The following is a 144,179-nucleotide window of genomic DNA, read 5'->3' as shown; positions in this document are numbered from 1 at the left end:
GGGCATGTACCAGGAAATATTTCAACTGTGGTATCAGCATGTCCATATCCACAGGTCCTACATGAAAGATCTCCCAGTGGCAGTAAATTGCATACTGTTGGAAGAAATGGATTGGCCCCTGGTTATGGCAGCTCTAACAGGTGATTCTTTCTCTGCATACATGAGAGAGTTCCTATGTGAAGTTAGGCAAGTTGCTTAAACTTTTCCTGAATAGTCCTTCTTTGTATGTTCCTCATGTTGTGCAGGGCTTGAGTTGAGATCCCTTGGTCTGATGCCCTGAAAACCATGCTTTGAACATTTAGATGCCCCATAATGCCAGATTCTCCCAGAATTGGGTCTTCAGAGTCTCAGAGTAGGTACCCAAAGTTAGTGGGTGCATTTGACCTTAATACAGGCAACCCCTGCTTAGCGCTGTTTCGCTTAGCACTATTTCACTATAACGCTCATATTAAATTGATACCTGATTCCACTTAGTACTCAGTGAGTTTCATTATAACACTCACAGTCACCATCTTGGGCCATTATAAACACTTGCACTCACCATCTTGGATTATCAAATACTTTCATATTTCAAATTTTATTGATACACAATGATAACAGATAAGAGTAATGCAGGCAAGACAAACAAAATAACTGCCTTCCCCCCTTCCCAATTCTATATCTATAAGTCCTAGGGCTGTCATGGAGGTAAGGTACATCTGGCCAATATATGAGCTTCACCTTATGGTTCTTTCTTGAATGTCAGATGTCAACAGCCTGGAGGTTGAGGGCCAAGTCCTAACCCCCCCCACCACCACCACCCCTGCCCCTCTGTGGGGTGGGCTGGTGGTGTGTCCTCTGTCCATGGAGGCCTCGGGTTCCCCCCTGGGGATCCTTTGCTGCTCTGAAATCCCTCCTTTTGTATTATTTTTCTCCTCTCTAGACTCTTCATTCCTAGGCATCATTCATTGGTCTCCCTGTGGTCATCATACTGTCCATGTTCTGTTCTGTCAGCATATTCCTTTGGGCTCAGTACTCCCTTTTTGGCAATGCCCTCTTCCCCCTCTCCCCCAGCTGTGTTCCCTGGAGATTTTAACTTTCTCTGGGCCAGATGCTCATTGCTCTCAGGTGCCCTCCTCCACCTTTCTCTCCCCCAAGCAGGCAGGTTATCACTCTTAACCATGCTCCCACTGCTGAGCTACATGCCTTGTTACACCCCCTAATATGTCATTTGTGCCCAAGTAGCTCTTGACCATATTAGTATTAGTTGGCTAGTTTCTTTCAGGCATTACAATAAAATGGCTTGGGTAAAAAGTTGCAGTGCTTGCTAGTTTAATTCATGGGAAGTATCCCTAAGAAGACTACACCTTCAGCACTATGAAAGGGCCTGAGTGTTATATTACTTTACTGTTATACCAATGTAATCTTGGAAATGACCTTGGCATAAAACTGGCATAACACACTGGTACATCAGGCTCAGCTTGTTGAGAACGACAAAAATTACTTACATTTTTGAAAATGTAATGTAACATTTTGGAAGTAAAAATTGTTTTTATATAAATTAATCAAACTGCCACTTTTTTTATTACTTGAAAAAGATTTTTCAAAGTCCTCATGAGGAATGTAAATGTCACTACTGTATGTCAACATTCAAAAACTTGGCTTTGGAAAGGAATCTGCGGTAATATCATATTCATATCCAATAAGTATTAGCCAAGTACCCGAGCCATTAGTTTTTGGATTGTTTCCAATGCTGTGCATTCATATTTTACTGAGGAAAAGCCCTTTCTTATTGGCAATATATATTTGCTGTATGTAACAGCATGGTGAGAGTTATGTGATTTGGAAAGAAAGAAACATGGGAAGATCAGATCTTGCTTTTGTATTACTTTTATGGAATCTGTGGACAGCAAGAGAATTTCTGATAAGGACACACTCCAGGCTGCCATCTTGCCCAGCAGGATTCACCATTTAGAAATACAGAGTTGTCTTACTGAAGTGGCAACCCCATGTATGAATCACACATAGAATCCATTTTTTTGCCAATAAAAGTTTGGTATCATAGCCTAATGTAACATATTTTATAAGCCTTGTGTCCTATAAAGCTAGATTAGAAGCATGTTTTAAATTTTATTTGGAGTGTTTTGTTCATCTTTATTGATGGAAATCTATAGCCCAGGTTTCAAATTCAGAATTAGTCCAGAATCTAGATCCTCCCAGATTTGAGAGGCCCATTCAGTTTGGAGACAAAAAGGGTCCAAATCTAAAATCCCAACATTTGGGGAAAAATTCATATTTTCCAAAGGATCCAAAGGTTATGTCTCAGGTTCAGGTCTAACAATATGATATGCATGGATATATGTATGGGAGCTCACTGAGAAAGACTGCTCCACTACATGGGATATGGTGGCAGATCAATTACAGGACCGTGCTTATGTCTTAGAGGAATCTATTCAAATTCTGCTATGGGCTTGTATCAAAGGCTGCCCCCAACTGACCCAACTGTAAATCGGTACTTATTCATATGGGCTTGGGACGCAAAGGCACCTGGATGAGATACAAACCACATCAGTCTTTTGTATGCTGTTGGCGTCTGAAATGGGTATAGCTTCACTATGCTAGCCCTATTGGCTGCTGCAAAGATCTTTGGGCCTTTTGGACATGAGGGCACATCCAGAATAATTAAAATGAAGCTGAATGAACAACAAATTAATAAAAGGTCCAGAACCTAATTCATATACTCTCCACAGTGCTGAAGAAAATCATGGTGATCTCCTTTTAAAAAAAAATCTTCCCTGCCTTTAAACTGCTGAAATTTATATAACATTTAATAATCCTTTCTTTATTTTCAGGCTTATTTGTTAGGTCTAAGGATTATTATTTCTTCTTGGCAACAGCAAATCAATCATTCTCTAGTTTCTCCACCTTGGAAATTGAATTTTTATTTTATAGTTGGCATCATCCTCAAAAGAAAACAAACAAGCTGCTAGTCAGTGAAAGAAAGGAAAAGAAACATTACAGAAAGGAAAAGAAAAAAAAATCTTCAAATCATGTTTAGCCCCATCTGGCCTAAGGAAAACATGGAAGTGGGTGATCAAGTACATTTTCCAGAATGGGCTGTCTTTCAAGGGAAACAAAATCTGGATATTTCTATGTCTAGACCACAGAGGAAAAAATGCTTTTAGTGCTAATTAACCCATCAAAAGCAGACAAGGCCTGAGTGGTTATAAGCAACATACTCAGGGAGGTTAGCAGATTTAGTCAGCCAAAGGGCGTGGGCTGAATGGCCAAGGCAACAGACTGGAGACCCAGGTCTTACTGCTGACTCTGCCACCGGTACTTGCTGTATGACTGTAGGCTAGTGAGTCAATCGGGTCCTCTCTCCCTCATCTTTCTTCTCTGTAAAATGAACCTGGTGACAGTACCCCTCCTGGTTAAACACTTTGAGGTCTATAGATGAAAATTGCAGTGCAAGTGCCAAGTATTATTCGAGCAGAAGGTGTTTAATTTATGAAATGTCAAGTAATTGCTGAAATAGAAACCATATTCTGTAAGTGCATATGCATGCATATGTCCGTTTTGAATTGCTTAGTAGCTGTGCATCAATGTCCTTGAGAAAAAGGCTGAATTGTTCTAAGGGTGTATTTACTTGAACATACATATGCTAGGTATTTTCTGACTGACCAGTCACCAAAGGTCACTAAGAAGAACAATATATTTAAGGGAGGTCTTTAAAAGAGGCATAATTACATCAATTCATAGTAAGGAGTCCAATGTGTTGTAATGCTGATGAAAGTGAAAGAACAACAATCCTAGTTTCCCCCAGTTATGTGCCTCACCATACTCTTCTAGTGCTCCTCAGTCAACACCGGCAACCACCATTCCTGAGCAGAGGATGAAGGCCTTCCCCATATGACAGTTTTTCTAGTTAAAATAATCATAGAATCATAAAAAAGCAAGGCTGGACAGGACTTCAGAAGATCTAGTCCAGCCCCCTGCTCAAGGCAGAATCATCCCTATCTTAACCATCCCATACAAGTCCTTATCTCATCTATTCCTAAACATAAACAATCAACTCTGTTGCACAAGTACAAGGCATACAGTCCAGAGGCACCAAGAGCGCTCTATCCTGCCCTAGATAAAGCAACAGGTCGAGGGCTGTCAGTGTCATGCTGCTGCAAGGAATATTAAAATGCACTCAAGATCCAAGGAAGATGGCCACACCATCTGCTACAGAAGAAAGCAAAAATCCCATGGTCTCTACCAGTCTGATTTTGGGGTAAAGCTCCTTCCTGATTCCAGATGTGGAAATTGGTCTGATCCTGAGTGGATGGGCAAGAACCTCTAACCAGAAACTTCCGGGTTTTAGCCCTACCAGGAGCATTGGCCTTGGCTCAAAATCCCAGGCCTTGACTGCAGCCTTGGCTGCAACACCCAGTGCTTCTGAGGAAGCTGAGATAAACCCTGATAACTTTAGCAAAGGGAGAGGAATAAATCTTTCCCAGTCCCGTGTAGCAACCAGCAAAACCAAGAAGCATGGGAAAAGAACAAACACTCTCCCTTCTGCAAGCTTCCACACATCACAGTCTCTAACCACAAAGCCAGAACTCCTTTTTCTATAGCCCTTCATGAACTTATCCCAGCTGCTTTAATCTTCTTTCATAACTAAGGCCATCATGGAGTTCTGTTTCATTCACCTGCTGCTGAGCATTGTCTTCTCCAATATTCATCTGCTCTAGGCTGCCAAGCAATTCTTGTAATCTCCTAGTGATCTAAGAGAGAGACCAAATAGAGATACAAGGGTGCCTGGCATTCCAACTGTTGCTTTTTACAAAGAATTCAGGTATAACTACTCCAGTATCATCCCTGACCTATGCTTATCCAATCTCTTCTTGAAAAGCTCCGAAGATTCCACAGCTTCCCTTGGCAGTCTATTCCACTGCTTCACTGTTATAACAATGAATATGTTTTTACTGACATCCAGTCTACGCCTACTTTGCTGCAACTTGAAGCCATCAACATGCATCCTGCTCTCTGCAGGAATGGGAAAAAAGTATTCTTCCTCTTTCAATGGAGCCCTTCATCTATCTGAAGGCTGATGCCATGTCCCCTCTTAACTGCCTCTTCTCCAAGCTGAGCATGCCTATTTCTTTCAATCTCTCCTCGTATGGTTACCTTCCAAGCCCTTTATCATTTTTGTCACCAACTTCTGGATCCTCTAACTTCTCCACATCATTTTAAAAGATGGAGACCAAAGCTCCCTGTAGTACTCTAGATTAGGCTCAACCAGTGCAAAGTAGAAGCACTTTCACCTCCCGTGTGTTGCACCTAATGCTCCTCTTGGAGCAACCCAAAACTACATTTACCTTTTTTGTATCTGCATCACACTACAGACTTATTGAGTCATGATCCACCAAAACTCCTAGATCCTTCTCTGTTGTTATGCCATTCATCCAGTTCTCATCCAGACCATTCCTTGTGCTGTTTTATGTGCTCCCATTTTGTATTTGCATTTTTATTATTCTTCCCAAGGTGCAGCACCTTGCATCTGTCAATATTGAACTTCACTCTGTTTGCTCCAATCCAGCTTTCCAATTTATCAAGATCCTTCTGAATTTTATTCCTGTCCTTCAGTGTGTTCTCAATCCTTCCCAATTTCCCAGTGAATATTCATTGGGAGGCTAGCTAGAATGAGATCAAAGGATGTTCTTCTAACTAATACCCAAAAAGAAGTGGATCCAAGCCCAGGCTTGTTCAGAGTTTTGACAGTAAAGCGACTGTCCAGCTTTGTGAATTTATCTTCTGTTTCTGTGCCAACTTCCTCTCATTCCTTGCCAACATGCCAATGCTCCGACCAATGTGCCAGTGTTCTTGCCACCTCAGCTCTCTAGTAGGCTTGTCTGTGCTGCTGTGGGAGTCTGTACAATATGTTCTCCCCTCCTCCCCCATTTCTTGAAACATATAGGGTGCTCATCAGACCATTCCATTTGCTGTTTTATGTGCTCCCATTTTCCTGGTCATGGTTTGGCTTTAGCAATGTCAGGGATTTCAGAAAGTGCTGATGAGGAGCAAGTGATTTAGAGGTGGATTGTACTGAAATGGATGTAAAGAAGAAGGGTAGATGTGCAGCATAAAGCAGGTATAAGGCCAGGTACAGGCAATACCATGTTTCCTTCCAGTTTTGTACAAGTTCCCTAAGGCCTCGTGCAAATCTTGCTTTAGCTGGAACTTGATGTGTCTTCCAAATTTCCAGAAATGTGTGCTTCGCCCACTGTGTTTGTCAGACTCTGTGTGGTATTGAGTGTTTTAAATCACCAGTGGTCAGGTTGCATGAGAAATGACCCACCAACTTGATTAGACATTGAGTGTAAGCTATCATTTCAAGGTGCTGGGAGAGAAGCACAGTGACTTAAGGCAGAAATTATATTGGGGGATCAAAGCAAACATAGTCATCAAGCTATCAAAACCACTCCCTAAATGATCTTAATATTTTTTCATGAACTGCTTCCCTCTTCGTGCTTTTGTCTTTTGGCTCCTTGCATCCTTTAAATCTCCATGCTCAATGGGCTCGCCTTTTCTTCTTTACACATGCTTTGGGCTGCTTTTTCACTTTCTATGCACTCCTCTGCTGCCTATTCTTTTCTTAATTGTAGCCTTGGCTGTCACATCAAACAGGAGTTTGTGGAATGGATGCTACAAGGAAAAAATCACTAAAAACCCTAGACAGGTTATGGAGCAACACTGGTACTGGCAGAAAAGTAGTAAATACATTAAATACAGGAAATGGGCAGAACTCCTTGTTACAAAGTAGAACCTATATGTATTAAAGCTGTGCGAAACAGCACCATTCTGCCTCGACTTCCTTTTCGATGGAACAGTGTTTTGTTTCAAATTTTGTTTCATTTTGAAAACACTGTTCTGTTTTGCTTCATCAAAACTGTTTTACTGTTTTGATGCTGTTTTGATGTTTCCCCTGTAGGCTATTCTGCAGCCAGCACCAGGAAGATTGGTGCTGTTGCTGGCCCCAGGCAGCAGCACCAGCCTCCTGCAATCCAGCAGGCAGATGGGGGCCCACACCTCCAGAAGCAGTCTGGCACAACCCCCGCAGCCCTCCCAGGGGTGCAGGGGAGCCCCTGACCTGCCTGCCAGGTGACAGGAGGCTGGTGCTGCTGGCTGGGGCTAGTGGCACACCTATCTTTCCAGCACAGGTTGCATCCAGCCAGCAGTACTAGCCTTCTGTGATCCAGCAGGCAGATTGGAGGCTCCCCTGCATCCCTGAGAGGACTGTGGGGGCTGTGCTGGACTGCTCCCAGGAGTGCAGGCCCCCAAACTACCTGCTGGATTGCAGGAGGCTTGTGCTGCCAGCTGGAGCCAGCATCAGCACCTATTTTCCCAGCAATGGGTGTGGGCTCCCAGGCAGCAGCACCAACCCCCTGTGATCTGGGAGGCGGATCGGGGGCCCACACCCCTGGAAGGAGTCCAGCACAGCCCCAGCAACCCTCCTAGGGGTGCAGGCAAGACCCCAATCTACCTGTTGGATGACAGGAGGCTGGTGCTGCTGGCTGGGACTGGTGCTGAAGCCAAGTAAGCCTGTCTTCAAAATTCAAAACCTTTCAGAACTTTCAAAATGTTTCGAGTGTCCTTGTTTCATTTTGAAGCCATTTCAAAGGCTTGTGTTTCGTTTTGATTTTGCTGTTTCAAGCTTGAAATGCATCAACACAGCTTTGAAATGAGAGACCAGGCGAAATTTTGCACAGCCCTAATATGTATACTCTCTGAGACCACCATATTTGTGCCATCGGAATATATGATACTGAGTACCAGGACCCTGAAGAATGAGAAATGGGGTCAGGAACAAGTCTCCTCTGAAGGAAAGTTTAATTCTAAAAAAGTGGGAAATCACTTAGAGGAGAATCAATGCAGGAGCTATTAATTTCTTAAATTAAAAAAAGTGGACCTCCAATAAGAGGTATGGAATGAGGTACATTTTCCTAGAGAAGGTAAGAACAGCTAGCTTTGTGGGAGGAGACTGAAACTAAGTTTGAAGGAGAGATGGAAAACAAGTCTATCTGAGGATAGCAGGGGTCCAAGTGCTGGTGAGACAGGGTGGAGCGCACACTGGGGAAAGAAGAACTTAGATGCAAGGTTGCATTGCAGAATGCACGTTGCCAAGGGGAAGGAGCCAAATCACAAGGGCTAGTTTTGCCATCATTCATGGGCCACCTTTAGGTCACTTGGATTTTCTCCCCTGAATTTTTCACCAAGTTCCAGCCCTAAGATATAAACATTATTTGCCCTTGACAGACTCTTAATAGGTTCATAAGCCCTAAATCTTAAATTATATCCTGCTAAAACTAATGCCAAGAATGGAACAAAGCGGAGTCTAGAGGCGTCAATCAGAGAAGAAGTCAAGTACACTGACCTTGTAAATCTGGTAAGCACATTTTTAAAAACATACTAAGATTTGAGAACATTGAGAGAATGTGTTTGAATTTGGAGGTTGGTTATAATTTATTTTAACTCCTGGGTCAGATACAATGTGCCAAAATATCAGAATAAAGCTGAACTAAGATGGACTATAAAATTAAGGATGATTTATAACCTGTGATCCCATCAAATTAAAGTAAATAAAGCCCTTGAATCGTTTAGCTGTAAGTTTAGTCGTAGTCACTAAGGGAACTAATTTCTGTTATCGTTCTGAAAGCATTGTGTTTTTAAAATGGGAAATCTGCCCTTTTTCTGAGATTGGGATTCAAAGACATAAATTCACTGTCTCGTTGCTTGTAAATTAAAACATTCTTGTTGTTCTTCACACAGAGGCAGAATTTGTGACCTGCTTTATACACCATCTATGTGCATGTGCTATAGAGGAAACAGCGCCCAATTTATTGCCCTCATGGGTTTTGTCCTCACTGGTAACATAAACCTCAGCCTAAATTTTGTGTTCAAACTTAGCCTGTTCCTATACTACAACTTTTCACGGCCCTATCACAGTGCTGTGCAAGTGATTTTTCAATTCAGTACTCAACCCATTAAATTAGGAGAAAATGTTTGATCTCAATTGGAATATTGTCTTTCTATTTGGAGCATTTAGTGCAGGCAAAATAATGGAATTATATAGTTACACTTAAATGCCATTCACAGAACCAAGAAGGAAGAAGTGTCCTCCTCCTCTTTTTTCCAGTAGCCCAGTGGATTAGGCATTAACTCAGAATGAATCCCAAGTTAATTAACCCACATCTCTTACATCCCAAGAAAGTACCTAACTCACCCTGCTATCAGCTATTTTGATGTGAGCTGCTCTCAGTCTCTCCTCTGGATACTGTTCCATATTTTTCTAAAGTTTGTAAGTAATCCTTGGATTTAATCCTTGGATTACAGGCCAGGTGAGTGGCCCTAACACCAGTCTGGAAAGTCATGTGCTGGTTTCTCTGGGTCAGTGAAAATGAGTGTTCCATTCCAGCCCCCAAAGCATGGCCTGAAAGCACCTCACTCCATAATAGTTTAAGAGTTATGGCAGTCTCATAGGAGGTGGGAGATGCAGTGTTAATCCACTCTGACCAAGGAGGGATTTTAACCCAGGTATCCAACTGGGTGACTGGATAAGAAGGGGACATAAGTAACATTAGTACTTATTTTTCTGTTTATTACTAATTTGCCATGATGAAATTCTGGTTTAGGTTGAATGAGTAAAACTAGGTTTTCTTTTTTTTAAAATTTTGGTGAGAAAATACACATAAAAAATAATTCAGTTTAATCTAAACACCTAAATTAAAAAAACTAAAAATCTATTTTTTACTTTCTTGATTTGCCCATCAAATGAACAATCAATTATTTGCACAGCCATATACACAACCCCTTTTATATGCTAGATAATAGGGCTGTGTGAAGCTTCAGGTGCTAATTTGATTTGGAGGAGATTCAGCCAGATTTGGTGGCCGAATCTCCAAATCTGAACTGAATCAAGAGACCAATTAAAAGATCTGAACTGATTCAAAGCTCTCCGAATCGATTCAGAAAAGGTTTGGCGAGCTTTGGCAATTTGGACAGTCCCCACTCACTGCCTATGGGACCTGGACCTGGACTCCATGCTGGTAAGTAGGGGGCAGGGAGGTGGGGGCTGGAGGAGAGGAGAGGGGACCATGGGGTACACCTGCCAGGCCTCATCTGCTGCCTGCGCCCCCAGACCTGCCATGGCTGCCCCGCCTGGCCCCAACTCCTGGCTCTTTAAACCCCCCCCACCAGACTCATTGGCTGCTGCAGAAGCCATCAGGGCTTCTGGGGGCTCGTGGCAGAGCCCTCACACAGCAGGGGGCAGCGGGGATCACCCCCAAACCTGGCAGCAACCGGTGAGTCAGGGCTTCTTCTTTTTTTTTTAAAGGGCCGGGAGCTAAGGCAGGCAGGGCAGCCTTCACGGGGGGGCTGGGAGAGTGGGCAGGGGTTGGGGGGCTCATGGCAGAACCCTCCACACAGTGGGGGACAATGGGGATCATCCCCCCCACCTGGCAGCAGCCGTTGACTGCAGGCTTTTTTTTTTTTTTTTTAAACAACCAGGAGCTGGGAGAGGATTGAGAGCAGGCAGGGGGATGGGGCCAATTTGGAGATTCGGCCAATTCAGCTGCAACCCAATCACCAAATCAGATTTGGCCGAATTGATTCAGGACAGTGATTCGAATCACCAAATCAAATCACTGTCCCCCGAATTGGCCGAATCCGAAGCGAATACTAGCCACTTCACACTGGTCTAGAGCTAACAAGATCCATCTACCAGCAAGAGTAATTTATCTGCAACTAGAGACAGAGTACTAATATCTGAATTTAGGGTGACTTGGATAAGCTCAACATTCCTGTGTAACATCTGAAATCTTGCCAACTTTTTGTATTTTTTTCCAAAAAAAATAATTATAATATTCTGCCTAAGTAATTGAGTGGTCCAGTAATAAATCACAGTAATATAACAATAATGTTTTGTATCATGATTATGGAATATTGTATTATTTTTAAGGCTATATTTATTTTTCCTCTGAGGACTCTGATGCTAAAGAGAGACATTGCATTAGATCATGGAGAAACCATTTTGTCCCAGGACAAAGTGCAGTCATGACTCATGTCTATTGTCCTGGGACAAACCCTGAAAAGGTTGATGGGATAAAGAGTGAATCAGAAAATTGTCCTAGGATTGCATCATTGAATCAATGGCATGTGTTCAGCTAGTCACTAAACCCCAATTCATGTGTGTACAGGCCAATCCCAGGACTTTTCTATTTCAGGACAAACTGGGGCACAATTGGTCATGGGATAAATGCAATGTCTGTTGCTTGCTTAAGTAGTTAGACACCTAAGCGTGTTGGGTACAGCTAAGATAAACACTTCTGTGAATATGTAAACCCAGTTTTTCTTCAATGGTGAAAAATACCTTGTTGATTCAGGTGTTGCTCTGTTACACCATGAAGCAAAAACTTTGTAAGTGCTCTTTACTTAACAACTGTACTTATAAATGACCATATTAGAGAAGGAGGCAGCCTTGAGTCACAGAGATACGTCTGGCTGTGGGATACTGCTTGTATGTGCTTCAGGTTATTACAAAAGTAGGAGACTTCTGTCAAAGAACTTAGGGAAAGACAAAGGCAAGGTAGTGCCTCAGTAGTTTTGGTAAATCAGAAGTTAACATGGTATTATGACTTGGTAATGCAAATATAATGAAATAACATTAGAAGTAGAGATGGGCAAGTAATGCACCAAAAATTATACTGAACACTTGTTTCAACAAAATAGAAATTTAAATTTGGATTTCATTTTCTACCAGCATTCATATGAGCCAATTATTTCACAGGTACATTTGCTGATCAAGTGTCATGAACACTCTTGTGTGTGTATATATATATTTACTAATACTCATAGTAGCAGTATTAATTCTTGGTCTCTTTCAGAGAATCATCTGTTCAGGGAGCTGAAATTAAGTCATGTGATATACACAGCCAATCACAGTGTGAAAACATACTGAGCAGGCAAAGGGTATGTCACAGCAAATAGTTTGTGACTGATTTTTAGGCTGAAATTTGTTTACTTAAACTGTTCTGTGAATACTGGTGAAAGAGGAACAAATCTGTAAGGTTAAGAGTCTGTAATTTGTGAACAGCAAAAGTTCCAGACTTGTCTCATTCATGGGTGTTTATGAATAGTTAAGTCAATTGTATTGGGTAGAGTTGGGTACTGGGGAAAAAATGTATTGGGTAGAGTTACACCAATATATTAATCAATAACAGATCAGCACTAATAAAAGGAAAATTGACATTATTGGCAATCGGCTTTTTTGGCCGGTATAGCCTATAATGTCACTGATAAATGTCACGTGCATCTGACTTACCAGCCAGACACTGCTCTCCAAGCTTCTGGGCTATTTATTGGCTATCGGATCAGTATCAGCCGATATGGCTGGTTAGTAATCAGCCATCGGTATTGGCCAAAACAGTCTTTATTGGTACACCCCCAGTATTGGGTGTACATCTGTCCTGGTTGGTTATATCATGGTAGGCCCCACCTCACCACAACTGTTTAAGCACTGTTTTGAAATTTGAGTTTTTAGGTGGTGTCACTGGGATTGTACTCTGATGCCACCACTCATCTAACTAACTTGAGAGGTGTTGGAGTTACTTTGTAAAGAACTGGTAATTAGCCACTGTGGTAGCTTTCCTGTACTGACTAAAATCTGTCTTTCCTCAGTTTCTCTTACTTAATGCTACTATCTACTTTTCTATCTATCTTTGAACTCTATACTTCCACCATCATTGTATTATATAAGCATTTTCAGGTCATATCATAATCAATAGTATAGTCCCCAGTGGACTTCATCGAGTCGCTAGGGCTTTTTCCCTTTGTGGAATCAGATCTCTAGTTGGAATATGGATGTTTTTTTTCCATTTTTCATTTTATAAATATTTTATTAATTTCTTCTTTTGGAAGCTGATAGAGGGCTTAGGGGTCAAATAGGTGCTTGATCTGCTGATCTTGTTAAAACAACTTTAAGCCACTGGGGCTGGGTTGGAGGAGTGGGACAATCCCCCTTCATGCCCCCTGCCACTGTATGAGTGGGGCCCCAGCCAGGGGAGGGTCAGAGCCCAGGCGTCTTGTCCAAGTGCGAGGGGGGGCTCCTGCTACTGCACGCACCATGGTGGAGGCCTGGGGAAAATGTGCCCCCCTGATCTGTGTGTGGGATGAGGCAGCTACCGTTGCACACTGGATTTTGTGCCCCAAACCCTGCTGCAGCCATCTCACCCTGAGCTTTGTGCCCCAAACCCCCCAATCTGTGTGCAGGGTGAGGCGGCTGCCACTGCGCACTGTGCACAGCTGTAGTGGAGCTTGGGATGCAAAACCCAGTGTGCAGCGGCAGCTGCACTGCCCTATGCACAGATCAGGGGAGCATGGGCCCCCAGGCTTCTGCCAGTGTGTGTGCAGCGGCAGGACTGCCCCCACACACCTGGACAAGCCTCGCCAGGGTCCCACTTGCCCCTGCCCCACTCCTTCCCTCACCATGGGGGCCTCAATCTGCCTCCCTCCACCATTCCCCCTCACCCCCCCAACTGAACTGCTGGGTGAGGGAAGGGGTAGGCAGGTCAGGGAGGCTGTAGATCCTGAGTTGCCCTTTCCTTCAAAAAATTATCTTCACCTTAAAAAGGTTGGAGACCACTGACCTAGAAAAACCAACATTGACATCGTGGCCCTATTCAAATTAATAACAAACTTGCCACTGAATTCAGTAGAGGCAGGATTTCACCCTACATAAAAAGAGGGGTACACATTGCATCTGCTTTTGCATCTTTGGGGTATCAAGCAAGATGGTTTGTACCGTTTACATGTATGCAACCTTGAAAGCTCCATTCAATTAGCAAGCTACTGGGGTGAGCAGCTGGGCTTTCCCAAGCCCAGGGATGCACTGAGAACAAGTACAGGCATTCATGAAATCAGGTTGACCCTTTTGTATATAGAGTTAACCTGATCTCTAGCTAAGTGGACCTACTCAGGTGAACTAACTTGAATCAGGCATGCCAATTTTTGCCCTTTTTAACTGCTCTGAATGCCTGCACAGATGGGCATTCTAAAAGTACATACCCAAGGGTAGTTTTAAACAATTCTGTGTGGCATTACAAATGTCTAGGAATAACATACCAACCTTATCAATATTTTATAGATTTCATAGACATTAGTGGCTGAAAGGGACCTTGTGAGATCATCGAGTCCAGCCCCATACCATAGGGAGGAAGTCAGCTGGGATCAATTGATCCCAGCAAGAAAAATATCCAGATGTTTTTTGAAAGAGTTCAGAGTAGGTGTTTGCACCACCTCTGGGGGGAGTCTATTCCTGACCCTGGACACTCATACCATAAAGAACTTTTTTCTTATGGTGAGTCTAAATCAGCATTCCTGGAGTTTATGGCCATTAGACCTTGTTATCCCTTGGGGAGCTCTGGTGAACAACTGGTCTCCCAGGTCCTGATGTACCGCTCTTATAAAATTTTAGGCTGCTACCAAGTCACCCCTGAGCCTTCTCTTTTCCAGACTGAAGAGTCCCAAATCCCTCAGCCTCCCAATGTACGGCCCGCCCTCCAGGCCTTGGATCATACAAGTTGCTCTCCTCTGGACTCTCTTAAGCTTTTCCACATCCCTCTTGAAGTGGGGGGCCCAAAACTGGACACAGTACTCCAGCTGTGGCCTCGCCAAGGCTGAGTAAAGCAGGAGGATGATGTCCCTGGTTTTGCTTGAGATGCATCACTAGGTGCGCACCAGAGTTTGATTTGCTTTGCCACCCACCGCATCACATTGGTGACTCATATTCATCTTGTGGTCAGTCAGGACCTCCAAGTCTCTTTCAGTCATTGTGCTAGTAAGCGGAGCACTGCTGAGCATGTAAGTGTGTTGAGGGTTCTTCCTACTGAGGTGAAGCACCTTACACTTCTCAATATTGAAAGCCATCTGGTTTTGGTCAGTCCACCTTAAGAGCGTGTCCAAGTCAGCCTGTATCCCCAGTGTGTCCTGAAGTGTGACTGCCTTCCCCCATAATTTGGTGTTATCCACAAATTTTGCCAGTTCTCATCTGACTCCTGACTCCTGATCATTAATGAAGATGTTAAAGAGCACTGGCCCAAGTACCAAGTACTGAGGAACTCCATTGCTCACCCTGTGCCATGTTGATTTGCTACTATCAACTAATACTCTTTGGATCCAACCCTATAGCCAGTTACCTAACCATTGGACCATAAGATGGTCAAGGCCACAGCTCCCCAGTTTAGCCATGAGCACATTGTGGGGAACTAGGTCAAAGGCTTTCTTGAAATCCAGATATGTGACATCCATATCATCTCCCTTGTCGAGGGCTCATGTCACCTGGTCATAGAAAGAAATGAGGTTGGTCAGGCAAGACCTGCCAGTCACAAAGCCATTTTGGCTGGCTTTCAAAAGCTTGCCTTCTGTTAGTCTGGTCTTGATGGATCCCTTGACAATTTTCTCTAGCATTTTTCCAGGGATGGATGTCAGACTGATTGGTCTATAATTCCCTGGGTTATCCCTCCTCCCTTCCTTGAAGATAGGGACCATATTGACCCTTTTCCAGTCTTCTGGGACCTCACCCGAGTGCCACAAATTTTCAAATATCTTTGCCAAGGTAGGGTGCAAGGATGTCTGCCAGCTCCTTCAAGACTCTCAGATGCATGCCATCAGGGCCCGTGGACTTGTGAATGTCCAGATTTTCAAGGTGTTCCTTTACCTGATTCACATCAATTTTGGGTCTGCCACCCATTCCCAGGCTGGTTCATGTCCTTTCTGACAGTGTGATCCCCTTGGGAGAGTGAAAAAGCGACACAAAGAAGTCATTTAGGAGATTGGCCTTTTCTTGGGCGTCAGATGTCAGCTACCCCATTTGATCCTGCAGGGGCCTAATGCAATCTTTATTCCTTTTTTGACTTCCCACATGTCTGAAGAAGGACTTTTTGTTGTCCTTGATCCCCAAAGCTAGCCTGAGTTCAGTTTGTGCCCTGGCTTTTATCTACTGCCTTATCCTACTGCAGCACCATCCAAATTAGAATTGGGTCTTGGCTGCAGAATATGAGTCTGTTTCCAAGTTTCACAGAGTTTTGGGGAAAAAGTTTCCAATTTGGAAGTTTCTTGAGTCTGAGATTTTAACTGATCTCTTTGTTCTATCAATATTTGAACTCTTCCAGTGACTTTAAGAAGATAAGAATTGGTTCTAATAACCCTCCTTTGCTTTGGCCAAAGCAAGTCTGGATGTAGTGCTAAGTGATAGCCTGGAATGTTATGTTTAATGATCTGTTGCAACAGGATGTTATTAATTAAAGCCCATAGGAAAAGTAAGTCAATACTATAAATTCACACAATTGACCATATTCATTAACTATCCCTTTTTCCCATTAAAAACGTGGCTTCATTGTGATAAAATATTAATAGGATTCTCGCATATAGAATACCATATTTTCTTGCATGCAACATGCCTGCAAATGAAACATGCATCTTGTTTTTTAGAAAGGAGAATGTAGGAAAAAAAAATCCTAGCATCATGGCTGACTGTAGGTGCATCAACTCATGCATTAAGGCACATTTTCCTAATGCACATTAAATTTAGTACCACTACTGTGAGGTACTAAACACAAGCACATTAGGCTACCTTAATGTGCAGTAATGATTGTCCATGGTTTTGGGTGATGCTTAATGCACAGTAGTCGGTTTTACTGTACATTAGCTTAATAGAACTGTTTTTTATGTGACACTTTAACACACAGTAAAATAGGCTACTGTGCATTAAAACACACGTGCAGACGTGCCCTTTGTGACACAGAGTAAGTCCTCCTAGGAACACAGAATTCTCTCTGGAGGACTGGCTTCTGGGTTACCTCAGAAGTGTGCGTGCTCTGCTTTTTTCCCACGTGCTTTTTTTTTTATACCTGGATTTCCAGGTACATTTCCTGGAAACATTTTTTCATTTGCAGCATCCCTTTTGTGGCAACTCAAACAAGAGCCATGTGTGCTCTCATCTGGATGCACTCAGAAAAGGCAAAATAAGTCAAAATGTAACACTATGGATTCCTGTTTGAAATCTCTGAGTTTATTTCCCGCCCCCCCCCCGACTCCCCCCAAAAAACAAAACAATCCAGGTCTGGCATGGTACAAATTATAGGCAAAGATTAAGGCTGGTGTATTTTCTTAAACCATGTTTGGCACCCAGGAACAAATCTACAGGTCTAGAGAAATGGTGAAGGTAACATTATGTATGGTCTTGGAACCTGGTTTGCCCTCTAGAGCACTGATTGAAAGCCTTTGAAACAGCAGAGGAGGAGGGAAACTTGATGGGATGATGAGTTGGAGGAAGAATTCCTCTTAGATGTACTGTATCCTCTTCAAGTTCCCAACTGGATGCTGTATCAGGAATGTACATTTTCATTTGGCCTAGCGAATCCAATTTCTTTTTTGCAAGTGGTTATTGGCATGTAAATCTGAAACCAAAAGAAAGAAAATTGAAGAAGCCAAGTACTGCATGTTAGAATAAGAAAGAATAGTGTTACAGACATGTACGACACAATGCAATTACAATGCTTTTTCTGTTTTTATAACATGGTAGTAGTACCTGTGATCATCAGCTATTTTCTCTGACTCTATGGCTCTATATTTTCTGTGGAGTTCTGGTGGTAGACACAACACATTCATTAGCAGCCCAGTTCTGCAGTCATCAAAGCCAGAAAGTTTTTCCAGTAACATCAGTGGAGGCAGCACCAGAATCTTGGAGAATACATGGGGGTAAAGAGCTCAACCCTGAAAGATTATCATTAACTTGAAACAGCAGTGGTACAGGCTGGGGTGGAAGAGGTTACAACCTGGAAAAGAGAGAGGCTGTTGACACCCTAAGTGCAGATGCACTTGGGAAGGAATGTGTTTTTACTGACCTGTATCACTAGGTCATATTATGTCCTTTCTACTTCAGTGGAGTGGGTAGAAGTACAAAGCCCTATAGTGTCAAAGCAGCTGCCACATGAAGTCAATAGGAAAACCACAGTTTGTGATTCTAAGCTTGTTCTGTAAGAGGGATGATTGAAGAAGGAGTGGGATAGAAGAGGAGAGGGTTGCAGGCCTTTCTATATGCTACTGGCTGCCTGCACAAAGGGCATTAATAATGAAGCAAAGGTGTGAGAGGAGCTGAAGGTGCACAAGTCACAGCCAACAACTGCATTTCCATTTTTTCATTCTTGTGTTGAAAGGCAGATCCCAGCCTCAGTGGAATGCTAGACTGGTTGATATTTCTTTGTCTCCCCATCAAGGCCAGGTACAAACATGATACTTTACTCGTATAGGTGATTGGAAACTGGTCTATGACTCTAACAGAACAGAAGTTTGGCGCACACACAACTTTAAAAATGTCAGAAACTTGTCTGAGATTTGTGCCCCCACCAAAGGGCAAATGTGTGTTCTGTTCACTACTGATCTAAACTACGCCTCTTACAGACAACTGCATAACTTGGATTGATTCTTGCTTTTTGAACATTTGTACTGACCCCATAGGTCTCCACTAGGATTAGTCTAAAGCTACCAGATCCTATGGATACTCATTTTCTGCCTCTGTATTAGTAGGTTGCCTGCCAAATCATTTTCCTTCTTGCTGGTCCTGGGCCTTGGAGCAGCTCTGGGGAGCGGGCTGGCAGCTATCCCCAGTTCCCTGCCTGCCTGGCAGAGCTTCCAGCTCCATGGGGCTCAGAGCTGCTCTGGGGAGCAGGAAGGAAGCTGTCCTCAGCTCTGCCACCCTCCCCCCCAGCCCAGAACTTACCCCACTCCATGTCCTCTGCCATCCCAGACCTACCCAAGTGCCCCATGCTGGATGTAGGCTGGAGCTACCCCTGGCTGCTGCAGGAGGAGAAAGCAGGGAAGAACAGCCCTGGACTTGATTGCTCCCATCGAGAGCAAATTTGCTTCTGAGATGGGCTCACTTTCAGACATGTGCCCGGGCACAGTTCAATTCTCATGAATTTTCTGCACAGAAAATTCAGGTACATTAATTGCATGTGTAGACATCCCCACAGAGGTGCTCCCACAGCACCTGAGTCTGATATAAAGGTCTTTCCTCTGAAGGAGGAGAGAATGACAGAGGCAGGCTTGAGGAAAGCAGGGGCTTGAAGAAGGTAGCAACATGACTCAGTTGGCTGTGTGACTTGAGCTTCTGGATCGTAAAGTTTTAATCCCAGCTCTGTGTCTTTGCATCCATCATGTAACTGCCTCCTGCTTCTGTTTCCCCATCTGTAAAATGAGGAAAATAGAGCTGATATACCTCACAGAGATGTTGTGATGATTTAAAATCTAAAACTGTTTGGAGCCTATGTACAAACAGAGAAATGTACTGATCCTGAGGTATCCTTAATAGCAATAGCCTCTAATGTCTCACCAAGTGTGGTTAATTAAACACTTTTAAAATTATGTTTTAGGTAGAGATGAGTCTGAAACCTCTCTTTTTGGGAAAGTTCAGGTTTCAACTGCTGAGTTGTTCCATTGCTGTAAAATGGATCTATGCTGCCTTCCAGCTCCTCCAAGTACATAGAGAGTTGGGAATTTAACACCTCATGTCTTCTCTGCTTTCATTGGTGCTCAGTGAATATATCAGGATATGAAACATGAGCTTTCTGAATATACCTGTGTTCCTTCCATATGTTGATGCTTTGCATATTGTGAATGACCAGCATCAAGAATTCTATAGCAGACAAGCAAAGGAATTATTAAAAAGACATTGGTGTTGTGTTAATCTTCTCCTGACCATTTTGAAATGCAAGCACTTGTAATGACCACAGTAAAGAGGTCTGAAACAGAAGGTATTAGGGCCATGCAAAATGCCTGCGTTTCGTTTCAGTTTCGGATTCGGCATATGGGAGGGACAATGTTTCATTCAGCGTTTCGTAGGGCTGTCCAAAATGGCTGTTTCGTTTTGTTTCAGATTCAGCATTTTGGAGAGACAGCAATTCGTTTCAGTCTTTTCAATCACTGTCCCATTTCACTTCAACTGAAACTGTTTCAGAATTTTGACCGTTTTTCAGTGTTTTGGCCATAGGCAATAATGGGGAAATCACAAAACTGCCTATAAGTTTGTAATTTCTTGCCTGCTTCAGATTACACTTGCAGGCGTGGTAGCCCCCTCTGAGGCCATGAAGCCTGCCAAATCTCAAGGAGATAGGTGAAGGGGTTTCTGGGAAACTGCACTTCAAACTGTTCAAAGCAAAACTAAACTAGTATTAGTATCACTTGCCGGCAGTGGCAGCCTGCTGTCATCCCATACGTAGATCCGGGTGCCCACACCCCCCAGGAGGGCTATGAGGCTGTGCTGGACTCCTTCTGGGGGGTCCAGGCCCCTGGATCTGCACATGGGATGACATCAGGCTGTTGGCTGGGACTGGCACTGGGCGCAGCCCATGCCAAGTGCCAGGAAGCCTAGTGCTGCCGCTGGCCCCAGCCAGCAGCAACAGAATGCTGTCATCCTGCACACAGATCTGGGGCCCCCAATGCCTGGGAGGAGTCTGGCACAGCCCTGCAGCCTTCTCAGGGGCACGGGACCCCGGATCTGCATGAGGGATGACAGCAGGCTGCCACTGCCGGCTGGAACCAGTGCCAGCACCGAGTTCTCCCCAACCTCAGTGTGGGCTGCGCCAGGCAGACTTGAGTGCTGGTTTTGGCCCCAGACAGCAGCAGCAGCATGCTGTCATCCTGCACATAGATCCAGGGGCCTGCGCCCCCCCAAGAGGAGTCTGGCAGAGCCCCGCAGCCCTCCCACGGGTACAGGCATCAGGATCTACATGCAGGATGACAGTAGGCTGCCACTGTCGGCTGAGGCCAGCTCCAGCACTGGGTTCTTCCTGGTGCTCAGCACAGGCTGTGCCAGGCAAATTCAGGTGGTAGCACTGGCCCCAGCCCCAGTCAGCAGCGGCACCATACTGCTATCCACATACTCCACAGCTGGTCAGTGCAGAAGCTTAAAAAAAAAAAAAAGCCCTTCACTCACCAGCTGCAGAAGCAGTGATTGGGGCCTCTGGGCACTTGTGGCAAAGCCCTCCTGTGCAGTGGGGAACAGTGGGAGGCAACAGAGATTGCCCCCTACCCCACCTGGCACCTGCATAGAAGCTTTCACATCACATGGATGCTGCGCAGCTCGGCAGGATGCTGTGCACTGCGTGGGAGCTGAAGCCGCTGGGGCTGAGCAGTGCCAGGCTCTGGCTGACTGCTGGAGCTGTCCCAGCTCCTGCACAATGTGCAGCGCCGTGCAGAGCCACGCTGCACCCGTGCCATGGGGAAGCAGCCATGCCGGTGCCCCCTACTGCCCCACACTGTGCAGGGAGGCTCTGCCACAAGTGCCCAGAGTCCCCCGATCACCACTGCTGCAGCCGATGAGTGTGGGGCTTTTCTTTTTTTTAAACAAGCCCCACATTCATCAGCTGCAGCAATGGCAATTGAGGGCCTATGGGGCCTCATGGAAGAGCCCCCCCATGCAGCATGGGGCAGTAGGGGACAGCAGGGATCACCCTCCTGCCTGCCACCCATGCAGCCCCTGGCCCATGGAGTGGATGCAGTGTGGCTTGGCAGGGAGTTGCATGTTGTCTGGGAGCTGGAGCAGCTTCAGCAGTCAGCCAGAGCTCCTGGTTCAATCCCCAGCTCTCTGATCATTCCCCAAGCTCTTCCTGCGGGGTACAGCCCCACAATCTGCACACAAGGTTTCAGCAGGCAGCTGCTGCCAGCTGGGTTCTGGGTATTTCCTCAGCTGGCAGCAGCAGCCTGCTGTCATCCCACATCATCCAGGGGCCCACACCGGGGAATTTATCTGGGAACTGGGGGAATGTTCAGGAACCTGAACACTCCCCCAACTCCCAGCTCAATTCCCCAGCCCCTGGTTTGATTCCCCAGTACTGGGGTTGGAAGGGACCTTAGAAACAGATTGTTATCACTGGCCAGTGGCCAGCTACAGATGTCAATATCAGAGCAGTCCTTTTCCCCCTCCTTCTTTCCCTGCAAGTCTGCCTCCAAACAGCTCCAAAACATCCAAAACATTTTGGATAGCCCATTTCACATCAGAGCTGTTTCAGAGCCCTGCATTTCATTTTGGATTCGGTGTTTCAACTGTCAAAATGTCCGAATCCAAAACAAAGTGCAACAGCTGCCAAAATTTTGCACAGCCCTAGAAGGCATGCTATAAACTCCTAATAAAATATTATTTAATGCCATGGTGCTTAGCTGTTAACAGCAGAGATTCTCAATCTTCTTTTTCATACCCCTTTTCAGCATTCACATAGAGGGGGATTTATGGGAGATTTATGTAGCAGATACACTAAATTGACTAATATCACTGAATGACTTCATGCTTTCATGAATCTAATCTGATCATCAGTCTATTTGTACATCATCCCATTATAGTTTACCTGCCAAGAAGCTTGGCTAACATTTTTACATCAGTTTTAACAGGGTAAGCTGGTTCCCATATGGTAAAGGAACTTTCTTGCTTTTCCTTATGAATTAATAATTGTCACATTAAACGGATAAGGTGCATCTGACCTCCAGACTGAGAATTAATTATTGTATAATAATGACACCTAAGAAATAGGTTGAAAGAGATTCTGTTCTACAACTACCTACTTTGAGACTTTTCCAGCAAATAAACATTTAATTACGTCTGTAAACCTACACTCTTTGAATGGCAATGGCAGCTGCTATTGGTGTTGATATCCCCTGTAACTCTTTTACAACCTGATAATTGTACATGTTTTTACAGGGACTTACTAAGACATTTTTCAAATTATAGTGGCCATTTTATATTGTTTAATGTCTTTTCCAATTTGCCTCAGCTGAATCAGATGTTCATGCTGTATGCAAACCATAAAAAGTTTTAACACTGTATATGCAATTTGTTAATTGTCACTAGCTTGCACGCTTAATATTTTGTCAAAAAATGTCTTTGCACTCTTTTCCATGTATAAATCTACACATCAAGGAAATCCTTTTGCTGTGGAAACTGTTACCTGCACAGAGTTTACACACTCTTGCACAATTACAGTTATGATGAATATGAATTAAGGTGATGTGGTATATGAGAATATTCTTAAGAGTGTACCTATCCAGTTTGCTTATGGAAGATGACAAAGCTTTTATTATTTTGTCTGCTTTTTTTTTCCAATAAGGAGCTGAAACTCACTAAAAGCACAAACCACACATATGCAGTTACGTGACAGCAGAATATATCAGGAACAGGTCTAGAGGGGTCGGCTGTGATTTACACTAGGGGAAAAGAGAGCAGAAATAAACCTTTTTAGTAGGGGTGTGCAAAACAGGCCGTATTCAATTCGGATTCAGATCCAGATCCAGATCCAGCCCAAATCAGGGACAATGATTCAATTTGTTGATTTGGATCATTGTCCCTGATTCTATTCAGCCAAATCCAAATCTGAAGATTTGATGCTGATTTATAGAATCAGCGATTTGATGATAGACACAGCTTTGAATGTTTTTTCTACATACCTCAAGGTACCAGGCATGGTCGTGAACACTGCAATGCTAGAACGGATGGAGCATCTCACAGGAGTGCAGGGGGGACCCCCCACATACTTGGCGGCTAGCCCAGAAGTATTTCCAGTCCACTTCTGGGTCTGCCAGGGAGCATGCAGGGGACCCCCACATGTCCTCCGGCCTTGGAGATTAGCCACAGAGGGACCCTGGATGCCCCCCCACCCCCAGGCCCAGGAAGCACCAGTCACCAAGCCAGGGGAGCATGGGGCGGGGGGCCAGTGTGCTCCCCAGTGGACCAGAAGTGCTTCTGGTCTACTTCCAGGTCTGCTGCCAAGTGCACTAGGGAGCCCCCCGCACTTCTGTGGGATGCTCCATCTGCCCCAGTATCTCAGCATTCATGTGCCTCCTACTACCTAGTGGTATGTAGAAAAAAACATTTAAAGCTGTGTCTTATGTCCGAATCTCCGAAACTTTCCAAATCTCTCTAAATCAATTCAGAGGGATCCGATTTGATTCAGAGAGATTAAAGGCTTCTCTGATTTGACTTGGATTCAGAGATGTGGCCACCGAATCGGGCCAAATCTTTGCTGAATCAAATCAGGGACCGAAGCTTCACGCAGCCCTTCTTTTTAGGTCTAATACTTTAATTTGCGTTGCTTCAGCCCTGTAAGCCTCATTAATTGAATAGAGTTTCACCAGCAGAAACATGGAATAAAGCTGAAATGAATTTGTCAAGAATTCACCCTAAGGGCAGGGCTGATTTGGGGGTTCAGAGGGCACATCTACATATTAATTAATGAGCCTTAGATACTGTACATTTACTTTAGTACTTGCTTAATAAAGTACTAACTACTGCACAGTCGTGTTGGTGCACTGTTATTCACTGTTACTGTACATTAACCTAATGACACTACTCAGTAGGCTATTAGCACAGTTTTTGGTGTGACACACTACTGCTCAGTATTATTAGACTAATGTGCAGTAAGCACCTCTTGTACTGTGTGTACTATGCGTAAATGTTTTCCCCATGTTAGGTTTACTAACATAGTGTTTGGCCTCTATTTCTAGACCATGTTAAGCTATGCTCTGTCTTATCTTTTTGTGTTTGTATGAGCCATGGCATTCAATCTGAAATGTATTTTTGTATTTTTATAATATGACCAGTAATAGTCAGTAGAGCAAATGCTAATTGTCAAAAATGTCCCTAGACCATATGTAGCTAGAGTGAGGTGGATTAGTCTGAAGCAGAGGTAGGCAATTATTTGGGCTGGAGGGCCACTTAATGAGTTTTGGTGACCTGTCAAGGATGCCACCCCACTTCCCCACCCTGTAGCTGGAGTGTGTCCTGCCTCCACCCCTCCCTCCCCCCCCCCCCCGCAGGTCTGGACCCAGCAGCTGTCAGCCATGTCCACAGCGGCCCAAATGGCAGCTTCCGAGTCAGGGCTTCAGACATGGAGAGGGGGAGTGGGGCATGCTACAGCTGCAGGCTGCAACCAGCACAGAAGCCTGAACACACCCACAGCTGTAGCATGCCTTTCCCCCACCTTCCCCTCCCCACTGTACCCTGAGCCTCAGCCAAGAAGCTGCTGGCTGCATTTGGGCAGCTGTAGACAGCCAGCACCTGTCAGGTATGGGAAGGGGAAGGGGAAGGGTATGGTACAGCTGCGGGCAAGTTCAGGTTTCTACTTCCACTTCTGTGCTGGTGGCAGCCCCAGCCTAGAGAAAGAGAGAGAGAGAGAGAGAATTTCCAGCCTGTTGGAAGCAGCCCCAGCTGCCCGGCACCATGTGGCTGCCAGAACTGGAGCCACGGGCTGGATCCAATCAGTTGGTGGGCTATATCTGGCCCACAGGCCGTATTTTGCCCACCCTTGGTCTGCAGCCACATTCACATAGACATAGCTAGTCACGCTTCAAATGAACTATAGCTAGCAATTTCCTGGAAGCTTATACAGGAGTTACTAAGCCTGTAAGGTGGCAGAGTGATGGCAAGCTCATATGCAAACAATGGTGGTTTACATTTCAAAGTGAAAACTGTTAACAGGGGGAATCTGTCCTCAGGAGATGGACACATGGAAGGAATCTCATCAGAGGCTGATCTTTTTAACCCTTGAATAGAAAAAAAGAGAGGCTGTATCTCTCAGTCCTTGTGACCAGGCTTACCTTGAAAGTAAGAATGTTTATTTATTAGGCTACCACAAGTGATCAGTTTGTAGCATGCCTGGGAAGAGAGCAATGGGCACTCAACTCCTAAGATGAATGCCTTTGCTTGGCCTCTTATACTCTAGTTATTTATATCTTACAAAGCATTTTCCTTCTGACAAGCATTGCCTCAACATATATTTGGTCTAAGTTAGTAAATAAGAATTTGTCTGAGTTAATGGTTATTTTAGTAAACATTATGCAATTTTTCTCAGTGTGGCGTTTTCAAGACCTTTCCGTTCCGTTTATCTGATATCACCCTGCTGATAAGCACCAGTCCTTTGTTCATATCCCATTGTGTAATCTGCTTTACTCAACTCAAAAGCACCTCAAAAGTAAAACCCAGAATCATTCCCTATAGCTTTTAATTTGTATCTTGAGTGTTTCCACAAGCATGTTTTAAATGTTTTAGATTGTAATTCTGTGCCAGATAGACACACAGGGATGCATTGACATGGACTCATGCTCTAGTGAAAATGGTTGGCAATTGAAGTTTTTTTTCTTTTCTTTATTAATAGCTTCTTTTGTCTGCCCCTTGCTGAATGATTGGCTTAAAAGACCAGAATTTTCCTAAGCTGGAGTTCAGGCTCTTTGAGCTATCCCAAGGGATTGTGCAGAGGACTGCACACACACACTCTCTCTTTTGTATGTGGGAGTAGATCTGGACAAAGTTTTTCAAAGTTGTTTTTCCCCAAAAAATATAGATTTGAGCCATCAAAATACTTAATAAAATATTTGTTATATTCACAAAATTGCTTTAGTCAGGGGTGTAGGACTCTGAAAAAGCAAAGCATTTTAGGTCAGATTCAACATGCAAGTGGTTTTAGGCATCTGAGTATAAGTCTATTCCACTCTACTCACATACTTAAAAATCAGTTAATACAAAGGTCTTCCACCTCCTTGCCACCATTTTGTGAGTCACTCTTAAAGGTCAGATAGTGGTGTGTTACAAAGATAGGTGCATTAATGGATCTTCAGGGACTTGAAAAGGGTGGAATTGAATCACAGTGAGTTGAAGTCTGCTTAGATGCTCATAAGTGGAATTTGGACCTTTGTTACAATATTTGGAAAATGAAAAGTTCTCTTATATGTAATAAAAAATACTGTGAAACTTGCTGGTACTTCAGTTTATTAGAAGAAAGAACCTTGAAAACTAAAGATTTAAGTTTGGGCTCAACATTTTTTTTTTCAGTACTGCAGACAAACTATAAAATGAGTTATTAGCATAGTTCTGCTTAATACTGCAAATCTGGGAAGAATGAGGATACTCCCCAGAGCTTTGCCTGGAACAGTAAAATCTGACACTGATACACAAAAGAGGCAGTCAGAGGAATCTTTTTTTTGTTTTGTTTTAATATAGTCCTGACTGTTCTATAGTCATATAGTTCTGACTGCAACTACACATTAACTAGGGATGGCTACAGAAGTCAAATGCATCCTACTCAGAATACTTGTCAGGATCCAGGTACTGAGGGTGGGGTTCCAGTCTTCAAAAAGAAAAGTAAAAAGGAGAACATTTGCCACAGGGTGGAGGAAAAATAGATATTTCCCTACTCTTATAGGGCACCTTCCTGATCTTTAGTGCTCACGCTGGTCCTTATTCCCTTTTGGACTCACCCGCCACACCTTGATGGGAGAAAGTAAAGAACATACCAAAAAAGGGAAAGGGCAACTCATATAGAATGATGCATGTATGGTGTACTGGCCACCATTGCATACTCTGTCCATGCCCAACCAATCATGTTTCAGAGATCTGTCTTTCTGGTGGCTGTGAACTCTTCACCCAGCTTGCAGCTTCAGCAGGTTTTTTCAGCCAGCAGCTCTTTCTGTTGTCTTGATAAAGAAATAGTCTATTCCTACCTCTCCAAGTTACCCCCAGCAGGGTCCTCAGTAGTCCTTAGTTGGGCAAAAGGGCTTCTGCCACCCCTGGCCCCCAGTGTCTCTCCCTTCTCCTTTAGGTCTTCCAGGTAGCAGGGGCCACAGACACAAAGATGGCCTTCTCATGTTGCTGTCTATACCCTTTCCCACTGGTTACCCAGCCCCCAGTGCCTCATCTCCATTGTGCAGCTACCTTGTGGCCATGTTGTTGGCACTGCCATGTATCCATGATCGTTTAAGTCCATGTAGCTCTACACCTCCATGTAGACTTTTGCAACCCTCTTGGTTGCCCAGCTGTCCCGTCTCTGAGGGCTCACCTTCTCTGGTGTTACCTCTTTTATAGGTTCTTCTGGCCATCTGGACCAATCGGGGATGTCTCCTGCACTGCCAGTTTCAGAAGCTTTTAAAATAACCTGCTGCATGACGTGATTGGGCTGCATTGAGCATCTGTCTCTGGTAAGTAACTCACTGTGTTTCTTCTCTCAAACAGGAGCCGGTACTGGCCCTCTGTTACACCTACAAACAGAGACCTTGGAAGTCATTTTTTAAACATGCTGCTACAATAATTAGATCTAGGCCAGTGATTCTTAGCCAAGGTGCTACAGAACCCTGAGGTGCCACAAAATCCTTTGCAGGGTGCCACAAGATGTGAGCAGCTGAGCAGCTAAGTGCAGGCTCGAGCTTGTTCCACCCCCACTGCCTGGCCCCTGTGCAAGGAGGCAAGCACTTAATATATACATTATTCTTTTTAATTGGGTGCCACTTCATTCACAAAAGTTACGTAGAGGAGCATCAAGTCCACTGAGGGGTGCCCCAAGTCCAAGAAGGTTGAGAACCACTGCTCTAGGCAAACGTATACATTGATAAATTTTCCCTACTGCAAGAGCATCTGCGGTAATGAATTTACATGTTAATAAGGGTTTGCTTGGAACATATAGCTTCAGATGACCCTTTAGCACCATGATGCCTGTAACTGAAGAATTAAATATCCAACAGTGAGTATTTTCAGAGCACATTCCAGAGTCTTCATGAATTTTTTACTCTAAAGAAATGATAAGAGAGCTTAATTCATACATTGGAATGTCATTAATATGGTAGTTTGATTTACCACACAGTCTTGTTTAATCAAAGCTTATGGTTAAGGGATCATTGCCTGCATCTTCAGTGCACCGGGTCTCACATTTTGTTTGAAACCCTGTTTTCCCCAACATTTTTTTGATTGCCGCCGTTAAATAGATGTATTGATCTTTCACTGAAATTGGTTGTCGCTAATTGAGATGTTTTGATCTTCCGTTCCTGCACACTTTTTATATGCTAGTAAACTTCAGAGGAGATGAGTGTCCTCTGTTACAAACAGAGTTTACAAAACTTTGCTGTGTGAAGACAGAAGAGGAATTACCAACAGAAGCCAAGAGATAGTGAAGTGTACGAGAAGCCACAAGGCAAAAGAATGTAGGCCTCAAATCAACAAGCTATTTAGGTAGCTATCTAACTAACTTTAAGCATGTGAGTAGCCACATTGAAGTCAATGGGAAGTGGAAATGCCAAGCACCATCAAATTTGATGGTGCTTGATTCCATGATTCCACTTACCACCTTAAAGAAGCACAAAAATCAGTGGCCAGCTTTAGCTAACAGCACTTGCTCAGATGTCAAACCTATTAGCTAGGGCCCCATTTTTCAAAATATGATTGTTGGAGACTGTTAGTCTCTTGCACTCCATTTACTCTTTGATAATCCATTAATCATACCCATTAATTATATCAAACAAATTAGCCAGACTTTAGGTAAGGTCCAAGTTTAGAACAGAATTAGTAAAAATGGACATTAATATGTATTCCATCTTTACTCTAGAGCAGTGTTACTTTCCCAGAGTTATAAATAAGACACTGCATATGACCTTGTTTCAAAACAAGTACCATGCAGTGGGCTGAATAATAAATTCGAAACAAGTGTCATGCAGTGGGATGAATAATACATTCAAGACACTTTACTTCATGAGAATAAAAAGAATCTCATAACACAAGAATGTTACAAGTATGATAAGGTAAGGAAAAAGCCTGTCACATAAATGGAATTAACAAGCCTTCCTACTAGGTCTCATGCTTTCTGCTTTTTTGCCTCTTGTAACAAACTAAAATAAGAGGAAATTTGATTTAGATTTTCCAAGTTGCATTCCCAGATCCTTATGAGAAAAACAGACTCCAAGAAATCATTAAACAAAATGTATTCCATCAAATCTGTAGCATTTACACTCTCTTATCTGGGCCAACATTTGTTTAATAAATTAGGACCCAGTTTATAACCTTTCACTGTCATAGGTGGTCTAAGAGCTGCAGTGTTTAACACAGAAATCTGGGCAAATACCTGAGTACCAGCACAAATAAAAAATAAAACATTCCATTTGCTTAGGCTGCTGTTCACCTTCCTTTGGTGTTTGTTTCCACAGTGACTCTTGCCAATTAGTTTGATGGAAGAAAAGTTCATGGAAATAGCAAATTTTAAGCAAATGCTAAATAATATTGTGGAAGAAGAATTTTAAAATTGGTACCTACCTATCTGTCTAATCTCTCTGTTTATCCAGGTGCTTATAGTGGGAAATGTTAGCAGTAGAAATCTGGTTAGATACCTCATAGAAGCGGAAGGGAGAAACAGATATTACTCTCTGCCCATAGCTTAAAGAAAGGCAAGCCTATAGCTCTTGCTAAAGTCAGAGGGGAAATTCTTTCTTCCTCATCAGAGCAGCTGAAAGCATGACAGGGGAAAGGATTTGCCTAGGGCACAGAGAGCAAGAGTATTAAGGCTGGGAGTTCCTGACTCCCATAACTCTGCTCTCACCTTCAAACGCCCTGTCTAGACTCACCCTTTCTTCAGCTCAGGGACAAATTGTTACAGAATCATGCAAAGGATTAAGTTAAGGCTAAAAGGATGGCACATGCCAGTGAACTGTTATCAATCAATCATCAAATGATTAAATTATTGTGATGGGCTAGCTGGTGGTGATTTGGCCCAGGGGTTTTGAAAGGTAAAAGATGATTGGAGGGCCTGGGATTCCCTTTCCTCACCAATCAGGCCCCAGAGACTCACCCTTTGTGTCCCCCGATTGGCCCCTTGGGTCACCAGGAAGGGGATAAAAAGGGCAGCGCAGCTGACTCAGGAGAGACCAGTGAGGGACCACTAGGATGGAGCTTCAAAGAGCTGGGCCAGGGGCCTGAAGCAGTTGCCCCAGAAGCACCTGAAAGAGCAGGACCTGCAGGCAGTAGTTGGACCCTCAGCAGTGCAGTGTGCCACCAGCAGGAGGGGCTCCCCGCTGGGCTCCAGGATCCCCTGGGAGAGGCTGCAGCCAGCAGGAGAGGCTCCCCAGCTCCAGCCAGGATCTGAGCAGTGACCTGAGAGGTTCCCAGCTCCTCCAATTGGAGGCCAGAAAGCACAACATGAGGCTGGGGTTCCAGGAAGATCAAGACCCCTAGCAGCTTAAAGCAGGCTGAGCCCTGGTGGTTGTGTGGTAGAATTTCTGGCTGCCATATAGGAGATCCAAGTTCAAGCCCAGCTAGGATGACTTGGGGTAAGTGAAGTAACAGAGCGAAGTTCTTGTTGCAGTGGAAAGGGGTCATTGTGTTTTTTCCCTCTTTCACCCCCTCCAGGTACCTAGCCCCTATATTCCTTGTTGTTTGACGTTTTGTATTTTGTGCCTTTTTATATTTCGTCAACTAGTGTTGTTTGTTCTGCTGTTTGTGTTTTATATTTTGTTAACCCTGTCTTTTGTCAACTGGATGAATATGTCTGTGACTGTAAGTGTCTAAACTTTGTTGAATCCTGCCCCCTCGGGGCATTGTAGTGTACCGTATAGCCCCTGATTTATGCTGGTTATGTTCCCAGTATTGTTCTCTCATTAAAAGGAATATGGTTAAGTCCCCATTGGTGGTCTGACTCTGCTCTATAGGGGTGGAGAGTCCCTACACCTCCCACAGTGCTTGTGCACCTGCTCTGATCTCTTCAGTTGGAGAGGAGGTACCTCTTGGAGTACCACCCAGATTACATTATTAAATCATTTTGTAGTAGTGATAACTAGATGGGTCCCTTAACTGTTCATTTCCAAACATTTTAATTTTTTTTGGAGGAGAGGGGGAGAGGGAGGGGCAGAGAATGAAACGTGATGTTTTGGGGCATTAACTCAGCTTCACTGAAACACACTTTCAACATCAACTTTCTTAAAACTTATTTTTAAGGGGTTGATATTGCTAGGGGTGTCCTTCTTACTTGAATCCAACTGATGATAAAATTCTACAGAATTATCTGCATGGAACAAATGTATTCTACAAATGTAAATGAGTAAATACATTCTGGAAAAGTGTAAATTGATCATAAATGAGACATGGAAAACGAAACTTACATTCATTGCATTAATTGTCCCATCTGCTCTGTTGAAGAAGAGTAAGTTAGGGCTGATAGGGCAACATGAGTCCTAAGGATCATAGCTTTTGGTATCTCTAAGTCACAGATTCTCACGCTGTACTGTGGACCACACTTTGTTCACAGAATACAGGTTTCAATGGGGCTGCCTCTCTCTATATTAAGGGATGATAAATTGCTTTGAGAGACAGGTGAAAGTATAGATATATTCTGCTAATACTTGTGATTCTAATGCAGCTCCCACTACAGTAAATTGGAGCTTTACAGTTCACTTCAATGATAGGTTAGAGGAATGCAGAACACTTAAATCCCACCTGTAATGAATTGATATAATTTCCATGGGGATGGTCTGTGATGGGAAACATGAGAGGACCTGGTGCTATAAATTAAGACGTACTCCCACCTCTGTGCTGGTACAGGATCTGGAGCTCAGAGTTATCCTGTGGGCCAAATCACTCTATTCAGAATGTTTTCCTTACCATCAGAGGTTTGGATACTACAAGACTAGTTACTAGTTACTCCAGTTTTGGGCACCGCCCTTCAAAAGGCATGCAGAGAATCTTGAGAGGGTTCAGATAGATCCAAGGAGGTTCTACTTTCCCTCTATGCGGCATGGGTCAGACCACAGATAGAGTAATGCATCCAGTTTTGGGCACGATACTTTAAGAAGGATGTTGATAGACTTGAGAGGGTCCAAAGGAGGGCCACTCATATGGTCAGAGGCCTGCAGGCAGGGCCCTGCAAAGAGAGCCTGAGGGATCTAGATCTCTTCAGCCTTCACAAGAGAAGGCTGAGAAGTGATCTTGAAGCTGCCTATAAATTCATCAACGGAGGGCAGCAGAGAATAGGAGACGCTCTAATTTACTAGGGCACCCCCTGGAGTAAGTAGGAACAACGGCCACAAATTGACAGAGAGCATATTTAGGTTGGACGTTAGAAAAAACTTCTTCACGGTAAGCATTGCCAGAATCTGGAATGGGCTTCCAAGGGAGGTGGTGTTCTCCCTACCTTGGGGCCTTCAAGAGGAGACTGGACTTTCACCTGGCTGGGGCTGTTTGACCCCAGCACTCTTTCCTGCCCAGGGCAGAGGGTCAGACTCAATGACCTACTGAGGTCCCTTCTGACCCTACCATACATGAAATAGTCCTTCGCTCCTGTTTTGTCCTGGTCTTCTCTTGACATGTCCTTTATATTCATACCCATAATGCTTCCTTTCCTAAGCAGTGTTTGACAGGGATTTTTTTGGTTGGCGCTCCAAAATGTAACGCCTGCCATGACACCCACTAATTTTACTTTTTTAACATTTGTCCCAAGTATCTTCTTCAACCTTTTGGGGTGACTTTGGAAATACAAGATGGCTGAACTCTCTAACTGAATCTTAGCATTTCCTGGACATCCCATCCATTCAGTACCTAGTGATTTTTTTCTAAGGAATTTGCTTTTGAAGGCTAACAATTCCTGAAGTCTCTGAGGTCCCTTCCTAATGTGCACAGGGCCAGGTGACAGTTGCCGCTGCCACCAGCAGAGCTCTCCTGGCCCTTTGCCCACTGGGACTGGTCCTGTGCCCCTTGCCAATACCTAAACTACCACTGGGGGGAGCCTAGAGTTCCCCCTGGCTGCTGCAGGAAGTCAGAGTAGGGCAGAAGCAGCCCTGTACCAGGTTGTTTCCACTGGGATAACGTATGCTCCCAAGAGGGAGCATGTGTACATGTGCTCATCGGTAGGCTTATCGCACAGTATTTTACTGTGCAGTAAGCCTACTTCAAATTAATACCATGCGTAGATGTCACCTGTGTTTTGCTTTTCCTCTGATTTCAGTTTTGAAATGCACTTGCAAAGCTTCTCTCTGCACTGCTTGTCTCATTCCTTTCCTTGCTTCCTTCCCCCGTGCCCCTAAAACTTGTTTCCGAGGCCATGTGCACACATGCCCCTCATTTCATCTGCACAACACTTTAAAGTGGGTTAAATGCTTTTCCACTGCTTTAATGGTATTGGTGTTTGCATGTGTCGAGGGTGTCTTGCGCAGTAATTCCAGCCACTGTAGCAAATTCAGTGGCGTAATGCACCTTAAATAACTTGGGGCGCAGCAAACTAAACTCCTCTAGTATTCCTTCTCTTTTGAGTGCTTCAGTTTGTGACCTTAACATTCTCTGCACATGATGAGGAGAGTAGGGGGCTGTATGCGTGGAATATTGCAATAGTATCCAAAATGTATAAGGTTCTGCCCCAGAGAGCTTACTTTTTAGTAGTATATGTAACGTAACATGTGAGAACTACAGTGGTAAGTTGGGAAATAGGAGGATGGATGGCAATTTTAAAAAAAAGTCACATTGTTACTGAGCAGGCACATGTTCCATTATAAACATTTCCCCCTAACATGTTCCCCTAATATTAACACAATTAGGGGAGTGTACACATACTCTGTCTCTGCCTAAAACCCCTTTCCAGGGTAAAATAACCATCTCCTTAGCCACCATCCTCACTTTACTATTTGGTGTAACCCCACCTCACTTCAGTTATTGTCTCCAGCCAGCCAGTTGTCTTCCTTCTTTGATTCACCTGGTAGTGCAGATAAGTCACTCTGCAGAATTTTCTCAGCATGAATCTACATACCTCCTGATGACTTCTAGAACTGGAAACATCAATATATATATTTGGATAAAGGGAAAATGGAGAAAGGTTGTCAAGTTTCACCCTTGTAGTACGGAGCAAAATGCCTCGGAAATTTACAGTCATATAAGTACATAGATCTTGATACGATACATGAGGCACCTCTATTCAACACCTACTTCTTATTGCAGTATCTTAAAAAATATATCAGAGCTATGCAGTGTTCCAAATATGATTCTTACAACTTATTAACAATGGACAAAGTAATTGAACGTATCAAGTGTAGCTCTTCTATCTCAGCCACTCAAAGTACAAATTGTGTTTCTAGTTTAATGAGACCAGTTGGCTTTATCATGGTGTATCTGTGGTTTAATCTCTTGTGTGCTTTGTATGTTGTAGAAAGGTGTTAGATCTTCATTGGGTGGAATGATATAGATATTTGTTTTTAAAAAGTTGAGATGGTCTCAAATCAAAATTCCAGACCTGTGCATTCCTCAGTTTTAGGAAGATGGAAAGCAAGGAACTAAAAATGGACCCAGATCTGAATCTGTTTGCCAGATGGCATGTGGCTATATGAGATTAACATATATGCCAGAGGTGAGCATACCAAACTTTTTGGCCTGAAACAATCTCTGATCAAAGGATGTCACGTGTAATAATTCTTATGTCTTATAACAAGAATCGTAGCAAATATTAAGTGCCATTTCCTCAGGTTATAGCTTAAGAGTCTTTACAGAATACCAAAGTTTTGTTATTTCTACTGCGGGGCAGAGCCTACCATAATAGACCTTTGAATAAATTGTGTATTGAATTATGTAGTCAGTGACATATCATCAGTCTTTAGCAAGATCCAGTCTTTCTTCCCTTTTAAGATCTGAAAGATGTTTACATATGGCTAACTCAGGCCTGTACCCTTCACTAATCACCCTTCCTTCCAAATCAGTGGTTTTCAGCCTGTGGTTCACAGACTATGTCTGAGGTCTACAAAAGATTACTATAATCAATCAAAAGTATGTAAATGCTTACAATCCAAAGGGGTCCACACCTCCATTCAAAATTTTTTAGGGGTCTGCAAATGAAAAAAGGTTGAAAACCACTGGTCCAAAACAAAGTTTAAGGTAGTAGCCAGGAAAAAAATTAAGGTATAGCATATGGGGGGGAAAAAAATAAAAAACCATAACTTGTTACATAAGTTCAAATACCAGCTCAAATTACAAGAAAGTTGTTATTTCAAAGCTTTTAAAGGATATAACATAAAGTCCAGCTATTTGGCCCAGGATACTTAAAGGGCTAAATTTCAATGCATAGCTTTTCTTAAAAGGCCAGTAACAGTATTATTGTTGTATATGTCTGCTAACCACTTTCTGTATCCTTGGCTCACAGAGTTCCTCATGACTGCAAGGAAAAAAAATGCAATGCTTAAGAAACATTTCCCCTTCTTGTAGTCAGGCATATTTAATGGGTCCATGTTCCCACAAAGCATAGCTGAAAAATACTGAATGTTTAGACTTAAATTTCCTGTGAGAGAGAGATCTCAGGTTCTGGAACAGACTCAGGAACACACAAAATCTGAAGTCTGCACACACTAGACAAAATTGAATCAGTCTGATTAGGAAACAGGATTTGCATCCTTAACGACAACATCCTGTAAGCTAACCAACTCTAGCCCACAGTACCGGCAGGGTTGGTAGCATCGCTTGTTCTTAAAATTAACCAGCGTTTCCCCCTGTATTCACTTACTTATGTCTTTGCCAGACTTTAATGGTTTGGAGGGAAATTTCCAGTGCCAGGTGTCTGCTTCATGCTGTGTTTTATTATTTTAGCCAGAATGGTTCAGCCATTTCTAAGAATTAGACTAAGAATACTGGGAGAGAAGGGGCGGAGGGAGCGGGGGTGACTTTCTTCTTTTTTTCCCCCTCTCCCAATTTTAAAACAATTCTGGTGAGCTTTTCTTTAAGTAACTTGAGCATGAAGCAAGGGACATTTTCATGTGCCCAAAACAATGGCTCTTTTCTTTCTTTTTTTTCTTTTTTCTTTGCATGTGGGGCTTTGTTCCTTTTATTGCCATAATGACCATAGAGCCTGATATTAAATGTATTGTGCTGGACATCAGCAACACAGAACAAAAAGCAGCTTCTATGTGTTTAGTGGAGACTTAATGTTCAACAACTAAAAAGCAGAGGAGGTGAGACGGATCTGACAAGGTTAGTGTAATTGGGCAAGGAACCAGATGAAAGAAATTGGAATCCAGAGGATGCAGAGAACATGGGTGGCATGATCTGGAATCTAGGGTTGTAAAACAGAGGTCAGGTGAGGAGCTCTGAGGGAGAACAAATGGTTTTATTTGGAAAATGAGCCAAGGTAGGGCAAGAATATTGTGAGCGGCGCCATCCTGGGGGTGGGAATCAGGGCAACCACCCCAGGCCCCGTGCTTTGGGGGGCCCTGCAGAGCCGGGCAGAGCAGTGGTGGCGCAGAGATGGGTGGAGCAGTGGCTCCATGTCCAGCTGCTTGCTACCACCCCCTCATTGTGGATGATGGCGGCAGCAGCAGCTTCTTTGGGTCCGGGATCAGAGCAGGGGTGGGGCCCCACGTGGGTAGATTTGCCCTGGGCCCCACACTCTGCTCAGGTCACTTCTGATTGCAAGTGCATATACCAGTATACTAGGACTGAAAGCAGCAAGCACATTGGTACATAGGTGAGTATGTCTTTTTACACATCAGATAGTGCAGGTGCACCCTGTAAGCCTGCTTTAGAAACAGTTCCCTAAATGGCATGTGCTGTAGCTCTGTCTCTGTGGTAAGAGCTGTCAACAGAGCTGTCTGGAGTGTCCACAATCCACTCCAGACCACACGTTCCTCCCCTGCCTGCGTCTTACCTCAGGCAGATCCAGACTGGATTCAACACAGGGTTTGCAAGGCTGGGACAATTTATAGTTTTGAGCTGAATACTAACCAAGCTTAGGGCTTTGCTCTACTTATTCGAAAGGCATAAAAGAGAAGTAGTTATTTGTTTGAGGTTAGGTGTTGCTGGGGGTGGGGGTTGTTGTTTTTCTTTTTTGAAACTCGCTTAGTGTATTTCCTCCCTGAATCAAATGTGAAGTGGTATCCCTTGGTGAGTAGGTGGGCCTCTCCTGCAGGTCATCCCAGAAGGAGTAATTCTCAAAGCCTTGGTGGCCCATAAAGGAAACTCGCTGCGCGATACATCTGAATTCCATGCACTGCTTGTGGCATCAGCCAAGACATACTTGTTCAAGTGTTAACAGCAGCAGCTCTAAGTTCTGCAATTTGTTAGAAAGCATGCCAGCAAAATAGTAAGAAAAAGAACATCCTGAAATTAAAAGCCGTACAAGCAAATGTTCTCTGTATTCTTTCTGCTGTGACTCAGTTTGATTTGAAATCATTTAGGAACTGATGTAAATGAACATATGAAGACTGGAAGTTTCAAAGGCAAGGGCTAGGTGCCAAAATCCCATGGCTTGCAGGAATAACTGATCTCTTAACTCCCTTTGGCCCAATTGAAAATCCCAGCATCCGTTCTTAAATGATAATAAAAAGGAGGAAACTTATAGTTCTATAAAGTTCTAAAAAATGCATGTGTCTCAATTGATAGAGCATCTTGATACACTCAGGTCAGCTGAGTTTTGCTCAAACTTCACACATACACTGCCATTCAGAAGGATGCTGCTGTCTAAGTTCACATTTCCATATCCCTCTAGTTCAAGCCATTCCCTGTGAGGCTCTCCCACTGAATGCACATGATTTTACATCCCATTATTTTCCTGTCCATCAACATGTAACAGACAGACTAGAAAATTGTGTGCCCTGAATGTCAGATGAATGTTAGTCTTAATTTTTCAGCCAAACACAATATTTCTGTAGCTAAAAATGAATTAAAGAATCTGCAATACATGCTTCTTTTTTAATTTCCCAGAGAAATAAAGTTTAGGGAAAGTTCAAATGCATTGGATAAGTTGAATGTAGCCAAAATGGGGTACATTGTGAGAGAGGGAGGGAGGAAGTGGTGACATCCCAGGTAAATATGCAGTTCAGTCAGAATAGAGCCTATTTACCCTGGGTAGGAAGCTCTCCTGCTCTGTCCCACACATGGAGTGGTGGGAAATGAACCCACAGACAGAGACCCCATGCAAATAGCCTATGCAAGGAATTGCACAGGAAGTAAAGGTGGCTCCACATCTTGTAGCAACATGGTGAAAGGGAAGAAAAACCAGCAGAAGTATTCATGTATCATGTTTTTACACATTCCTTTAATTGTTTCGCTAGACTTAACCCCCGCCACATTTCTTCTTTATCTCCAGATTCCCCTTTTGGCAAGCAGGTCATTAAATTGATACCCCAGGGGTGGCCATGCATGCACTGAAGCTCAGTTTGTTGTTTTTTAATTGCAGTAGGAGCTATTGACGTGTTTAAAATGTTCTCCATTTTAACTTTGTAAACATCTGGAAAAGTCATGTCATCATTTGTACAATCCCATTTGTTTGTTTGACGTTTCAGCCCCTTCATTTGCCAGTGAATCTTTCATTTGTCTGAGATACAGTTTAAGGTTTCTGCTCTGAGAAAAGACTGCAAGAAAATGACATGGTTTCATACTTGTCTCTTGCTGGTTTCCAGAATGGGTACTGCTGCTCTTAGAACATTAAATGTGGATTTTCCGAGTTCATTATATTCAGGAGCTGTCTTCGAATATTTGCTTTTATTGCATGCACTATATCCCTTGCACTGCATGCTTCTGTTGCTGTTCAACTCTTTCCAAAAAGTATTCCAAACAAATCTGGTATCTGACATCTGTTTATCAGTGGGTTCTACCCTTTTTTTTTTTTGCTTGTGATGTGCATCTTCTACTAGCTTTGTAGATAAACTGTCCTTTGGAATGTCACTTTTTTTTGCTGTTAGTAAGTTTTTCCACAAACAATATGGCATCTAAAATGTCCATCCGTTAACTGTCCTAACTCTCATGGCTTTATGCAGGTCAACAATAATAGTTGACTGTCACACCTAGCAGTTAGACCTTTATAAAGAAAATGTTCTTTACCAAAGTGACTTCATTGTATGGAAAATATTAAGATTCCTTGACCTGAGTGGCCAGTCTTGCATGTTGTTTGCATGAGGAGGAGAATTAAATGATGGAGTTGAGCATTCCACTGAAATAATCATGTTTGTTTACAAAGAGTGTACACGAAGCCCTGTTCACCTGAATGCAGTAGGGTCACAAGACTTCCACCTGTCCACAGTGCCTTCCTTTCGCACAAGTCCAGTCCTTCCTTTCTAGCCAGTCCTCTGCCTTAAGAGCTTGCAGGCCCACTCTATGGCTAAGTACCGACAGTCAAAAAGCCCAAGGCTGAATCAATTGCAAGTTAATCTAAGCTGCATAGATTGAACCAATAAGCAAGTGAACAGACCTTCACTTTTGATACCATAAATGCAGCCACATGCCTGCAGTGGCCTAGACCAGAAACCGGAAGGGGCGGGGGCGGCGGCGGCATACCCCCCTGCTCAGCTACAGTAGACAGCTTGGGCCAAGGCTAGCCCACATGCCTGTCCTGTGAAGTGAGGTTTTCAGGGGAGTTGCAAAGTATCCTGGGATGCTGGGGTACTGTGTGTTAACTAGAATCTGGAGGGGATCTGGGACAGAAGTTTAAGACATTGATTTAACCTCAGTCAGCTAAGTCTGCCTTCATTAATGATTTTAATCACTCTCACTGTGTGTTAGAAAGCCTACCCTGTTTTGTCTGTTCCACATTTTCCCTCCCAGCAGAGATCAGAGGGCATACCTTTAACAAACAATCCAGAGCCACCATTGCCTTCTTCATAATGATTTTCGCTCTTTTCCTGCTAGAAATCCTTTACATTTCAATGATAGAAGAAAGGAGCCATGGAGTGACAGTGCATGGGCATGTGTGGATTTCCTGATTGTGCCTCCTGTAGCTGGCAGATTTTGCCTGCCTCCACACCCACTCTTTCAGGTCACTCACTAAGTTGTGATATTCCCATAAAAGCCAATCCCCAAAGAAGCTCCCTTAGACCAAGCACAAGTATCTTGTCTAGTCACTACAGCACTCCTCTGAGAATAACTCCCTTCCCCATGCAGATGGTGGAGTGGAAGTAAAGCCACTGCACATTTGTGACTCCTTGGCTCTTGAGTTCTGTGGCCCAGCTGCCCTGTTCAGGGGTATAGGTAGGGAACTATTTTCATAGAATTTTCACAGAAACCACAAAAAAGTATTTTTTATGATTTTGTGCAGAATTGCCAGGGAAAAAAAAACTTACTAAAAATAAAACAGGAGCTCCCCAGTGGGAACAGTGGCCACTGCAGCCCAGCCTTGCAATCCATGGAGGACAGGGGAGGGAGAGGGGAGGACTAGCATGAAGGGGAGCAGCAAAGATGGTGGCTACTCCATCCTCCCTCCACCACTAATTGGCTGAGAGGGTTGCTTTTCTTGTGGCCCCACCTCTCTCCACCAATCTGTGGTAAGGAGTGGGGACACATGAAGGGCAGCCCTCTCCACCAATTAGCAGCAAGGGGTGGGGCTCCACAAAAGGTAGCCCTCTTGGCCAATCAGTGGTGGAAGCCAGGGGGGCTCACTGTAATAAGCCCATGAAAATGGCAGCTGGTGCTGCAATCAGCCCAGGAAATTGCCCATTTGTCTCCTTGATTTCGGTAGGCCCCTAGTTACAGCCACAGAATCCAAGTAACAGTAATTCCTTCAGTCCTTCCCATAACCGTGTTTTGCCCTGTCTGCAATCTTAAAAGGCAGAAGCACACCAGGAACTCCACAGAGCTGGACTCTTTTTATATTTCTTCAAGAAATGTGCCTGCAGCCTAAGTTGTTTTTCTGAACTCAGCTTTTCAAAGGGTGTTTCCCATCCTCAGTTCTTGCCTCCAGTTCCCTCTACCCCAGATAAATCTTCAACAGCCTTTGTATTCCTGTGTCAGAACTAATAAGACTTGCCTCATCTGGTCATCAAAATGATCCACCAGAAGGTCATAGCTATGGTGAGCAGATAGTAACATTGATGCTTCTGAGTTTTTCCCAATGCCCTGCCTGGTCTTTTATGTGAGGTGTAGGAAATGGTCCTATGAAAGGGCTGTGCTTTGCTCTACCCTCTACAGAGCCCCCAGTTTGCTTGAGTTAATCATATAATTCTGCTTATGCATGCATTTTGAGGCATATTTCTAATAGAGCAAGTGCATACCTTAATTCCTATTAAGTTTGGTGAACCTCTTTAATAATAATCTCTTATGAACTGATAATTAGATGATAAATATGTAGTCAGAAATCAAGTCTCATTGTTACCTGATACACTCACAGTCTGAGCTGGCATTTGTTATATGTGAATTTTTGGTACTGACTTGACATTATAAACTCCATTCCTATAACTTATCCCAGGAAAGGACTGGGTACTCACATCAAAGGTAAGTTACTCATGATCACACAAACATGCATAACTAGTTGTTTCGTTAGTAGCATGAATATTAGTGAGAGTACAGCTATGACCCTAAATGGATTTCTGCTTGTGCTTTTAGGCCTGTTAAAGAACAATAAAATTAATCTTCAAAAAGAATTATTCTAATTTTCATGTTTTGTCTTTGCAGAGCTTGCTATTTGTACCAAGAAAAACTCATTGAAATTCTCTAAAGAAATTTGAAATAATAAACTTGTCTTAAGTCAAGAATAGATCCAATCAGCTGTTGGCTCCTAGAACTGTTTTGAAATGAGTGATTCTGTGCTAGCTCCAATCTACCCATCCTTTTAGTTTGTTTCCCATTAAGTTTTGTCTATAGGCTATCAATAAGCACCAAAGTTGGTCAAACATTCACATTACTGGAATTAATAGCTTGTGACAGAGCCCAGTAGAAAAACATTTATACACCGTACACCTTGCATGATTGATTAATATAAAATCTTGGCATACTAGGACCTGCTATTTTTGTTCACTACAGCAGAATCCACTGAGAAAAAGAGAAAAAACAAATCCCCACTTCAAACCTTCTTGTTTTTTTTTCCCAAGAACTGAAATGTTGTTTAAGAATTTGGGTAATGTATGCGCATGGCTCTCTGAGTTTATTGAGAATTTATGCAGGATGGAAATCAAAATACACGGCCTCTGTGTGAAGAATGTATGCTTGTCCTAGGGAGATCTGACATACAAGCAGCTTGATAGAAACCAGACCAACCAGTACCCTACAAGCTGACTACTATATGCACTTCCCCTGAGTGCATTTAGCTTCCATTCTATTGCTTTTGGAGTAAGTGTTCTTTGAAGTTAATGGCTTCCTCAATGGGATAAAGCTCCGTACATTAGTGAAGAAGTACATTAATAAAATGAGCTATTTAATTTATTGGTATTTGATGCTTTAGGGCTGCTGGGCAACTAAACAAAAATGAGCTAAAAATATAGAGGGAAATAAACCTAGAAGAAAAACAGGAGAAAAAAAAATGCAGAAATTGTTTTGCATACCCACCCAGAATGGCATGGAGAACGAGTGGATTCAGGGATTGGAGGGTTGGGGTGCTGTCCCACCCCCTTTTGATTCCTGTTCCACTGAAAGTCTAAAACAAGCTGTCTAGCAGGGACAGCCTCATTGCTATTCAGGAGAAGCTGAGGAAGTCAATTGACTTCATGAATCATTGTTATTAGGGGTGTGCAAAGTGGGCCCTCTTGGATTTGGATTTGGCCAGAATCAGGGACAGTGATTTGATTCCTTGATTTGGATCACTGTCCCTGATTCAATTTGGCTGAATCCAAATCTGACAATTTTGATGCTGATTCAGAGACTCAGTGATTTGGACACAGACACAGCTTTAATAGTTTTTTTCTACATACCTTCAGGTAGCAGACATGGCTCATAAATGCTGATATGTTGGGGAGTATGGAGTGTCCCAAAGGAGTGCAGAGAGGCCCTTCACATGCTCGGCAGCAAGCCAGGAAGTACTTCCAGTCCACCTCTGGGTCTGCCGGGGAGTGCGCAGGGCCCCCCCCTGTACTCGCCCGTGCTCGGCAATCAGCTGCAGAGGGACCCCAGGTGCCCCCCCAGCCTCAGGAGGCATCAGTCACTGAGCTAGGGGGACATTGGCGGTGGGCCTGCATGCTCTCCGACAGACCCAGAAGTGCTTCTGGTCCACTTCTGGGTCTGCTGCCAAGCACGCTGGGGAGCCCCCCACGCTCCTGTGGGACTCTCCATGTGCCCCAGCATCTCAGCACTCACAAGCCCCTGCTACCTACAGGTATGTGGAAAAAGCATTTAACACTGTCTCTATGCCCAAATCTCCAAATCTTTCTGAATCTCTCCAAATCAATTCAGAGGGTTCTGACTTGATTTGGAGAGATTAAAGGATGCTCTGATTCAATTTGGAATCAGAGATTCAGCCACAGAATCAGGCCAAATCTCTGCTGAATTGAATCAGGGAGCGAAGCTTTCCCCAGCCCTAATTGTTATTTGCATGATTTCTGCTAATCTCTCACTCCATAGATGTTAATTGCCCCTTGATCTTCTTCTGATCAAGCTAGCCTTTTCTTATACAATTGGCTTGGGGGTTGCACCCAGAGAGTGGTGGTGGATGGGTCAGTATTAACCTGGAAGAATGTGGGCAGTGGGGTCCTGCAGAGCTCAGTCCTTGGACCTGTATTCTTCCTTGTTTTCATCAGTGACTTGGATGTGGGTGTGAAGTGTACTCTGTCCACGTTAGCGGATAATACTAAATTGTGCGGTGAAGTGAACACACTGGAAGGTAGGAAACGATTGCAGGTAGACCTGGGTAGGTTGGAAAAGTGGGCAAAACACAATAGGAAGCAGTTCGACAAGGACAAGTACAGAGTGCTGCACCTAGAGGTAAAAATATCCAGCACACTTACTGGCCAGGAAGTGACCCTCTCAGCAGCACAGAAGCAGAAAGGGATCTCAGAGTCATAGTGGACTCCAAGATGAAGATGAGTCATCAGTGGGACTAAATCATCAGCAAAGTTAACCACACTTTATCATGCATTAGCAGATGCATGACAAATAGATCCAAGGAGGTGATACTTCCCCTCTATGCAGAATTGGTCAGACTGCATTTGGAGTACTGAGTCCTGTTTTGGGCACTGTACTTTAAGAAGGATGTGGATAACCTCGAAAGCATCCAGAGGAGGGCCACTCATATGCTTAAGGGTTTGTAGACCAAGACCTATGAGGAAAGACTGAGGGACCTGGACCTTTTCAGCCTCTGCAAGAGAAGGCTGAGAGGTGATCTTGTGGCTACCTACAAATTCACTGAGGGGGGGCAGCAAGGAATCAGAAATGCTCTGTTCACCAGGGCGCCTCTTGGGGTAACAAGGAACAATGGTCACAAACTGACAGAGAGTAGATTTAGGCTGGACATCAGGAAGTACTTCTTCACAGTGAGTGTGGCTAGAATTTGGAATGGACCCTTGGGGGTCTTTAAGAGAAGACTGGATAGGCATCTGGCTGGAGTTATCTGACGCCAGCACTCTTTCCTGCCCAGGGCAGGAGGTTGGACTCAATGATCTGTTGAAGTCCCTTCTGACCCTAGCATCTGTGAATCTATGAATTATCCCACCTATTACCTATTCCTGATAAAGTTCTTCTACTCATCCCCTGAAATATCCAAGAAAGATGTGCTGCTACCTAGGAACCTGTACTAGTTGGCTTTGTTCTTAGGGGTTTTGAACCCACAACAAATAAGAGACAGGAAGGGAGGGCTAGGGCTAAAGGCATTCAGACCCCTACAGACTTCATTTTATTTCATAGATGCTAGGGTCAGAAGGGACCTCAATGGATCATTGAGTCTGACCCCCTGCCAGTGGCGGGAAAAAGTGCTGGGGTCATGTGACCTCAGCCAGGTGCCTGTCCAGTCTTCTCTTGAGGACCCTCAAGATAAGGGGAGAACACCACCTCTCTTGGAAGCCCATTTAAAAATTCTGGCAACCCTAACTGTGAAGAAGTTCTTTCTGATGTTCAACCGAGGCTTGGGGGACCCGCACTTCCCCCATCTTTCGAGGTTGATACCGAGTTGCCCACCACCACTCTCTGGATATAACCCTTAAGCCATTTTGCCACCCACATGACCATGTAATTATCTATGGCACAGCCATTCAATTTGTTTATAAGAATAGAATGGGATACTATGTCAAAGGCCTTATTAAAGTCCAAGTAGATGACATCTACCTCAACTCCTGCATCTAAGCATTTAGTGACCTGGTCATAAAAACAAACAAGGTTAGTCAGGCAGGATCTACCCGCTATGAACCCATGCTGGTTGCCGTTTAGCATTGTATTACCCACTGGACTCCTACAAATGTGATTCTTGATAATTTTTTCAAGGGTTTTCCCAAGGATAGAGGTGAAACTAATTGGTTTATAGTTACCCAGATCATCCTTCCTCCCCTTCTTGAAAATAGGGGCCACATTGGCCCTTTTCCAGTCTTCTGGGATCTCACCTGAGGACCATGAGTGTTCAAACAGTTGTGCCAGTGGCTGTGCTATGACACTGACTAATTCAGCACCCTTGGATGGAGCCCCTCCAAGTGTATCTTTACTAGGTCGGTGCTGACAGTTGGTGGGCTGGTGTTTCTCCTGCTTCTCCTGCTTCTGTCAGTAGTGCATTTGGAGATTTGTCTAGATCCAAGCTCAAGATTACAGAGGCAAAAACTCATTGAAGAGCTCTGCTTTGTCCCTCCTATCTGTCACCAACTGCCCTTGTCTATCCTGTAGGGGTCCTATGCTGCCCTGTCCCTACTTTTTGCTCCCTATATATCTGAAGGACTTTTTGTTGTCCTTAATTTTTGACGCCAGCCTGAGTTCTAATGCTGCTTTGGCCTTCCTAACTGATTCCCTGCAGGTGTAAGCCAAGGAGGTATATTCCTTTTCGGTAGCTACCCTCAGCTTCCACAGTCTGTATGCCCCTTTTTGCTCTTAGGCTTTCCTGGATTTCCCTGTTTAGCCAGGAGGGCTTCTTGGCCCCTTTGCCCTCTTTTCTACGCAGTGGGATTGCCTCCTGCTGTGCCCGAAGGAACACTTCCTTGAGGAATGACCACCCTTTCTAGACTCACATTTTGTCAATGCTCTTGGGCTTTAATGCCCCACTAATTAATCTGCTAAGCACACTGAAGTCAGCCTTTCTGAAGTCTAGCACTTCTGCCCTGCTGGTTACTTTTCCCACCCTTCACCGGATAGTGAATTCAGTCAATTGATGGTCACTATTCTCTAGGTTGCCTTGTACCTGTAGATCCCCCATAGCCAGCACCAAGTCCAGCAAGGCGTTCCCCCTAGTGGAACCATATACCACCTGTGTTAGGTGGAGGTCCTTTATGCAGGTTAAGAACCTACATAAGCAATTAGTTCTGGCTGACTGATCCTCCCAGCAGATGTCGGGGTAGTTTAGGTCACCCATGACAACCGTATCTCTTGACCATACAGCCTCTGAGAGCTGCCTGGAGAATTCCAGGTCTAGCTCATCCTCCCGGTGTGGCGAGCTATAGTAGACCCCCACTACCAAGTCCCTTTCCCCTCAACCCCCTTGGATCTTAACCCACTGTAGCTCAGTTTGGCTCTCCTCTGATCCCATCTCAATTATAGAAGATGTATATTGCTCCTTAACATAGAGAGCAACACCCCCTCCTCACTTTTTTTCCCCGCTCTATCCCGTCTGTGCAATCTATAACCTTCAATGCCTACCACCCAATTGTGAGTAGGGTCCCACCAGGTTTCAGTTAGCCCAACCAGGTCAAAATTGTTGCTTGCAAGCAGGAGTGCAAGTTCCTTCTGTTTGTTCCCCATGCTCCTAACAGTAGTGTAGAGACATTTAAGCCCTGCAATGGGTGCCCTTGGTGCCCTGCTGTCTTGTTATCTATCAGGCCCTGTAGCACTGATCCAGCGCATGACTCATGATTCATAGTTTCTAGGGTTGCAAAGGACCTGAACAGATCATCAAGTTTGACTCCCTGGTCAGGAATGAGTGCTCAGATCATAATGTCCCAGCCAGATATCTAACTACCTCTTGAAGACCCCCAAGGTAGGGGAGAGCACCACCTTCCTTGGGAGCGCATTCCAGAGCCTGGCAGCCATAACTGTAAAGTAATGCCTCCTGATATCAAGCCTGAACCTGCTCTCAATGTGTGGCCTTTATTCCTTGTTATCCCAGGTGGTGCTCAGGGTAACAGAGCCTCACCTATTTTCCACTGGTCCCCCCTGGTGAGTTTATAGATGACCACCAAATCCCCTCAGTCTTCTTTTGTGGAGGCTGAATATATTCAGGCCCTTTATTTTGTCTTCATAGGGCTTGGCCTGCTGCCCCGACCATGTGAGTTGCTCTACTCTGGACCCTCTCAAGGTTAGCCACATCCCTCTTGAAGTGCGGTGCCCAGAACTAGACACAGTACTCCAACTGTGGCCTGACCAGTGCTGCATAGAGGGGAGGAATCACCTCCCTGGACCTGCTTGTGATGCATCTGTAGATACACGACATGGTGCAGTTAGCCTTACTGACCACTTCCTGGCATTGCCGGCTCATGTCCATCCTGGAGTCAACAATGACTCCAAGATCCCTTTCTGCCACTGTGTTGCTAAGCAGGGTGTTCCCCAGCCTATAGATGTGTTGCAGGTTCCTTCTCCCTAGATGCAGCACCTTGTACTTGTCTGCATTGAATTCCATTCTATTCTCATCTGCCCACCTCTGTAACCTGTCTAGATCTAGTTGGATTCTGTCCCTTCCCTCCAGTGTGCCCACTTCTCCCCATATCTTTGTGTCATCAGTGAATTTGGACAGTGTGCTTTCCAGTCCCACCTCCAAGTCACTGCTAAAGATGTTAAATAGCACAGGCCCGAGGACCAAATCCTGGGGAACTCCACTGCCCACATCCCTCCCCATCCACCACCACTCTCTGGCTGAGACCATCGAGCCAATTTGCCACCCATCTCACTGTGTAGGTATCAATGCTGAAGTCACCTAGCTTTTTTATGAGAATGGGGTTAAAATTCTCTGAACTTAGGTTCTCATTGTCCACTGCATCCCCATCACCCGACAGACCTAGTTCAGAGGAGATCAGCCAACCTGTAAGAGGAGAGACTCTTACCATTAAAAGAAAGATGAAGGCCGTCTCATCCCAGGATATCTCTGTCATGGAAGTGCAGATCGTGGTTGTAGAAGCCAAAACCCACATGATGACACCAACTCTGGAGCTGCAGGTTGACTTCTGTGATTCAGGTGTCTTGGTGTTGATGGCCACCACTGACCAGAGGGATTGATGAAAAGACCACTTGTGTCCCCAGTTTCCTAAGCCTGGCCCCCACAGCCTTGTAGTCACTCATGATGTGGTCCAGACTACTCCTGGCTGTATCATTCATGCCCACATGGACAAGGACCATGGGACGAGGACCATGGGATGAGGTTGGGAAGCCTCACAGTGATGTCTCGGATCCTGGCACCAGGCAGGCAGCAAACGTCCCGCGCTGTGGGATCTGGTCAACAAATAGGCCCCTCCATGCCTCTCAGGAGGGAGTCACCCAGCACGATGACCCAGCATCTCTTCTTCCAGCTTCCCAGTTGTTGCTCAGTCTGCATAGTTGTTGCAGTCTTGTCTTCCCCTGAGACTTCCTCTGCTGCATCATCCTTCAGTGCTGTCAGGGCTGTGTATCTGTTCCCCAGTTGTGTTGGGGAAGTAGTCACAGCCGCACACTTTCTGGCTCTGGAAGTGACCATCTTCCATTCCACTACCTTTGTGGTGTCTCTGTACTAGGTGTCTGGTCTTGCAGAGAATGAAAGTACCCATCAATTTCATCTGCTGCAGCCCTGATTCCCCACAGCTTGCTCACTTCAGCCTGGGGTTCCCTCACTTGCCTCTCCAGATCCTCAATCCGGGCACATGTGGGACAGGTGAGGAGACCCCCCACAGTGCCCCCAGGCCTCAGAGGTCCCACCAGGCAACTCCCACAGACCAGGGGGCAGGGCACTGCTGACTCAGCCAAGGAGCCTGTCTGGGTGCAGGCCTCACAGAAGCTCCAGGGCAGTGGCAACAGCAGGGCAGGATCCCTGGCTGCACCCCATGTTACCACCTCCATGGTAACACCCCTCCTCATTCACTCACCTGAAGTGTGTCTGAAGCTGCTGACTTATAGAGCTCAGGCCCCTCCTGTGCATCCTCCTGCATAAACTCCCATGAAAACTCCAGCGCACACCTGAAGAGTGCATCTGTTTACTGAGCCTGTTCGTGTGGCTCCTGCCCAACTCAGCTATATGGGGGCAGGAGGGTGAAAAAAAACCCTTCCCGATCCCCTACAGCTGGCCTAGTTCCTTGCCCCTCCCCCTCTCCCAGCTTAACTGATCATTGCTCCTCATCCGCCAATCAGGCCATTCTGATCCACTGTGCTCCACTGTGGTTGGGGGGAGCCAAGAGCACACGTGTGCTGGAGCACACGTGTGACTGCTTCGGCATCCAGGCCACTTGTTTTTGCTTGTCTCATAGCTTGAATAATACTGTATATCCCTAATCCTTAAGCATTTTAGTAAAGCTTCTAGTTTTCTTTTTAATTGAAAAAAATGCATTGTGTTATGGAATGATGCACCACACCACCTGCACCCCCTTTTTCAAAATCCTAAATGCATCCATTCATGGAGACATATCTAGAACTCCATATGCACAGATTACTGGAATCTGCAGGGAGGAAAGCATAACTGGTGCTAGTGACTACTCCCTCTTTTTGCAAGTGGACAGCCATCAACAATGGAGAGCAGTTGAAGCTTTGGCTTCAACAACTCACTGTCCAGAAAATGGGAAATTTTATGCCCTATACCAGTTACTTCCTGTCCAGAACAACAGGGAAGCAGGAACCCAGACTTGCAGCAGGAAATCAGACTTGCTGAAACTCATTCTGGTTGCTCTGCTACTGCAGGGGCAGAACAACCATATCTAATGATAGTCAAGAATAGTTGTGGTCTGGACATGCTAGCATGGGCTTCAGTTTTCACAGTGCATCTAGGATGTCCAATTAGATTAGCAGGTTACAAATATATATTTTTTCCAAATGAGACCTTAAGATTCAACCTGGGCTCTGAGAATCAAAGTATATCCTTTCTTTTCATAGAATCATAGAAAATTGGGGTTGGAAGGGACACCAAGGGGTTATCTAGTCCCCCCCCTGCTCAAAGCAGGACCATCCCCAACTAGATCATCTTAGCCAGGGCTTTATCTAGCTAGGTCTTAAAAACCTCCAAGGATGGAGTTTCCACAACCTCTCTGGGTAACCTGTTCCAGTGCTTTACTATCCTCCTCTTGAGAGTTTTTCCTTATGTCTAACCCAAACTTCTTCTGAATCAGACCCAGTGGCAGACTCTATATCCTTAGTTAGCCCTAGTTCCATTTGCCTTCATTAAGAATCCAATGGTATTGTCAAAGATTAAATCTGGCCCAAGGAATTATTACTAGCATGATCCAGGAGGAAAAAAAGGTAAGAACTACATTATAAATAATTGTCATCTTGCAGGTAGAAAGATAGTTACCACAGGTACTGGGTGTAAGGTTTCCTGCACTCTCTTTCTGAATATGCAAGCTGTTTTCTTGGCCTGTTACTAGGAGTACTGAAGATTTCCTTTGACTTCTCTAAATTTTGGATTAGATCCCAAATGAGGTCAGCCGCATTAATTTTTCTGTTGTGCCACATCTCTGCTAAATATAATTATACCCTTTACTCTATGGGCCGCAATTTAGTGTTTGTATTTTCTCTTGAGGTTCCTGAAAGACAGACATATATAAGTATGCAAATTTATATCAATATGTAGGTGAAATATTAAAGTTCTAGCAAATTGCCTGTCAAGAATGACAGGAACCGAGGCGTAAGGCTGGATGCAGGGCTCCATCCCCACTGCCCCCCACACCGCTCTTTGTCCAGCCCCACTCCACCCCCCTGCTGCTCCAGGTCCAGCCCTGGTTTATCCCTACCCCTTTCCTACCATTTCAGGTCCAACCCTGCTCCCCCCGAGTCCCCACTACTTTGGATACAATCTTACACCCTTCTGCTTCTTGTCCAACCCTGCCTCCCCCTTTCCCCCCACTTCGGGTCTGACCCAGCTCTCCACCACCCCCTGCTACTCTGGGTCTGATCCCGATCCCCTCCACATCCTTACTTTGGGTCTGACCCTGTTCCCTTCCCACCCTCTCACCACTTCGGGTCCAGCCCTGCTCTCCCCCCCCTCAATTTGGGTCCAACCCTGATCCCCCACACTGCTTCAGTTACAGCCCTGCTCCCCTCTCCCCCTGCCACCTTGGGTCTGGCCCCACTCCCCACCACAGCTTCCTTTTGGGACAAAAAAAGCCCGGCAGTCACCGGCTGCTGCCAGGCAGGGGGGCGATCCCTGCTGCCCCCCATTGCCCCATGCTGCATGGGGGGCTCAGTCACAAGCCCCATACCCTGCCCGCTCTCCTGGCCCCAGCTCCTGGCTCTTTAAAAACTAAAAAAAAATTTAAAAGCCCCGATTCACCAGCTGCTGCCAGGCAGGGGGGCAATCCCCACTGCTCCCTGCTTCCCTGCACTGCAGGGAGGGGCTCTGCCACAAGGCCCGAGAAGCGTAGCTGCTGCAGTAGCTGGTGAGTGTGGGCTTTTTTCTTTTTTGTTTTATTTTTTAAGACCTGGGAGCTGAGGCTGGGTGGGGTAGCCATGGGGTGTGGGCTGGGAGAACAGGCAGGGGTTGTGGGGCTCATGACAAAGCCCCCCCCCCCCCCACATGGCATGGGGCAGCAGGGATCATCCCCCACCCCCCTCACCTGGCGGCAGCCAGTGAGTGGTGGCTTTTTTTTTGTTTTTAAAGAGCCAGGAGCTGGGACTGGGCAGGGCAGCCATAGGGGGCTGGGAGAGTAGACAAGGGTCAGGGGGCACTCAGGGAGGCTGGTGGAGCAGACAGGGGATGGGATCTGGTGGGGGTCCCCCTGTGATTCCCCCCTGCCCCCTACTTACCAGCACAGAGTCCGGGGTCCAGCTCCCTGCAGCAGTGAGTGGGGACTGCCCAAATCTCCTAAGCTCTCAGAATCTTTTCCGAATCAATTCAGAGAGCTTCAAATCAATTCAGACCTTTTAATTGGTCTCCTGAATCAATTCAGATTCAGAGATTTGGCTGCCGAATCAGGCTGAATCTCCTCTGAAACAAATCAGCAGCCAAAACTTTGCACAGCCCTAGTTTTTAGTTCCTTTTTGAATTTGTGCACATGTTGTACCCATAGCTGCAGAGTTATCAGAAGTGACAGGTAAGGTGGGATGTAGCTGGGGGTGAAACCCATTGGCAAAGAAAGTCATTTGCCCAGTCAAGGCAGCTGTGGAGTTGTTACAGGCAAACTTAGTGAGTGTTAACAGGGGTACCCAGTTGTCTTGCTGGAAACTGAGGTAGCATGAGACGAACTGCTCTAGGACCTGTCCTGCTTTCACTGCTTGACAGTTTACTTATGGGTGATATGTGGATGAAAGCTGGGCATGGACACCCAGCAAATGCAGGGGCTTTTTGCCAGAATCAGGAAATGAACTGGGGTCTGCAGTCAGAGGTTATGTGGTCTGGGAGACCATGGAGGCAAACCACTTGGCCAACCATAATTGGGCAATATCTTTATCTGAGGGTGGCCATCATAGAGGACAGTCTGGTTGTCTTCTTTCCTCTCTTGAAGAGAAAAATACATGACATAAATGTGTCTGGTTTCGTATCAATAAAGGATAAAGGAGCCGAAAACCAGAATATCTTCTATGATGGCCACCCTAGTGAGGACCTGTGTCTTGTGTCATGCTCCTTCAGAGTAGTGCCACCATTTCCTGACAGCCACAAGGATGGCCAGTATTTCACAATCCAGAATCTTGTAATTTTGTTCTGATGGGGTAAGTTTTCAGGGAAAGAAAGTGCAAGGGTATAGGGTCTGTTTTAGGTCCTGCCATTAGGAGAAGCCTGCACCTATGGCAGCATTAGATGCATCTGCCTACCACAAGTGGCAGGGCAGAGTCTGGATGGGGGAGCCCAGGGGCAGAAGTGAAGACCTGTTTCAGGTGTTTGAATGCTTGCTGGACTTCCTTGGACCAATAGAAATGGACATTCTTCTGCAGAAGCATCGTGAGGGAGCTTACCACCTGGGCAAAGTTTGCCCAGTGAATCTGCAGTAAAAATTCACAAATCCTAAGAATCTCTGAAGCTCTTTGACATTCCCTGGAGCTTTCCATTCATGGATGGCTTGAATCTTCCTGGAATCCATTGTCAGGCCTTTAGAAGATGGAACAAATCCAAGGAACTTGATTATTGTTTGGTCAAAGGCGTATTTCTCTAACTTGGCAAACAGCCGTGTTGGTACAGTCTTTCCAGTACTGTTCAAATGTGCATAGCATGTTGGCTGAGAAAATCAGAATGTCATCCAGGTAGGTGGTTAAACACTGGCCCAGTAGGTTTTGTAGTACATTGTTTAAAAAGTGTTGGGAAGTAGCCAGGGCATTAGTGAGTCTGAAGGGCATGACTAGGTATTTGAAATGCCCATACCATGTCCTAAAAGTGGTTTCCTATTTGTCTTCAGCATGGACTTTCACCAGGTTATAGGCTCCCTGAAGATCAAGTTTGGTGAAGTTATGAGCCATTTTGAGCCATTGAAGCAGCTCCAGGATGAGGAGTAGAGGGTACTGATTATGGATAGTAATCTGGTTCACTGCCCAATAATCAGTGCGTAGATGGAGACTCCTGTCCTGTTTTTTAACAAACAGGACAGAGACTCCTGAGGAGGAGATAGGCTGCATTTGAAGCCCCAGGCCAGGTTCTCTTCCGAGTGCTCACAGAGGGCAGAGAGTTTGGGTTTTGAAATAGCATAAATATGTTCCAATGGAATTTTCACTCCCAGCTGTAGATCAATGGGATAATCATATTCTCAATACAGAGGAAAAATGTCTTCATTTTTCTTTTCAAAGATGTCCATGAACTCTTAGTGTTTCCTGGGCAAATGGGTTTTGTGTTCTGGAGGATGTACCTTTGTGGGGCTGCAGCAGGCAAGCCTCTGGCTTCAATTGCAGGGCAATCTGTCCCCCTGGCCTTCCAACAGTGTTTTTGACAGTAGTGTAAGTTCAACTGGACCTCCCAGGATTTCCTTTTGATTAATGAGTTGATGTGTGCAAGCCAGGGAAACCCCAGAATCAAGGGGTAGTGCAGGGACCAAATGGCCCCAAAGTGTCTGGTTTCTCTGTATCCAAAGAGATTCATCTTAAAGGTGGTGGTCTCCCATTCCATAGGACCTCCCATTCCATAGACCCTGAAGCCAGAGGTCAGTCATGCATGGTCTCTATGGTTTTCAGTCTGCATCACCACTTTAGCAGGATTTGCAGTCTCATGTATGAAATTATGTGTGGCTCCAGAGGTCAGTAGGGTGGTCAGGGAATGAGTTGTTCTGCCCTGGGAACAAGGGAGTTGTTTTGCCCTGGAAATCGAAGGTGGACAGATAATGGTAACTGGGGATTCTGTGGGCTGGGTTTGCCACAGACTTCATGGGCTGCAGTTGCTTTTGGGACTTTGAATGACCCCAAACTGGTCCCCTTTTACCAGCCCTGTGATCACTCCTTTACCTTGAGCCCCTCACTGGGGACATGTGATGCGCTCGTGTTGTGAGGCCCCCCAATTTTGGCAGCACTCATACTGCTGGTGGTGTTCCCTTTCTTCTGGTATGGGGCACTAGGGCTCCCCACCCACTGGCATGGGATTGAGAGCAACCATGGGAGGGTGAGGCCCTGGAGGTGGCAAGCCATCTTTCTTTTCTTCTCTTTATTCCTGGAGGTGGAGGTCAATCTGGATGGCCAGGTCCATGAACGTGTCAGATTCTGAGATTGTTTCCACCTGAGCTAGCTCATCCTTGATCTCCTCCTGCAGAAATAATGGAGCTGAGCTGCCTCATTCCACTGTATATCTACTGTGTAGCAGTGGAAGAAGGAAGCATAAGCTGTAATAGAATCTTTCCCCTGACACAGACCACAGCACAATCTTGGATTCATAGATTCATATATTGTTAGGGGCTGGAAGGGACCTTGCAGATCATCAGGTTCAGCCCCCCCCCCCCCCCCCGCTCTAGGCAGGAAGACAACTGGGATCAGGTGACCCCAACGAGGTGACTGTCAAGTCTCCTCTTGAAAACCTCCAGGGTAAGTGACTACACCACCTCTGGCAGGAGTTTATTCCACACCATAACTATAAAGGAGTTTATTCCACACCATAACTATGAAGGAGTTTTTCCTGGTATTAAGCATAAAGCGGCCTTCCAGGAGTTTGTATCCATTGGTCCTGGTCTTCCTTGGGGGTGCCCTAGTGAACAGTTGTTCACTGAGCTCCTGAGGCACTCCTCTGATACAGCGGTAAGCTGCTATCAAATCCCCTCTCAACCTTCTCTTCTTTAGGCTAGAGAGACCCAGATCCCTGAGCCTTTCTCGTATGACTTGCCTTGCAAGTCCCTGATTATATGGATGGCTCTTTTCTGGACCCTCTCAAGTTTTTCCAAGTCCTTACTGAAGTGCGGTGCCCAGAACTGGATGCAGTACTCCAGCTGTGGTCTTACCAGTGCTGTCAAGATGGAGCACCTTACACTTGGAAGTGTTAAACTTCATCTGGTTCCAGTCTGCCCATCTCTCAAGCCTGTCCAGGTCTGCCTGTATCTGCAACCTATCTTCTGATGTGACCACACTGCCCCATAACTTGATGTCATCTGTGAACTTGGCCAGCGAGCTTTTCACTCCCCCATCCAAATCATTGATAAAGATGTTGAAAAGCACCGGTCCAGGCATGGACCCCTGAGGGACACCACTGGCCATTTCATGCCAGGATGACACAGAGGGGTCTGGTAACTTGAGTGGGGCCAAGAGAGAGAGACCAAAGGGTCTGAAGGCCCCGAGTGGGGCTGGGAGATGCCAAAGGGTTGGAAGGCCCAGTGAGAAGCTATATCAGCAACTGGTAGAACTTCTGTAAGGTTGCCATCTGCCAGGCATAGGATGTGGTTAGGAGAAGTACGGAATCATGTGATTGGCCCATGAGGCCATGACCACAATTCATTATAATAAGATCAGGGTCATTATAGTAAGATCAGGACAGCCTCCTGCACTATACATATCTATTAACATCAAAGCGTGGCAGATGAGAGTGGGGAAGACTGCACATAGACCAGAGTGCTTGGCAGACTCAGCACTAAAGTTAGTGCCAAGTCGCGTCTACACATGCATTAAGGCACTTTAACTAATCATGCCTAAATTTGGGTGCAGTTAACCTATTTTCACCAGTTTTAATGCACAGTAAGGGCACACACATATAGACACGTGCCCGTACTGCACATTAAATTAGGCTAATGCACATTAACACATCTCCTGTAGACATGCCCATAATGTTTAAAAAGGAAATGTTGGTGCTGGAGTAATCAAAAAATAGTCTGATGGAGGGGTGATGATTATTAAATTTGTGATGGAAATCAGATTGCAAGTTTGGGGTCCAAATGATGAGATCATCTATATGACTTAAGTATAGCATGGGTTTGATGGTGCAGTTCTGGAGGAATTCTTCTTCCAAGTGACCTATAAAAAGGTTAGCATATTGGGGGGGGAGGGGCCATTTTGATGCCCATAGCTGTGCCCATGGCCTGGACGAAGTATTGGTTATTGAAATGAAAGTTGTTGTGTGTGAGGATGAAGTGTGTAAGTTTAGTAATATCTTTAGGTCTATTCTCTGAGTTGTAATCTTGCTCTTGTAAATATGTAAGGCAGGCTTGGATGCTGTGCTGGATGTCGGTAAGCTGGTAACTTGCTTGGTGGCTAGGAGGAAATTGCTGGGAAGGGGGTCTATGTTTTTAAGTTTTCATAGAAAGTCTGTTGTGTCTTGGACAACACTCGCTGTTTGGGTGACGAGGTTTTAGGATGGATTCGATGAAACCTAATATGTTGTCAATTAGTGTGTTCCTTGGTTGGATATTATAGGTCTGCCTGGGTTCCCTTGTTTGTGTATTTTTTCATGTAGTTTACTTTAGCAAGGCTTTTGACACAGTCTCCTGCAACATTCGCATTAGTAAGCTAAGAAAATAGAAATCAAATGAAATTACTGTAGGGGGATATGTAACTCACTTCTTTGGCTGCTGGACAGGACAAAGAGCAATGAAATTAAATTGCAGCAAGGAAAATTTATGTTGGATATGAAAAACAACTTTCTCATTATGACTGTAGTTAAGCACTGGAACAGGCTACCCAGAGAGGTTGTGAAATCTCCATCCCTGGAAATTTTCAAAAGCCAGTTAAACAGACCCTTCTCTGGGATGGTTTAGTCATGAGGGTTGGATTAGATGACCTCATAAGGTTCTCTCCAGCCCTTCTTTCCTCTGATCCTAAATATTATCTTAATTACTTGCTTCATATGAAAAAGCCACTCTTTATAAAGAAGAGTTGATTAATTATGTTTGCTGTCTATAGCAATGATTTGTGAATTACAGATGTTCTCATTGTTTATAAAATGAACACTGAAATTTAAAACAAGTGATTTCATATGTATTATTCACCACAGTGAAATAATTTGAGGCCATGTACATATAAAGCACCTCTCTTCTTTCAAAGACACCATTCATCCCCATCCCAGAGTTACTGATAGGGCTCTCTGAACTAAGGTTCAAGATAAAAATGGGCAGTTACTCAGCAACTGTAAGTAATAATAGGAAAAGCTATGATTTTTTTATCTACTGTACCTCTTCACCCCAGAATGAGTATAGCAATACAAGCATGGCACACAGCAAGGCGAATTAATAGTGCAAATGCAGTGTTAACATTATTTGATTTCTGAATACTGGCAACATCTTTTAAACCTCTCACACACCATTTAATTCCAGTACCTCAATCAACTAATCTACACTGCTTAGAAATGGATCCAAATCCAAACTTTCATCTGTATTTTTCAATCCAAACTTCCTCCTCATACAGATATGCAGTTATGTTTACTTATAACTCAGAGAGACATCATTAGCCAGGTTAATGGGAAGTCAAGTAGAAGGTCAGGCAGATTTTTACCTTAGAGACCAACCAAAGTAGAAATATTGTACCTGAGCAAGTTTCTTGTATAGATTGACTACAGTCCATTTTATTTGGCTGGGGATGGTGCCATCAGATGAAACCTGATTTTTCACAAGCTTAAAGGCTCTTCTCTCTGTGGACTATTTTCAAACCCAAATTTAAACTTTCTTGAACAAGGGCTTTTAATTTGCAAAGAATACCACAGACCATATTGTAAACTTCATGAACAGGAACTAGAACCAGAACTTGTAGGTTTTGTCCTTGTTTCTGTACCTGACTCTGCACCAGTGTGGGCAAATCACTTGCCTTTTCTATGACCCTCTTAATTCTCAAGAATGGGAATGATGTTTATATACTATGCCTCAAAGGATACAACCAAAGCAATGGTCCCCATGGGCAACAATACTGAATAAGTAACATGTGCACAGCATCACATCTTGCTCTCCCTGTCAACCTCAGATTTATTTTTTCCATTTCCTACTAGTGTAACCAACTTCAAAGTGTCTCATGAGTTCACATGCCACTGACAAGCTATGGCTTTGGGATCACTAATCTAAAGCTTAATTCACTTAGAGTGAAAATATAATATCTGTGCAAGGTATTGCTTATCACAGTGAACCTGGAAAAAAATCATAAAATATTCTCAGCTGTGCAGAAATATACATGAGTGGCATTAAGGAGCATATTCTTTCAATGAGGATATTTGTTTTGATAGTTTTTATATATCAAAAAACTTATTCATCATTGTCATCAATTATTAAAGCAATAGCACTCAGCTAGAATAATTTATGTTAGGTTCGATACTTCATCACGGGTTGTGTACCATTTCATTTTTGTAGTGTATTTGGAAATGAAAAATATTTATGCACGTGTTAGGGTGAGATGTTTAAATTAACGTTCCCACATCTTTTAAGGAGAAGGCAAACTGCTGCTTCCCAGTAGTTTGGGGAAAGACTTTGGATAAGGAAGGGTTGAATTCTTGTCTACCTTTCCAAAAATTCATAGTGTCAAGTGAGTCCTGAAGCTAGAAAAACATTCACTACCTGCCAGTACCATTATGTTTATGAAGCTGGCATTTTATAGGGCATTAAATATTTTGGCCATATTTGTAGTTACTTTCTCCTATTAATGCCAATTCCAATATACATTCTGTTTTCTAACTTTGGTTATTTTATTCCTGACTGTCTCACTGTTCTCAATCTCTTTTTCTGATTCTCTGCTTTTGTCCTTGTGTCAGGGTAGTCTGTCCCCACAGCATTGAAAGAGTGGGGAGGAGGCAACCTGTGAGGGAACAGTTTGCTTGGAGCAAAAAAGCAGTCTGTAAGCTGAACAAATTGCACAGAGGGGTCAGGCTCCTGTGCTGGGGCCAGAGCCAAAATGTTCCTCTCCGAGTGCCCATGACAGGACAGGAGGGTTTAGTTTTGTTTATTTGTTTGCTTATTTGGCATTTCAAAACTGGACGAGTCTTTGGGAGGACTGGCTGAGGAGTTCCTCCCGAGTAAAACTCCCCCACAGAAGCCAGCAGACTAAGCAATAGGGCGGCGTAAAACAGAACCATTTTGTTTCGACTTCCATTTCACCATTTTGACGGGACAGTGTTGATGAAGTGGAGATCATAGGTTTATCTGTGAAAAGTGGTCTGTAAGTTCAAACAAGCACTGAACCTCACTAATCTCATCACCAGAAGCCAACTTCCTACAGCCCAAAACACACTGAATGGATCCAGGCCAAGCCATGACAAGACATGCAAAACCTGCCAACAGTATTTCCAGTTTGGAGATATCTTCACAATACAATAAATAGCTCCATCAGGGTACCAAGTGCCCTGATCAAAAATATGTGGAGACACCAAGCAACAGCTGTGCACCAGAATGAGCACACACCGAAAATCTATCAAGGACAACAACAGAACACCTCCTGTCTCCGATCTCAAAGGGAATTTACAAACCACTTTTAACCGACAAGCCTATGAACTGCACTTTATCAGCCTTCTAGGTGCAGAAACTCATGGACTCAATACATACATTGGAATTCTGACACACTACAACCTGCCAGACATCTGACTCCCCAGGTACCTCTCCGCTTTTCCCCTCCCCCCGACACCCCACTCCAGCCTGTCCCTCACCCCCCTGATGCCTCCATTTCCATTTTCACTTACTGGCTTTCTTGCCTGCATTGCATGCCAGCCTCTGGCTTCTTTACTATTCTTTCCATCCAGGATCAGCAGACACACAAACTGCAGGTGCTTCCTCAGCCTGACAAAGGGTTTTTCAACCTGAAAAACCCTTGGGGTGCATCCCAAGCAGTTAAGCTGAGTTCACCTGGACCCTCACAACTCCATTGCAACCAGCAAGCCTCAGGCCTGTCAGAGACATGACGGGTCTGAGCTTTCACCAGCCAGGACTGTGTGTGTGTGTGTATGGTAGCTGGAGGTTATGGCATCTTCTACCTGCCTTTCACCAGGGGGATCCTCAGTCCTGGCATTTCCTGAGGCTGCCACACTTCCAGCAGTCCCACCAGGCCTCCTGACCCTGGGAGAGTGCAGATTTAGTGGTCATGCCCAGGACCTGAGGCCTTCTCCTTCCTCAAAGCCCTAGCCCATACCTCCAAGTTTGTCCTGGCATGGAAGTTTCTTCCCCTGATGGCTGGTGATGCAGTGAATGCCCCCTCCAGCTCTGAGAATGGGGCATTAAATGTTTGAGTTTTTTAATGAAAAAAGGAAATACATGTGGATGGAGTGAGGAGGGTGGCATTCACTCCATCTGCACCTGGAACTTGGGGAACCCCAGCACCAGGAGGTTCACCTTGAGGAGCACCAGCTGCACCATCAAACCAGGATCCAAGCAGGTGTGGTGAGGTGTCACTACATCCCCAGCAATGCTGAACACCCTCTCGCTTGGAACACTGGTCGGTGGACAGGACAGGTGTTCATGGGCAACCATGGCCATATCCAGCCACATCTGGCTGCAGCTTGCCCAGTAGGCCAAGGGGTCACACAGCAGTTGCTCCATGTCCTTGGCGAGCCAGGCAACCACCAAGTCCTGAGCGCTACCTGCCTGATGATGAGGTCTGGTGCCTCTGGACCCCACCATGGAAGCTGTGCCCTTGGCCCACATTGGCAGCACCTGTGGTGGAGAATGAGACTGGCTGGTAGATCCCCCTCTACCATGTCCCCCTGCCTCCACCATTCTGCCTCCCTGACTCTCTTCATCAGCACCTCCATCCACTGATCCAGGCTTTGGCTGCTGCATACGCTGCCCTTCATGCTTGGGTCACACATGGGGGCCAGCACATGGACCATACTGGACTGCAAGGGATCACACCTTTTCCTGATGCCCTCCTTCAATGCCTACACATCTGGTGACAGTGGCTTGCCCCAGCCAGGCACATTGGCTGGAAGCTCTCCATTTGGCTCTGAAGCTCATAGAATCATAGAATCAATGAGTCAGAAGGGACCTAGACAAATTATCTAGTCCGACCCCCCGCCATGGGCAGGAAGGAGCACTGGGGGTGGAAGGGGTCAAAAGACCCCAGCCAGGTGCCCATCCAGTCTCCTCTTGAAGATTTCCAGGGAAGGTGAGAGCACCACCTCTCTGGAGAGCCTAATCCAGGCTCTGGCCACCCTTTCGCTGAAGCAGTTCTTCCTAATATCTAACCTAAACCTATCCTCCCTCAGCTTGTGGCCATTGTTCCTGGTGACTCCAAGGGGGGCCCTGGTGAACAGACTTTCCCCGAGTCCCTGCTGCTGGCCCCTGATAAGGTTGTAGGCAGCCACAAGATCCCCCCTCAGTCTCCTCTTGTGGAGACTGAAGAGATTCAGGTCCCTCAGCCTCTCCTCATAGGGCTGGCCACGGAGGCCCTCAACCATATGAGTGGCCTCCTCTGGACCCTCTCCAGGTTCTCCATGTCCCTTTTGAAGTGCGGCGCCCAGAACTGGACACAGTACTCCAGCTGCGGCCTGACCAGTGCCACATAGAGGGGGAGCAAAACCTGTCTGGACCTGTTAGTAATGCCCCTGTTGATGCATGATGGTGTGGTTGGCTCTGCCTATTGCTTTGTCGCATTGGCGACTCATTCATCCTGGAGTCAATCCTGACTCCAAGATCCCTCTCTGCCTCTGTGCTCCTGAGAGGGTCATCCCCTAACCTATAACCATAATGCTGGTTCCCTCTCCCCAGGTGCAGCACCCTGCACTTGTCCTTGTTGAACCGCATCCTGTTCAGATCCGCCCACTTCTCTAACCTATCCAGGTCTGCCTGGATGCGGTCCCTGCCTGCCGGTGTATTCACTTTACCCCACAGCTTGGTGTCATTAGCGAACTTGAACAGGGTGCACTCCACACCCTCATCCAGGGATCACCTAAGGAGGGCCTCACCAGCGCTGAGGGTCCCAGTGGCCTCAAGGAGGGCTTGAGGACCACCAAAATCTGGGAGATGGTATCCAACTCAGCTCTGTTAAGGGGCCCGTTGATCCCAATATCCCTGAGCAAGGCCACCTCATGGATGGCCTTCTGTTGCTCCACCAGCCTCTTGAGCATCAGGTATGTGGAGTTCCAATGAGTCTCCACATCCTGCATGATTTTGTGCTGCGGGATGTTCAGCTCTTCTTGTTTGTCCCCCAGCATCTTGCCCCCCTTGATGCTCCGGTGGAAGTAGCCTGCCACCTTCCTGCATTTGGAAATGAGCTTGCTGGTGGTGTTGGCAGCCCTGTCCCCCTCCAAGATCTCCCTGACTACAAGGTGGAACTTGTGTGCCCCACAGCGGATGCCAACAAAGTTGGCACCACAAACTACCTTAACTATATTGGCCCCATTGTCAGTGACCATGAACCCACGGGTGAGCTCACCCTGCCCAATGAGCTACCCCTGTACCAAGTGGTTCATGGTTCCCATGATCTCTGTTGCCATGTGAAACTCATCCATCACCTCCACTTGAAGGAGAGCCCACCACTGGCCTGACCGGTCACACCAGTGCCTGGTGAGAGCGAGGTAGGCATGATTTCCACCCCGGCTGCTCCAAATGTCTCAGGTAAAGTGTAAGGCCACCTGTGGACCTGTCTTGCAAAGCTCATCTCTCAAGTACTCCCCACATGTCTCATACAGGGAGGGCACCACTGTCCTACTGAAGGTAGTGAGTGCAAGCACTAGGTAGGATGGGGCCATGAGGCCTGAACCCTGGCCACTCAACTAAGAAGAAGGGCTGGCTATTGACAGCAATCATCTCCCCAATGGCCTGGGTGATCTCACTCAGCCTTGCAACATGCCCCCCTTTCTGTCCACCTTTCCACCACTGTTCCAGGGAGGCCTGCCTCTGCTTTGGGGGGATAGGAGCTTTGGAGCAAGAGGGGGACTTCCCTTTGGTCAGTGCCAGGCTGAGGAGAAGCAAGAGCAAGGGGGTGGTGCCTGCAGAAATGCACCAGCATCCCCATTGTGCTCATGTGTTTTGTTCCCTTGCCCTGGCTGGTTTTGGCTCAGCAGTACAGGCAGACAGTGTATGTGGGATCATCTACCAGCTCAAAATTATCTCAGACCACACCACCCACTCGCTTCTGTGGGTGCATGTGTAGATGCTGCAATTTTCCCCTCCTCAGCAGGCAGAGGTACAGGGACAGGAGGAGCAGACTCAGCTGAGTCACTTGCCTTGGCAACCATTACCTCAACCTCCTCTGAAGAGCCTTCTCAGGAAGGAGACCTGGCTCTAGGGGAAATCTGAGGGGTGTGGAGCACAAACTCAGTTGATTCCCCCTCCTTCCCCAGAATTTCCCTTGCTAGGGCACTCAGATCCAGATGCAGCTCTTCCTCTGGCACCTCCTTGCAAGGCTTAGCATGGGAAGTGAAATGGGGGTGGAGGAGACAGTTATGCTGGTGCAGGTGCTGCTGCTTGTTGTCATGGTTGTTGGGGGGGTTATGGCTGGTGCTCTTGGAGGGGATGCAGTCTCAGGCATGGGCTGTGGTACTGTGCCTGCTACTTGTAGAGCCAAGATAACTACCCAGGTGCTGGTTGCTAGTGACCCACATCTGCCAGTGGTCAGCTGACTGGAAGGGGCAGGGCCTTGCTCCCATTTAAACCCCAGGGCTGAGGTCAGGTGGGCAGTTCCCTGCTGCCAGCCAAGGGGGAAGGAGCTCAGCCTGAGTGAGTAAAGGGAAGAGGCCTGAATGCACGGGCAGCTTGATACGCCCTTGGGGTGGCTCGAATGATGTTTTAGCCGAGTGGCATGAATTTATGTTATAGCCAAGGGGCTTGTGTTTTGTTTGCTGTTTAATCGGTGGTCCTCCCTTGATAAACTTATAGGTGGCTACAAGATCTCCCCTCAGATGTCACTTGTGAAGGCTGAAGAGATCCAGATCCCTCAAACTCCCCTCATAGGGTCTATCATGGAGACCACTAATCATGCGAGTGGCCCTCCTCTGAATTCTCTCCAGATTCTCTGTGTCCCTCTTGAAGTGCGGTGCCCAAAACTAGACACAGTACTCCAACTGCGGCCTGACCAATGCCGCATAGAGGGGGAGCATCACCTCCCTCGATCTGTTGGTCATACATCTGCTAATACATGACAAAGTGTGATTGGCCTTGTTGATGACCTTGTTACACTGCCAGCTTATGTTCATCTTGGAGTCAACTATGACTCCAAGATCTCTCTCAGTCTCTGAGCTGCTGAGGAGGTCACGGGCAGCTTGATATGGGTGAGAGATGGAGCACCCTTGGGGTGGCTCCAATGACATCTTAGTTGAGCGGCATGAATTTATGTTATAGCTTGTGTTTTGTTTTCTGTTTATCTGGTGGTTTGGGTGAGGCTATTAGGGGATGGAGGAGGCCACATTTTTGGGGGACCCACTCTGGAGCAGGAGCCCCAGTGCCAGTGAAGGTGCAGCTTTTGGGGGCACAGACCCTGGTGCCAGTGAGGGAGCAGCTTTTGGGGGCCATAGACCCCGGTGCCAGTGAGGGCGCAGCTTTTGGGGGGGGGGTGCACAACCCCGGCGCCAGTGAGGCACAGAGTGAGACCAGGTGGCGGAGAGCCTGAGTGCCAGTAAGAGTGTAGTCTGGGATGACATGAACACTACCATTCAAAGGATGATCTTTAAAAAGGCCAGGGAGGCTGGTGCACCTGGGTTGCAAGTATATTTTTTGGTTTTTTTGTTTGGACTGGTGGGGTGGGGGTCCGGGTTTGCAGCCTGGTTTTGGGCTTGTGGCCCCCATGCTTCGGGGCCAGGGAGAGCCGTGCTCCAGAAGGGAGCAGAAAAGGGAACCATGAGCCTCCAGGCACTGGAAGAAAAAGCTAGCGCCTCAAGAGTCGAACCCTGTTTGGTGGGTTTGACCAGGGAGGCCTACCTAGAGGAAAAAGGAGTCTGGCCCTCCTAGGAGAGACCCCAACATACCCAGCATACTAGGCAGTCTCCTGCTAACATCATAATTTCCATCAAGACATGGCAGGCAAGATTAGGGCGGGACAGAAAAATTCCAAGGAGGACTCCAAGGGCGCCCCACACAGGGCACAGATGACCAAAAAGATGGCACTGGGGGAGGTGACTTGTTACACACTGGCACTGCTCCCCTCTCCTTGCTGCCTGTAGAGCTGGAAGCTTCATCCCTGCTAGTTGTAGGAAAGAGGCTGCATCTCAGTTTGGGTGGGAGGGGAACTTACACTTCTCCATCTACCCCCTCTTCTGCCCCTCCCTGAAGGACTGCTGGCTGCCTTTGCAGCATGCTTTGTGATGTGTTTCATAGTGTCTTGTCTTTATAAAAATATATACATGTATATGTGCCTTCCTATATCAATTCTATACTACAATATCCAATAGAATTATGAAATTGAAAAGAATAAATCAGTTAATATAATAATAAAATAACAGGGTCTAGAAAGAAAGCAAAAAGTACTGTGGAATCCAACTTGCTAGGCTAACAAGTAGGAAATCAAATCAATGATAGTAGTAGCCTTTGTTGTCTAATGCTTGTGAGCTTCTGGAAGATAGCTCAGTAACTGACCCCAAGGCAGAAAGCAGCCCAGTTCAAACAATGCTGCCTTTTCTGCTGTTTTTCCATCCCTCCCCTAGAGCACTAGGATTGGGAGGGACCTCAGGGAAGGATCACAGTCAGCTACACAGTGAATGTCAAAGCAGTCATTTCCCCTCCCGCCCCTTACTTTCTGTTTTCCTGCAGGCACGCCCAGCTTCAGCTTTGAAACTCAAAACATTTTGAAAATTTCTAAACATTTTGACTGCCCTTATTTCATTTTGAGCCTGTTTCAAAGCCCTTCATTTTGTTTTGATTTTGCTGTTTCGAGCTCAGAACAAGTCAAAACAGCATTGAAACAAAACAGCCAGCAAATTTTCACACAGTCCTACCAAGCAACTTGCTTACAGCCCTGATTTCATTTGTGTCTTCCTCCAGATGCAGACTCTTCTCATGTCATTAATTCCATTGTCGTCTTTTTCTCTTCTTTGGTTCCATTCGTTAGTCACTTTTCCTCCTTCCTGCATTTATTTATTATACTCCTTTTCACTTGATTTCTTTTTTTTCCTGTTGATTACTTATTCATCTCTCTCTCTCCCATGATCTTTTTTCAAGAACAGAATAGTATAGGAAAGTTCCCTACAGCATAGGGACTGAACCAGAGCTCAGTGAAGGCAGTGACCCCATTTTGAAGTCCAGTTTTAAATGACTCCATGAAGGGAAGAACTTATTTCAATTTATGATATAGAACCTGAGTAGGGGAAATGATAAAGGAAAATAGGCTAGGTGAGAAGTAAGGATTAGATGCTGGCATTAGAAAATAATTTCTGGAAATAGTGTGCAGACTGGATAGGAAGCTGAGAGATGCAACTGTCAGAGGATATTGTAGGCTCTCTGGGTACAGGTTCATTTTGTGTTTTCATAGACTTATTATATTTATATTGGTCATAGTGGGGGGTCTGCTGCATGTATTTATATGTATATTAGCAATGCAAGGGTGGCTTGCATCTTTTCTTTTTATAGCCCTTTGTGCTTGAAACAAGCAAAGGCTAGTTTAAAGGACAAAAGACCATAATTATTTTAACTTGCTAATATCATGAGTAAGCAGGGGAGACTGGAAACATAAAATATTTCTGTTTTTATAGACTCTGAATCCATAAATAAAACGTATTGTTTTTGTGAGTGTTATTAGAAAAGCAAAGTATGACAACTGAGATTTTGCTGAGGAGAAAATGCAGCTGCCAATGTCCAGCTCTAATAAATATATTCTAGCATCATCTAGCAAATGCCAGACATAACTCCCAGCATCATGCGTACTTTTGAATGGTGTTCTAAAAAAAAATCAGTAAATAAATCCCATAAATCTTCATAGATTTATCCAGCATTAGTAATGATAATAATTAAAGACACTTTAAACTCCAGTGAATGTTGCAATTCATTATCCAGTTGTCACAAATCATCATTTTCTCTCTAGAGTGTTTTACTGGAATCCTAGCTAACTGAACATATGAAATGATGCTCAAAGAATGCAGGATGACAGTGTTTCACATGGCCCAGGAATCAGATTTATCATCAACAATGTTGTAATGAAGAAGAAAAATATACTGCATTAAAGTTATGTAAGACAGAAACTACAGTAGGAGGGAGAAAACAGATTCTATGTTTCGTAAGACAAGAAATTGAATCTGATGAGAACATGTCTGCATAAAGAAAGAGGTAACACACAGGCATTTTCAAAGCTCTAAGGATTTGAGTTACAGTGGTATTAGCGTATGATGAACACAAAAGAACTCACAAAAGTCACTGAATCTGCTGGGAAATATTCTACATCTTCATACATTTTCCAGGAAGCTGTGTTATCTAAAACCTCTTTGATACTAGACTTTTAAATAAAATAATAGAAAATGGAATCCTGAATGTGAGAATGTTCAGCACTTTACCACTGAAATTGTAAGGAGCTGAAGGCATTTTCTACATTGCTGTTTCAAACTTGAGTCAGATTTTCAGGGTGAGCAGGGAGATCCTAATTTATTAAATGTTTGTGAGATTATAGGATTAAAATTCACAAATAACTAGAAACCAAGTGCTCTTGTGATGCAAGCCATCTGACTTCTGCAAGTTTCTAACAGCAGAACTAAACTCTGCTACAGAAAAACAGTTCCTATACTTTCTAAATAGTGAATTGTGCTGATAGAGAGCATACTCCTGCCTCCTTAGAGAATGCCATCATTTTGGCCTTTTAATTTATGACAGTACTGTTTGTTGAAATTCTAACTGCTTCTCCATTGAGACTTAAAGGAATCCCTCTTAAAAAGATACCTGTCTCTTTTTCTAAAATTACCTATATTATGTTTAGATTAGGGTATACATTTCTTCTTGGTATACATTTCTTCAACAAGAGTTGTCAGTTATTCTTTCAGGTGAATTGTTCTTTAGATTTCCTTTTCTTAAAAGAAGGGAGGCAGAAGCCTTTAATTTTCATCCAAGCAATACTCTGTACTTAATTAAGATATTGGGAGTCTGTAGCCTCATTGATTTTTATTTATTTATTTATTTTTTTAAAGACTGGAGGGGATGTTTTGAAAGGACAAAATCAGAAAGGACAAGGCAGGGAGCAGATACAGGCCAACCTGAACAGGTTGGATCAATGGGCAGAACGAAATAGGATGCGGTTCAACAACAATAAATGTAAGGTATTCCATCTAGGAAGGAGGAATTCCCACTGGCACTGGGGTCCGTGCCCCCAAAAGCTGCGCCCTCACTGGCACCGGGGTTCCCACTCTGGAGTGGGTCCCCTGAAAATGCGGCCTCCTCCGTTCCCTAATAGCCTCACCCAAACCACCAGATAAACAGAAAACAAAACACAAGCTATAACATAAATTCATGCCACTCAGCTAAAATGTCATTGGAGCCACCTCAAGGGTGCTCCATTTCTCACCCGTATCAAGCTGCCCATGACCTCCTCAGCAGCTCAGAGACTGAGAGAGATCTTGGAGTCATAGCTGACTCCAAGATGAACATGAGCCAGCAGTGTAACAAGGTCATCAACAAGGCCAATCGCACCTCATCATGTATTAGCAGATGTATGACCAACAGATCGAGGGAGGTGATGCTCCCCCTCTATGCGGCATTGGTCAGGCCGCAGTTGGAGTACTGTGTCTAGTTTTGGGCACCGCACTTCAAGAGGGACACAGAGAATCTGGAGAGAATTCAGAGGAGGGCCACTCGCATGATTAGTGGTCTCCATGATAGACCCTATGAGGGGAGTTTGAGGGATCTGGATCTCTTCAGCCTTCACAAGTGACATCTGAGGGGAGATCTTGTAGCCATCTATAAGTTTATCAAGGGAGGACAACAGGGATCTGGTAATGCGCTATTTACCAGAGTGCCCCAGGGAATAACTAGGAATAATAGGTGCAAACTAGTGGAGAGTAGATTTAGGTTAGACATTAAGAAGAAATTTTTTACACTAAGGGTGGCCAGAATCTGGAATGGGTTGCCAAGAGAGGTGGTACTATCACCTAACTTGGAGGTCTTCAAGAGGAGGCTTGATAGTCACCGGCTGGGGTCATCTGACCTTGGTCCTCTTTCTTGCCAGGGGCAGGGGGTCGGACACAATGATCCATTGTGGTCCCTTCCGACTCTACAATCTATGAATCAACTTAGGTACAAGAAGATGATGCTTTTTAGTGGCTGCAGTTGAAGAGGGTACATAACCTCTAATGTTGCAATATGTAGTAATCATCTCTAACTCAAGTTCACAGACCTGTGCATTTCAAGCAGAATTCTACGTGTGGTCTTGAATTTTGTGCCCTTTGCCTTGTGGGCATGATGTAGCTGGCACTGTGTCAGTATGTACTGCTGGTTAGAGCATGGGGGTTTCGGGAGCTCGTTGTCCTAAATGTCACAGCTAACCTTCTGTGGTATTCTACAAAGGAGGCATTCTGAGTTCCTTTCCTGGATATTTTATTTTCCTGTTCCTATTGTCGTGAATGGAACTGCATCCATATAAAAAATGGTATAAAGCATTTGAAATGAGGCTCAGTGCATCCCTTACAATTTTGGGATAAAATGTTTTAGGACACAAGCCATGTATTCCCCTGTTTATAGCATAGGAAAAACTCAAAAGGTTCTTACATTTCCTGAATCAGTTCACTCATCAGTCTTCCAGAGTCACATATCCTATACCATGAATCAGGCATCAGGTGCCAGGAATAATGTCTCACGTGACCTTCAGTACTTATTACATATCCTGGAGCAGGGTTTGTGTTTTAGTACATTAACTTACAACCTGAAGACAATAAGACTGCCTGTACACATGCTCAGGGGTGGGGGTCTGTTTTAATTACAGTGGTTCCTGGACAGCCATTTTAATTAAAATTGCTCACTGTCACATGTATTAAGCCCCTGATTTCAAAATGGCCATGGGACACTTTTATCTAAGGCTCATTCAGTGAGGCTTAATTAAATTTCCCCTGTGGCCATTTTGAAATGTCTGGGATCTTAATACACATGATGGTGAGGTGACAGTGAAGCATTCTAATTAGAACATGGATGCATTCTAATTAGGAGATGAATGAGCACATCTACAGGCACCCTGAGAGAATGGAAATGTTTAAGGTTTAAAAGCAATGGTGGTTTTTTGTCTGCGATCTTTGATAGGATGTAATTTGCTTCCCATTAATTTGGAAGCATTCCTTTTCATTGGAACCATGTCTAGTTTATCATCACCAAAGGGGAAGTGATTCTCACAAAGCAGGTTATGTATAATTTAGTCCACATGGCTGTATGAGCTGGACTGGGCAAAAAACTCAGGATTCTTGAACTGGCAAGATAGATAAATATCTCATTTTTTCATTTAAACAAGGCTCTGTATTTTTAAAAATGCTGTTTAAAGTATTAAGTGATATGTATCAGAGGGAGACTGGTAAATTCATTTCAAAGATTTAATTGAGCCATGGAGGAGAAGTAGAAATGAGGTCACAGATGTTCACAAATGACCTGTTCAACTGTGCAACCCAAGATGGAACTGTATATTTCATGCCAGTTCTCAAAATGAAATAGGAGGGCAGAGCAAGAGGAGGATAGAGTAGAGACCCAACAACAGTGCAAAGAAAGGTGAAGTCGGGCACAATGAGGGCAGGGGAGCAGATGTCTGGCACCAGCAGGAGTTGAAGATGGTTTCTTTTATTGTCTGTCAGCTCAAACCCCAAATGCCAAAGATTGCAAAAGGGTTTGTTATTCATAGATTCTCCCTTGCCCCCAGCTGTATTTGAATATGAACATTTAAATGACAGCATGGGAAGGAGAAGATGGAAGGAAGCAACTGTTTAATATTGCATGTATTTATAAGCTGAGCAAGTGCCTGACCTAGAAGCTCAAACATTTGTGTTGAGACTTAAGTCACAGAATTTAGCAATGGGTCTCTAGTACATACTTGGAAAAAATTATAGTGGTCTCATTTTTACCTACACTCTAGGTAACTCAACAAAAATGACCGAGAGTCAAGTCCTGTGTAACCCCATGGGGGCTCACCTCGTGCTGGGCTGTTACTAAGCACAAAGCACTCTTACAGTGTTATCCATGAAAACTGTTTCCCATGTGGCTGGTGGTTATAGGCAGTCGTCTTTGGGGAATGTGCAGGCCCATATGGACAGGGGTAACCCAGAGGGAATAAAGACACTCGATATAGATATAAATGTCTTTTGTTTTAATTGTGGAAGAACATGGATTTGGGGATATTTTAAATAGTGAATTTTGGATTTTTTTATCCAAGATGTTTTAGTTTTTAAGTAGGGGATACCAGGATTCCTGCTGGTGAGGCAAGTGGCAGGACCAAAGCAGAGGAGCCTGCTCAGGGCTGGTTCCTGAGATCCAGCTGGAGGGCAAAACAGGTGGCTGACCTCCTGGCCATTTGGGGTCAGAAGGACATGCTTTGACAGTTAACAGCAGGACACCACACTGAGAACAAGTTCCAGGTGATGGCTGCCCAGATGGTAGGGCAAGGGCACACATGGCAGCAGTGCCACACACAGGCCAAATGTGAAGCCACAGCCCACTAGCAGCTGGCCCAGAAATGAAAACACTTCCACTGCAGTGCCTATGCCACAGCCCAGGCAGTCTCCCATCTGGATTTGGCAGGTGTGCAGTCTTGGGGATTCATGCTGTCACAGGTGGCAGCAGGTCATAGCCAGGCAGCAGCCCTGAGTGCCAGACTGCTACAGTGGGTAGAGGGTACATGGAACTCTAAGTTAGGACTGCTTCAGTAGTCCATCTGGCACAAGAGGCTAGTGTCCCCAGATACCAGTTGGTCAGGCCCCAGAAGTTCCTGTCTATTTGTACCATCCAGTTTAGCGTGGGCCCTAAGGCCCACCTGCTAACTCATACCCCCTACTGTGTGGAACCAATACCTGAATGATACAGCTAAATTCTTGAGACAACAAAAGCAAAAAACATGAGAGGAGTGACATGAGAGTCAAAGGGTCAAAACATGAAAATGAATGCTCCTAAGGTGTACACCAAGCAGAGCCCCTGGGTTTGTGCCCACCATGGATGGGTGTCCAAAAAATAAAAAGGTGGGGGGTGAAGTTCAACCAGAATCTCAGGACAAGGTTCTGGAGGTGGAGATAGGGGGACTGCAGCCTCGCACACTCAAGTGTCATGTGCACCAGGGTCTCCCTCTGCCCACACAAGGTGTAGGAGACTGGGTTGTCTGCAAAACTTGCCAGATGAGGTCCCCAGTGGGATGAGGGTGGAGTACAGGCTCAGTCACTGGGGTGCCTAGCTATGCTCTTGCTGAGTGGGTCCTACCACTTGTTGACTGGGCAGGACGTGAAGGTGGCATGGTGGATTGTGCAGCACACAAGCATGTAGAGATGGCAGCAATGGATGGAGAAGTGACCAAATTGCCTCAGATGGCAGCTGAGGTGATAGAGTGGGGAGGGCTGCGAGGCCAGGCGAGGTGCTAGCCCTATGACAAACTCCAGTGGACTAGAGGACATGAGGGGATGGGGGGAGGCGAGGACCACCATCACACAGGACCTGGTTAACAAAGACAAGGGCATTGGGAGGTAAGGCAGATTTCACCTTCTGGACTAGGCCTCCAGAAGCTCCTGTTTATTTGTACACCAAATTCGAGTGGGCCCTAAGGCCCACCGGATTAGCCAGTAGCCCCTTGTGGGGCTAATTAATGAGTGGTACAACTAAATTCTTTAGACAATTAAACAAAAACAGGAAAGAAGTATCATGTGGGTCAAAGGTTCAAAACATGAAAATAAGTGTGCCTGAGGGGGACACCAAGCAGAGCCCCCAGGTCTATGTCCACTTGTCCTCAAAGGCATCCGAGAAGCCAGTGGATGCTACTGACTGGTTCTCTGCATGGAAATGTGCATGGACAAGTGAAAGGAATGTGGCCTCACAGTCCCTAGGCACCTTCCCAGCCAGAGCCTCCTTCCTGGTTATATACAGGGCCCACTTGGCCAGGGCCAGGAGGAGGTTGACCAGGAGATTCAGGGACTTGGTGGGAATGGAGATGGTGTGCCCAAAAATAAAAAGGTTGGGAGTGAAGTTCAATCAGAACCTCAGAAGGAGGCTCTGGAGGTGGAGATAGGAGGGGCTGTAGCCTGGAGCACTTGATGGTCATGTGTGCCAGGTTTTCCCTATGCCCATAGAAGGAGTAGGAGACCAGGGTGTCTGTGAAGCTTGCCACATACATGCCCATGGTGATGGCTCCATGGAGGAGCTGCCAGCTGAGGTCCCCAGTGGCTCACAAGATGAGGGTGGAGTACAGGCTCAGCCCCTGTGGTGCCCTAGCTACACCCTTGCTGAGCAGGTCCGACCACTTGGCATCTGGGTGGAACATGAGGGTTGCATGGTGGATCGTGCAGTGCATGACGGTGTAGAGGTGGCAGTGATGGATGGTGGAGAAGTGAACCGGTTTGGTGCCCTCAGTTGGCTCAGGTGGTGGAGCGGGGAGTGCCATGAGGCCAGGTGAGGTGCTTGCCCCACTACAAACTCCAGTAGGCTGGAGGAGGACTGGGGGTGGGATGGGGAGATGGACAAGGACCACCATTGCAGCAGGACCTGGTTGACAAAGGCAAGGGCGTTGGAAAGACAGACAGATTTCACCTCCTGGACTAGGCCTCCAGAAGCTCCTGAGATCAAGTAGCCCTGAGCTGCTTGCCAAGGCAGCTTTTTATACTGCTGGGGCCAGCACAGATGCTGTCTCCAATCTCCAGCTCCCCCTGGCTGCAGATTCAGGAGAAGCTGGACAGGATCAGTTTGCCCCAAGTGGCCCAATTTGCCTTACACCAAAGTGTATGTTCAGGCATGTGTGCTAAGGCAAAAATCCCTGGCACAAATTTATGCTGTTCTTATTTGATCTGCTGCAAGTGCATGCCCCATTCAAGGGGTAGACAAGACTTCTCCTTTTATATGTATAATATATCAAAGAGGAAAAGGAAAGAAAAACTAGGGACACTGGAACTGCTCTTGAAATATCTGCTCTCCAGGACAGTGAAGATGTAAACAAGGGTGGGGAAGAGAAGAAGTTCCATAGCCAACCAATCAGATTGCAGAAAGGTGGGACGCATGAGAGCTGAAAGCATTACAGCATTACACCCTTGCAACTCACTGAGTATATGAAAAAAATAGTTCTACAAATAAACAGTGTAATAAGTGTTGGCAGGACATGAATCCAGCCTCTCTGAAAAGGTTATTTTTGTTGTGTTTTGGTTCTTTTTAGGAAGTATTAAAACAGCTACAAATTGCATTCTTCTTTGTCACATCTTTAAGGTTTGTAACCCTGTGCTCTTCTCTGAGTTGCCACATGGCAAAAGAAACAGGATTTAAAACTGTTTTGTATAGAACTGTAGTAGACATGAATACCAAATAACTTCACAAAACCACTAAATATTTGGCTGGCTCCTACTCTACTGTAATTTTTTTTTAAATGCTGAAGACAAAAGTTTGTTTCAGGGGAAATGTCCCCAGAATATAGCCGATCTGGCAATTAATGGATCATTTCAGGTTTCTTTTATAACCCATTGCATAAAATATACTGCACAAATGGTGGCTAGTATAACTAATTAATACTTCTTAAGGTCTTCAAAAAGTGTTTGAATTGTGAATGGATGCTGCTTTGGGTCTTCTGGCATGTAACATGCAGAAAGTCTGGCCAATTCTTCAGTCTTTTATAAAAGCTACTGATCCAAAATATTTTCACCAGACACCCTTAAGTGGAAGCATAAGTTTGCCAATTTCCATTTCATGTATCTTCCTTAGAAAACTGAAAATTACAGCCTGAAAATATGGGTGATATGATTGTTCAATGTCCAAACTTTTAACTCACCACGACAAAATAACACAAAGAACAGTTTCAAAAAATAACACCAGCGCTGCACCAGTCAAAATCACAGACATGGCTCTTTTGTTCTTAACAGGTGGGAAGGGGTAGTCATTTTGGTGAGAGAGGTGCTTTAAACTATTGATGATATGCTGATTGACAGCCTTCCACATACATCTGTCTGAAAACATAACCACATTGTTGTGCTGACATTTACTGAACCTGTGTTAAGTGTTTAGAAAAGCAGACAAAGCTTAGTGTCCATGCACTGTGTAATTTTCAATTGTCCAAATTTTTCAGAGCTCTAAGTCAGCACTTTTTTGAGAAATGCATATGTCAAAAGAAAATTTATCAACAAAGGTTTCATATTCTGATATCTTTGGACTTCACATCAGGCAAAATTCTGGTTCACTTTCAAATGGTGGTGAGGCTGCCAAAAATTAAAAATGCTTGTTATAGAGTGAGTTATAGATGATAACATAGTCCAGTCCACTTTTTTCCCCCTCAAACCAGTGCTGCAAGACCTTAAGCAATGTTATTTCTCTGGGCCAGGAAGTCTAGGCAGAACTTCATTAAAGTAGAGCTGAATGACCTGCTATATGAACCTAGCCGTGGAATTGTTCAGTAGTCAGAAAATGAGCAATGAATCCAACATGTCACTTGGTTCATCCTTCAGTTCCCAAAACGTTCCCTCTTTCCCGCACACCCAGTTTCCCACTGTGGCTGGTGATTTGAATGCCTGCTGTCTCCTGGAGATCTCTACCTTCTTCCTTGTCACCTTAATGGGGTGCCAGATAACAAGGTAAGGCTGCTGACCTCCCACCCTCTGAAACAGGGGTGGCCAACCAGTGGCATGTGTGCCACAAGTGGCAAAGCCAGGCTGTGTGGGGCATGCTGCACATCAGGGAGGAAGTAGGAAGCAGAAAGCAAACCAGCAGATCATGCAGGGGAAAGGGATCAGAGTAGTATTTGTGGGGGGGTGCAGGGCTTAACTTTTGGCTCACAAGCCAAAAAGATTAGGACCCACTGCTCTAAAAGGTCTTTTGCGGTTCATTTAAAAGTCCTGCTTGCCTCATCTGCCAGGTTCATATCCATAAAACACGGCGTGATCAATTTTTCCAAATCTAATATATGATTCTACTAGTATGGGCACCCGTGATCTCACAGAAAAGCAAAAGGAAGAAATGCTTCTCACTCATAACTGGCAGGTAGACTGGACTGAGGGAAATGTTGTCCCAGAACCACCAGCACATGCTAAATGAGGGAACCCTCATGTCCCCTCTCACACTGATCTCTGCACACATGTTCAGGCTACTTCCTCTCCCTGCAGGAAACATGTTAGACTAGAGGCAAGAGGGAGGGCTTTACCTACTAGTTTCTAGAGGATGCACAATGGCAATGGTAATCTGACTCATGAGGAGGAGGGGCAAGAGAGTTGTTAGGTGGGCTCCCACAAAGTAAGCAATGCTAGGTTGAGTTCAGAACTAGGTGGTAGCAAGCTAGTCAATTGGCCAGTCAAATATTGTCAATTGACCAGTCAACTGACTGCATATTTTTGACTGGTCAAAGATTATAGCAATTTTACCCAAAAAGCCCTCCATTTTGTAGTTTTCTTGACAGAAATATGAGTTTGAGTGCTTTTGACACATCTCTTAATGGAAAATTTGTGGGGGGGGTTGTGTATTATTTGAACCTATTGGCAATATTTTACAATTTTTGACTGATATTTGATCAGTCAATTGGCCAAATTTTATCTGACCTTTCAAATACCCAAACCAAACCAAAACACCAGGAGTGAGGATTCCCAAATACATCTGAAGTCATAGATCCCTAGAACCTAAAGAAGACCCACTTCAGGAGTGAATGCAAATGCATAACAACAGGGGATGAAGAGTTAGCTGCGGTGGAGGAATTCTGAGAGGATCCCAGGTTGGTCTAGCCACTGACTTAGGCCAGAGTTTTCCAAAGTAGCTGTCTAAGCCTGAATTGCAGAGGTGCTCAGCACCTGCAGTTCTAAGAAAGTCAAGGGAAGTGATAAGCACTTGGCACCTCAGACAGGCTCCTGTAATGAGCAATAGGGAAAGCAGGCAGTGTGGTGACACAGTGATCACAACTGAGAAGTCTATGCAAAGAAGCATGTGTGGGTCTGGTGGCATCTTGGCCACCAGCTAGCACTCTTTGAGTGATGGCTAGAAAATGGTATTTAGAGGTTTGCTTTTGGGAACTGGCTTGTAGGTAAAGTAGATATGCTTTGGAACAGTGGTCTAGGGCAACAGCAAGAATTAATTGATTTATAAAAACCTGTTTGTGACACAGTTTCCTTCAAGACCCACTGTGTCTAGAATTAGCAGACACTGTGCCTGAGACCAACAGACAAGTAGGCATACATACACAACTGGGAAATGAAATACATGTACCACTGTGTTCCATAACAGAGACAAGGGACTCTGCCACATTGGCCAGGTCACAGTGACCAGCTGCAGAGCCCTTGGGATTTCTGGATTTGGTGGACGGACCAAATTAGGAGACTGATAAATATCTTAATTTGGTTATGTATGCATGTGATGTGTTTGTGAAACAAAGGAATAGGCTGACAGGACAGAACATAGACAGTATGATGACCACAGGGAAACCAATCAACCTGGGATCCTCTCAGAATTCCTCCACCGCAGCTAACTCTTCATCCCCTGTTGTTATGCATTTGCATTCACTCCTGAAGTAGGTCTTCTTTAGGTTCTAGGGATCTATGACTTCAGATGTATTTGGGAATCCTCATTCCTGGTGTTTTGGGTTGGGTTGGGTATTTGAAAGGTCAGATAAAATTTGGCCAATTGACTGATCAAATATCAGTCAAAAATTGTAAAGTATTTTTAAAAATTATTGCTCTTTGTTATTTAGATAGTGGTAGTGCCTGGAGATTCCTGGGGATTTACCAAAAGCAGATAAGACACCAGGCGTGAATCACTTTCTGTCTTCTGCAAGCATGAGCTCTAGCTCAAAGACAGTGGGAAGTGGATGTAAAGCTATATGAACCAGATCTCCACTGCTGTCCAGTGCTATAGCTCCTTTCAAGTCAGTGGAGTCATAAAAAGTATCTTAGGATCTGTCCGTATCACTTTGTGTATTGTATGTCTCCTTTGCACAAAGGATGACACAGTATTCCAGAGAGCAAAGAATCATGCTCCTATTGATGTGGAGAAGCTCAAGAAAGTCCAAAGGAGGGCCATGCACATAATTAGAGGCCCGGTGCCTACAAGGAGACGCTGAAAGACTTGGGACTGTTCAGCTTGGAGATGAGAAGATTCAGAGGGGATTTGGTGGCAGCCTATAAGTATATCAAGGCCTGGGGGAGCATCTACTCACAAAGGTCTCCCAAGGGAGGACGAGATATAATGGGCACAAGCTGATTGAGGATCGCTTCAGGCTAGACATAAGGAAAAACTTGTTTATGAGTACTGAGGGTTTAGAACAGGCTCCCCCGCCAGAGGTGGTACAGTCACCCACCCTGGTGATCTTCAAAAAGTGTCTTGATGCCCATCTTGCTGGGGTCATCTGATCCCAGCAGTCTTTCCTGCTCAAGTGCAGGGGGCTGGATCTGATGATCTGTAAAGTCCCTTCCAGCCCCTGACAACTATGAAACTATGAAACTTTCCATTAAGAGACTCTCTCTCTCTCTCCCTCTCTCTCTCTCCATTTTCCATAGTTGCAGGCAAGATCAGAATGCTCAATAAAAATATAATATTTCTCTGTAAAAGTGTAGCATTGCCCTGACTGTTGGTCTGCAGCTGCTTGCAAGTATTAATGTAATACAGTGAAAATATTTCATAAATAAAAATAACTGAAATCTCCAAAAACAGATTTTTCTGAATAAATCCAACATTTAAAGAATTACAGAAACTACAGACAGATTTTAGCTCTCTTCCTTCCAAGTTATTCCAAATATCCCCTGAGTTTTCCAGGTTTGTGTTTTTGGGTGCAAATTAAGGAGAAAGTTCATCCATAACCAGATTATAATTTTCAGGAGGAAAAACATATACAGATTCCTTCAGTGCAAACTTAGTCTCACATTCAGGAGCTGTAGTAAGCTCTTCAGTCTGCTGAAAGCTGAACTTTCTTCACAAATGCTAATCTCCCTCCCAGAAATACAGCACTGACATTAAAGTTCTTAAATTTATAGCAAGAAGCAAAATATTGAGAAGAACCTGTGATATAGATGAAACTACTACAGAGCTCCATCTACCATCTTAATGACCTCCATTTCATTGTAGTTACAATTTTGTCAGTTTAGCAGAGTTTGTGACCTGCAGTCCATTAACCATAAAATGTTGAATTATAATTTTTCTGAAGTATAAAAGAATGCCTGCATCCCTGAACAACCAAGCAAAACATACTGAAAAAAATTAGCATACTGAGAATATGTTTTCAAACCTGTAAATTAAAGTTAGACATTTAAATCTATATTTAGGTACCAAAATAAAAATGGCCTCATTTTCAGAGATGCAGAATTCCCAATGAAGTCCATAGGAGCTGTAAGTTATTCATCATCCCTGAAAATCTGAACACTTATTTAAACTGTTAGATATAGCTTTATGACCCCAGTCGAGCAAAGCACTTACATATGGGTAGGCACTTTGCCCTTGATTCAGCAAAAGACTTAAGCATGTGCACAGTCTCACTGGTTGCAATGGAAGTTAGTAATCAGCATGAGCCAGTTGTCAAGTTCTTAAGGACTCTTGGGAAGGGAGAGTCTTGGGATCCATGCCCTGCTCCCATGATTGTTTATGAATTTTATAGTAAACAGTCCTTAGATAAATAAAAACAAAAATAATCCTTGAAGAAAGAACTAGGACAACAATTTCCCTCTCCCAGATGAAGAACCTGACTCCTGTGCTACAAAGTCATTCTCCTTTGTGCTCGGTCTCCTTCTGGCCCCATGAACCTTTCATTCCTTCTGCATTTTCATCACTTCTGTGAGGGATGAAAGATATCCTCATCCAGTTAGCTTGTAGATTGGTGGTTAGGGTATGCTCCTGGGAAGTGTTGATCTGAGCCTCCCTTTAGGCTTAGGAGGACACTGTGCCCAGGTCCCCCCATTTCTGGAGAAATTCTCCAACCACTTGTCCCACATTCATTCCTTAAAAGAAGAGAGAAAGCCAGTCGCCTGTTTCCAGAAGTCCAGAAAAGAGTGTTAGGGTGTGAATCCCATGAGTTGGTCCATCTTTTAGCATTTTCTACTAGCCAGCTTAGATGAATAAATTGAGGATGGAAAGCAGAAGTTTTCTAGCCATCACAGGAGTGGGGTTCTATGCAAAACTTTAAGTAGGAGTATTTGGGGCAAAATGCCCACCTAGTTTTGAAATCGTATTTGAGCCCCATATAAAAAAAAGTTACACTGATGTGTTTAGCAGTAGGGGACTGGACTCAGGGATCCAAGAGATTCTTTCCAGTCATATGCTCTGAAGGCCTTCCTTTTTCACACAGAATTAAGGGTATGTCTGCATTGCTGGTATAACTACAAGTTGGCTAGCTGTTTACAGCTAATCAGGTATATCTACCCAAGTCATGTATGGACTATATTGCAGACATAGCTTCTTATGAAAATCAGGGGAAGGAGTTTTGAGAGACAGAAAACTTTCCAAGAATCCCCTCACAGAGAGGTGTCTTTTTTTTTTTTTTTTGTCTGAAGGATGGTGGTGTTTGCTCAGTAGAAAAAAAAAAGCTCTGAAGACAGTCATGTTTGAGTCATTGGATGTTGATCCTTGGTCATGTAACACTGGTACTAATCCTTTGCACTCCCATCTCATATGTGGTGCCTGCTGTTTTCTCATTGGAGTAATACAAAGTAATACTCTGCTGATACCACTCTTCAAATATGTTTATTTATTTAATACTTAATCCAGATAGAGAACTACTCAGAAAAGCAGCTGGAGAGCTGGTGGTTTGCTAAATTCTGGGTTGGCTAGAGAGCTGGTTGGACTGCTAAGATTCCTTTAGACATACTGTTGTGTTGAATGGAAGATAATCATTTGCCACTGAAGTCCAAGTGAGTTCTTCTTTGACTCTGAGGACACTTTGCTATGCTACGGAGCAGTAGAGCTGTGCAAAGCTTTGGGTGCTGATTCTCCTTGGAGGAGATTTGGCCTGATTCGGTGGCTGAATCTCCGAATCCAAATCAAATCAGGAGGCCAATTAAAAGGTCTGAATTCATTCAAAGCTCTCTGAATCGACTCGGAAAAGATTCAGAGAGCTTCAGTGATTTGGTCAGTCCCCACTCGCTGCCACAGGGAGCTGGACCTAGACTCCATGCTGGTAAGTAAAGGGAGGGGACCATGCGGGGGACCCCTGCTAGGCCCCATCCCCTGTCTGCTCCCCCAGCCCTCCTGAGCACCTCCTGACCCCCACCAACTGTTCCAGCCCCACTCCCCCCATGGCTGCCTCGCCTGGTGCAGCTCTTTAAAAAAAAGCCCCTACCCACTGGCTGCTGCCAGGTGCGGGGGTGATCCCTGCTGCTCCACACTGCCCCACACTGCATGGACCCCCCTGACCCCCACTCACTCTCCCAGCCCCCTCCCCCACCATGGCTGCCCCTCCTACTCCAGCTCCTGGCTCTTTAAAAAAAGAAGCCCCAACTCACTGGCTGCTGCAGCGGCCTCAGGGCTCCTGGGGGCTCATGGAAGAGCCCGCCCATGCAGTGTGAGACAGTGGGGGGGGGAGCAGGGATTGCCCCCCTGCCTGGCACCAGATGTTGAGTGGGGGGGTTTTCGGGTTTTTTTTAAAGGGCTGGGAGCTGGGAGAGCGGGCAGGGCAGCCATAGAGAGCCAACGGGGGATGGGGCCAATTTGGAGATTTGGCCAATTCAGCAATGGCTGAATCTCTGAATCAGATTTGGCCAAATGGTTTTGGGACAGTGATTCGAATCACTGAATCAAATCACTGTCCTCCGAATCGGCCGAATCTGAATCCAAAACAAATACTAGCTGCTTCACACAGGCCTGCTGAGCAGTAGGATTTTCTTTCGCTTTCAGTATTCTTTGAACTAAACTACTTCCAGAAACAACTGCAGACATATAACAGAAAGTACTTCTGCTTGGATCTAATTGGTTTAGAATTATAGGTGGCCTTTTATTCCCCTATTTTGGATACTGTAGGAACCCAAAAAGGTAGGCATTTAATTCCAGGTAGCCAACAGTTTGTACCCTAGATAGTTTAGCCAATGATGTGAGTCTTGACTGAACACACTCTGACTGGACTTGACAAAGGCACAACTAAATTCAGATTTGCAGAAAGACATTGTGTAAATTATACTCACCAAGTGGTCACGAGAGTGTCAATGTTGGTGCTTCTAACATGCCACAGTGGCAATGAACCAACATTAGCTTTATCTTCTTTATAGTCCAATGAGCTGCTTTTCCTGCTATATCTCTTTCTTCCACTTCTTCAGTGTAGGAGTCCCACGAGCCACATTCCAAAGGCTTGTATAAAGAGGGTAAGCTGCACTTTGGAAATCATTTGCAAGTCTTGAAGTTTGGAAGACTTGAAGTTTGCAAGACTTGATGCTGCTTAGGTGCTAATGAGGATAGGAGAAAATGTAAATTACATCAACTTTGTTTCAATTGCACCGCTCTCTAAATTTGGCCTGAAAGTCATCAAAAACCCCTTTCTGTTCTGCTATTTTTTACAATCATAGAAGAACATGATGGCATACCTGCACTCAAGTCTAGGTGAGGGGGGGTTGGTGAGTTTTCTGGCTTTGTTCCAAGGACAGAACTTGGCCCCACCAGATGTTATCTCAGTGCAGCACTTCTGAAGCCTCACCAACAGTGGAGGCACATGAAGTGTGCTAGTCAAACCCACGTGCATAAGTTTGTTATTTTTAAGGGTATAAATTCCAGGTGGCATACAGTAGTGAAGAGCATGTAAAATGAAGGGAGCAAAGTCCCAAGCACTGTGGGAGGGGGGTGGCAATCAGAACAGTGTGACTCAAGCTAGGAGTGTAGATATGATGGACTGAACTTCCTAAGGCCAGTAGAGGAGTTGCCCATTGACAGAACTGACAACATGAATGTCAGGCAGCAGCGAAGCACAAAGGCTGCTTATAGACATGAAAAAGAAAACAGCACTTAACTTTCAGCTCAGTGCCCCTCACCCAGAATCTGTATAGCTCATGCACTTCAGCAGGGCTTTTTGGTGCTTTTATCTAATAGCCAAGTCAAACTGAAGCAGTGTCTCTTCTGGTAAAGCACTTTTTTCCCTCACGTCTGTCAGCTCCCAAAGAGACAAGAGCAGAACAAGTGAAAGCAACCTTCAGAAGTGCTCACTCCATGGAGGAAAGGAACTAATCAACCTTTTACTTGTACATGCATTTCCGCCACTGCAACATATAGGGTGCAGCTACACATGCACTGTAATGCTCTATAGCCTATTTTACTGCGCATTAGAGCATCACAGCAGAAACAGCTAGTATGTCACTGCACAGTAAAATTAGGCTACTGCGCATTAAGCGTCACTAAAAAAGCATGCACTTTTGCTACTGTGCATTAGGGCAGCCTAATATGCATTTAGTTAGTACTCAGGAGGCTTGTCAGTGAGGCCCTAAGGAACCATGACCCTAGGGAGAGGGAAGTTCAAGAAGAGTAGTTGCTCCTCAAGGGAGTGATTCTCAATGCACAAGCTAAGTCTATTCCATCTCGGAGGAAAGCCAGCAAGAGGGCACAGCAGCCCCCTGGCTCTCCAGGGATCTAGCAGACCTCCTGAGGCTAAAAAGAAAGGCCTACAAAGGATGGAGGATGGGATTCACCTCCAAGGAGGATTATTCTGCACTGATCCAGTCCTGCAGGGAGCAAACCAGGAAAGCCAAGGCTGCAACTGAACTCCAACTAGCTTCAAGCATCAAGGACAATAAAAAGTCCTTTTTCAGATATGTGAGGAGACGGAGGAAAAGCAAGGGCAACAGTGGACCCCTGTTGAACCAGGTGGGGCCACTGACAACTGACACCCAGGAAAAAGCCAACCTATTAAATGGGTATTTTGCGTCAGTCTTTCATCAGTCCCATGGGATGCCCGTGCCCACTACAGGACAGGGAGGTCCAGGTAAGGGAGATCCCCTGCCCTCCATTAATGCTGACCTTGTGAAGGAACACCTTGAGAAGCTGGATACCTTCAAGTCAGCTGGCCCTGACAATCTGCACCCCAGGGTACTCAAGAAGCTGGCAAGCATCATAGCTCAGCCTCCGGCATGGATCTTTGAAAACTCCTGGTGCTCTGGTGTAGTGCCTGAAGACTGGAAGAAGGCCAATGTGGTGCCCATCTTCAAGAAAGGGAGGAAAGTGGATCCAGCTAACTACAGGCCCATCAGCCTGACTTCTATCTCGGGAAAGATCTTAGAAAAGTTTATTAAAGAGGTCATTCTTAATGGACTGGCTGACACCAACATCCTAAGGGATAGCCAGCACGGGTGTGTTACAGGTAGGTCTTGCTTGACCAATCTCATTTCCTTCTATGTCCAGGTGACATATCACCTGGACAAGGGAGAAGAGATTAATGGATTGATGAATTGATGAAGTCATAGATCTTGACTTCAAAAAAGCTTTTGATCTGGTATCCCATGATCACCTCTTGGTGAAACTGGCCAATTGTGACCTTGGTCCACCAAGATCCACTGGCTGGGAAATTGGCTCCTTGGTCGGACCCAGAGGGTAGTAACTGATGGAAGTCACTCATAATGGTGTCCTGTGACCAGTGGGGTCCCCCAAGGCTCTGTCCTTGGACCCATAGTGTTCAACATCTTCATTAATGATGTGGACATTGGAGTCAGAAACGGACTGGCCAAGTTCACCGATGACACCAAACGTTGGGGCAAAGCATCCACACCAGAAGACAGGAGGGTGATCCAGGCTGACTTGGACAGGCTCAGCAAATGGGCAGATGAGAACCTGATGGTGTTTAACACCAAAAAATGCAAGGTTCTCCACTTTGGGAAGAAAAACCTGCAGCATCCTTATAGGTTTAGCAGTGCTACGCTGGCTAGCACTACGGAAGAAAGAGACTTGGGGGTCATCATTGACCACAAGATGAACATGAGCCTCCAATGCGATGCTGCGGCTAGTAAAGCGACCAAAATGCTGGCTTGCATCCATAGATGCTTCTCAAGCAAATCCCGGGAGATCATTCTCCCCTTGTACTCAGCCTTGGTGAGGCCACAGCTGGAGTATTGCATCCAGTTTTGTGCTCTACAATTCAAGAAGGATGTGGAGAAGCTTGAGTGAGTCCAGAGAAGAGCCACACGCATGATCAGAGGTCAGGCGTGGGGTGATCTGATGGCCACCTATAAGTTTATCAGGGGAAACCTTTGTTCACCAGAGCGTCTTAAGGGATGACAAGGTCGAACAGTCATAAACAACTGCGAGACCGTTTCAGGCTGGACATGAGGAAGAATTTCTTTACTATCCGGGTCCCCAAGGTCTGGAACAGCCTGCCGTCGGAGGTGGTTCAAGCACCTACATTGAACACCTTCAAGAGCAAATTGCATACTTATCTTGGTGGGATCCTATGACCCCAGCTGACTTCCTGCTCTTCGGGCAGGGGGGCTGGACTCGATGATCTTCCAAGGTCCCTTCCAGCCCTGATGTCTCTGAAATCTATGAACACATTAGAGGTACTAAATTTAATGCACAGTAGCAAAAGCACATTAATGAAAGTACAGACACACTTATAGAGTAGCAATAAAATGTTTTGGCTTTGTCACAGGTTACCTTAAAATGGGCATAAAGGCAGTTAAAATTAGAGTAGTCATTAATTAAAGGGTTTAAAACTGTCAAATGTACCCCATAAATCTTTTAGAGTTATGCCACTCCTGCTAAGGTTCATCTTTGATCCATTTTGCCCAGGTTTTTCCAGGGATTGTTAGACAGCTCCTGGGAGCTAAAACAATCAATTTGCAGTCCACCACAGCTCTGGCATGTATGCCTCCCAGCCACTCTAGCCATCTCCACCCTCCAAACCACTACTGGTCTCTCCTTCCCCACCACCACACCCCACCCCTTCATGCTTAGAGCAGCTGCATTGTCCTGGGTTAACTGCTGTGAGACCTTGGAGCCAGGGAAAACATGTTTTCTTCAGATCCAGGATTTGGCCACCTGGCCGCTCTAAGCTTAGCTTGGAGCCCCTGGGCTTAACTGCAGTGAGATCCTGCTGCTAGAAAAAGCATGCTTACCATGCAGCAGTGCCACACTCAGTGGTCACGTCTACATGTGCATTTGACCGCGGATCAGTTTACTTGTGAGTAAAGCACTCGTGTGTAAACGCTCCCAGGCAAGCTTACCCACATGTAGGGATGTGGCAGCAGATTTGCTGCTCCTAACAGCAAACTGCTCCTACTTCCTGTGGCCCTGCAATAGGTCCCTGCCACCACCAGGGGGAGCTCAAGGCTCTGGCTGCAGCTCCCAGCAGCCAGCAGCCATCTTGAAAAGGCAAGTCCACTCTCTGCTCCCTGGCCAGCCACTTCCCCAGCCAGAAGCAGTATACACAGTGCAAAGACAGCATGTGGCAGCTATCTCATCATTGCCTCTGCCTCCCCATGCCATGGTTGCTCCAACTCCAGTGATACCCCAATAACCTGGCCCATTGCCATCTGGTCCCTACCAGCTCTCTCGCATGCAGTGACCACCTTCTCTGGCCACACTGTGCCATCCCACCCTGCAGCTGTGACCTAGACCCTATCCTGCTGGCCAGACCCCAGTTGGCTTAAGTTCCTATTCAACCCTAGAGTACACAAAAACCAGCAGACTGTCCCTGTGCCTGAAGAAGAGTGTTTGTGCCCAAAAGCTTGCAAAGAACAATTTTCTAACTATTCAGTTAGTCTGATAAAACATATCACATTTACCCAAATAACTTTATCTACCTATGTTCTTAGACCAACATGGCTATAACCAACACCTCCAATAGCTTTTGTTCCAAGAATTTATCCAATCTCTTTTTGAAATTCATTGATTATACACATGAAATTCATGCAAAAATGTAATTGATTAATGAATAATGTATTTAACATATTTAGTTTATTTAATATGATTTTAATTTATATAATGTGTATGTGTATATTTTCTGTAAATTGTATCAAGTTAAATGATCACAAATACAGTTCCCCGTAGTTTTAACTATATGCCAAATATAAAAAGTGCCAGGTTCAAGTTGTTTTCAGCCTATTTTTGTGCTGAAATGTTCAGTGTGAGATGAAACTTCCTGCCTGGGAAAGAAAAAACTCTTTTGCCTAGGAAAAACTGTTATAAGTTAAAGTGTAGTTGGAAGTATAATAAAAGTGTAAAGTGCTTTATCTTGTTCCCTACTCACTTTTCCACTGTTTGAGCCACACGTTTAGTTGTCTTTGGAGGACTTTGCCCCTGATAAGCCTTCAGAAAGTGGTCTCCAAAGTTGGCCACTGTTCCTTCTCTACACTTATCTTCTTCCTCCCAACTCAGACCTGTCTACCTATCTGTGTCTCTATAGTAACTACACTTATCTCTTACATGGTCAGTTAACACTGCACTGTTGCAACACGGGTTACTTTTGTCACCTGTTATATGTCTTGGACCTCATATTACATTGCCATTTCTATTTCAGCCATTTGTTAAAGGGCCCAATGGCTCTGAGAGAGACCCCATGTTTGATTTTCGTACTATCTCACTGCCTTTCTTCAATGACATTCTAGTCCCTTAAAGCCTCCTCAGCAGGGAATGTGCCAGGGAAGGGGATGAGTGAAGCATAGCTAGTGTAAAGCCATATGGAAACTATAAACACACATTGAAGAGTAGAGTAGCTCCAAACTACAACACAAGGCCCAACACAGAATCTGGCTCCACATCCAAGCTTTCAACTTTATGTGCCTCCCTCCCATGTGGCCTCCCCTTCCACAGCAGTTGCACCCAGATATGCAAGTATTAATGTAAATCCGACCCAATGAGTATAACTTTCCTCCAAACCTGCAGAAATTGAGACCTGTGCCCTTTAAAATATGGCTCTCAGAAGAAGTGGGGAATTGTTCCAGCAGCCTTCCTCATAAAGCGCAATCTCTGGTTGACCGACAATGTCAGCAACATTCAGATTTGCAAATGTTTTTCAAAAGATGACTCAATATGAGAAAATGGAACGAACTTTCCCATCAGGTAATTAATTTCTGTGGGCACACAAATGATCTTTTAATATGTTAAATGAGGTCACAAGAAGGCAATGAAGAAAACATTACCATTAAAAAAATTATTGATCAGCTCATAAAAAGTTTGGCATTGGCCAAAAGGGCTTGCAAGGAATCAGCCAAAAGGACTTACGATGCAGACAAAGCAAATAATTCCATTCATTCCTTCAAGATGAAATGTAAATCAAGGCAGACATCCTGCTAAACACAGAAAGGTCTCCAAAAATATTTCAGGTTACCAGTTTCTAATCCAGGCTGCTTGATGCTCATTCAGTTGACACTTATTGCTCTTTGCAAACTTTTAATTCTCCAAGAGGAACTGCCTTGAACTTCTCTGAGCTCCAAGTACCAAATTTAATTATGCATTCATGACAGTCATAAAAAAAGGGGAAGATGACAACTCTGAGAAAATATAGTTCTCCACCCACATTTGTCCAAGTCAGTTGGTTTTTGGTTTTTGTTCAAAGGCCTTTTCTTTGTGATATGGGGCAAAATCTAATAAACCTATTTGGGTGTCATTTGTTTTACTTACCCAGCAGCCTGGAGACAGCTGACAGAGCCCAGGCAATGAGCAATGCTGCTTGAGGAAGGAGCCTGTCCAAACACTAGGATGGCAATGTACTTATTCAGCATGTTACCCAGACCACCTCTGCTAGCTGGTGGGGGGTCCAGTAACTCAAAGCTGCTCCTTTTTGTCAGAACCTCCTCCAAAAAACAGAGCAAATTCTGACCACACTTAACCTAGTCTAACGCTTATGTAATGCAGTGGGGTGACTCCTAATTTACACCAGCTGGAGTGAGATCAAATTTGGGCCTCACAATACATACATCCACTTGCCTGTGCCAAACAACTTCATGATCCTTCAGATGCTTTTGATCTTACCATGCAGATGCTCCTCTAGGAAATAAATTCCACAGCTGTGCTCTGCATGACCACCTCATCAGTCCAGTCAGTTGTTACCCCTCACAATCATGGGATACCATGTCACAGTGGGGGAGGGGGAAATGACCCCATCTTTATGTAGCCTCTTCATTCTAGATAACTGAGCAGTTGTACAAGGCATCCATACACATTTCAGTATCATTAGTGCTTAAATCATGGAGGTGGACAATGAAAGAAGGACTGTTCAGCAGGGGAAACCCAAACCCAACTGCTGTCAGTTGTTATTTGCATTGCCTAGAGAAACCTCCCAAGCCCAACCTCCTCCCCCTAGTGTGGTAGACGTTTTATGTACAGTATGAGAGTCTCTGCCATGAAAAATTTATAATGTGCATAGATGAAGCAGACAAAAAGGAAGCAGCAGCATCTCCACTGCGCAACTAGGGAATGCAGGCACAGAAAAATGTAAGTCCCACTCCTGGAATGATCCCCATTAGAGAATTGGGGCCTGTCTATGACTTGCACAAGGCCACACAGAAAGTCTGTGCAAGGGACAGGTTTAGACCCAGGTCTCTAGGGTTTCCTAGGCCCACATCTCGACTGCCAAAACATCCTGCCTCTTTTCTTAATATGCAGGTAAAGGTAAAACCCCTCCCCCAGTATATGGCATATGTAAAGCTGGAGAACACTGCGCTCTCAGTGAAAGAATCCTCCCTTGACAGCTGCCCACTAAAAACAAATTTCTTCCCATGCTGTAATTGTCACTTTGCAAGGCTACAAGAATAGATGTCAGAGAATGTGCTCTTATCTGGTGCAACAAGAGCAAGAAGAAAAAAACCAGCAAATATCCAGTGATCAAAGAATTCACATCTTCCTAAATGTTGACCAAGCTACAGAAGCCAGCTGGCAAAGAACCCTCTCCTTGCAAGCTCCTCTCCTTTGTTGACATGGGGGCAGGCTCTGTAGTGCTATTTCCTGTCAAAACTCTTGTCATCTGGAAGAGATGATATTTTTTCAAGTGACTGAATATAATGTCTTTCTTTGGAGATCAAAAGAGGTGACGGTGGCTGCCGAGGAAGACCCACCCCAGCTCTGACCCTTTAAGAAAAAAAAATGAGAAAAAACTTGGGACTCACCACTCCTGCAGCAGCCTAGGGGCTTCAGAGGGCTCGTGGAAGAATCTCTGAATCAGATTTGGCTGAATCAATTCAGGACAGTGATTTGAATCACTGAATCAAATCACTGTCCCCTGAATCGGCTAAATCCAAATTTGAATCCGGAGGAAATACTAGCTGCTTCACACCCAATGCTGTAAAGCTGTTAGCACTTTACAGCATCAGGTCCTTTAAAATTTAGGGCCTGACTCTCTCCTTCGTCCAAACTCTGCCTGCTGTGAAAAAGTGGCAGAAGAGGAGGTCCATAGCCTTACACTAAGAGCAGGTGTCCAAGTGTCCCTTCCCTTGCTTGGATTAGAGCAGCATATACATTCTCTCATTTATGCCAGTGTAAAATCAGTAAAACAAAGCTCCACCCCGACATACACTAGTCTAGGGGCCATGTTGCTTAGGATATATTAAATGCACTTAAAACAGGGGTGGGCAAAATACGGCCCGGGGGCCAGATGTGGCCCGGGGGCCATTCTATCTGGCCCGCGGGGCCCCTAAAAAATTTAGAAAATCAATATTTACCTGTCCTGGGCTGCCTGCCTGCCTGTCCTTAATGGCTTGCCAAAACTCAGTAAGCGGCCCTCTGCCAAATGTGAGTGTCTGCATGTTCAACCACATGCTAAGTGTGAGCATATCATAGCAAAGTTAGGATTTCTGTGGGGGGAATATCTTTAGATCATCTAAAGGAACACGTGCTCAGCTATCTTTGGACTGGTCCACAGAGATAATATGAGTTCCACATTCCAATGTGATGCCAGGGCTGGGACTGACAACCAGCTGATTGTCAGTTCCCGCCCAGCACTGCACTGGACCTGATAGTTGCCATTGGCAGTGTTGAACACAGCTTGTCCCACAGACCCAGCAATAGACACAGCACCTTCTCCTGGGCTCGTCTGCCCATTCTGTCCCTGCTTGCCGCCAGTGGCAAAGACTCAGCTTGCCCCAGCATGGCAGGTGCTCCCAGGCTTGGAAGTTCTGGGCAAGCAGGGGAGATGGCATGAACTCCAAGCCTGGTGTTTGCATGTTCTCACAGATAATTGTGTAAGCTGTGGTGCTATGCCCAGTGCTGGGGTGGGACACAGCTGGCTCCAGCCCTGTCCGGAGCAGTCAGAGTTTATAGGAAGCATTACTGTGCAACTGCTCAGAACATGTTCTAGCATTTAATGCTGCACAGTGATGCTTACTGCAGTCTAAATAAAACACATACTAAGTGACAAGGTTTTAGCATGGACATAAAAGCTTATGCAGGGACTCCTTTGGAGTTCATGGTGTTAGTGGCCATGTCTACACAAGACACAGATTGCAGTCATTTAGTACTTGTATAAACAACTACTAAATGACTGTGCAGTAACCGAAGTTACTGTGCAGTAGTGCCGAGGAATGGCTTTTTTTGTGATGCTGACTGCGCAGTAGCCTGCGACTACTGTGCAGTAGCATCACGTCATGCTTTCTGCAATGCAACACTACTGCACACTGATCTTGGGCCACTGCACAGTCAGTTGCTTGTGTAGATGAGGCCAGTGTGACTCAGCCAACATGGGCCAGAGTATGTTCCAAAGTCAGACATATGCTTAGGCATCCCTCAGAATGAAAATGAGCCCTTTTCATCAACCATGGCAACATGTTCCAGCCAGCATTTGATACCTTTGTGATATGAGCAAAAGCCAGATTCTGGCCCCATCTTGGTTATATTATTTTCCTCTTCCTTCCTTCCTTCTCTTTTTCATGTTTTTGTGACAAGGTATTTAGCAGAATTTGCAGACTCATTGGGTTCTGACAGGCTGCACCATGAGAGCTTCTGCTATGACCTAAAACTATGAGATGGTTGCATTTGGTCACTGAGGTGTTATTTCTAGCAGTACTATGCAAAGCAATATTTAATCTTTTTCTCTCTCTGCTTTCTCTATCATTTTTCAAATAGCCAGGTTTTTAATTCAGTGCTTTTCCAAAGTAGTTGGTGTAACAGGGTGCCAGTGTAGGCTCACCAGATTGGCTAGGGATAGAAACAGTGCTGATGAATCCTGAGTGACCTCAAGAGTGGAGCAGAGGAGCCCTGCCCTGTGGAAAATGAGAAGCCAATTGAAAGAAGACCCCATCATGCCGGGTGTCCCGGAGACTAGGGGTGGCATTCAGCCCCCCACTCTACTGTGGAGAAGAAGTAGTGTCCAAGAGCGTAGCAGCATCCATATCTGGAGCAGAGAGCTGGGTCGGTGAGTTGAGGAAACCCCTTACCTTTCCTGGGGAAGCAGGACAGCAGCAGGCAAGGCGTTGGGATCCTGAGGAGCAGCAGAGCACGAGGACGAGGGTCCCTGGGAGCTCAGGGCACAGGCTGGCGCTCGGAGCGGGACTGGCGAGCTGCGAGGTGTGTGGGGTGCCCAGCCAATCAACTGGAGCAAGGGTTTAGAGCAGTGACTCCTGGGAGCTGCCTGTGCTGCTGACCCTCTGCCACTGACTGCTTTGGGGGACTCAGTCCTGTCCCTTATTCTGCAGCTGATTGTCATCAGATGGAGTCCCTGAGCTTTGTGCTTGGGTCATGCCGATTGCTGCAGGAGCCTACTCTGTTGCTTGTTGCTTGCCTTGTCGGTTGTCATGGAGGATCACCCTACAGCCTCTTTGGGGGGGTTGGGGTTTAATACAATTTGATTGCTGCAGACCAAAGAGCCTACACTGTTGCAGTCTGTCGCTTACTGGGAAGCCTGTTGGAGCTGCTGGAAGTGAGCACCTTGCTTCCTTGTGGTAGCATCTCGGCAGTGGCTGAAAGCTGCCAGTTACCCTACCTGTGGTTCTTGAATCAAGGGTTGACTAATGCATTCTGGTTTGTTTTGTGATTCTGGTTATGCCATTTAAGTTCACTTGTAAATAACCTTTCCTATTAGTCTTGTTTTGTAAATAAAGTGTAAATAGTTAAATTAGTTAAGTGCTAGACCTTCTTGGGACCACAGGCTGCTCTGTGGAGAGCAGGGGCCGGCTGGAAAGTAAAGTGGTGCTGGCCGGAAGCCTTGCCCCACTCTCACCACACCATCCCTGATACTGGGCAGGGGTGCCACCTGGGTTACATTAGTATCATTTTAATTTTCAAGATGGCAAAATTTAGGTAGTATGGCATGTTAATACAGTAGAGACTTTCTGCTACTTTCTTATTTTGTTTTAGGTGTTTTATTTCTTTTTCTTTCATTTGTGACCCTTACAAGACAGTTCTTAGTATGGTGTATCAAAGACTGAGCTATCCCATGTAGCACCAAAACACCCATCAGTCAAAATTCACAAAAGGGAGATAAGATCATGCAGACACAAGTCTTCCAGAAAAGGAGAAAGGTGGAGTTCGAAGCCATCAGAACAGCATATTTTTATAATATGCACCATGGATCTGGTCTAAAGTCCTTTTAACTTAATTTATCAACTTCACTGGACTTTGGATCAGGTCCATATCCATACAAGATAATGGTAAGAGCTGAAGTTCTCGACATATAGCAACAGGCAGCAGGTTCAGCAGTCCAGACACAAAACAAAGCTTGGTTGTCAGTGCTACAGTTTATCGAGGAAAAAAGCCAAACCATCCTACAAGATCAGCCAGAGGTGATGGTGACACCTCGTGTGACTTCACACAGATTTACGAGCCAGCCCCCGGACTGGAAAGGGTAACTCACAGAGAGAGGCTGGAAACTCTCTGCATAGACACAGTTCTTACTGTTCATTATGGGAAAACATGAAACAAATGCACCTGAGTCAGTGCCCTACATGGCCAGCTGCCATGAGACATACAACAGAGGGACAGGGAAGGTGAAACCTCTGGCCCCAGAATTTCATCTCTCACTGTTTCCCCCCCTCTTTCCAAAAAGTGAGAATTTCACATTCTTGCTTTTCCTACCATGTTTCCCCCTGCTCCCAGGTATCTTCAAATTCTCTTGACCAAGCACCACTCTGCCAGTCTCTTTCCTTCAAGATCTTTCTTTCCTCCACCAGCCTGGAGTTCTTGCCTTCTGCTTCAGGGGTTCCTCCATCCTTTTTCCAGCATCCTTGCCTTTATTGGGTCCCCATTGCCCTCTTCCTTTAACCCAGTGATTCCTTCTGGGGTGCCACAATATTCTTTAAAGTGTGTCACAGAAATTGTAATGAGATAAGTGCGGTGGGAGGAGATAAGCACACAAGGCCAGGCTCAGGCTCTCCCTGCCTGGCTACTCCCTGTGCCTACTGCCTGCCCCTCTCTGCAAAGAGCTAAACCCTGTAATAAATCATCTAAAAATGTTGAGAACCACTGCTTGAACCACTGGTTTCCATACTTTCCCTAATGCTCAGACTCCCAACAACTACATTTTCATGTCCCCATTACTTACCCAGGTACAAGTTCTGAATATTTATTTTGTTTTCCTCGTGGCTGAGTAACTGAAAACCATAATCCTGAAACATCAGAGCCAAAAGTATTGTAGGAGTCTCTAAGAAACTGAGGTGCTTTAATGGCTTAAAGCGCTTGTACTCATGATGGTTTTCCCATGTGCACATGACAAAAATCACTATTTATCTAGCATAATGGCATCACCATATACATGTGCATGAGGTTTGGTTGTGTCAAATTGTCTCACATTGTGGCAAACTAGGCTTCATCCCAATGTATTCTAGTTTGACCATGGTGAATTGTCCCATTGTGGAAACAAAAACTGTTGTGTACATGGCAACTCACTAAGTTATGTGTCCTGAGCCCCCTTGCCCACCAGGTGCTACTACAATTTGAAGGTACTTGCAGGTAATTTGCAGTGCAATGCTTTAGTACATGAGGTATAGCTACAGAGCCCAACATGGACCAATATTCTGTTCGCCTCTCTTTTTTTAGTTCATTAATTAAATGAATAAATACTTAAAACAACCTGTTTTGTGTTAGTCATCTCCTATTTCACTGTACTGACAGCTAGGGCGTGTTGGGGAGTTGAAGTTTGGGGTGCTTGAACTACGCCAGGCATCCAGGAGCACAGGAGCATTCAGTAAAATCGTGTTACAAGCCCTCCACTTTTTACATGAGATGCCCTCTTCAGTGTCCAAACCCCAACTTCAGGCTCAGCTGGCTACTGTGCATGTTAGGTTCCTTCCCTGTACTCCATTTTTTAGCAGTGCCATTATCACTGCCACAGCTAGGCACCAGACCCCAAGATTAAAATGCCACTCGTGGTTTTGCAGGGTCTCCCATTACCCGCTTTTTATATCACATGCCCTCAGCAGTAAAACTATGTGGGTGCTCAGCAGACCATTTTAACCCCGAATCCCAAATTATGGCTCAGGTGTCCGCTTTGTGTATTAGGATCCATGCACCCCATTTTTAATAGGTCCCATTATCACTGCCACAGCTAGGTGCCAGACCCCAAGGTTAAAACCCCACTCCCAGTTTTGCAGGGTCTCCCAGCACCCCCTTTCTACATCAGATGCCCTCAGCAGAACACTTCGCCCAAATCCCAAATTCAGGCTCGGATGGCAACTGCACATGTCATGCCCGCCCCCCCCCTTATGGTTATGGACACTACGGGACACCCCTTATAGCCAAAAGCATCCCCCACACAAAAATAAAACCAGCACCCCCCCTCAAGGGAGACCTACATCACCAACAGCAGCCACCAGTCACAAGACTGATGCTACACAGGTAAATCTTTGCGTACATTGACTGAAAACACAGAAATTTACAGGAATAAAACTTTAATTCAAATATAAATAAACAGCAAAGGCAAAAAATGGTCAAAATGTCTGAAACATTTCTATATACCCACTCCCCTATCCTAAATGACCCCTTCAAATTCTTCTGCCTCCCTCTTCAAGAAGCGCCAGACGTGGTGCAATGGAACAAAGACAACGTTGTGGTTTGTCCCATACTCCTAACTCAGTTTTCTTGCCTCCCCTTATAGCAGATTTCCTGAGCGAGATGTCCCAAAGCCTTCTGTGAAAATACCTGTGCACTCAGGTAAACATCCGTCTGCAGGGGTCTGTGTGGATGCATCAGCCGTTGTCAAGCACAGTGGGAGGGTAATTGGGAGAGAGGCATGGCAGTTAGTCTGACATGTTCAAACATACCCTAACCACTATTTTTATGGTTTCCCGTTACCATGTCACCAAGCCCTCCGCAACAGAAAACTTACCACTGGCTGCACTTCTGCCCCTGACTCCTGGTCCTGGTCCTGAGAAAGGGGTGAGTTTGTGGGAAGCCAGGGCTGGGGGACAGAAGCCACTCCATAGTGGGTGGCATCACCACTGTTATAATATATATGGGAGTGGTGAAGGGTGTACGGCAGTGGTTCCCAACCTTTTATTTTCTGTGCCCCACTGCTGGAAGTGGAGTGCGGCAGCAGCAGTGGTGGCAGCCTGGAGGCAGGGGAGCTCCCAACATGCGGCGTGGCTTGTCTTTTCTGTGCAGCACTACTGGCATTGCCCCTATGACCCTCATTTGGGTCGCGACCTGGGGTTGCAAACTGCTGGTGTAGGGTGAAGTGGGACAAGACTGGGGCGGAGAATGGGAGATGTTGGTAGTCATGCCTCTTTGGCAGACCTGATCTCCTTGCTCACCTGGAATCCATGGCACTTCGAACAAAAACTGCTGCCCTGCCCTGCCCTGCATTTCTCAAAGGACAACTCCCTTTGAACTTAGGGGACACATTCATTAAAGTCCTATGAGGGGTTAAATGCCCAGAGCAGAACACAACCAACAGGGCCAGGGATGACCTCCCCTGCTGTTGCAAAGGTGCCCTTTTGCCTGGCATAGATTTGGATGTGTTGATGGTACCTATTGAGGAATAGGACACGGGGACTTTACACCCCTTGTAGCCACCCCACCCTTGGGTTCTGGTGCCTAGCTGTGGCTGTGATAATGGAAACTGTGAATATTTGTTATGGTTATGGACACAGACACTACGGGTTCATGGCTGCTGGTGAACTTCCCTTGGGCAGGTCACCCCAATACTTTTCTGGTCGTCTGAGGTTTGACTGCCCCCTCCCTTCCCCCAGTGCCATCAATGTCTGGGCACTTTTATGTAACACTGAAAAGTGGGCTTCTATGAACCTGCTCATTGACCTAAAAGCAGAACAGGTTTATGAATAGTGTGTGCTCACTGTCCCATGTCTTCCATATCCAGCATGCCCTTTGATGCACAGAGGGGCTTTGGGCTCAGACAGAGCCTGGCCCCAAAATGACCTAGGAGAACACCTCACTTTGGCACCAAAAATTGATACAGTTGCAGAGCATCTCTGCTCTTCAAACTTTGCCCAGCCACTATAGGGTTAGCGGGTGTTGAACTCGCCTTGGACAAGTTACCTCAAGACCTATTGACTGAGCACACAGCTACCCGCAAGAGGGGAGGGGGAGAAGGCCCTTCTTGATCTGAGATGTCTGAGGTTCGTATCAGAAGTGAGTGGCCAGCAGTGCATAGGTGTCAGGCATACCCCGCCATGTCTTCACAGGTCCCATTATCACAGCCATAGCTAAACTATGTTTTGAGATGTCGTTGTCCCCCCCCCCAGAACTCACTTTTTACATGCAATGCCCTCAGTGGTAAAAATGTGTGGTTGCACAGCAGAACACTTTAAGACCTGAACCCTATGCCTGCCGCTTGCTGGCAATCCAGGCCACTCAAGTGCAGAGGAAAGTGGAAGGGACCCAGGCATGTCATCATCTGGTTCTGAAGAACAGGAGAGACAAGGGACCTCCTCCTCCACACAAAGTATGTTAAGCCCTGGGGAATGATCAATCACCTGGCACCTAAAGTGACAGCTTCAATTAAAGCTATATGTGAATTGAAAGCGGGGGGGGGGGAGGAAGGGATTTTTTTTTCAGCTGCAGTTTTGCATTGGGATAGCACTTCTTTACAGCCAGTCAAGGCCTGCTACCCCCGCCCCTTAGCCAGGCACACATTCTTGGGCATTTTGGGACAATTTTTTTTCCTGCTCACAGGATTCACTGAGTTTTGTAGCGGCAAGCATCCATAATTAAGGCTTATTACCACATTTATTTATAAAGTTTTTTTTGATGTGCATTTCCAGGCCCAATTGCAATGCTGCCACCAAGGATAGAGACAACCCAGCCAGGCAGCAGTGGGTGGTAGAACTGACAGGTTGATGAATGCCCTAAGGGAATGTGAACCGTGTTTAAGATAGCTGGTTAAATAGGTCCACTGATCTGCAGGAAGCCTCATGAGGGTATCGCAAAAACCACTGCGTTGAGTCAAAGATGCATAAATAGACCTAGCAGGCCCGGCAAGTAGTGACAGGTGTACTGCTCACCACTTTGGTACTGGTGGTTGTCAGACCAAGTTCTGCAGCACCCTTTGCACCTTCTCATTAGGGCTGTGAGAAATAGCACCATTTCGTTTTGACTTCCATTTCACCATTCTGCCAGGACAGTGTTTTGTTTTGAATTTTGTTTCACTTCGAAGTACTGTTCCATTTCATTTCATTGAAACTGTTTCACTGTTTCGATGCTGTTTCAATGTTTCGCCCATAGGCTATAATGGGAAAGCATGAAACTGCCTATAACTTTGTCATTTCTTGACTGATTTGGATGAAACTTGAAGGTATAGTAGCCCCATCTGAGGCCATGATGTCTGCCGTGTTTCAAGGAGATGGGTACAAGCATTTCTGGGAAACTTCACCTCAAAATCTTGAAAGCGAAACTCCTGTCACTTGTAAGTGTAAAGCCACAGGGGGGTGAAAACAGTAGGCCTGGTAGCCCCTGCTGAGATCACAAAGCCTGCCAAGTTTCAAGGAGACAGGTGTAGGGGTTTCTGGGAAACTGCACCTCAAGCTGCTGACAAGCAAAACTCATGTCACGTGTGTATGTTCAGGCACAGCAGGGTGAAAACTGCAAGCATGGTACACCCTGCTGAGGCCATGAAGCCTGCAAGTCTTCAAGGAGATAAGTGCAGGGGTTTGCTGGCAAGCAAAACGCCTGACATGTGACTGTCTGTGTGTGTTAAGGCACAGCTGTTTTTCCGTCCCTCCCCCAGAGGACTGGGATTGGAAGGGACCTCAGGGAAGGATCACAGTCATTGGCCAGCTACACAGTCAATATGAGAGCAGTCCTTCCCCCTTTTACCCCTCCCTTTCCTTACTTTTTGTTTCCCTGTGGGCAAACCCAGCTTGAGCTTTGAAATTCGAAGCGTTTCAAAACTTTTGAAATGTTTCAACTGCCCTCATTCCGTTTCGAGGCTGTTTCAAAGCCTTTCGTTTCATTTCAATGTCACTGTTTTGAGCTTGAAATGAGTTGAAACAGTGTTGAAATGAAACACCCGGTGAAATTTCACACAGTCCTACTTCTCATGCCAGTCAGCAGCAAGGTTTGGCACATATTCACCCAATACCAATGGATAGTTCTCTTTGTAGCTCAAAATAACTACTGCATTGTTGTTTCTTTTTTTTAAGTGATTGTTTTGTTCTTGTTTTAGTAATAGTTTGCATGCTTATTGTTATGGACTAGTAGTAGTGTATTACTAGTATAGTACAGTTACAGAATACTGATTCATAGTTATTTATATAGGCAGTTCTCGACTTACAACATTTCGAATTACAACGTTTTGCACTTCCATTTATAAATTGACACTGTTTCAACTTTCTGACATCAGTTTCAACTTTATAACACTTGATCTGATACAATGCCATGCCAATGAACAAGTTTGCTGCATTGCCCATCTCCCTGGAGAACATCTGTCCAAACTTCCTTGGACACTTTCTTTAAGAAAGCAGACAAGACTCCTGAAAACCTGCAGCCAAAACTCCTGAGAAGACTCCAGCCAAGAACCCTTCAAGAAGTCCAACCAAGAGCCCTTCAAATATCCAGCAAAGCTACCTCAAAGAAGTCCTTCCAAATCAATATGATTGCTATTTACAGTATAAATACATTAATGTAGCTATATTACTCATCTATAACTGATTGAATACAAAATTCTTGGTTATTTTTTTGTGAAAATAGGGTATTGGGCCTTGGTTCTGGAACCAATCCCCCATTTATAACATTGTTTCCTATGGAAAAATCGGTTCTGAGTTACTGTTTCAACATTAAGATGTGGGGGGATGTGGGCATGCTAGAAGGGAGGAATAGGCTGCAATCAGACCTAGACAGGTTACAAGGGTGGGCAGATGAGAACAGGATGGGATTCAACACTAACAAATGCAAGGTGCTGCACCTTGGGAGGAAGAACCAGCAGCATACCTACATGCTGGGGAACTCCCTTCTCATCAGTGCAGAGGCAGAAAAGGATCTTGGAGTCACTATTGATGCCAAGATGAACATGGGCTGGCAGTGTGAGGATGCAGCCAGGAAGGCCAACCATACCTTGTCATGCATCCACAGATGCATCTCAAGCACAGCCAAGGATGTGATACTCCCCCTCTATGCAGCACTGGTCAGGCCGCAGTTGGAGTACTACATCCAGTTCTGGGCACCGCACTTCAGGAGGGATGTGGACAACATGGAGAGGGTCCAGAGGAGGGCCACTCGCATGATCAGGGGACAGCAGGGCAGGCCCTACGAGTAGAGGCTATGGGACCTGAACCTGTTCAGCCTCCACAAGAGAAGGCTGAGGGGGATCTAGTGGCCTGTTACAAACTAGTCAGAGGGGACCAGCAGGCATTGGGGGAGTCCCTGTTCCCCTGAGCACCGCCAGGAGTGACTAGGAATAATGGTCACAAGCTGGCAGAGGGTAGATTCAGGCTAGACATCAGGAGGCGGTACTTCACTGTCAGGGCAGCTAGGATCAGGAACCAACTTCCAAGAGAAGTGGTGCTGGCTCCTACCCTGGGGGTCTTTAAGAGGAGGCTGGATAAACACCTTGCTGGGGTCATTTGACACCAGTACTCTTTCCTGCCATGGCAGGGGGTTGGACTAAATGATCTACTCAGGTCCCTTCCGACCCTAGAAACTATGAAACTATCTTGGTGCTCCCCCATGACATACTTGTAGGTGGCTATCAGGTCACCTCTCAGGTTCCTCTTACTCAGGCTAAACAAGCTTAGTTCCTGGAGTCTCTCCTCATGCCTCTATGGCAGCCCCTGCCTCAGGCTTTAAAAGCCTGCATGCATTACCACTTACCACTAAAGGCTTAGTGAGCAGGGGTAGATCTAGGGCAGGGGCAGGCAATTATTTTGGCTGGAGGACTGCTTAACAAGTTTTAGTGAGCTGTCAAGGGCTGCAAGGGTAGCCCTCCACCTTGCCAGGTGCCCCGCCTCCAGGTCATCATCTTGGAACTGGAAGTCCTGCCCTGCTATCCTCTGACATTTGTCACCAGAAGTCCCTCCCATTGCCCTCAGAAGTACTTCTTTTGCCAAGGGTATTTGCTGTCCTAGAACTGGAAGAAAACTAAATTATATTCCAAAAATCAAACATCTACTACAACATACATTAATTTGATTTCAGAAAATATGTTTGTCCTGATTTATACATGATTGCATAGCATACATAGAGGTGATTGCATAATAGCTCAAAAATGAAGGCATACTTTTGTATATTGTGGGAGGGTATGGAGGGGTGTGGGGGATATGGGTGGGTGGGTACAGGATTTGTGGGGCTGTGAGTGTGTGTATGTATGTATGTGGGGTGTGGGGGAGGGCATAGGTGTGTGTGGATGTGTGTGGGATTTCTGAGGGGAGGTGGATAGGTGTGGGGGGTTGGGTGTTGGGGGTGTGGGTATGGGGTTTGTGGGAGTATGGTTGTGTGTGGATGTGTGGGATGTGGGGGGATCAGGTTTGTGGGGAGATGTGAGCATGTGAGGGGGAGGGTGGCTGTGTGGTTGTGGCTTGTGTGGAGGGGGAGGGTGGCTGGAGTGTGTAAGGGGGTGTGGGTATGGAGTGTGCATGATGGGGTGTGAGTGCATGTGTATTGCAGTGCAAGGGGAGTGTGGGTGAATGTGTATGGTGGGGTACATGTCCCCCCTCCCTCACTGTGCATAGCCCCTGCCATCAGTGGCAGCAGCAGGCAGAGTGGACTTCAAAGATATTTGCTGATAGCAAAGAAAATCTTAAACTTCATACCAAGTTCTGGAGGGAAGTATTTTTAATGGGCATGAACTCTTCTGACTGTTTGGCCTCAACTGCCTTATCTACCTACAAACTTTCTCTATCCCAGTCCTGCCTCTTCTCCATGGCTCCTTGTCCTAGTCTTCTTTCTCAGTCTGAGTCTCCTTGCTTCCTTCACAGCTGCCTCACCTGTTATCTCTGTTCTACAGATGTGTCTATACATGCTCTTACATGCACCTAAACTTAATGCATGTTTGCCTATTGTGCATTAAGGCAATTTAGGCACGCATCTACACATGCTTGCGCTAAGATGCATTAACGCAGTGTATGGACTGACTTGGGACTAATCTTAGTCCCAATTCAGTCAATATACACAGCATTAAAAAGCCTTAGCATGTCTACATGTGTGTTAGGGTGCTTTAGCTCTTTGCATATAAATTTGTATTGGAATTGCAATTTTTAAGGTGCATTAAGTGTGCAAATATATAGACAAACATCCTTAATGTGCTTTAAAAATGGCTAATGAGCTTTAAATTGGCATGTATCAACACACAATTATCTACCAACTGTAGCCTATTTCCCTTGGCTCCTCATCCAAACCCAGTCTACCCCCTAGCCATCTCCCCAGTTCATGGACCCAGTTTCATGGTTCAGCTAATATTATTCCCTTTCTTCATCAGTTCCTGATCCAATGTTATCTTAACCCCTCAGCCAAGGGGCTCCCCCTCCCCCCCACCTTATTTTGTTCAGCAACTGCCAATCCCAAGGTCTTCTTCCCTCCAACAAACTTCTCAACCTCCAGTCTCAGTATCGCAAGTCCCTGATTGCAAGTTCCAGTCTACAGTAGCCTATCCTAGTGATAGGTTTCCATGTGAGTAATGTATTTTAAAGCAATGCTCCGTGTTGTCTGCATTTGATCAACTTCATGATTGGTTTTCCATTAGTGTGCACATGCTACTTTTAGCACCAGTTGAAAGACAGGCAATGTTTTTAATGCAGTTTCCTTGTATGTAAATATAAGGTGAAGGGTGTTTCCTCTGTGATGTTCGGGGGGGGAAATCCCTCCCTTACATTTGAGTAAATAAGGTAATTCTAATACTCAAGGTATCAAGGCTGCAGAAAATGGTATCATGAAGTTTTCAAAGGAATTTATTGAGGAAAGTAGATCTAACCGTAAGACATCTTACTGATCAATTTATTAACTTTTAATGCCTATAGAAGCAAGAAGAATAATTTAAAACATCCTAAAGTGTTGCAACATAGTAATAATGTGATGAATTCTTTTAAACATCCAACTCTTTTTTTTCCATGAGACAGAAATCTTATTTATATTTATATGAATATTATTATAATTTATATATTTTTGTTATTTATATTAATATAATATTCTCACAAGGTGGCTAGTCAAATTCAAACAAAGAAGTGCATAAATACAACATGGGAAATCAGTGCTGGTGAAAGGTACTGGTTTGACAGCTCTGTCTTTAGCTGTAGAGCAGATGCAGTGTGAATAAGGGGTGGCAGAAGATTCCTGCACTGGCCACCAAATTGCCATGCATGTTACCGGAAGAGAATATTCAGTTTGTGTTCGTTCCCTACTCCCTTTTGCATAACAGCAATAACAACTATAACTTATTATGTTTTACTCTGGATGATGGAGCTCCTTTTAGGGAATGAGGAGATAGATTTTGGACTTTGCATTTGTGGGTGGGCAAGGAAACTAACTATAATTGGTAAAATTATTGTGAAAATAATAGGAAAAGGTGTAAGAAAGGAGTTACAATGCTCCACAGCCCCAGAAGGTGAGACTCACCATGGCAGAGCAGGGGGGGAGGTTAATTCCACCATGGCAACATGCCCCCTGCCTGTCCAGCAACTCTACACCATCACCCCCACTGCTGCTGGTCTGTAAAAGAGCATCTCACCATGGCAGCATAAGCCACCCCAGTCCGCTCTGCCCTGCCATGCTGGGGCCCATCCACTGAGCAATGGAGGTCCCAGGGGGACAGGCAGCTGGGCGGGGAGCCCTGAGCCCACAGCCACCAGCCCACAGCTGCCCCACACACATATCTGAGGGGCACATGCCCCATGCTTCTCCCAAGGAGTGTGCACAGTGGCAGAGAGCTGGGGTTCCCCACTTTCCCCTGAATGAGCCAGTGTTTACATTCTGGAAACAGAATGTGTTTCTGTAAACCAGTGTTTCTACTCTGCTCCTAGCCCGGGCCCTGTGGCTGTACACTGGAATGCCTCCACACCTAGGTTGGGGAGGACCGGGTTAGAGAGCTTCTGGAGGGGCTGGATGTGTTCAAATCATCGGGTCCAGATTCTCTGCACCCCAGGGGGTTGAGGGAGCTAGCAGGGGTTATTGCAGAGCCCTTGGCACGGCTTTATGAGCATTCGTGGTGGTCGGGCCAGGTGCCAGATGATTGGAAGGTAGCCAACGTGGTCTCCATCTTTAAAAAAAGGGAGGAGGGAGGACCCAGGCAACTATAGACCCATCAGTCTTACCTCAATCCTAGGGAAACTCTTTCAGAAGATCATCGTGGAGCACATCTGTGATGGGCCGGCTTCAGAGATGATGCTCAAGGGCAACCAGCACGGTTTCATTAGGGGCAGGTCATGTCAGACCAACCTTTTATGATTGCCTTTTATGATCAAGTCACAAAAGCATTGGATGCAGGTGTTGCCGTGAATGTAGTCTTTCTGGACTTCAGCAAGGCCTTTGACACCATCTCCCACCCCATCCTCATTAAGAAATTGGGTGACTGTGGCATTGATGCCTACACAGTCAGATGGATTGCAGATTGGCTGAAGGGTTTCACTCAGAGGGTGGTGGTGGATGGGTCATATTTGACCTGGGGAGAAGTGGGCAGCAGAGTCCCCCAGGGCTCGGTCCTTGGGCTTGCGCTGTTCAATCTCTTTATCAGCGATTTGGATGACGGGGTGAAAAGCAACCTGTTTAAATTTGCTGATGATACCAAAATTTGGGGTGAGGTGAGCACGCTAGTAGGGAGGGAAAGACTGCAGCAAGACCTGGATAGGTTGCAGGGGTGGGCTAGCAAAAACAGGATGTGTTTCAATACTGACAAGTGCAGGGTGCTGCACCTGGGCAGCAGCAACCAGCAGCACACTTATAAGATGGGAAACTCCCTTCTTGAGAGCACAGAGTCAGAAAGGGATCTTGGAGTCATTACTGACTCCAAGATGACCATGGGCCAACAATGCGAGGTCACGGTTGGCAGGGCTAACTGGACTTTGTCGTGCATCCACAGGTGCATCTCAAATAGGGCCAAGGAGAGCCCCTCCCCCTCTATGCAACACTGGTAGGGCCACAGCTGGAGTATTGTGTCCAGTTCTGTGCGCCCCACTTCAGGAGGGATGTGAACAACATGGAGAGGGTCCAGAGGAGGGCCACCCGAATGATCTGGGGACTACAGTGCAGACCCTACAATGAGAGACTGTGGGACCTGAACCAGGTCAGCCTTCACAAGAGAAGGCTGAGGGGGGAACCTGGTGACAGTCTATAAACTCACTAGGGGGGACCAGAAGGGTTTGGGAGAGACCTTGTTTCCCATAGCACCCCTTGGCATAACAAGGATTAACGGCCACAAATTGTTGGAGAGTAGGTTTAGATTAGACATCCGTAAGAACTACTTCACTATCAGGGTGGCTAGGATCTGGAACCAGCTTCCAAGGGAAGTGGTGCTGGCTCCTACCCTGGGGGTCTTTAAGAGGAGGCTTGATGCCTACCTGGCCGGAGTCATTTGAGCCCAGGTTTTTTTCTCCTGCCCTGGCAGGGGGTCAGACTTGAAGATCTACAGGGTCCCTTCCAACCCTACTTCTATGATTCTATGATTCTATGCACATTCTGGCCCAAGACCGCAAGCCCCAGACCCCATGCACTGGGCAGCATCCCCAGCTGGGCAGAACCCCCAGTCCCAGCCCTGCCAAACTCCCTCCCTCTCTCACTATGGGGCCCTCAATTTCCCACCCCCACCCCAAGACTTACCTGTGGGGGGCTGTAGGAGCTGTTCTCCATACTGCCTTGGCTGCCAAGTGCATGTGTGCATGCACACATGCATGTGATAGCCCCTGCCTGATTGTCCTCCCACTCCCCCAGCCCCTTGCAGGCTGAAATTCTGCCATCCTGCAAGGGGAAACCCACTGTTTCCCATTTTTTCTCCTGTAAAAGAGAAAATCTGTGTTTTACCACATTTTTCTGTGGCAAAAGGAAAACCCAGATCCCAGCTCATAAGTGATGTGTTCCAGGCTTCTGCTGGACTTTTTCCAATCTGTCCACAACTTGAAGTTACCTGTAGATGCACATTTTTCACAAGGCAACTACTCTCTCTCCAATCTCTCATTTCTAATTCTCAAAGGAAATTTACAAAACACCTTTTATATATGAGCCTATGAACTTCACTTCATAAATCTACTGGATACAAAAATCATGGACTAAATATAGACATTGGTTTTATGGCACATTACAACCTGCCTCCCATCTGATTTACCCCAAGTAATCTCTCTACATTTTACCAGCTACATTTTATCACTTTATCACTGGTCAACATTCCCCTCTTTTGTTTCCCCACCCCATCTATCTGTCTCACACCCATTAAGTCCTATCCCCTCTGATCTTCCCTGCCATACATTTGCATTTTCATAGACCTGAATTTTGCATATTGGCTTAAGTTTCTATTCGATCCTAGAGAGAAGACTAACACCAGCAGATTCTCCTTATGGCTGAAGAAGGGTTCCTGTTCCCAAAAGCTTGCAAAGGACAATTTTTCCAAGTGTTCAGTTGATCTAATAAAAGATATCACATTTACCCAAATAATCTTGTCTGCTCATGTTGTTACACCGGGGGTGGGCAAAATATGGCCTGCGGGCCGCATCCAGCCCATGAGACCATTCTATCTGGCCTGTGGGACCCCTAAAAAAATGTAGAAAATTAATATTTCTCTGCTCTTGGTTCCTGCGAGCAGCTGCAGTGTGGGGCACTGGGCACTGGGTGAGGAGGAGCTGCTTTCTCCCCCCACACCAGGCTGGCAGCAGGGCTGGGTTACAAGCTGGTGGTGAGTGCGGGGAAAAGTGGCCCCTCACCCGCCCCATGGCCGGCACCCCACACTGCAGGTGCTCACAGCCCATGCGGAGCTCTCCAAAGCAGGCACAGGCAGCCCCAGGCAAGCTGCGAGCAGCTGCAGTGTGGGGCGCTGGGCACTGGGTGAGGAGGAGCTGCTTTCTCCCCCCACACCAGGCTGGCAGCAGGGCTGGGTTACAAGCTGGTGGTGAGTGCGGGGAAAAGTGGCCCCTCACCCGCTCCATGGCCAGCGCCCCACACTGCAGCCACCTGCAGCCTGCATGAGGCTGCCTGTGCCTGCTCCAGACAGCCCCGCATGGGCTGCGACCACCTGCAGCGTGGGGTGCTGGCCATGGGGCAGGTGAGGGGCAGCTTTTCCCCATGCTCAACACCAGCTTCTTCCCTGCTGGCGAGCAGGGAGTTGGGGCTGTGTGCTGCCCCCTACCTGTACCACAGGGTTGGGGGGCACTGAGTGTGAACAGGTGGGGAGCCAGTGGGAACATAGGACCCACATCAGTGTCCCGGGGCCAGTGCCAGTGGGGCCCAGAGCAGGTTGGCAGGAGCCTGGGGTCCCAGCTGGCACGGGCTCTATGGAGCCAAGCCAGCTCCCCAATCTCCGTGGGTGCAGCCCAGCCCAGCTCCATAGACCCCTGCTGGCCTGTACCCCATTCTGGGCCCCACTGGTGCTAGCCCTGGGACACTGGTCCCAAGACATCGGGACTTTGGTCCCAAGATGGTGACCAGGGGGCAGGGTACCTGTCAAGGGGTGGGGCAATTGTCAAGGGGCAGAGCACCTGTCAAGGGATGGGGCTACCCATGCAGCCCTCCCCAGCCTGCCAAAACTGGGTAAGTGGCCCTCCACCCAAAATAATTGCCCACCCCTGCATTAGACCAACATGGCTACAACTAAAGGTACACTGATACATTGGTCGCATATTGGATCAGCACCGATATAAGGAAATTTGACTGTATTGGCAATTGTGTTTTTTTGGCTGATGTGGCCAATAAATGCCACATGCGTGCGTGCAGGCACAACACAGCACACAGGCAGCTGGGAGCGCAGCCCAGCAGCAAGGAGAGCAGCCGGGTCTGGCTAGTAAGTCTGTTGTGAAGGAAGGGGCATGGGGGAGAGGCATATCAAGTCCTCAGAGGTGAGGCAGGGAGTGGGGCTGGGTCTGCAGCAGGGGCAGGGGCAGATACTTCATAGCCAGGGTGGGGCAGGGCACAGAATGGAGCCGCAAGTGGCTCATCCAGAGGGCATGGGGTGGAGGGTGGCTCCCACAGCTGTGTGTACCCCAGGACAGCACAGGGGGGCGTGTTCCCCCAAATCTGTATGTGGGGCTAGGTTGGGCTGCCACTGCGGGCTGAGGCCAGGGCTGCACTGGGCTCTCCTGGCAGGGGTGGTAAGCTGTGCTTGGGGCAGGCGGCAGCAGTGCTGGGAGAAGAACTACAGGGGTTATGGCAAATTTTGGGGTGACTGCATCCCCCCTCCTGTAGCCCTCCTTCCAGCACCACCCCCATCTCCCCAAGCTCAGCCCCCCAGCCCCCTGCTGGGAAGAGCCCAGTGCAGCCCCAGCCCACAGTGGCAGCCCGCCCTCACCCCACAAGCAGATCCAGAGGGACATGCTCCCCATGCCCTCCTGGTGTGTGTGCAGTGGCAGGAACCTCCCCCCCACTGCTCCCTGGATGAGCCACTCATGGCTCCATCCCGCACCCCACCCCATTCTGGCTAGACAGTACCTGCCCCTGCTCCAGCCCCACTCCTTCCCTCACCACTGCGGCCTCAATCTGCCTCCCACCATGCCCCTTCTCTCCCCTCCCCCCTTAGTCCTTCCCCCACAACAGGCTTACCAGCCAGACATCACTCTCCCTGCTGCCCAGCTGCATATCAGAATCTGATCAGTATCAGCCAATACAGCTCACTAAAAATTGGCCCTTGGTATCTGCTCAAAAAATTTCTATCAGTGCACCCCTAGCTACAACCAATAATCCCGAGGTCCTTCTCTGCAGTATTGCAACCTAGTTGATCATTCCTTAGATTGTACTTGTGCCCGCAATTTTTAAGCGCAAAATTCTGTACTTGGGACATATCCTTATTGAATCTTATCTGAGATTCAGTCCATTGCTAAACTATTGCCATCCTCTCAATCCTACATGCCCAACATTTTAGCATCCAAAAGACTGTGCTAATAGTGAAGACCTAAGAAGCATAGTTACTTCAAATAACTTTCTAAGGATTAGTTACTAGGTGTTTTCACACTGTTGTCATGATAGTGACCTAACCAGATGTGCTAGTGACCTACCCAGATCTACTGCAACAACACTCCAGCCACATAACATTAAAAATATGATGATTTGTTAATACCCTGCTCTTTTTACAAATGGATTATTTTTTACAACAGAAAACTTTACATCTACTTTAGAACAGTCAGTCACTGTTTTATTTCCCTGAATTGGAAAGCTGAAAAATATTTCAGTGTCATGTTTTCAATATGATCTCATTTTTGGGGACATGGGGGGAAAAAAGAAAGAAAAAGTATTGTTACCACATATTTTCATTCTGTCCAAAATAGAAAAAGGTAGAAAGCATTAGGCAGTTAGTATGATTTATACAAAAAATGCTAGCAAAAAATTATACATCTTGGCTTCTAAATACAGTTGTCCAGATTATTGGCTTCAATATTTGTCCCTTTCTAATGAAAGAACAGATTTTCATCATTTACCTCTTGCCTACATTCTTCTTTAGTAGTGTTGCAAAAAGCGGGTTCGTTTCTTTGGAGGCTCGCAAATAAATCTCCGACACACACTATTAGCAGCACAAAAGGTATATTTCCAAATAGGGTCGGAGTAGAGTCAGAGGACTTCAGATTACTCCGCCCCCTGAGGAAATCTGCAGCAGGCATTATATCCCCTCTCTCCTGGGCACGTGTGCAAAAACAGGAACTCTTACAGCTCATTTCCGGTTCATACAAACATATATGTGATCACGTCACTTCATCCGTCGCATGTATATTATAATTAACTATTTAAGTATGCGGGGCGGATAGGCATATATGCATCAGCTAATTGCGCACGCTCAGAAAGCTCTCTAGGTCACCAAGAGTTGAAATCCCCCCCCTTTCAAGGACACAGTCAGTTGAATTCCAGCTTCTGTAATCTGCATGTGAAAGTCAGGGGGAGGCCGAAAGAGTGTGGGAGGGGGAGTGAGTGATTTAGCATTAGAAAAGCTAGCAAACTGGCCAAGGGGGAGAAAAGTTCTTGGCAGTGTTTCTGCTTATTAGGTACGAGATGCAAACTGTGCAGTTCTAACAATACTCCATTTCTAATCATATTCTAACAATACTCCATTTACTATGCATTTCTAACAATATTTCTAACAATATCCCCCCTCAAGATGCTTTCTGCTCCCCATTCTTGACCAGTACTCTTAGCATCCGCCTTATCACTTACCAACTATTTTGGGGCCAAAGGAACAGCCCTCCAAGGCCACTGTTCTCCGGCCTCTTGGAGCCCCCCACAGGCCCAGCAGTTGATAAGATTGAAAGTATCTGCAATTCTTTCTATCATGTCAACATACAAATTTGTCCCTGGGGGAGCAATTGGGGGAAGCGGGGGTATAGGCTGGTGGCTAAGGCTGATCAATCCTGCTTCTCTCACTATACAGATAACAACAAGGCATATTAAGATTCCCACCATATTCTCCCTTTCATGAGATCAAATACAGCCTAAATTTTTCTCTTTTTACTTTCTTGTCTAATTTTCTGAACTTTGATTAAGCCGTCTCAGGCGCACTTGGAGATCACCAGTAGGTTCACAGCTCTACTTGCTGGCTTCTTGTTTCGAGGACGACTCAGCTTCCGGAGTGAGCTCGTCTTGGGAGCTGATGTCCTCTGATGCTCGTGGATGTCGTTTCACACGGGTATGGTGTATCCAATGGTCATGGCCAGCAATCTTTACAGTGGTGTGGGTTGTTAGAAGTACCTGGAAAGGGCCACTCCACCTCTCAGTCAAAGGTTTCTTTTTCCACCGCTGCACCAAGACCCAGTCTCCCGGGGAGAAGTCATGTACCGGTACATCTAAAGGCAGACGCTGAAAGGAGGCTGCATACCTGTGAAGAGAAGACAAGACAGACTGTAAAGCAATAACATACATATGAAGCTCACTATTATTTAATTCAAAAGTTACATTTTTTCGCATCCCAGGGGGTAAGACTCGAGGCGGTTTGCCAAACATAATTTCATATGGGGTCAATTTGAGGCCCCGTCGGGGAGTGTTTCGAATGCAAGTAAGAGCTAGCGGCAATGCTTGAGGCCACTTAAGGGGTGTTTCAATACAGATTTTGGTGAGTAGAGTCTTTAAGGTCCTATTCATGCGTTCCACTTGTCTTGAACTCTGTGGTCTCCATGGTGTGTGTAGTTTCCAAGTGATCTTGAGAGCTTGTGCGACTTCTTGAACTACCTTTCCCACAAAGTGTTGTCCTTGATCCGACTCGATGGATTCAGGCAGGGAATACCGAGGAATGATCTCCTGCAACAAATACTTCACTACTGTAGCCGCAGTGACAGTCCTGGTGGGCCAGGCCTCGACCCAACCAGAGAGCTGGTCTACCATGACAAGTAAAAACCCATGATGTCCGGACCGTGGGAGCTCGGCAAAATCAATCTTCCATGCCTGTCCAGGGTACGCTGCCCAGGGTCTACCTCCCATTGGCACAGGGGGTTTCCTTCGAGGGTTTACTTTCTGGCATGTGATGCACTTGGTAGCAATGCGCTGAGCTTCTACATATAGCCCTGGGGCTACTGCTTGGCGGATCACTAGATCACCCATAGCCAAGCCTCCCATATGGGTTCTTGCATGGAGCTGTTGCAGCACCTCCCGAAGCAATGGCCTGGGTATCATGACCTTTCCTCTCGGTACTATCCACCACTCCTGGGAGTTCTTTTTTGCACAAGCTTTCTGTGCAAATTTATCTTCTTTAGGGGAATACTGCGGGACTAAATCCTGGACGTATGGCCATATGGCATGGGACAAGGTCTGTCTGGATACTTCCTCCGCTTCTCCCTCAATAAATGTGGCTTTCTTTGCTGCCGCATCAGCCTTTGCATTTCCAAGCTTATGCTTTTTCTCAGCAGCCTTCCCATGGGTCCGCACACGAATGACTGCTACCTCTTTAGGCTGGTGGAGTGCCTCTAGTAGCTTGATAATCTGGGGGCCATTAGCCATTTTATTCCCGGAAGCCGTAATGAAACCCCTTTCTTTCCACAATAGTCTGTGCGCATGGATCGTAGAAAAAGCATAGCGGGAGTCAGTGTATATATTAACCCGCTGGTCTGTCCCCAGCTGTAATGCTCGGGTGAGCGCAGTGAGTTCCGCGGCCTGTGCCGACCATGAGCTCGGCAATGATCCCCTCCATACTACCTTATCCAAGGTTACCACTGCACATCTTGTTCGTCTTTTTCCATTGATGACAGAGCTGGAGCCGTCTACGAAGTATTCCGCATCTGGGTCTTCACTTGGGTCCTCAGCAAGATCAGGCCGCACCTGTGTGGTTTGATTCAGGACCTCAAGACAGTCATGCGTCGGTTTCCCTGGCTCCGGCAGCAAGGTTGCAGGGTTTAAGGCTGTAGTATGTTTGAAAGTAAGTCCTGGATTAGAGAGCAAAAATATCTCATACCGTGATTGTCTGGAGGGGTTAAGAAACTTTCCTCCCTCAGTCCCTAGAATCTGGGGAACTCCATGAGGGGTGTGTATTTCCATGTCCGCTCCCATGACTATCTTCTGGGCTTCTTCAACAACCACTGCTGTGGCTGCCACAGCCCGAAGACAGGCCGGCCACCCAAGTGCAACTGGATCTAGAACCTTTGAGTAATATCCCACGGGTCTCCAGGTTGGGCCTGACGGCTGTGTCAGCACCCCTAATGCGACCCCTCGATTCTCATGAACATACAGTCGATATGGCTTTTTACTATTTGGGATGGCCAGGGCAGGGGGCTGAATTAATGCTGCCTTAAGCAGATCAAAGGCATGCTGCATTTCTTTATTTCATTTCCATTTAGTGAGACTCTCCTTAGTCAGTGAGTCATACAGTGATCTAGCCTTCCCACCATAATCTGGTATCCATAGTCAACAGAACCCAGTTAGCCCTAGGAATGCCGGCAGCTCCTTGGGTGACTTAGGTGAGGTTAGACCTTGGATTGCCTGTATGCGATCTGCACTCAGGGCTCTGACTCCTTTTGAGAGCTTATATCCCAAAAATGTAACTTGAGGCTGACATATTTGGGCTTTCTCTCTAGAGACTTTATATCCTTTTTTTCTAGAGTGTTTAGCAGTGACCTGGTGGCTTCCTCGCAGAGCTGCAAGTCTGGGCTTGCAACCAGCAGGTCATCCACATACTGGAGGAGAGTCACTGCGGGGTGTGATCCCTTCCACTCCTCCAAGTCTTTCTGAAGGGCAAGTCCAAAAATATGGGGAGCTGCTATGAATCCTTGTGGAAGAACTGTCCACATGAGTTGGGCTTTATGGAAAGTATCTGGATCCTCCCATTCAAAAGCAAACAATTTTTGACTCTCTCGGTGAAGGGGAATGGAGAAGAAAGCATCTTTCAAATCTAGCACTGAAAATATTTCAGCTTCCCCCGGTACTTGTGTCAAAATCGTGTGAGGGTTCGGGACTACAGGATGGTCTGAAAGGACCTTCTTATTTACTGCTCGCAGGTCTTGGACCAGTCTGTATGAGACCCCATCTGCCTTCGGCACTCCAAGAATGGGGGTATTATATGGTGAGGACCCTTCCACTAGCCATCCGCACCTCTTGTATTTCTCTATTAACGGCTTGAGTCCAGCTCTGGCCGCTCGGCTGAGTGGATACTGCTTTACCCGAACGGGCCCCTCCCCATCCTTGAGTATGATCCTTACCAGGGAGACCGACTTAGCTCGCGCAGGGGTTCCATCAGCCCATACCGAAGGGTCTACTCCAGTCATATGACCTTCCGAACTTACTGCAGGACGCCGGTCCTCCAGGACAGCCATCTGATAGTTCGAGCTCTGCTTGACAGGTAGCTGGACCACCATCTGGTCGTCTCTGAAAAATATCTCTGCTTGCAATTTTGTGAGTAGGTCCCGCCCAAGTAGTGCAACCGGGCAACTTGGAGAATATACAAAGCAGTGCTCAAGCGAATGATCCCCCACTTTGGTGAGGAGTGGTTTACAAACAGGGAGTCGGGATTGCGTTCCCTCAATCCCTTCCACAAGTACATGCTGTTCAGTAGTTCCTGCACGGGGGTGTTTCTGGAATCATTGAAAATGTAGCCCCAGTATCCACCAAGGCTTCAAAGTTTTTGCCACCAACCCTAATGGTTACCATGGGATCTTCTCGGGCTCCAACCCGAAGGGTAGTGGTCTTAGATCCCCGTCCCCTTCATTCTGTGTCCTCACCCTTTTCCTCTGCCCGCATGAGGTGACCTCTCGGTTCCCTCTCTCTCTTCTCCTTCAACTTCGGGCATTCCCTCTTCCAGTGTCCTTTCTCTTTGCAATAAGCACAAACGTCTGCTCCCACTCTTTCTCCTTTCCCCTTCTGCATCCCAGCCTTTCCAGGGTTACCTCTAGTTATAGCAGCTGCTAGTGCTGCCATCTGTCGCTGAGCCTTTTTATCCTCCTTGCGCTCCTGCACTTGCTCACAATTCTCATATATCTTACATGCAATTTCCACTAGCTCTGAAATCGGTTTCCCAGCACCTCCCTCAGTTTTCTGTAACTTCTTACGAATATCAGCAGCGGATTGACCAATAAACATAAGATTTACCATGCGTTAATTATCTGGCGCTTCTGGATCTAGGTCTGAAAACCTGCGAAACGCCTCATACAGCCTCCCGAGGAAAGCTGAGGGATCCTCTTCTCTTCTCTGTCTCACTTCATACAACTTAGACAGATTAGTAACCCGAGGCACTGCCTTCCCCATTGCTTCCACTATAATCCCCAGATACCGTGCACTCAGCTCTCTTCCCTCTGCAGTATGATTATCCCATCTCAGTTCCTCAACAGGGCAGGTATCACGCAAGGTACGACCAGTAGCTCCCTCTGCTTCTACCCTGGCTGCTGCAATGCGCTCTGCTGTCCTCAACACTAATCTCCTTTCCTCCGGGGTCAGGAGGGTTTGGAGCATCATCTGGACATCAGCCCAAGTGGGTCAATGGGTTTGCCCAATAGATCGAAACAGGCCCCTCATCTTTTCAGGGTCTTCACGAAAAGAGGGGCTCTGATTCTTCCAGTTAAATAAATCTGAAGTACTAAATGGGGTGTAGACAAAAGTTGCATTGCCCCCCTCTCCGATAACCTCTCGCATCGGGCAGTTCAGCACTGGCTGTGATTCTACAGTCTTGCGCAAATAATAGCCCTTATTCCCCGATTCAGATGGGGCACTTGGCTGAGGCTCACGCTCTGAATCATTAGGTATGTTTTGATACACCGGTGGTAGTCTCCCTGAGGGAGGGAGCGGTGGTGCAGAGGGACTGGATCCTGAGGAGTTGTCTGATTCATCCTCACTACTTGACAGGGTGACCGGAGAGCAGGTCCAATACTCAGCCAATTCAGAATTCCCCCCCTCATTAGACTCAGGGAGTACAGGCAGTCCTCCTTGAGTCTTTCCTTTAACAACCATCACATGAGACTTTACTAAGCATTTTTTAATCCAAGGTGGTTGACTTTGAACCACCCACAACCAACAATCAATATAAGGAAATTGATTCCAATACCCATTCTGCATAACTATTTCATGGATAGCTATCACTTCTTTTACTACAAAGGATCCTTTCGGGGTCCAGTGGACCCCAAATGTTGGCCACTCGAGTTGACAAAACTTAATTAAATCACTCTTTTTCATCTTCACTCCATAATCTGCCGGCTTTGCAAATTTATTAAAATTCCATAACATGCATTTTAAGGGTGTATCCGGGTTTTCTACACGGGAGCGACCCGCACCCATTGCCCACAAGAGTGCGCCCAAGGCACACCAAATACCAAAAGATCCTTAACAACAGATGATTTACAATGAGAACCAAGCCAAATGTCTCTCAGTAATCATTCACATCTTTTGTTTTTGGATCCAGACACCAAATTGGGCAAGGGAATTCGTGTACTCACTCAGATACCCCAGAGATCTTGATCAGAATGCTGGAGTGTGTGTCTGGCGTCTCCAGAAACTAAAAATTTGCACGGGAGCCTTTAACTTCCCGAATATCCCGACTCACGTCTCAGACCCCAGGGCGAGCCCAAAAAGTCGGCTCAGTGCGCACTCCCTGTGGTGCCGGAGGCGATTCGTCGCTGGATTTCGGGGTAGTCCAAAAGATGCCCCACGTTGGGCGCCAGAATTGTTGCAAAAAGCAGGTTCGTTTCTTTGGAGGCTCGCAAATAAATCTCAGGCACACACTATTAGCAGCACAAAAGGTATATTTGCAAATAGGGTCGGAGTAGAGTCAGAGGACTTCAGATTACTCCGCCCCCTGAGGAAATCCGCAGCAGGCATTATATCCCCTCTCTCCTGGGCACGTGTGCAGAAACAGGAACTTTTACAGCTCATTTCCGGTTCATACAAACATATATGTGATCACATCACTTCATCCGTCGCATGTATATTATAATTAACTATTTAAGTATGCGGGGCGGATAGGCATATATGCATCAGCTAATTGCGCACGCTCAGAAAGCTCTCTAGGTCACCAAGAGTTGACATCCGCCCCCCTTTCAAGGACACAGTCAGTTGAATTCCAGCTTCTGTAATCTGCATGTGAAAGTCAGGGGGAGGCCGAAAGAGTGTGGGAGGGGGAGTGAGTGATTTAGCATTAGAAAAGCTAGCAAACTGGCCAAGGGGGAGAAAAGTTCTTGGCAGTGTTTCTGCTTATTAGGTACGAGATGCAAACTGTGCAGTTCTAACAATACTCCATTTCTAATCATATTCTAACAACACTCCATTTACTATGCATTTCTAACAATATTTCTAACAGTAGGGTTACATATGTCAGGGTTTTCTCGGGCATGTCCTCTTTTTGGGTCCTCCCATCTCCATCCAGGTGTTTTTTTAAAATATCCACAGATGTCCAGTATTTTGCTGTGCCTCTACTTTCCTGGCACTTCTAGGCTTGCCCCAGCAAGGAGATGCTTGGGGCTGGGGGGAGCAGGGGAAGGCAATTGGAACCTGAGGCATTACATGCCTCTGCATGCACCCTGGTAGCTGAAGGCAAATGTGTGTGTGTGTCTGTGTCTGTGGATCAGCATGCAAGGAGGGAAGGTGCCTGCTGGTGCTGAGGCTGCAGCAGGGCTGGGTGGCAGGGGAGGTGGGGGAAAAGGGTGGGTAGGTTCTTCAGGGACAGCAGGGAACTGCGTGCGCCAGGGGCTGTGGGTTGGGAGTGAGGGTCACCAGGAGTTTGGGGGACTGTGGTCAGGACTATGGGGCACAGGCAGGGCCAGCAGGCTGTGGGTCCAAGGTGAGGGATATCAGCAGGAACAGGAAGGCTGCAGGTTGGGAGTGAGGGGCAGCAGCAGGGCTGGGGGTGGGGCTGTGACTTGGGAGTGAGGGGCAAGACATGGGCATATCACTGCTCCCCCCCCGACAATCATATGCTCCCTCCTGCACACACATGGGTCCTCTTTTTTTAAACTGGAAATATGGTAACTCTGTCTTTAGAGAACCACATTTAAAGTTCCCAGTGGCCTGCATTTGGTTTTACTTATACTGGTTTTACACCAGCAAGCTAATTTAAAGAAATATGTCTCTGCATGCATCCAGCAGCAAAAAATCACTTGTGAATCCAGCCAAACTGGTTATTTAAGCCAGGTGCACAGCTGCTTTGCATCACCAAAGTGATGCAAAGCAGCTGGATTATACTAGTGAGTCTACTCTGAGTACTCTGATTCTGCTCTAATTGAGCTTCATTACTTTAAAGGCAGGGTAATTCACTTGTGGGCATGAAGATGAGCCATTGTAATGGAGCTCTAGCATAACCCACTACACTGAAGAACTTAATGAGCCAGATTTTAAGCGCTTCACTAGAAGCAATGTGACATTCTTTACAGCTTCCAAAGTGGACACCTGCTATTTCCAGGAAACATACTTTTGCTAACGTGAATATTCTAGTAAGAGAACTAGAAAGCTATGAATAATTACTCTTAAAGTGCACATCCCTCACAAGATCAGAGAGAGAGAGAGAGTGCTTAGCTTGGATTGGTACCAGAAAAAAGTATTTGCTAAACAAATAGGGCCAGATTTCCCTGATCACTGATCAAATATTTCAGTATCCAAAAATCAGTGTTTGATTTCTGCTCCTTGGATCACACTCCTACCAACTTGAGCTAGGCCATGGACCCAGCAGGTTCTGATACAGCCCTCATGGTATGTGCAACCAAGATTATACAAATACTTCACACTGTAGCTGAGCTTCCGTGTATTTCCTTTCAACAACAGCCATTAAATGAAAATGTCTGTGTGTAAATATGTAAAACCTTTTCTGTTTTACAGCTGGTTTCTGTAGGGTTTTGGTTTGGGTTTCCCACTACATATCCTGAGGTACATTTTCATCAGATTGTATGGAAAACTCAGCTATGCAGCTTTCATTCTTGTTAACAAGTGTTGTTGGCCTGATTCCTGTTTTACTGGAATAAAAATTCAAAGACGTTTGTTTTCTTTTGCAACCTGTGCCGAAGGTGTATATAGCCACTTGAGTGAAATGGTAGTGACTGTTTAGACCTGAAGCTGCAGAAGCTCCAAAATATCAACCCAATGATTTCTGAGTGCATCTGAGCTGAGCTGTAATTTGTCCGTGTACACTGAGTACCACAGAGCAAATGGGAAACACACCTGGATGCCTGTGTTTTCTCTCTGTGCACTAGGTAAGGAATTTGTCTATTCATTTTCAGGTTGTAGCATTGATCCTGCAAGATCCGTACCTTTCCTGCACAGAAGAAAAAGAAATGTTTTCTGCTTTTAGACTGCAAACAGATGTCTCATCTGAGAAGGCCCTAATTGATCCCAGTCAAAACCTGAGAAGTGCGCATAGCCCAGAGGTAGGCACAATCTGGTCCACGGGCTGGATCCAGCCAGCAGTGAACTCCATTTCCCAGCAGCCCCTGCCCACTTGGCTGGGGTCAGTTTCCATGGAGACCCCAGTAGCAGCCATGCTGCGATAGTGCAGGGCTCGGTTTCCATGAAGACTGGCCCCAGCAGCGCTAGTAGGGAGCAGCAGCAGCAGCCTCTTCCTGGTGGGGGGCTGAGGAAGGGATATGGGTGGTCTGTGCTGCAGGTGGGAGCAGGGCTGGCCCAGCTGCTGCCAACTGTGTAGAGCAGGCAGTGGTGGCAGTGGCGGTGGCGGTGGCGCCGGCGCCGCTGGGAGGGGTAGGTACAGGGGTTTACAGAGAATTTTGGAATGGCTATATGCACCCCAACCCTCCTCCCCCCCGTACTTCCCCTGCTGGCAGGGTGCACAGCAGGGTGCCGAGCTGCTCCAGAGCCTGGCTAGGATCCTGCAGTGGTGACAGCATGGTCCAGAGCTAGGGGAGAGCCATGATCTGCAGCCTGCATGCCCCAGGTTTGCCCCAGCTGCAGACCACGCTGTGACCACTGCAGGATCCTAGCCAGGCTCTGGAGCAGCTCGGCACCCTGCTGTGGGCCCTGCCAGTGCTCCTGGTGCTGGTCTCCACGGAAACCCCACCCTCACACTATCATCGCATCTGCACAGAAACAGACTTTGGCCAGGAACTCAGCACTGGCTCCAAAGTGGATGTGGAGGTGGCAGTCCTCTGTCACAGAATGTCCCTCCCCCGTCCCAGTTTCATCCCAGCCCCATGACTGTGCACTGGAGTGGTTCCCGGAAGAGTACTAAAGATTCCCCCCACCCCCGGCAGAAGCCCTTTCTCCTGCAGCTGGGGGGGAGGGGGGGTGTCAGCCATGCTCTTGTGGCTGCATGGAAAAGGGCTTCAGCCAGGAACTCAGCACTGGCTTGAGGGGGGAGGTGTAATCCTCAGGGCCCTTCGCAGAACCACTCCAGCGCATGGTCCCGGGTCTCAGAAGGAACTGGGCTAGGGGAGTGACACTGTGCCCCGCTGACCCAGGCCACGAATGTGGGGCTCACCACTGGCACCACCTCTAACCAGCAGCTCAGAAGCCCCAGTTCCCACCTCCCTCCTCTAACTGGCTGACAGCTAGAGAGATCAGGGGCAGGGCTGGGTAGGTGCTTGGCTGAGCGCCTGAGATGCTGGCAGACAATGACCTAACATAAATCAATAGAGGAGCTGATGCAGAAGTTCAGTAGACTGATACTACATCTATCCAGCTCTATCTTAGACCAGGTTCTACCACTTTTAAACCAGTCTATGTGCACTGAACTTCTGTTCTGTTACAGGTTTAGATGGGTTTCTGATCATTTATACTGGTGTATGTGTGATTTCTGTATGTGGCCCTGGTGAGATCAATTCCAAAATTACACTTATGGGATGGGACTAAATATGCTTTTGGGTGACAGGCACACATAGCTGGTGCACACCGCTATTTCTGGTTTAAAGATGTGCTGAAACAAATCAGTTCAGAGGGAAACAAACCAAATTGTATATGGCAGTGTTGCTACAACTCAAGATTTTATTACAATAGGTGATGTCTCTTCCTAATCTGCAGCTCCTATACACTTGTGAAAGAGTGAGAATTTTGGTTTGCATTTCTTCAATAAGAAAAGGAAGTGCAGCCTGTTGGGAAAAACTGCAAGAAACTGGGAGAATTTAAAGAGACAGTGCACGCAGCGCAGTGAGGCTGGCTGATGCACTTAAGATCAGGTGAGTGGGAAGACAGTCCACAAAACAAAGCACATTTCTGCCATGGATTGTGTGAAGCAGCACTTGAATGAGGAGTGCATGTACTTTTATTTAGGCTACTGGTGGTGAGGGGTGCGAGCCAGAGGGCCGGGAGAAGTGGCTGGTCAAGCAGGGCTGAGGTGCTAAGCCCACTCGGGGCCCTGAGGACTGTGGCTATGCTGGGTGGGAGAGGGGAGATGGGAGCAGGCTGTGCAGAGTCAGGAGGGTTAAGCTGAAGTGGTGGGGGTCGGGGGAAGTGGGAGCCCGGCACTCTTCCTATACTTGCCACCTTCCCACAGTCATCCCCACCTCCTGCTCCCAATCCCCCATACTCCTGCTGCTTCAGATTAGCTCTCCATCCCTAGCAGATTTTTTTTCTTTTTCAGCAGCTGTTTTTGAGGGCTGAACATGCCCACGGCTGCCATAAAAAAAAGTGGTGAGGGGTGGGGATGCCACTGGCCTCTTGGCCAATAAGCTGTGTGCAGGGGAGCAAAAAAGAAAAAGAAAAAATGGCGGCCACCAGTGTGAAAAATGCCTGAAATCAGTGGCTGCCAGACAATAATCAGAGCCAGCGTAATTTAAGTAGGTGCCTACTCATAACTTTACAAGGCTTTTGATAAAAACCTAAGCGTGAAATCCTAGCTTCAGTGAAGCAGTAGAGGCATACAAAAAGGGATCCTGCTTTGAGTCATTATAACACTTAATCAAATTATGTGAGTGATTTTTCTAAGTGTATTTTCCATATTCCCACGTGACTGACACAAAGGTTCAAAAAAGTAAAAATGTCCCTATTTTAGACAAAGTGTTTTGGCCATTCTCAAGGCTAAGTATATCCCTCTTCCCCACATTCCCCTGCTGAGGTGAGATTTTGTTACACTTTGTTCCACCTCAGATATTACCTGCCTTTTTACTGGAGCAGGGATCCCGCAGGGATGGCAGTCTCCCCCGCTGTATGGCACTGGGCCCTTCATCTAGTTCTGAGAGGCATCTTGATCCGACTGAAGCAAGCAGCAGTAAAACAGAGGTCCTTTTCTCAGCAGAACAGACTTCGGTAAATGTCCAGGTGACTGGTTCATGAGGTGATATTTTTGCCTTTCTCTTTAAAATATACTCTGTGTACAAAAAAAATAGAAATAGAACATAAGAAATATATAACTCTACACCCCATCCAGAGACTGTTGGGGTCTTGTGCTCTTAATATGAAAGCTGCCCAGTACAAAATGTTGGTAAGGTGCTAAATATAAATGCAGAAATGCATCCACCTCAGCCTTCTGTTCACTTGATCCCCATTAAATGGGACAGCGGTTCACATGCTTCAAGTGGTTGTGGCTTTCAAATATCTTTACTTCTATCTTAACTTACCATCTATAATACAGGGCCCTTTACCAACTCTATCTCAGGGCATAAGTTCTTGGACTCAGTGCACAAAGCAGGATTGTTTTTCTTCCCACTTGTGTGATCATTTTAACCTTAATTATAGCTGTTCCTTTATTAAAATAAATAACTTGGGAATATAATGTTTTAAATCCAGCTGTTTAAACAGTCTTTTTATTTTCTTTGTGTGCACAGTTTGGTAGGCAATTTATCGTATCCATTTTCCTTTAAAGTTCTAGCAAACGAACAAGATATTTTCCAGATTTCCTCAAATATCTATGTATAATGCACCAGTGGGGTACAAGCATACCCGCTGAATGGCATTGCACCAATTATGAAATTGGCCCTACCTTTTTAAGAGTACAGGTTAGGCACCTGAGTTGAATGTACACTTCATTGATCTCTGTTCTAGGAGGTGTTTGAGAGAGGCTGCTTGTGGCTGGCTCAGTTTCTCTCGTGATCCTTGATACTGTAGGCACCCCTTTTTCCTTGTTCTTGTGCCAGCTCCCTGAGATATATAACCATTTGTCCCTGGAAGAGAGAGAGGACACCTGTTAGGACATCCCGCTCTGCCTTTGGGAAGCCCGTTCACCATACAGGCATACTCTGTAGTAGCATACTTTTTTTTCTCTATGTGAAATGCAAAGCTGTATTCTTTCATGCAGGACAAATCTTTCACCATCCCCCACAGCATATGGTCAGGGGCTTCTCTCAATGTTATCAATATCTTCATTTCCCCATCTTCCAGCAGGTGGAAAAAGAGTAACGGAGAGAAGACTTTCATGTGTATACAGAAGACAAGCAAGGGAATCTCCCAGCAGTAAATAGACACTGTGTTACTGGCCTGCATCCAGCGTAGATTCAGAGCATGAACTGTAAAATCACATTTAAAAGCTAAAACATTATTATAAGAATATTTTATACTGTTAACTTGGGCTGGATGGACAGCTCAGTCAGAGAATTCAAATGGTGTCTATAAAAGGGAATTTGTACTTTCTATTATTATTCTTGGTTACTAGTATGATAATATGCAGAGGCCCTAACGAAAAAACAGGGCCCTATTTTCTGCGTGTTGCACAATACATTGTAAGAGCCTGTCCCTGTCTCATAGAGCTTACAATGCAAGTAGATAACAGGGAAAGGAACTGAGGCACAACTGATTCTTATTAATATTAAAGACACCTTTACACATGCCTGGGAGCATAAAGTAGCTTTAAAATGGGTGTGAGGTACTTTAAACCCCCTCTATATTTGGAACACTGTAAAATATCTATAATATAAAAGGAAACTGGGACCAAACACACATACAAATGTGCGTTACAATGTGTCAGCTAACGTACTGTAAACTCCAGAATAAACAAAGTGTTTTGTAGTTTTCATGCAAATTAGCTGGTTGACTTGAATGACTGGGGACAGCATAAGGTTTATCTCAGCCTGTGAACATGTATGTACATTACCACTGCCTTATTCATACTTCTTCTTTGTCACATGGTAAAAAAACCATATTTCCTTGATAAGACAAGGCCTAAATGATTCAGCCAGGGTTACCCAGGAAGGGTGAATTTGAAGTGGGAGGTGAATCCAGTGTCTTAGCCAAAAGAACATCCCTCTTTTCTAAAACAAAATGAATTTTTTTTTGTGAGTCACTCACTGAAGAACTCACTCCATCCTTAATTCTGCTGATCTCCTAAATCCTGATGTTCTCAGAACAAAATACTTAGATGTTATCCAGCTTCCTGGCTGCAACAGAACCTTCAAAGAGAAAAATGTGATGGCATTTACTATGGAAGGACAATGAGCTGTCCCATTAAAGACTTTTATGGGAAGAAAGAGGCAATAATGAAACCTAATATTGTCTTAAATTGTAACAGAACACTGCCAGCTGTGTTATACAGTATGTAACATAAGAGAAAACTTTAGTGCCTTTCAGCTATATTGGCTTTCCTGGATCATTGAAGATTCACATTCATTCACATACTGTAAGGGTCTGATCCAAAGACCATGGAAACCTATAGAAGACATACCTCAGGAGAAAAGATTAAAGGAAAAAGGCAAAAGAGGACATGGGCAAGAGAAGTAGTCTCTTGTATATTAATGAGGAAGGCTAATGAGGTAACAGTAGAAGTTACCCTATCTTCAGAAATGTTGGCCTGTAATTTAAAAACTTAATAATGCTTCTTGAAAAATCCTTTTAAAATTATCTTTTAAGGCAATTGCATCTTTATGTTGTGGGCAATTTTTTTCTTCCCCCCTAAAACAGTGATTCTCAACCAGGGTGCCAGGGCATCCTGGGGTGTTTTGTGATCCTCTGCAAGGTGCCAGGCAATGTTAGCACTGATAGGCAAGCAAACGTGATACACAAGATAAACCCAGAGATTTTAAATAGGATTCCATAGTGCTGGATCTTTGTGCCTTAGTTCATTTATTTTCCTAATATTTATCCCTAAACGTAAGCCTCAGTTCTCAGTGTATGATGACTCTACTTCCATGGTAATAGTTTTGCAGTCATAAACAAAGATTTAAGGTCTTTATTTTGAAATAATTCTAATCTAAAGCAAGAGCAAAGGAATCTAACTCTGAGGAAACATACAGGCTTTTGGTTCTAACATCTCAGAATATTGCTTTCTAATCATAACCCTGTCCATTATTAAAGAGTTTCAATCCCAGTTATGCAAGTGGGCTACATGAAAGTGCCTATACCTCCCCAGGTAAGGTCAAAATGTTTTACTCCTCGCGACAACTATGAACAGATGTAGAGTGAAATCTCCCTCCTTGTGGTTTAAGCTATCTTCACAAAGCACTGCTTTAGGACATAAAAAAGTCTTGTGCCTCTGACTGATGGGCAGTGCTCTTCTGAATACCACACATGTTACCACCTCCATTGTATTCAGGGATGCCTTCATTTTTCTGAATCCTTTCCTCTCACTAAAACTTGTGTGTATTTCAGCCTTCATCTACTTCCATGCATCCATCCTAGTTTTCAACTGCTCATTGGGTTCCCTGTAAAATGTGCAGGCCATCTGCCTTGAGTCTATTTATTTTTCAGTTCATACATAAGCTATTTCTTTGTGAATAGGGTACTTACCAGTTTGTCTTGTCGTTATTTCTACTTTGAGGTAGGTTACAGGGAGTCCAAGACCACCAGCACACTCCTAGAATGGCCAGATGCATACAGAGCTATTTACTGTAAATAACAGAAGAAGCTTTTCCAAACAAATATTTATACTTTTAGTTTAATTTAATTTTTTTTCATGAGTGCTGGCTTTCATGTGTGCACTTTTTAAAAATATGTTAATAAATGCAGATAGGAAAACATCTTAAGTATATTAGGGCATCATTAAAAGTGCTCATAATTCTTCAAAGAAAAATTCTAGTATATACTATTTAAAGGAAAATGAAGGGAATCATCAAACATGTATTTCATTGTTTGAGACTAATGTTTTCAACCATGTGTCCTTCCATGTTCAGTGCCAGTGAATTTTACTTTTGGTATGGATACCTTAGGTCACGTGCATCAAGTAGCCTGCAGGCCAGATCCAGCCCATGGAGTTAGGTCATCTGACCCACAGGTCTTCTGTTAAGTGGAACCATCCACTTTTGTCAGTTGGATTCAGCCCACAGTGTTCATCGCCAGAGCCCTTGTGGTGGCAGCACTAATTCTTGCTATTTCAGCATGGCTTTGGATCCCCCTTCCTTCACCCCCCCAAACCTCCACCCACTCAGCAACTACTCAAATCAGAGTTTTAATCTCTCCTGGAGATAAAGATTGGCATCAGGGGAAAAGGGTGGGCAAGCAGTAGTAGTGTTAACTGTTTGGATTTCAGACCCATGCTGAAGCAGCAGCTCTGGGAACCCTTGGAATTAATGCTGTCATTGCTGCTCATGGGTTGCCCAGTCCACAGGAAGTCCCAGAGTCCAGAACCACCCCATGAGAATCTCTGCAGTCTGGATCTGGTATGTGGGGCCCAACAAATTTGACATCCATGACTTAGGTTGTTTCCATTATGCTATCTAAATGCTGAAGATGGCATATCATAATGGTGTCTTTACTTTCTTTCTCTTTTCCAGAGACATCTTTCTATGGGCATTTATACACATGCTTTTCTGTCCCGTGATGCACCAGAGATCCACTGCTTCCAAGCAGACTCCATTCATCGAGCTGAGGTGAACTGTGCTGCACCGTGTATAGCTGTATAAGTGGTGAAATGCACTTCAGCATGCAGAAAATAGCAGCAGCACACTTTTCAACTAAAGCACCTCTGAAGTGTTTTAGTTCAAAAGCATGCCACTGCCATTTTCTCAGGGCTGATGCACATTTTGCCACTTATACAACTATAAATATTGCAGCACTGGGTGGTTTTCAAAATGCCTGGCACCGCAGCGCCTACATGCATAAAAATTTCTGATGGAACTCAATCAGAGATTACAGGTTTTCAGTCCAAATGATGAAGATGTCATTGATATATCTTAAGTATAGCAAGAGTTTGATGGTGCAGTTCTTGAGGAAGTCTTCCAGGTGGCTCATAAAAAGGTTGGCATACTGTGGGGCCATTTTGGTGCCCATAGCTGTTCCCATCATCTGGAGGAAGTGTTGGTTATTAAAAGTGAAATTGTTGTGTGTGAGGATGAAGTGTATAAGGTCAGTAATATCTTTGGGTCTGTATTCTAAGTTGTAATCTTGTTCCTGTATATATAAGGCAGGCTTGGATGCTATCCTGGTGTGGGACGTTGGTATATAGGCTGGTAATATCCATAGTGGCTAGGAGGGTGTTGCTGGGAAGGTGGTCTATGTTTTTAAGTTTCCATAGAAAGTCTGTAGTGTCTTGGACAAAACTTGCTCTGTGGGTGACGAGTGGTTTTCGGATTGATTCAATGAAACCTGATATTTCCTCATTTAGGGTCCCATGGTTGGATATGATAGGTCTGCCAGGGTTCCCTTGTTTGTGGATTTTAGGGAGCATGTAAAAAGTCCCGGGGTTAGTTAGTGGGGGGATCAAGGTCTGTAGTTTTTCTTGTAGTCCTGATGGAAATGATTGATGGTATTGTTGAATTTCTTGGTGAAAAGGGGAGTAGGATCTTCTTGTAGTTCTTTGTAGTAGGTGGTGTCAGAGTGTTGTCTGCTGGCTTCCTTTATGTAGTCTTCACAGTTTAGGATGACTATGGCTCCTCCTTTATCTGCTGGTTTTATTAGTCTTTGGTGGTTAGATCTTAGAGATTCTATAGCCTTTTTCTCTAGTAGAGAGAAGTTGTTATGGTGGCGTGTGTTGCAGATTATTTCATTGTTCATTCTTTCCCTGGAGCAGTCAATGTAGCGGTCAAGGTTAGGTTTTTGTCCAGTGTGAAGTGTCCAATCTGATTTTTTTGAGGGCTTTTTGGAGTTGATCTTTTCCTGAATGTTATCAGAGGATGAGTTGTTGTTGGAAGTGGGTTCAGTGTGGTCATGGAAATATTCCTTGAGGCGGAGGCATCGGAAGAATTCTTCTAGTTCTCCACATTGAAGTATTTTATTAGGGTATTTTTCTGGACAGAAATTTAGGCCTTTAGAAAGGACAGATTTTTCAGTTTTAGTAAGCATGTGTGTGGAGAGATTGATAATATTTGTGGGTTGGTTGCTGCTTTCAGTTTTATCAAGTCTGAGGTTGGAATGTTGTAAGCTGTTGGCGTTGTTCCTCTGATGGTTGTTTTGTGTCTGGGGAACTTGTTTTTGGAGTAATTTGTTCCATTTCTTCTTTATATGTAGGATGAATGTTGTAGAAAGTTTTTCATAGTCTCTTTGTATCCATTGTATATTATTAGGGAAGATGATTAGATTTCTGTCTTTTAAGTTGTTGTAGTATGTGGTGATTTCCTTCCTGAGTTGGTCTCTTTTGGAGTAGATTAGGTGAAGCAGATGATTTCTAATTGTCTCTGAAGTTCTTCTGCATAGCTGTGAAGCATATTTGGAGTTGTGTGTAGTAGTCAGAGGATTGTAGATGTTTAGTCCTCGAGGAAAGAAGTTGTGTTTCTTGCATAGGCTTAGAAAATATGTATCGCTGTTGAGTTTGGCCTCTTTCTTTTTCATGTTGTATAGTTTCCATTTCATTCCATTTCATGTTGTACAGTTTCCATAAAATGATAGGCTCTACCATTTTAAAGTAAACGAGAAAGCACTAATGGCCAAATTGCCTGTGAACTAGATATGAATAAATATGGCAAAAATGTTTGTAAATAATAGTAGGCAACCATCAACCCATGGATCATAGTGCACATGTAAGAGGTCTAGTCGGGTGTCAGATGAATCATTTTGTAGCTGAGAAGCCCAATTTGAGAGCAACATGGCTTGTTACAAGTTTCACAAATCCATATGTTGTCTGAGTTGAAGTCCAAATTTACAACACACTGTTTTGTTCTTTCTCACTTTGCTTCCAGCCTCTGGATCAAAGCCACTTCATTTTGAGCTGCATGCAGTGCCAGATGTTCTCTCCAGATTAGACAAGATTCTGTGTGCTCCTCCCAGTTTTCTACGCTGATGTTGGATGACTTCATATCATTTTTGCACACATTGTGGTCCCACCATAGAGGGTGACCCCACTTTCTAGAGCTGTCTTGAATATCACTATACAAACTATTCTTGGGGATACGGTCTTCTCCCATTCTCTTGACATGGTCAAACCATTGCAACCATATTCCATCACGTGCTGAAATTCCAGCATCCTGGAGCACCCTCAGCACTCATGTATAGGAGCCCATAGGCTGGAAAAACCAGAACTGTTTAGTCTGGAGAAGAAAAGATTGAAAAGCATTTGATAACAGTCTTCAAATACCTGAAGGATGGTTATCAGGGATCCTGGTTTTCTCTGCTTAAAAATCACTAATTCTCTGATAAAAGTGCAACTTATCTTACTAAAAACCCCAGTATCCGCATTTCTCCATGATTAAAATGAAACACCACTATATATATAGGTATCAGTTGAACATGATATTTTATTGATATATTTGTAATTTTAAAGCAATTTGGAAGCCTACCAGTGCTTCAATCACTATAATAAAATTAATTTTAAATACCTATAAAGTTTGACATTTGATTTTGGGTTTTTTATCATGGAAAAACAGAGCTCCTCCTTCCCCCTTCACTCACCAGGATGCCCCATGAGAAGTAGCAGCTGCTTTGGTGGAATAGAGTGTGGAGCCCAGCTCCCCATCCCGCATGGGTGGCATGGCTGAAGCGCAGCCCATAGCAGGGGTAGATATGGGCTTCCCACTGTGGGCTCAGGCTCCCTACCCAGCTGCCCTCCCTCTGGGGCCTTCATGGCCCAGAGGGTGGGACCCAGTGCAACAGGGTGGAGCAGGGCTAGGCAGGGAAGCTTAGTGACACTGCCACAAGCCCTGTGCTACCATGGCAAAACTCCCTCTGCCCACCTGGCAGCAGTGGGGGTGGCAGTGTGGAGTTGTGCCTCTCACTGCTGCTGGGCAGGCAAGGGATGCTTTGCCATGGGGCTTGTGGCAGTGGCAGTAAGCTTCCCCGCCCAGCCCCACTTTGCCCTGCCACACTGGCTCATGCCCACTGGGCTGCAGAGGACCCAAGGGGAGGGCAGCAAGGCAGGGAGCCAGAGCCCACAGTGGACAGCCTGCAACCACCCCACGCACAAATCTGGGGGCACAGGCACCCATGCTCCCCCCAGGAGTGCACACAGTGGTGGGGAGCCAGTCCCCATACTGCCCCCTGGACAAGCCATCCGTGGACCCATCCTGCTCCCCACCCAGGCTATGCAGTCACACATTCCAGTCCCAGGCCCCAAGATCCACACACCTCACAGGCTAGGCAGCAGCCCCAGCCCCTGCCCTAGCTCCCTCCCTCCATCATTATGGGGGCCTCAATCCACCTCCAACCCCTCACCACTACCACCAGACTTACCTTCCAAAACTGCTCTCCAGACTTTCTGGTGGCCATCTACATGTGTACATGTGCACATGCACATGGTGCCCCCTGGCTGATCGCCCTTCTCCCACTCCCCCGAGTCCCTTGCAGGCTGGAACTCTGCCAACCTACAAGGGGAAACCCAGTTTGCTACATTTTTCTCCTGGGTTTTCTCCTTAAAATGAGACCATCCAGGTTTTACCTCATTCTTCTGTCCCAAACTGAAAACCCAGATCCCTGATGATTATAAAGAGGATGAAGTTAAACTATTCTCTGTGGCTGCAGAGAACAGGAGAAGGAGCAATAATCTTGAAGAAAAGGAAGTTTATGTTGAATATTAGGAAGAACTTTCTTATTCTGAAGATGTTTAAACATTAGAACAGGCTGCCCAGAAAGGTGATGGACTCTCCATCCTTGGACTTTTTAAGCCAATTAGACACTTGATTAGGATGATTTAGTCAAGAAAGATTCTGTCTAGAGCAGGGGTTGGACTAGATGGTTTCCTAGGGCCCTTTCTAACCCTCCTATTCTACAGAGGCATCTACACAGTGCCCTACCATCACTGTAGCACTGCGCTACATTGCCATACAACATGCTATGGTAATGTAGCCACCACACAAATCTACACGTGACTGGCAGCTACTTCGCCATAGTAGCACACTCCCCCATTTTAGCAAGCTGCTACAGTGAAGTAGCAGCTAAAACTAACCATGCACAGTGCAATACAGGCAGTTACCATGCCATACATTAGTACTTCCAAAAGGAAGTATTAAAGCACAGCACAGTAACAATGTCACCATAGGGCGATGTGTAGACACACCCTATGACTTTATGAACACAATCACGAAAATGACAAGCTTATGTCAGAAACTTGCACTCAGAAAAAATAACAAAATTTTATCAAACAAATTATCCACTAAGAATTGTTTATGTCTGTTGTTCTGAGTATGGTCTAGACTAGAGCAGTGGTCCTCAACCTTTTTAGATTCCAGGCAACCCTCCAAACCTTTTAAAAATTCAGCAGCACACATTTTTAAAAATGGATATAACACTATTATGTAAATTGTAATATAATACAAATATTGTAATTCTATTCCTAATTAGTAAGTTATTAATTGCTGCAGCCCTTCCCAATTATCTGCCACTAAACCTTGCACAGTGTCTCCCAGAAACAGAGGCACGCAGGGAGGTGGAACTGTGTTGTGTGCCAGGAGGTATGTCGGAGGTGGACTGGAGAGAGCTACAGCAGAAGTAGCGCAACTGCCTGCATAAGATCATGTCTGAAGGCGCTACTTTTCCTTGTAGCTGCTTCCAAAAGGTGGTGGCAGTGCTGACTTTTTGACATCCCTGGAAGGTTATTGTGCCACCCCAGAGTGCTGCAGCACCCAGCTGAGAACTAATGGCCTGAAGATACTTAAGGGCTGACAAAATCAGGTTGACTACTTGGAAAAGGTAGAATCAGCTTCTCAGTTCAGCTCTGACATGCCTCCTGAAAAATAGAGGTATGCAGGACAGTTCCACCTTGTGGTTTTTTAAGAGTGACTCTTAGATTGGCTGGTTCAAACCAGTGTTGTGGGAAATTCAGTTTAACATAAAGGCCTGGAATTTATAATCCCCATGTTGCTATATCTCATTTTTACAGAAGTAACTATATGAAAGTAATAGAATCTTTAGGGTCATTTCACCCACTGCTAAAATGCAACCTTTGATTAATAGTGCATGCACTGCCGCATTACACAACAGTTCAGGAAAGAAAGCAGATAATAAAATTTGAGCTTCAGGTGAATTTAAGACAGCAGATGGCCCATCTTGGAATCTGGCTTACATACCTCAGCTGTATAACCACTCATGACATGATGTATCATGGGTTAATAACATATTATTTTAAGTATCTTTTATAGGCTGCTTTAATATATAGTGGTAGGGATTTAGAGTTTTTCTGACTCACATAGACCTACAAAAGCCATTGATATTTAAATAGCACCAAGGCCCTATAGTTCCTTCCTCTTCTGCATGCAGAACAAGATATTTAAAACCCTGAGACTAGGAGTAAGGAATAGATATAGAGAATTTGCAGCAGGTGTTCTACCTGGAGGGTCTGTCCCTTATGATTTCATATGTGATTCTCTAATTCCAAACAATACAGTTCTGACTGTGTCTCCGTACAATGTTAAAAGAACTTTGGGACTCTAAATTAGAAGTGAGAGGGAAGCAGAAGGAGGTGTTCTGGGCCTGCCTTTGCACACTAAACTTTTGCCTGTCAGCTATTTCCTCCTCAGGAAACAACAATGTGAAATACAAACACTGTCAGGTGCTCCACTTGTTAAAAGAAAGGTAAGTGTCAGATGTGTCCTGCTGTTCAATTGACTTAGTTTTGACATATACAGAATATTCAGTTGTATTTGTGATGGTCTGGAAAGTTGTGTTGCAAACCACAGACATGGTGCTCTTATGGTCCACAACTACCTGTGTTTCTTTTTAGCTTCTGTACCCACTGAATTCTTGAAATATAAGAGAGTGGCGAATGAGGGCCATAGTTGCAATGAATTGTGAGGAAAGGCTGAATCATTTAACTGGGAGAAGAAAACACTGAAGGGGGATTTGACAGCTATCTTCAAATAAAAAAAGGTTTGTTATAAAGAGGATATTGACCAACTACTCTCTGAGTCCCCTGTGGACACAAAAAAAGTAATGGGCTGAAATTGTAGCTTCTAGGTTGGATATTAGGAAGAAATTCCTAACTATGAAAGCAGTACAGTAATGGAACAAATTACTAATAAAGTTGTTGGGGGTGGGGGTGTTGTTTGTTTGTTTTTAAGTAGAGGTTAAACGAGTATTTGTTTGGGTTGCTCTTGCCTTGAATACAGGGTTAGACTAGATGATCTTGGACTAGCTAACAGGGGCAAAAAGCAGAAAAAAAGATTTATTTAAAAAAGTAGACGTCAAATCCCAATGAGGAAAATAAAATAGATCATATACACTGGCAAATTAAATGCAAAACTGTAATAAGACAAGTTAAGAGAGAAGGGCAAGTACAGTGGGAGAATGACGTCCCGGGATCTGCTTGAGAAGCATCTATGGATGCAAGCCAGCGTTTTGGTCACTTTACTAGCCGCAACATCACACTGAAGGCTCATGTTCATTGTAGCAGGGCACTAAGGTGCCTGCTACTTGGAAAGCCAGAGTAGTGGCTCAGGTGCTGGTTGCTAGGGGGCAACCGGAGGGAGTTAAGGACACACACCTGTTTAGTCAGCTGAATGGAAGGGGCAGGGCCTGGCTCAGATATTAATCACAGGCCAAAGCCCAGGGAGAGGGAAGCCTGCGGCCAAGGAGGAAGGAGCTGGGTCCTGAATGCGTGAAAGAGAAAAGGTCTGGATGTGCAAGCAACTAGTGACGCAGGTGAGCAATGGAACACCTGTGGTGTGATTTGGAGGACGTTTTAGCCATGAGGCATGGATTTGCATTATAGCCGATTGACTTGTGTTTTTGTTGTTGTTACACCAGAGGACTGGGTGAGGCTATTAGGGGTTGGAGGAGGCCTCATAGGGGGCTCAACGGTAGTGTGAGGACCCCAGCACCAGAGAGGGCGCAGCATGCGGGGGGTGCACTGACCCCAGCCCCAGAGGGCGGGCGGCGTGAGAAGCCCCAAAAAGGGGGCAGCAAGCCGGAGTGGGCCGCAGGTTGCGAGACAAGCCTGAGGCGCAGGCTGCAAGACAAGCCAGAGCACTGGTAGGGCGCAAGTTGCGAGACAAGCTCGAGCACCTGGGGTACGCTGATTGCGAGACAAGCCAGAAGCACCGGTGGGGCGCAGGTTGTGAGACAAGCCAGAGTGCCTGTGGGGTGTGGGGAGTGAAATAGACCAAACAACATCCGGGACATCTGCAAGACTGGGGTGTGGTATAGGGGCGGTCAGAGCCATGAGTATCCCATAAGGCTGGGGTGCCCGGAACCCCATTATAGAACTGAGACGCGGAGTAGCAGCAGAACTGTAGCCAAAGGAATGAAGGGCAGCCTCCCTACAATAATTACATAACATGAAAAACATGGCGGGTGAAATCCCGAGGGTGCTTAGCGAACATTTGGCACGGTACGGAGGGCCCTAGGAGAGAGCACGGCGACCCTAGAAGTCCATCCTGCTACATTCATCTTGTGGTCAACCGTGACCTCCAGGTCCCTTTCGTCTGTAGTGCTAACCAGCATAACACTACCGAGCCTATAAGCATGGTACAGGGTTTTCCTCCCAAGGTGGAGAACCTTTCATTTTTCGGTATTAAACACCATCAGGTTCTTGTCCTCCCATTTGCTGAGCCTGTCCAAGTCAGCCTGGATCGCCCTCCTGTCTTCAGGTGTGGATGCTTTGCCCCAACGTTTGGTGTCATCGGCAAACTTGGCCAGTCCACTTCTGACTCCAGTGTCCACATCATTGATGAAGATGTTAAACTGTATAGGCCCTAGGACAGAGCCCTGTGGGACCCCACTGGTCACAGCGCACCACGACTATTGGCTCCCATTGACCACCACACTCTGGGTCCTACCTCTGCGCAGAGCCAGTTCCCCAGCCAGCAGATCGTGCTGATGTAAAGGCTGCAGTTAGCCAGTTTATCCAAGAGGTGATCATGGGATACCAGATCGAAGGCTTTTTTAAAGTCGAGGCATACAATGTCGATCTCTTCCCCCTTGTCTAGGTGATAAGTTAGCATCCCTGCATTGAAAAATGGTAGCAGGGATACTTTAACTAAAGCTCATTAGACAAGCTTTAGTTAAAGTGCCCCTGCTGCTATTTTTCAGTGCTGGAGCCACTCTAATTAAAGTATATCTCCACACACACCCCCACCCACCCCACACACATACACACACACACACTCCCAAAGCACATGTATAAACTCCCTCTGAACTTGCAAAACTCTTAACTCAGAAATTGCCAAACTCTTAACTGTCATATACAACCTAGCACCAAAAAAACAGTTTTGGTAGCAGAGCCTGGAAAGTTGCCAATTTGACTCCCGTATTTAAAAAAGACTCTAGATGGGACACAGGGAACTATAGGCCAGCGGACCTAGCTTCTGTTCCTGGAAAATTGGTAGAAACAATAATAACAAAAAAAGAATTATTCAATACATAGATGAACATAACTTATCGGTGAGGAAACAACACAGCTTCATCAAAGGGAAATCATGTCTCACCAAAAGTTCTTTAAGGTTATCAATAAGTAGGTGGAATGGGGTGATCCAGTTAACTTAGTATATTTGGACTTCCAAAAAGCCTTTGACAAGGTCCCCCAACAAGATGCCCCCATCTTAACTAGATTAGGTAGTCATGGGATTACAGGGAACATTACTTGTAGATTAGAAATTGGCTCAAAGATAGAAAGCAAAGAGTGAGAATAAATGGTCAGATTTCCAAATGGAAAGATGTAAACAGCAGGGTCCTCCAGGGAACTGTGTTGGGTCTGGTGCTCTTTAACATATTCATAAATGATCTGGAAAAGGCGTGAGTAGTAAAGTGGCTAAATTTGCTAAAGACACAAAATTATTCAAAGTGGTAAAGACCAAGGCAGACTGTGAAGAACCACAAGAGGATCAGGTACTATTGAGCAAATGGGCAACTAAATGGCAAGTGCAATTCAATGTAGCTAAATCTAAAGTGGTGAACCTGGGCAAAAATAACCCAACACCCATCACTATAACCCATTCTTATATTATGATGGGCTCTATAGGAGCTGTTATCACACAGGAAAGAGACCTGGCAGTCTCTGGGACAGAAATTACACATAAACCAGTATAAGTGATTGGAAACTGGTTCAAAACTGTAACACAATAGAAGTTTACTGCACGAAAACCACTTTCAAAGTGGTTGAAACCAGTTTAAAATAAACCTGGATGGATGTTGTATCAGACTTATTGAACTTCTGTCCCAGATCCCCTCCAGATTCAAATGAACTCACAGTCTCCTAGCATGCCAGGGTGCTTTGCACCTCCTCTGCAAACCCCCCTCACAGGGTGGGTGAGCTAGCCTTGGCCCAAACACTCTGCTCCAGCTGAGCAGGGAGGCATGCTCTCGCACCCCCCCCCAACTTCAGGGCTTGGCCACTGCAGGCACATGGCTGCATTTCCAGAGTCAAAAATGAATGAATGTCTCATCACTTGGTATTGGTTCAGTCTACACACCTTAGACTAACCTGCAAAGACTGAATCAATTCAGCCTCAGGCTTTTTGGCTGTCTGTACTTAGCCTAAATGCTGGAGGCTGCAAGTGAGAGAGGAACAATGGGGAATAAAAACCCTGGTCATGCACAGTTCACTCTCCTTTTCAGCATCAACTCTCTGCCACTATGTGACAGAATACTGGACAAGATGAACCTATGGCAGTAAATGGAAGTCTTATGTTCTTATGATCTCCCGAGGTCCCTTTCAGGGACTTTCTATGACCACATGAGTAGAGAGGTAGAATTTTCTTTGTGTCTTCTTCTCAAAATAGGGGTGTATCTGCAACTCCATTAGCAACTTTCATATTTTTCCAAGAAGGAATAAAGTAAAACAAGTTGCTACTCCCTGACCTGTGAGGATTAAGCCAAGGAAGATTCTATCCATTCTGAAAGGAGGAACTAAAAAGCATGACCATCTGATGACCAACTGGTGGCCTGTGTTGAAAGAGTGGGTGGATTTTTTTATTACCACACTTGTAGCCCCTGTTGAGAATGAACGCTAAAATAAAAGCTGAGCAAATAACTGATTTCAGTTTACTGGAAGTTCTGAAAAACTGAAGAAGCATTCAGTGAATAGAAAAGTCAAAAATACTTCATGTTGAATCTGCTTCTTCATGAAACATTTGGTTTTCAGGTGTTTTAAATCGTTTTAAATCTTTGAAATAAAATTTTCAATGAAAAAATCAAAAATCAAAACATTTCATTTTATCAACATGTAGCCTCACTATCTCTCTTTGCAATGATGAAGTTCCAAACAATTTGGAAAATTCAGCACACATTTTGAAACAATTTAACAAATCAACACAAATTCACAAAGTGTTTCAGTTAATGGATTCTACATTAAAATAAAAAAGTGGACCGCCATGGCTACTTCACTCCAACACTAACAAAACATTTTCCAAATAAATATTTCAAGCTCTATGATGTAATATATATTACTTTCACCTGTGAGGAAGTGGAGTGCAGAATGCAACTTTGAAGAGATGAAGTCTGAAGATGAAAGACAGCAATAATAAAAAATAAATTAGGAAATTCTTAGGCTATCACTGCATGGTGGACAGGTGAGTGTAAGTTGGAACATGAGCGAAAGCTTCCCTTTATCCACTGAATTCCTCTTCAACCTAGCAGTTCTGCACACTGGAACACAAACTCATAAGCAATAGGCAGGGAGTGGGCAAAGAGAAGGGTGAGGTAAGCGGCATGGGTGGAGGCAGTGAAGGAACATCTGGAGGCAATGGAGGGAGCGAGGTTTGAAAGGCTGTGGATTTGTTGTTATGGGGAGAGAAAATGGCATCCAGTAGTTTAGAAGTCAGTCTCTGTCACACGCTCTCTATTTGGCTATCTGAATCCTGAAGTGCTGCATAAGGAGTAGGCTCCAAGTATCTCTGAATAACTTGATTTCATAAAACGTCTAGCCCATTTTCCAGGCCAAGGAGATTTGGATAAGTTCAGATAAGCAAGCATCAATTCACAGAAACAAAAGGTCTTTCAGCTTTGCGTAGGTACACACATGGCTAGTTTTACATCCTACTGCCGTATCCTGTAAAATGTATGCTGTGCTGCTTTATTGGCTTATTAAACTTTATTATCTCCTTCTAATCTACAAGTGTACTCTTTACTAAACCATTGACTACTGTTTCCTTAAAGACCCTGAAGTCTTTCTTATAAGGCAGGTTGAGTTCAGCAAACCACACCCTTTTGTCATGCACTAAAATTTTAATTTGAGGAAGGATGGCTGACAGGTGTGAGGATCTAAATTAGAACATACAACGTAATCACACTTTATGAGTGCCACATGAAATTCGGGCTACAGTCTTTTACTAACAGTTTTCATTGATTGGGAGCCAGCAAACTCCACTAAATTCTTCACTGAGATTATCATTGTAAAGTTAATTACCCATGAACAGATAAGATTGTTTCTGGAGACGACATGCTGGTAAAAAATAGACACACAAAATTCGCTCAGGGAAAGAAAGGAGTGACTGCAACTTCTTCTCCAGCAGGGGACATATATACGGCTGTTACAGCCCCAACAGTGCCCTGTGCTGACTGTAGGGGTGTGAACCAGACAGCTAAATGATTCAGTTTGTACCTGAAAGTAGGCCTGTGTGAAGTGGCTAGTATTCACTTCAGATTTGGATTCGGTCAATTCGAGGGACAGTGATTTAATTTGGTGATTCAGATTACTGTCCTAACTCAATTCGGCCAAATCTGGTTAGGAAATTTGGCTGCTGCCAAAGCCCCGAGGCCACCACAGGAGCGGTGATTCCAGGGGCTTTTCTTGAGGTTTCTTCCTTAAAGGGCCGAGCTGGCCATAGGGGGGCTGGCAGGGGTCCCCCATGGTCCCCTCCCCTCTCTCTCAGCCCCCGCTCCCCCGCCCCTAGTACTTACCAGCACACAGTCCAGCTGAAGCTCCCTGCTGCAGCCACCAGGGACTGCTTGAATCATCAAAGCTCTCCGAATCTTTTCCGAAGATTCAGAGAGCTTTGAATTGATTCAGACCTTTAAATTGGTCCCCTGATTCGATTCAGATTTGGGGATTTGACCACTGAATCGGGCCAAATCTCCTCCGAATCGAATCACCACCCGAAGCTTTGCACAGCCCTACCTGAAAGCTGCATTGTTCTAAGCACAAAATATGACCCACAACATTAATCAATCTATATAGTCCACTGTTTTTTTCTTGGTATGTATTAGGGGCTGTTGTGTCACTACTCTCCAAACCATGTCTTCCGAGCAGCACTACTGTTGATACCCAATGGCTAATATTTGTGCACTTGAACCTTCCCCACATGCCTCCTCCAGGAGCTGTACAGTCAAGACTGTTCTGAAAAGATTAAAGCAGGCAGGAAATGGTGTCAGAAATAAAATATGGGGCCATGAGCATTTGCACAGTGGATTGGTGAGAGATGCCTGAGATTTTGCCAATAATTCTGGCCTTTTTGTGTGACACTGAACTAGTTTTTTGGATGTTTCACTCTTCCAAACTTTTATTTTTGAACTGCTGTAACAGTGTCAGAATCTCCTGTTACTTTAAGGGTGAAGAAGCAGCAAGGAGAGCCTCAAGAGGGGAAAGCTGCCCATTAGGAGCTGCCAGGGAACAAGTACCTTGGGATTTACCTATTACAAATGATTACTATAGCAAAGGCCAGCAGCAGCAAGTTTCCCTGGGATTGAGCTGCCAAGTTAAATCAAAAAACACCTGGGAGTCACATGACCAAAATGGGGTGTGGCTTCCAGCTACATAAACCCAGGACCAGAGCCAGAGTGGTCAGTTGGGCTCTTAGTGCTGCTGAGGGAAGGGCTTCACAGCAGGATCGCTGCAGAGGAGCTCCTGGCTAATGCCTGGATCATTCTAGGCATAATGCAAGTAGAGGGTTGCTGACTTGCAGGGGAAGAGGATTCAGGGTAGGAGAGAGCTGAGAAGTACAGAATAAGGGCTGCAGTTTGTGCTTAGCCCCAATTGGGAAGGTGTCTTATAGCCAGAGGGCTTACTTTGGGTTAGAGGCTTACACTGGTGGTTTGAGTCAGACTAGTCTGGCTTGGAGGTCCCATTAGTCCCCAAGGGGCACATGACTGTCTTGAGCTCTGCCAGATGTCCAGCTCAAGGCACAGATCCTAGCCTGGCCTGAAAATGGCAGTGAGTGGCAGAGCTTGGGGTCAGGGGACCCAGAGCCCCAGAAAGAGAGCCCAGAGACGGGCAGAGCTTGTGGCCATGGGGTACAGAGCCTGAGAAAGGCAGAGAGAGCCCAGAAAGGGGCAGAAGCCCAAGAAGGGCAAAGACGTAAGAGCCTGTCAGAGGAAAATGAAGTCAGAGGCTGAGTGGGGCAGATATAAAGGCCCCAGAGGGCAAGATAAGTGGCTGGAGCCCAAAAGCCACATCTGGGACAGTGGACATTGTAAAGGACCAGCTAGAGGAAAGGGGCAGAATCTGGGAAGGCACAGCCCCAACAAGAGAGTAAAGGCCTGAGGTGGCCTGATGGCTTTAGGGACAAGTATCCCACTTGGCAGAGGGGACCAGCAGGCACTGGGGGAGTCCCTGTTCCCCTGAGCACTACCAGGAGTGACAAGAAATATCGGTCACAAGCTGGCAGAGGGTAGATTCAGACTAGACATCAGGAGGTGCTACTTCATTGTCAGGGTGGCTAGGATCTGGAACCAACTTCCAAGAGAAGTGGTGCTGGCTCCTACCCTGGGGGTCTTTAAGACAAGGCTAGAGGAACACCTTGCTGGGGTCATTTGACCCCAGTACTCTTTCCTGCCATGGCAGGGGGTCAGACCTGATGATCTGCTCAGGTCCCTTCCTACCCTACTAATTATGAAACTATAAGAACAGTAACTTAGGTTTCTTTAGCATTATTCATCCCAGAGTACTGCTATGATAGACAGACTACAGAGAGAGATCAGCCACGGTTGAAATGCAGCCAGCACTGAAGTAAAATATAGCAGCCATTAAATAGCATACAGTAGGCCTGTGCAAAGCAGAAAGTACTCGCTTTGGATTCAGATTCGGTGATTCAGAGGACAGTGATTTGATCCGGTGATTCAAATCACTGGCCTGATTCAATTCAGCCAAATCCAAATCCACAGATATTTGACACCAAATCATATTTGGCCACAGACTATACAGGCAGGCAGTGCTGGTGGGAGCAGCTGGGGGAGCCCCGGCTTGAGCCGGCAGCCCCAGAAGAAGCCGTAGCTCATCCAGGTGCTCTCCCGACTGCACCCTCCCCAAGGTGAGGCAGGAAATGCTGGCAGCTCTGAGAGAAGCCACAGGAATGACTGGGAGCTGAGAGATTCCCCAGTCCCCAGTTTGATCCCCCAGCTTGCCAATCATTCCCCATGGATGCCAGCACTGCCTTCCTTGCCCTGGTGAGGGAAGCAGCCGGATGAGCTTCGTCTGGGGTTGCAGGCTCAAGCCAGGGCTTGTCCAGCTGCTCCTCCGGCTGGTGCCTGCCTGTACAATCTATGGCCGAATCGATTCGGAGTCTTCCAATTCAGTTCAGATTCAGCCGCCAAATCTCCTCTGAATCAAATCAACTACCGAAGCACAGCCCTAGCACACAGCAGCATTTCACAAGGAAAGAGATAAAGGCAAGTAAAACTTTCAGGGAGAGCTCAGGAATACAAAACTGGTTTTGTTTAGTAAAATAAAGTGCAGTTTAAGTATTTTAAAGGTGAATAACATTGCTCAGCACTATAATCTGTATGGTAGGTGTGGTGGGAAGTATGCAGTATTGGAGTCCAGCTAGCAGAAGGGTAGACTTCATGCTCTGTTTGCCACATTGCCATTCTTTAGCCTCTTTTACACATAATTTCTGTTTATTCAGACAATTTGAATCTTGAAATGATGGAAGAATGCCTGCAGCCTCCTGGGTAAACTGGTGCTGTTGGCAGTCACGCTGAACATTTGTGCTATAGCTTGCGACTCCACCAGAGTTCCAAAAAAACTCCAACTTGTAGACTCCAGCCCAAGCAGACAGTGTGTAAATGTTTAGTCTGAGGTATTTTATTATCTTGTTTCTCTTCCATTTGACAACCAACATTTAACCTGTCCTCCTGGATATTTTTTTTTTAAATGCTGTGTTCAAAAAATATAATGAAGTCAAATTTGCTGAGCCTGTCTTTCTGGTCTTGGTGAAAGCATAAGAACCTCTCTGGGAAATTATTGTTATAGACTTTGTTTCTGAGAAAACTACAGCCCATGTTTAGGAAATATTACTGAGGCAGAATCTTTGAATGTAAAAATAAAAAGTACAGAACATCGTAGTTAATTAACATGGGTAAAAACATGCATTCCTCAAATCTTGGAGCTGCCCCAGTGTGTAGTTCATCTGAATAGCATTGCAGATAAAATTAAGATTTTGCTTATTGAATCTTTTATATTGCTTGATGGTTACAGATGATTACAGTATGCGGCGAGTAGGATTTGCCATTACTATTGCTTTATCTAACAGTCCTTAGATGTTTACTGCTAAGCAGTTAGAAGGGTTTTGGATATAGAATTCACCCCACCTGTAGGCTGGCTGACAAGTCTAGTGGAAGGAGGGTCTCTTTTGGTCAGGTTTTTATTTGTGGATGTTACCATGGTTGGGAAAGCTTGCCTAATAGCATGATGGTCTGAAGAGAAGGTGTTCAGGACACTTACTGTGGAGAACTCAAGTCAGTATTATGGCTTTAGTTTATCATTTCTCCATGCTCCAATGTGATGTCTACAGGAAAATTAAATACCTTTCAAATGGTCAGTTTTGGGACTCAGTATCACAACTGTTTCAGATTACTTCAGCCAACTGCAGTAGGCCAAACTTTTTCCTAACCGACTAATACCATCAACACCCTTGGCATTGCATCAGAGTTTCTTTTGTGGTAGAAAGCTGTATTTTCACACTGTGGTCAGCTAAGTTGGGGAGTTCAAATTGCACTTTCCAATAGTTAATCACTAATGTGACTTAGCGGAACATTTGGGTGCCTGGATGTGCATCTGAGTGCCCAGCTGCAATTTGGAAACTGAGGCACTCATATAGCCTTTATGACTGTTATGCTCACCATCATGAACTAGCTGAGTTATTTATCCAGGCCTGCACTGCTGCATTTATCAACCAGTCTACATTTATTAAGCTATCCAGGTGAGCTAAACTGGGCAATTTAAT

At 45.5% G+C, this 144,179-nt stretch overlaps 1 long non-coding RNA gene across 1 annotated transcript; it reads left to right on the top strand.

The window, feature by feature from the left end:
* Nucleotides 1-120,231: 120,231 nt before the first annotated feature.
* On the top strand, nt 120,232-123,073 carry LOC149874064 (uncharacterized). The gene is made up of 3 exons (XR_016439897.1): nt 120,232-120,278; nt 121,882-122,036; nt 122,947-123,073. It is a non-coding gene; the product is annotated as an uncharacterized LOC149874064 (long non-coding RNA).
* Nucleotides 123,074-144,179: the final 21,106 nt, after the last annotated feature.

The sequence above is a fragment of the Crocodylus siamensis genome, chromosome 1 (assembly GCF_052110815.1).
Source record: "Crocodylus siamensis isolate JL-2025a chromosome 1, ASM5211081v1, whole genome shotgun sequence".
In the NCBI taxonomy this organism is placed as follows: Eukaryota; Metazoa; Chordata; order Crocodylia; family Crocodylidae; genus Crocodylus; species Crocodylus siamensis.
This window is presented reverse-complemented; position numbering and strand designations above follow the sequence as displayed.